The following is a 127,783-nucleotide window of genomic DNA, read 5'->3' on the forward strand; positions in this document are numbered from 1 at the left end:
TCATGAGGGCCGATTTGGAAGGGGAGATAGAGAGACCTACGGTGCGAACATGGTTGTTTATTACAACACATGCTTATTGAAAAGTTTCAAGTTGGGCTGCGCTACCATGGGAGGACCAGAGTGAAATATCATCGGCATGGATGGAGTAGGAGAGGTGGGGGATAGAGTCTAGGAGGGGAAGCAGTGCGGCTAGTGCCAGGTTGAAAAGGGTTGGAGACAGGATTGAGCCCTGTGGGGTGCCAGAGGTTAGATAAAAAGATGGAGCCGACGATCCCGGGATGCTTAAAGAGGCTGTGCGGGTGCGGTCTGAGAGAAAGGATTTGATATAGTTGTACATTCGGCTCCCGCAGTTTGTTCGAGCAAGGTTAGCGAGGATTGCCTCGTGTGAAACTATCAAATGCTTCGTGAATGTCGAGGGCTAGGAGGCCGCGAAGTTGGGAGGAGCTCGGGAATTCATAAAGATCGTGAGAGATGCGGAGCAGTGTGTCCTCTGTCGAAATGTCGTGACGGAAGCCGGTTTGGGTGAAAGGGAGGGGGCAGTGGTGTTCCATGTGCCATTCGAGGCGGATAAGCACCATGCGTTCGAGAAGTTTGCCTACGCACGAGGTAAGAGAAATGGGTCGAATATTGTCTTTAGATGCAGGTTTTCCGGGTTTTGGGATAAGAACGATGTCAGACTGTTTCAGGATGAGGGGATCATGCCAGTGTCCCAGACATGGTTAAAAAGAGTGAGAAGAGATTGTTGAGAGGATGAGTTAAGATTTCTCAGGATCTTGTACCTGATTTTATCCGGGCCGGGGGTGGTGTTGCGGTGCAGGGAGTCTAGAGCTCGTTGTAGCTCCTGAAAAGTGAAGGCGGTGTCCATGGGCGACGCTGGAAACGACTGCTCGGGAAGTCTGCTTGTAGGGTGGTGTTACGAATCGGCCAACGCCACGTGTTTTCCCGCATCAGCGACCACGTGGGAATCGACCATGTGCGCCCGCGTGTCGGTGAATCGTACTTTCGTGTCTCGACATGCCGGGTCAGTCACCTCGCTTTGCAACGCACCTCCGGCGGCTGTCAGCTTCCACGTGCAAAGCCACGACGTTCGCCACACCCTTCAGGCACCTGCGCGTCGGTGAGTCACGCCCCGACATACCCGGCTCAGACGTTTCGCTATCGGCACGATCAACCTTTAGATAGCGCGACCCCGGCACCTTTCAAGGACTCTCTCCCCTCTCTCGGACGCCACGAGGGGCGAAGCCGTGACTCACGAACTATGGACAGAGTGTGTGTGTGTGTCTGTGATGTTCGTGGCGTGTTACTCTTGGGGGCGTTTTTTTTTGGGGGGTATAAATAGAAGCAGCACAAACGTTGAAATTCATTCCTGTCGGAGCAGCGAATCCATGCGGTCGCTCTGCTCGTGTCCTGTATTGTAACCTCGCCCGTCAGGGCATTGTATGTTTCTTTGGCTTCGGCTCACCTCTCGCTATGAAGTAAACAGTTACGTTATCCTACTGCTCTGGACTTCTTCACGGCTGCAACAGCAGCTGGCCGCTCGCACCATACACGCTACCCATCGTATGTTGGAGGCCACGGAGAAAGGATCGGGTGCCCCCGCCCGGTCGCAACAACTGGTTGGCAGCGGTCGGATGACAACTTCGTGACACCTGGAGCCAGCGGTGCGAGACCCAACACGGACGTCAAGGCGGCTTCGGACTTCGCAGAATTCACGGTGGTCAAGGGTGAGTGCGGGACTTTTCTTCACTGAGTTTTACCAGGCTTCTAAGGATAGCTGGTAGGGCGTCTGTTTTTGTCGCGTGGGTTATTCGCGCAAAACATTTTTTTGGAGCAGTGGGAAAGCAGTACTCTAGACCGGCCATGAATTTGAAGGCGTTGAAAAAACCGCAGTTGTTGGAGCTTGCAAAAGAGTTGCGCTTGGATGTTACGGACGCGCTGAGAAAGCCAGAGCTGATACAGGCTATACTCGCTGTTGGGGCTGACGATGACGAGCTGTCTGAGTGCATTGAGGCGATCAATGGCAGGGAGACCGCTAAACGTCAGGCTGCAGAGGCTGAGCGTCAGCGTGAGGAACGCGAGGAAAGAAAGCGAGAACAGGAACGCGAGGAGAAGGAACGGGAGCGGCAGCATGAGCTGGAAATGAAGCGTCTAGACGTCGAGGCGTCTCGACCTAGACGTCAGAGTGGCAGCAGCGTGCAGTCTGCGGCGATTGAGCGACCTACGCTACGAATGTGTGACCTAATGCGACCCTACCAGGTAGGAGAAGACATCGGTCTTATTTTGGTCAACTTCGAGCGTACGTGTGAGAGGGCCCAGTTTAGCCGAGACTCATGGCCGCAAAAGCTGCTTACGCTTTTGCCAGGTGAGGCATCCGACGTGATGGCCCGCTTGCCAAAGGAGGAGGCGGAGGACTACCAGAAAGTCAAGTCTAGCCTCCTGCGTAAGTACAGGCTGTCAGCAGAGGCGTTTCGCCAGAAGTTCCGTGAAGCCGAGAAAGCTAGGGGCGAGTCGTACTCGGAGTTCGCCTACAAGCTGAAGGCAAATATGGAAGAGTGGCTCAAAGAGGCAGAAGCTTTCGGAGAGCACGACAAGGTAGTTGAGTGCTTCGGTCTTGAGCAGTTTTACCGCCGTCTACCAGAGAACCTTAGACTCTGGGTGCAAGATAGGCCAGGGGTAAGTACTGTGGATCAGGCAGCTCAGCTAGCCGACGAGTTTGTCGCACGTCGAGGTGCGCAGGGGCCGAAAAACGGCCAAAAAGAGTTCAGGCCAAGGCCTGATAAGTCAGGGCTGAAAGGCAGAGCTCCCCAGGTAGACGGTGGAGCAAGGGAAGTCGTTCTCGTGGATAGAGAAACTGGCCACGATAACGAAGAGAGAGCAGCAGACGCTGAGGAGCAGCGCAAAAAGAAAGCTTTCGAAGCGCGCAGACAGGCTGCGTGTTACAACTGCGGCGAGACGGGACATTTCGCTGCCAGTTGTAAGAAGGGAAAACTAGTATTTCACGTACTAGATCACAGTGAGGACAGCAGGCAGTTTCTAGAGCCGTACGTACGCGAGCTTGTCGTCAATGGTAAACCGTGCCGAGTGCTTCGCGACTCCGCGGCGACGGTAGACATGGTCCACCCTTCGTACGTTGAACCGGATCAGCTAACTGGGCAGTGTGTTTGGGTGAAGCCAGCCGTAGGTATGCACGAAACGTTCGTCTGCCGATTGCTAAGGTCAGCATCGGAGGTCCGTTTGGTGAACTTGTGACGCAGGCAGCAGTATCCCCACAACTACTTCCGGAGTACAGGTACCTATTCTCGAACAAGTCGGATCAGCTGTTAAGGGAAAAGGGGTACAATTTTGAGAAACTGCCGAGGAAAGAACCAGCTGGGCTCGCTGCGAAGAGCTCGAGTAACGATAGGGTCGCCACCTCTGTGAGGAATGGCGAAACTCAGACAAAAAGCGATGATTGGGCATTTCCAGAGGCTCGCGACGGAGGGCAGCGTAAGTACACTGTGTGTAAAGCCCCTACGCTGAGCAGAGATGTTTCATCGCCATGTTCGAAGTGCGCTAGATCACGGGAACCCTTGAAAACGGCTGTCGACCCGAACGCGCGCAGTTCGCGGGCAACTGAGCCGTCTTTTGAGACAGGGCAGCCTGGATGTAGTGTAGTTTTGGCAGTGAGGAAGGAGAACGGGAACGCGCTTCGGGCTTCGCGTGCCGAGGCTGTCGCTGAAAGCGCGAGGGACGACGAGGTAGTGACTGTAGGGAACTACAAGGTATCTAAAGAGCTCGTCGTGCCCGTTTCACTCCCCGCTGATGCTCCCGACGATAGGCCAACATCGGCTGAGCTAGTTAAGGTTCCGGTGTCGCCTGTGGCTGAACCGAAGTCGGGAACCGACCAGCCAAGAGGAGAGAACGCAAACGCGTTTCGGCGTTTGCTTGCCGAACGCGTTCGTGAAAAGGCGAGCAACGAGGAGGTACCAAAAACTTCCGCGCGTACTTGCGGCACGTGTTTCAGTGCAGGCACGCCAAGGGGTAAAGCCGTGAGCTCGCATCGCGCCAAGGGAGCGCCGCCTAGAAGCAGTGCGCGCCTAACGTATGAACGGGGGAAAATCCCGCTCGATCCTCCGCGCGCTCGACCTGTGTCGAACAAGACGACCGGTGTCATTTCACACGGTCACAGCAGCGTTGAGAGAACGGCTGCAACTAAAGTGCGATACAGAAAGGGAAAAGCTCAGGGCATTGACGAGAGCTCCAATCGCAGCTCTCGGCGCGAGAAGTGGCCTGTAGACGCCTGACTTTCTCAAGTTCATTGTTTTTCCTGAAGCAGGTTTCGCCCTTTACGATTACGTTTTTTTTGTGTGTGTGTGGGACATTTCCAATCGCGCGAAATGTCACCTTTCAAGTTTGTGCACTTGTCTAAAGTACTGCTGGGCAAAAAAATAACTAGTGTAGTTAGTTATTAGCGTATTTTTTCGCAACTAAAAGCCTGGTAGATCTTCAGTGTGGATTTGTCTTCGCACTTGCCGGCGATGCGGTTGTGTCTTCCTGTGTTGTTCTGTTGCTTGCCTGTCCAAGCCAGAGACGTTCTTGGGGAGCCACTACTCGTCCAGTGATCGGCCCTGTGAAGCTCCAGCACAGTGTCGTACAGCCCAGGCCTGGAGTCGAGCGTCTGCTGAGCACTTCACTGCGAAAGCATCCCTCCGGACAACGGTTGAAGACCCTTATCCATCGGGATCTCGGACCCCCGGCGGAGAAGCTGTTACGAATCGGCCAACGCCACGTGTTTTCCCGCATCAGCGACCACGTGGGAATCGACCATGTGCGCCCGCGTGTCGGTGAATCGTACTTTCGTGTCTCGACATGCCGGGTCAGTCACCTCGCTTTGCAACGCACCTCCGGCGGCTGTCAGCTTCCACGTGCAAAGCCACGACGTTCGCCACACCCTTCAGGCACCTGCGCGTCGGTGAGTCACGCCCCGACATACCCGGCTCAGACGTTTCGCTATCGGCACGATCAACCTTTAGATAGCGCGACCCCGGCACCTTTCAAGGACTCTCTCCCCTCTCTCGGACGCCACGAGGGGCGAAGCCGTGACTCACGAACTATGGACAGAGTGTGTGTGTGTGTCTGTGATGTTCGTGGCGTGTTACTCTTGGGGGCGTTTTTTTGGGGTATAAATAGAAGCAGCACAAACGTTGAAATTCATTCCTGTCGGAGCAGCGAATCCATGCGTCGCTCTGCTCGTGTCCTGTATTGTAACCTCGCCCGTCAGGGCATTGTATGTTTCTTTGGCTTCGGCTCACCTCTCGCTATGAAGTAAACAGTTACGTTATCCTACTGCTCTGGACTTCTTCACGGCTGCAACAGCGGCTGGCCGCTCGCACCATACACGCTACCCATCGTATGTTGGAGGCCACGGAACAAGGATCGGGTGCCCCCGCCCGGTCGCAACAGTGGTCTGCACTATTGTGGAACTGTAAGCTGCGCATAGAGTTTGAAAGATCGGTAGTGGACTCCTGTGTGGTAAGTAAGAGCTTCGGAATCAGATTCATGCGTTGTTGGCTGAATGAGAGTTCTAAGGAGGGACCAAGCGCGCTTTGTGCTCATAAGGGAGTTTAGTAAATCGCAGAGTGTCCACCAGTTCGTGTTGGCTAATCGATTAGCATATTCCTCTGCCTCCTGTGTTAGTAGGTTTATGCGGCGTCGAAGACGGCGGTTAGATTTATTCTGCGCCAGCGCCGCATCAGAGTTCGGCGAGCATCCAATATGTGAAGTAAATGTGGGTCTACGTAGGGGTCTGCGAGTGTGGGGGCAATGAGTTTGGTGTGTGTTTTTATAGTTTTCACGAAGGGAGGATAGCCAAGCGTCAGGATTTCTAGGGTCCAGGGTGAGAGTGTCTTCGTCGCGAAACCTTGTCCAATTAGTGAGCGAAATGCGGGCTTGTGATCTCGGGGCTGACTTATGAGAGGTGAGGGTGATTGAAATGATTGCGTGGTCGCTCCCGAGATTTTCATGCAAGTGCCCCCATAGGAGTGTGAGAGTGTCCAGGTAAAATTCAAGGTCAGGGTTCGTATCACGCTCGACAGAGTTGCCTATACGCGTACGATAGGAAGTGTCGTTTAGGAAAGAGTAGAGGCCTTGGAGAAATGCGTCTATGAGCTTTCGACCCTGGGGAAGTATGGATGAATAGCCCCACATATTGTGTGATGACAGCTAAGGTCGCCAATGATGAGGGAGTCCTGGTGAACATCGCGAGAGCGAGTGAAGAGGGATTTAAAAGGAGGTGTTGGTTTCCGAGGATGGTGGTATACGTTGATAACTCTGAGGGTAGCAGATGAGAGAAGGCCGGGTTTTACAAGAATACCATGAGTGTGAAAATAGGGTGTGTTAATCTGTGAGGTGTCAAGTGCCGTGTAAGTGAGGTGTTTGTCTATTAAAGTGACAAGATTAATGGAATGTGGGTCTTCAGGGTCACCTGTGTGATATGTGTCGTAGCCCGATACAGCTGGGGCGTGAAAGGTTTTCTGAAGAAGGATAATTTCGGGGGGGTGGGGGGGGGGTTAGATTTTGATTAGGTTTTTGCTTTTCGCCTCCATCAGAAAAGCGGCCGCCGCGGCCGGGAATCGAACCCGCGACCTCGTGCTCAGCAGCGCAACGCCTTAGCCACTGAGCCACCGCGGCGGGTTCTAAATTATCTCATTCATTAGCGTCGTTCCGCACGCCTGCTGAAACGTGGACAGGCAGCAGCTCTCGCCGCGTATATGGGCAAGCCGCCTGACACGGTGCCAGCCTTTTCTGTCGCTAGGTCGCCCTGGCTGTACCATCAGATGACGGACAATAATCCTCTGGCAAAGCTACATGTCCGAGCCACTGGACTTCATCAGCCCCGGACGCAGTCCTTCATGTGCCTGACTGGGCGCCTGCGACGCATTCGCAGATTGTCCAGGCTTTCGTGGATGCCGGGGCACACGACTGCTTCGTAACCACGACTTTGATGTGTCCCTCTCACCCTGCCTTAAACAAGGCTGTGCGTACGAGACCCGCCATGCTCTACCTAGCCTGTTGACAGAACTTGCTGCCATTCGGGATGGTCTCCAGGCGCTTGCGTCGACTAGCAGTGGCGTAGCCAGGGGGGGGGCTGACCGGGCTTCAGCCCCCCCCGAAATTTTTCCGGCCGTCGCCGGTCTGCCTATATATGCCTGGTACGTCGCCTGCGAACAAAGCTGCATATCCTTTGAAAGTGCCACTAGTAGAAGCATTCACGACTCAATGTCTTCCCTACGCAAGGGTGTTTACACAAAACCACGGCCGGACTCGACTCTCTTTCCGCGCTGCGGAAAGGGAGTCGAGTCCGGCCGTGACAAAATGAAGCCCCTGAAGGGTGCGAACCGCTGAGGGATGATTGCGGAGGGGGGCAGCCCTGAAAGCCACGGCGCCTTCAGGTAAGCTCAGCGCACGGGACGACACAGGCATGCGTTGTGTCCCTTTGTGCGAGACATGTGGCAACACAGAGAATAATAGGCCGGCTGAGTACTTCTCAGCAGAGGAGATTGACTCGGCCGGGGAAGCAAGGAGTGGTCCGCACTAACTCGCGGGAAAAAAAAGAGGGACCGCCGGTCATTGATGGTTGAAGACTGGTACGATGCAGGCCCGTAAGGGAACAGACGATCTTTGTATGTTAAGCAGAACAACGTGCACGCGGCGGTGGCTGACCACGGCCGCTCCATCTCCTAGAAAAGGGGAGATCAAGCGGCCGTGGGCACGTGTACATTCAAGACTCGTGCAAGGTAACTGAAGAATGCGATGGGGCTACGTAATGGATGAAACATGCAGTTTAGCTGGATGAATGTCGTGCGCGGGCAAAGGGCCTTTGCGAATGAGACACAGCAAGGTACGCCCCCCTTCCTCGCGTCAGCCCTTCATTCTTCCTTTTTCACGTTTCTGTCGAGCCCGGGAGGGTTTTGTTGGAGTGGGCTCAGACTGCGCGCACTGAGTGTCCCCTTCCGACGGCGATGTTGCGACAATCAATTTCACCCCTGCGATTAGGCAGCTTTGTTCGGCGGTATTCTCCCCTAACCTAGGAAACTGGAGAACAGCGGTTCGACAAAAAAGGCGCGCTGCAGCTCCCCGAGCCAGTCCCATACTTTATCCTAAATGTGAAGGCACCGCGGTCACCAGCCCTGCCACAGGCAGACGACGTCGCGAGAGTAACAACGATCAGGTGGCCATATTCTACCTCGATCACAACTAAAGCCACTCCATTGCGTCCACGGCCGCTTTTTCTCTGGACGGCGGCTGCCCAGAGCAGTGTATATTAAGGGCCTGAAACACAACGGCAATATGTCGCGAGGATAGAAGCGCCCCTGGTTTTGAGAAGCTCATGTTCCAAGTGCCAACACCCAAAAGAGGCCTCGAATTGTAAGTCATTTCCTTCCAGTGATTAATCCTTCCATGATCACTGATGTCTTTTGACGATGGAGGTTGCATTGTACGTTAAGTTGTGCTGTGCAGATCAGTTATGCATTCTCTGATATTTAAATAATAATTTCTTTATATTTATACGATGCCCCAGTACCTTGCGTCTGCGAGCTAAAATTGTGTATTTCGTTTTATTCCGAATGCAGTATTTGCGTTTGAATTGGTTGTTAAAAGCGCCCACGGTGGAGCGGATAGGTGATTTTTAATGAGGGAAAACGTAAATTCAACTCCTGTAACGCCTAAATATTTTATTATGCAGGAAGTTGGAGAGGGTTACTCAGAGTGTATCGGGACAGCGTGAGTATCAGTACATGAAGAGTGAAAAATATATTTGTTCTGGCTGCAGTTTTAATAGTCTGCTTTTACTGGAACGAAACTCCATGTGATGTAGCCGCTGTTGCATTGTGTACGCGTTATCGGGACTTTTGTTACCGCGTTTATTATCTACGCGTGCATCGACTGCTACACCCAATTTTAAACCCATAGCAGCGTACGTGCACAGCGCAAGTGAAGGACCTTCGTACTGGTGGCGAAGAAACGAACGTGCCTTTCTGGTAGAATTTTCCTTTAACTCTTCCTGGCCTTCTTTGAAGTTCTGTGGACGCAGGAGTATCGTTCTTTCAAGGCTCAATCGGTCGTGCAAGACAACATAATTTCCTAACTAAATAAACGGGCTACAGACAGCAGGCCCCCTCAAGAGCACCAGCACACCTCCGCCCTCCTCGTCCGCTCACCCCCCCCCCCCCCCCCCCCCCCCCCCGCACACACACATACGGGTGCGCGCTGTTGATTCCTGAATCCACAACTGCTACTTATACATTCTAAAATGTTGCATGAAGGACATTTTGAGCAATCGTCAGCATTTCCTAAGTAACCGAAATGACCGAGGAATTATCACGGTAAACAACTTTGCAACTTTTAGCCAATCTATCCTGTCGTATAGCCTGAAACCATGCTTCAGTTTCAACATCACGCTCGCTGTCAACCAAGTTTAACTATGTCATTACTGTCCGCTTCATGCTGAAGCATGGTAGTCTTTGGTCTTTCTGTATACGGGGCCATGCCAATGCGCATGGTTTCTTGGTGCACTCCGGAAAACAAAATGCTGACTTGTTTCGCGCATCGCACCACGCCCGAAGGTCATGCTGGCTCTGCACAGCTGCCCAATCCTCGTTTTCTGGTGGGCCAAGGAGATTCCCAACATAATTTCCATTTCCCGCGTCTCTAACAAAAACTACAAAACTCATGTGCGCCCTATACATTCCAGAGCCACCCATGCTTATGCACTGATATTTTTTTATCGTTTAGCTTTAAAACCGGCAGTGTGTACTCGGCTGAAAAATGGCAGTGCACGCGTCAGCTAAAAAAGTATGTCCTTTCATTAAAGTTTGAAACCAAAATGGTAGGACCGCATTATAACTCTTTCCTCAGATCTCACGACAAAATTCAAAACAGCAATATTTTGCTCAGATTGCACAGAACATGCCTAACCGCAAGAGTACGGTCAAGCATCGTCGTCTTTGCGTTACTATTTTTTCTTGCTAAATATAAAGTTCGATACAGCATCGAATGGTGAACTTTGCAGTGACTTGCTCTACCTCATCTAGGAGTGGTAGCTAAATGGGGTGGCTGCTCCAGAAAAGTTACTGGATAGTACACGCCTTCAGGCAGACTATAGGGCATTTATGCACGAAGCATTGAAAACTTGACAGGTAATAATGCAACTATTTGAGAACACCAAGCTCATTACAGCAGACTCTACATTTAGGCTGTGCCGAAATGTAAACCAGATCCATTATGTTACAAAGCACAAGCTTCTCATGTCCGCCCGGAGACCTGATAGAAGCTACGAAATGGACTGTGTTGAGACTCAAAACAGAAGCGCAAATTTAAACTGGCATGACTTAACACATACCAATGGCCGAATTATTACTCTTTGGTGTGGACTAATCTTGCCATGTTCATGTAATGTTCGTGCTTAACACCGCTGTTATTGCGCATGATGTCTGTGTGTTTAGGGTTGATATTTGTTAAAATTATTGCTAGAGATATAACGCTTCTTGTATGTATAATTCATAGCCTCTCATTTTCTAAAGATAAGATCTGCGCTACAGATAACGCAAGTGCATAGAATCGATGTATACTGCACAGAATGAGCTCCATTGGCCTGACACTGGCCGCTAGTGTGCAGGCGTACGCAAAACATTTTATTTTGCATTTTGGACAAGGACAACTAAATAATAAAAAAAATCTAATTCTTACGGCCTACGTCATTTTATTGCGGTTGTCACACCTATCATACTCCACACGTTGAGATAAAGCAAGTAATAATTGCATGAAACTATGGCCGTTTAATGCAATGCCTGCACAATGTTCCTGTGCGTGCAATGTACAGCCGGTAAAAGGCTTGTCTATAACACAGCGTTCGTACTCTCAGCCCTATCCTGCCCCGCCGGAGCGGGATTTGAATAAAACTACAGCGGAATAATGAAATCTTAGCCCTTCGCTTTTGCATCCGACATGTTTGGAACGAGTATGTTTCGGCGGTTTTCGGATGTAGCTGGTTGAAGTTGAAATCGCTGTTATAGACAAGCGTTTTACCGGCTGTACGTCCCGTATCACGGGCAGAGATTTGTACCACGTGGTCTGCGGATTTCCGCCCAGTTTACAACTTCAGCTGGCACAAATACAATCATAATCAACACCAATATCATGAGAGAACCTTAAAGAGCCTTTTAAAGACAAAACACAACCTTGTTCAATTGAATAGCAACTAGCCTTTGGTAACTCGCACAGCTCCATTCCAATCACAGGAGTTTTTTAAACCGAAGCAATGCAACAAATGTCAAAATTTTTTAAATTTAGCGCTGCAGTGAAGTGATATCGGCAGGAGTGGTATATATATAGGCTAGCACTAACGCGTAGTTACGAGTGTGTTAACTGCACGTTAGAATTCAAATGATAAGATCAATGGAGGCCCGTCTACAATCGCGCAATCATGTTCCTTGGCGGTGACTTAAGTCGTTGGGCGCCAATCGTACCAACAAGATCCTGAACTGTCATAGTGAAATCGCCGCCGGAAAGTGGGCGGGGATTCGCCATTGCTTCAAACGTTTAATTTAATATTTTGATTATTCCTTTGAAGATTGCAATAAAACTGGTATCATTTATATCGGGACAAGGCAGACTTTTGAATGAACCAAACATGTATTTTATCTTCATAGCCTTTAAGGGTGCTTGCAAACTACCGCACATTTTTTGTTCGGGGGGGGGGGGGGGGGACGAGAACAATCTTAGCCCCCCCCGAACAAAAATCCTGGCTACGCGCCTGTCGACTAGAGTGGTCAAGTTAGAAATTTTCACTGAATCAACGGCAGTTTTGAGTTTTATGTCGCGTTTCGCGGTTACAAGCCTGGCTGCATGAATTCACGCGATTATAGACATTTAGCAATGCCCTGTTGGTGTTTTGTGGTTTCGCCGAGACATGCTTCCTGGCCACACAACGGCGGAGAGAGAGAGAGAGAGAGAAACTTTAATCACAGTTGAAGTGAGCATTTTTGTGGTCGGGGTCCTCAGTCCAAGACTCCGTTGGTACGGCCGGCTGTCTTCGCCCTTTCCGCTAGCAAAAGCTGCGTTTCAGGGCAGGAGCTGGCCAGTGTACTGTCCCACTGCTCGCGTGAGGGGACAACGGCGGATTGCGCCTGCCATCGTAGAGACCTCCCACGGTCACTTCCACTTCCTCCACTATCTATCATAGAAGAGCTGCTGGTGGAAAAGGGGAACCTCCGCCACGGCGCGCGTGCTCTACTTTCACTGCGTGGAACTGCCCCCCCCCCCCCCAGTACGCTCGTTCGCTGGGAGGAGGTCTTGCAGCGGAGGTTTCGTGTTGGGGTGGCGTTATCCCGAGCAGTGACCCACGCTTGGCCTGCCCGCTATATCACGCGCCGTTTGCGGACACCTGCTGTTTTTGTGAGCTTCCTGCGTCAGAAGCCGACGCTGAAGCACTGTTGTGGACTTGCCCACTCTTACTCTTAGAAATGCCCGAATGCAACACCTTCGAGGCACAGGGCTCCATTCTGGGATCCCCCCAGATCTGAAGCGTTGGATATATGGGCCCCAATACTGGTTTCTTCTTGCATTTTTGTGCGAAACGGGAGCTATGTTGTACCTTTGAAGGCTTTCCCTTATGCCGTAGGGCACTCTCCCCCCCCCCCCCCCCCCCCACACACACACACACAAAAAAAAGAAAGAAGTTGACTTCTTTTGTGGAGCACAATGAGCCAAACGTTGCAGGGTACGAAAGAAAAAGAAATTGGTGGTTACTTTTTGGTAATATTCTTTTCATAGAAAGGGGTAGCCTGAAAACCAATGATCGGCATTGCGATCGGAGAGCAAGTCACTGATGTAATAGTACATGCAACGGCCCCACCCCGTTGATGCCAAATTTCCAATGTGTCGAGGGTGGGGTCATGAGCAACCCGATCGCAGGCCTTTTCTAAGCATATAGGGCAAGAATAGCGCGCAGTTGGGCTGAGCTGTAAAGTGTGTGCACCTCCTTTTTAAGGCGGAGGACGGTGTCTTAGGTGGAAAGGTGGGCTTGGAAGGCAAAGGAGAGTGATGCGTGAGATACCACTCGAGACGAGTGAGAGCCGTACGCTCGAGTAGCTTCCCGGCACACGAAGTTAGCGAGACGGTCCTGAGGTTGGGAGCGCATGGGGCTTACCAGGTTTAGGAAGAATAATGATTTTCGAATGTTTCCAAGTTGCTGGAATTCGGCCGGTTTCCCATATGCTATTGGGAAGGCGGAGCAGATCTCGAATACCCTCATCTGGGAAGTTTCAGATGAGCTGTATTGAATACCGTCCTCATCCCTGGAGGCATGGCTCTCCGGCGCTCTCCTAACTCTCGGCCTTGAGCTGTCGCACGAGAAGACAGAATTTCTCCTGGTCCGTGGTCAGCACCAACCACCCGCCAAAATTTCTGTTATTTCTGTTCAGTTTCGACCGCTCGGCTAATTCAATCCGATCCACCGTAGTTGACACATTCCTGTTCTTACGTTTGGCAACTAGTTCCTTCGTTTTCTTAGTTAGTTTTCCATTTTGTTCTCTACATGTTGCTTCTCCCACAGCTGCGTCTATTTCACTGCTGAGTGCCGATGTTAGGTTGTCATTTAGCCTGTCTACACTGGCCTCGTTCTGCTCGTTCAGAAGCGCGTATTTGTTTTGAAGAGTTATTTTAATCTCCTGCGATCTGGCGCTGACTGATTCCGTGCGGGGTTTCTTAGTGTTCACGAGTATTGTTCTTCCTCTTCTGAGATTCAGCCTTGATCAGTATGATCAGGTGTCAAGTACCTGATCAAGTATGATCAGGTGAGTCCTTCTTAATCTCACGTGCCGTTAAAAGTACGCTGTAGCTCGGCTCACTGCCATGGTTGCCAACATTCCTTCTGGCGAGGCGCGCATGGCTGGTAGATCTGAATATTGCCGCGGATTTCAAATCCTGTAGGGCGCTATCGGCAAAACCGCTTCGGGTTGACGTATTTTAAGTGATGCTCTTTGATTTGGAATAAAGAAAAGATACTCGACAAAAATCGGTTGTCACCCTAAAATAATTACAACACATCTCAATTCCTCCCTTTACGCTCTTTCCATCTGCTCTGGCAAGTCACAATGGAGCACTGCACGGGCCCGGGCCGGCCCAAAAGCCCGGGCCCGACCCGGCCCGCGGGCCGGGCCGGGCCGCCCGAAGTCGATTATCGACGGGCCCGGGCTAGGCTCGGGCTCAATGTTGCGGGCCCGGGCCGGGCTCGGGCTTGAATTCATAGGCGCGGCCGTTAATAGGTCCGACGTGAAGTGTAGAAAAGAGCATTAAAATGGATATTCTTAGTTTATTTTTGCGCGCTTTTCGATGTTAGTGGTACGCATTGTTTTAAAAACGTGTTTTGCTAGGTCTCATGGTCACTATACTGTAATTTTAATGACATTTCATGTACTGCATCAAGATTTTTTATTTTGGTGTATAACGGCCAAAAATACGATTACAAGGAATGGCCTAGCGGGGTATAGGAATTAATTCAGACAACCTGGAGCTGTGCACCTATGTCAATACACACGTGTCTTTTAGATGTCGCACCAATCGAAATGCGGCTGCCGTGGCCGGGAATCAAACTCGTGTGCTAGAGAAACACCACCGCTTAACAACCACTGCAGGTGAAATATTTCAACGAACGTACATACTCGTGGACTCAAATGAGGATAAAAAAATTTTCAGCAATAGCAACTTGTGGCCGAGACAACCACGTGAAGTTGCCAATAGTCTGGTCATCAAAGGTGATGGTGTCTCTCGTGTAAGAATACGAGCCATTAATTTATTACGCCGATGTGGCGTGAACTGCGAACGGTGTATGCTAAACTACGTGCACTTTTAAACCCTTATTTTTTGCGATTCAGTTCATGACGTGCTTGTACAGACTAGATGCTCCGTCTGATCGCCCGCTATGAAGACACTGAACCATAAATTGGCCGCGTATCTGCTCCTTTCGTTGCAAATGCCGTCAAAAGACGATAGTCTTTATCGGCTTTTGCGAAGTAAATGCCTCCCTTCGCTTTCCCGCTCACCTCTCATGTTGTTCCTCTTGCGTCGCGCTCCTCCCAAGGTAAAGACGCCAAATGTTTGCTTAAATCATTTTAAATTTCCCGCGTTCCACTGCTCCAAACCGGGTGTGTCGATGCGAACGCTGCCGTACGGCGAAGACGAGCGTTAATCGAGGCGCCCTACTTCAACGTTTATAGAACCGCGTTTCCCTACTCCACGTGTGTTGCAAGCAGAACGTGAAACCTATCTAGTGGAACCTTGCATAACTGTTGCCGGTTGATTTCTTAAAATGGCGCCAGAAGCTATAGTGGCGCGGGCGACAGCAGGCGACGGCGGAGTGAATTCTTTTTCTGCAGTTGATGAAGTATTTTTTTCGCACAAGTCAAGCATGTTTGATTTTTTATAAAGGAACACTGCAAATATCACTTCTGTATTGATTTGTTGTCTCATATTTGCGTAATGTCTTGTTCTTCTTCAACAATGTTGACAAGTATGAACATTACACCGGACATAGACGGGTAGATTTAGCTGTGACTATATAAGACTATTGCGCAGGCATTGTTTTGCTTTGGCCGGGTGGCTGAATCGAGTCACAGACAGACAGACGGACGGACAGACAGACATACAGACAGACCAAAATTTCTGGGTTTAAGTAGCCCAAGAAAGACTATCGTCTTTAATAAATTAAACTAATCTTCTTCAGCATATCAGACCGGGCCTGGTCAGACACGCGCGGGCCCTCCCTAGGCGAAAAAATAAATGGCCGGGCCCGGGCCGGGCCGGGGCTTATGACGACGGGCCCGGCCCGGGCCCGGGCATTCATAAGTGAGCCCGTAACATTTAGCCCGGGCCGGGCCTGGGCTAAATGTTACGGGCTTGGGTCGGGCTTGGGCTTTGCAAAGCGGGCTCGGGCCGGGCTCGGGCCTTAAAATCAGGGCTCGGGCCTTAAAATCAGGCCCGTGCAGTGCTCTAAGTCACATGATGAATACAGCGGAGGTTTATTGAATTCAGTTCAATTTTTCAGCGTTCGCATAGCTTGCGTGCCATCTGTTGGGACAGCATGCCGCTTTTTCTGTAACCACAATCTCCCCAAGGTGCCCATGTTATCTGTTCTCAAACTGTCACTGATAGTTATCCATGACACCTACTGAGATAGAACTTCCCGTGGTCGTTTCAGCGCACCAACTTCATATAAACTGTTTCGGGATAGCCCTAATCAAACACCAGTTGCGGCCGTTTTCCATAACAACACGCTTTCAGTAGAAGCCGATGTATTGACAGCAGGCGAACATTCTTAATTGTGTACAACTCCAGGGTGAACGACCTAATTATGACAAGTAACAAACAGCGTTTGAAGTGCCTTGCACCGTGTTTAATGACGTCTTTCTCGTACTTTATTCGTGCAATTCCACTGTTCCTGCCTGGTATTAGATGGGCACATCCCCCATTTAGAAAAATTGCCTCCATCTCCCCGCGAGGGAACCCTGGTGTGATGCGGCGCATCTGGGGGTTCAATTAGCGTTTCCATTGGGTTGATTCTCTACATCGCGTGAAACGTATTGTGAACGCGTAGGATGCCTTCGATCACATACGGATGTTCTCATACACGGGACGATGGAGGCAATTTTACATTTTCATGCACATGCATACGCGAAATGAGAGAGTACACGTGTTTTAGCGGCCACCACCCAGCGCGATACCCGCTTTATATTCACAGCGCTTGAAGGAGAGGAGACCGCGGAGGAGAGTCGCGCATGCGCGCACATGCGCACCGGAGCAGCTGTTAAAGCAACGTTAACGCAGCGAAGCGCGCGCCAACCAAGCGCGCCAGCTGTCGTTATGCTAATGCGCCGGAGTGAGAGTGTTGCACACAGCTGTGGGAGAGGCGAACGGATGAGGGCTGCGGACGGACGCCGCCGCCGCCGACGACGACGCAGGAGGGACATGCCTCAGAGCAAGAGATGCGCCGCATCTAATAACTCGATATGTGTTATACCCCTTGGTATATTTCCAACCCAGGCATCGCCGCGTACTACCCGCTATCCCCAATAAACGGCTGTGCTTCGGCACTACTGTCTATTGTACCCTCGTATCGGCGAACCTGGTTGGGCTGCCATAGGTACGGCGGCCCACGTGGTTGACGCGCCGAGAGCTAGCCTGGTGGCCTCTGCCGGACAGCCGGCTGATCATAGTAATGGCAGTGGTATTGGTTATCACCAAGGCGAAGATACTTCCGACTGCTGCACGAAGTCGGTCCTTCGTGCTCAGCTGGGACTGGTGAGATGCTGATTCCGTGAGGCGACCACTCCAGCCATTGCTCCCCGGTATCGCTGGTATATGGAGTATCGTTGTACAGAACTGTTGAGTCTTTAGAATAAACTTTGCCGGATACTCTGGCTTTTATCCTTCCTACATGACGGTCTGGGTGCATATATTTGGGAAGCTTTATGATATAGATGTTGTTTCTGACTACTGGTGGGAGCATCTGTGGTTGCTGTCGCCCTTGAGCCTGCCATTTATGTTTCTAAGAGCAGTCGCACCGCAGGCGACAAGCCTAATTGAAGTTTATGTCCTGCGAGGTGGGCCTCAGTAAGTTCTTCGGCAGTGTTGTAAAGGCCGAGATTGCGTAGGTGGGCCGTCGTACTCATGGGTAATCCCAAGGCCTACCTGAAGGCTTTCCTGATGATTACATTTGCCCGCTTATTCCATTTCTGCCTTAGAGAGGACTGTGCAAGAAGCTTGTTATCCGCGGGATGACAAACGCTTGCACGAGTCGGATTGTGTCCTTTTCCTTCATGCTGAGCTCCGTGTTCGAGATTCGGCAAATTATTTGCGTGACTTGTTCAGCTGAGGATGTTGTTTCTAGTATCCGCCTGGATTACCCACCTGGACAGTGGTTTGACCGGATTAATTTTGACCACCTGGGGATCTTTAACGTGGCGCCGAAATCTCGTACACACGGGCGTTTTTGCTTTTCGCCTCCATCAGAAAAGCGGCCGCCGCGGCCGGGAATCGAACCCGCGACCTCGTGCTCAGCAGCGCAACGCCTTAGCCACTGAGCCACCGCGGCGGGTAACAGGTGGTAAGTGTCCTAGGCAATATTCCCCTCTCTGCTTTTCGTCCACCAGCATTCTAATCTTCTTTTTGTCGCCTCGACAGCCTTGAAGTTAACTTCCTCTGTGCTACCCTTAAATCCTAGGGCTTCTGGACGCCGAATATTTCCCTCATGTAGATTTGGATGGATACCCTCACATTCTAACACTATGTGCTGCATAGTTTCTGCTTCTTTTCGGCAGACCACGCATACCTCATCATTTTGTGAATATTTCCCCACAAAGCTCTTAGTTCGCAAGCAACCTGCTCTAGCCTCAAAAAGCAAAGCACTGCCCAGGGAATTATCGTAGAAAGTTTCCTTTCTGATGTTCAATTTCTCAGCCCTGTAAATCTCTAACGACGTTTTAGATTCCATTTTTTCTCTCCATTTATTCATTTCAATCTGACTTGCCTCTTTTTTGGTTACCTTGGCTGTTTTGGATTCTCCACTGTTCTTTCCGTATTTCATCGTTAGCCTTCTAGTCTTCCTTAACCACTGCGTGTCCACGCTTTTCAAGTATAGGTACCTAAAAACCTTAGCTGCCCACCTTCGTTGATCCATTGCTCTCAACCTCATCTCAAAACATATTTTACTCTGTGCTTCTCGAACTTCAAACGACTCCCAGCCCATATCTCCCTGCACTGCTTCGTTGGTTGTTTTCCCATGCGCGCCTAAGGCCAAACGGCCTACCGTTCTCTGGTTCACTTCAAGGCCTAATAGAAAGACTGGTTTTAAGCAGAGTACAGCATTCGCAAATGTGAGGCCCGGAACCATTACTCTTTTCCACATTCCTCTCACTACTTCATATTTGTTATACCCCCACAGAACTCTATGCTTCATTATAGCTGCGTTAGTTCTTAAGTAGTTATCCCCTTCGTTTATCCACACTCCCAAATATTTATATTCCTTCACTCTGAGTAATTCGCCTTGCTGGATAGACACTGCGTCAGTGGTAGCGTTATTGAAAACCATTATTCCCGATTTTTCTGCACTAAAATTTAACCCGAGGTCGGTGGCTTCCTGGCCGCAAATATTTATTAGCCGTTGCATATCGGTCTGGTTATCAGCTAAAAGAACAATGTCGTCTGCGTATAACATTCCCGGAATACGCTGTTGTACCACTTCGCCTTGCAGCATATGAGTTAGGCTGAACACTACTTGACTTTCTTCTAGTTTCTTTTCTAACCCTGCCATGTAAAGCATGAACAGTATTGGGCTCAAAGCTTTCGGGAACTAACTACCTTAATAACCCCGTTTGTACGCTACTGCTACCGCCGCCTGCCCTTTGGCATCACTTCCGCTCCCGAAGTATTTCAGCGCCAAATGTCTCGGATTCTGGAGGGTCTGGAAGGATGTGTGAACATGGTAGATGACATTCTAGTATTCGGCAGGGACCGTTCCGAGCACGACAGCAGACTCCAAGCAGTCCTTCGCAAGTTAGAACAAGCTGGCATTACGTTGAATGCCTATAAATGCTCCTTCGGGGTATCTTCCATCAAGTTCCTTGGTGTAGTGGTAAGCGCCAGTGGCATCTCGGCTGACCCCGACAAGGTCTCTGCTATTGTGAACATGAACCCGCCGACAGATACGCAAGGCGTCCGTCGTTTCCTGGGCATGCTGAACCACATTGAAAGGTTTTTGCCGAACCTGTCTGCCGTCACTACACCGATTCGGCTCCTTTCGAACAAGAATGCGGTCTGGACCTGGAACCAAGCGCAAGCAACCTCTTTCGAGACATTGAATAGAATGGTGGCATCTAATTCGTGTATGGCTGGCTACAATCCGGAGCTACCCACCCTTGTGTCGGCAGATGCCAGTTCGGTCTAGGCGCTGTTCTCTTGCAGGACCAACAGACGGGAGAGCGACGGACTGCCGCGTTTGCGTCAAGAGCACTGACTACCGCTGAGCAGCGGTACAGTCAGATTGCGGAGGAAGCGCTTGGTGTCTCTTGGGCCATCGAGAGATTTGAGGAGTTCCTGCGCGTTCTCAGCTTTGAAGTTGAAACCGACCATCAGCCGCTCATCAGGTTGCTTGGCTCCGCTGATCTTGACCTCATGCCCCCTCGCATCTAGAGATTTCGCATAAGGCTCATGCGATATCAGTTCAACGTCAAGTATGTTCCAGGGAAGTACCTGGCCACTGCAGACACCCTGTCTAGGGATCTTGAAGGCTCTTCTAGTCCAGAGTGGACAGCAGAGAAATTGTTGTCTCTGGTCATGGGAGCTTTTCCTTCAACCCTGGCCATACGTCTTGAAGACTTCAGGCCTCATCAAACTTCAGATGTCGAGTGCTCAATGCTGAAAGCATGCTGCATAAAAGGGTGGCCTCGACGGGACCGGCTGCCGCTCAACATGACACATTACTGGGAGCACCGTGGGGACTTCACCATATGCGAGGACCTGCTGCTCATGGGTGGACGTCTAGTTGTGCCCGCAGCACTACGCAGACACATCGTGAACCTGCTACATCATGATCATCAAGGCGTCAATCGATGCTTGGTGGTGGCCCGAGACTCGGTGTGGTGGCCCGGTCTCAACAGCCAGATTAAAGCAACAGAACTGCCCAGCATGTGCTTCTACACGTGTTCAACGCTGTGAGCCCATGATTCCGACCGAGACACCATCAGCTCCGTGGTAGAGGGTGGCCATAGACTTGTTTCATTTTGCTAATCAAGAGTTCCTTGTGGTTGTCGACTACCGTTCTCGGTATCCAGAGGTCATCACACTCCGGTCCACTTCTGCTGAAGCCGTTATTTCTGAAATCAAGAGCACGTTTGCCCGACACGGCATCCCAGTGACTGTTGTTAGCGACAATGGGCCACAGTTTTCCTGTAAAGCTTTTGAGGCCTTTGGGAAGACTTAAGGTTTCACACATGTCACGAGCAGTCCACGCTACCCGCACTCAAACGGCGAAGCAGAACGCATGGTTCGCACAATCAAGGAGTTGTTTCTGAACGCCACAGACCCGTTTCTGGCTCTGCTAGCATACCCCAACTCTCCCGGTGTGTCTGGTTACAACCCGGCTCAACTGTTCATAGGACGCTCTCTGCGAACTCATGCCCAGCCACGGCACAAAGCCTTGTTCCATATTGGCCCCAGGTGAAAGAATTCAATGACGGAGGTGCCGCCAATAGACGAAGACTACAGAGAGACTACAATTACCGACACGCAGCGCGTGACCTTCGTGCTCTCGACGATGGAGAGGAAGTATGGGTGCGCGACACGAGGTCAAGGGCGACGGTCCTAAGCCCCGCTCAGAAGCCCCGCTCGCACATCTTCCAGACGCCCAGTGGCGTACTAGTGCGAAACCGTAGACATCTCGTTCCCTGCAGCAATCCTCAGTCAGCCCCTCAGCTGACATGGAAGCCCCAACACTGCGACCCCGACATCTGCAATCAAAGTGCCGTCTCCCGGGCCACAGCTGGCAGCAACCGGTAACACTTCGGACACTCCAGCTCCTGCATCTGCTGCAGGATTGCCAGGCCACCGTTACACGCTATACGGCCGGCGCGTGGGGCCACCTTGGAGACTGGATTTGTGAGACTGCTGCAAGGACTGTTTGTAGCACTTGTTTTAAATGCGAATGCATTTATTAGCCGGGGGTTGTCTTGCTCCGTTGGCCGGCGTGCGCCTGCATTCCTCCAGCGCGAGCGCACGTGAGCGCGCGCCTCGTAGTTCTGCCTTCGTCGTCGTCGTCGTCGTAAATGCGAATGCATTTCTTAGTCGGGGGTTGTCGTGCTCCGTCGGCGTGCGCCCGCAGGTCTTATCTCTCCGTGCTCCTCCTCGCCCCTAGCAACAGCTGTGGCGCGCCTAGCAACCGGAGCAGGTGGTAGCTCGGGCGGGAGTAGCGGAGGCAAGGGGAGGGGACACGCCCGAGGGAACTTGATATCGCACGCCGTTGCCACGTCTCCCGTTCGAGACACGTTTCCGTACAAGGACTTGCACACCCTTGCCTACACCGGAGACGGAGTCTTTGTGGTGACCGTGTAACTCGCGCCCAACCTCGCTCGAGACGCCGTTGCCGCGCAGCTGGACGCAGCTATGGAAAGTGTGCGCGTGCGCTCCAAACCCTCTGACCCCATAGTCTTGGTTGGCGACTTCAACGTTGACATGCGCAAGAAGAGTGGCGAGTGGCTGGTCGAGTACATGCAGACCAGGCACTCTATGCATTGTCTCTCTACCGGCTTCGACACGCGCCCCACTACCATTCACGGGAGTTGCATTGATCTGGTCTTTACGCGAAACTGTGACGCGCGTATGCTTCTCAAAGACCCTTTGCCCGTGCACTTTAGCGATCACAAGGCAGTGATTGTGGCCGTCAGGTACAACGATAACACAAACAGGTGCTGATGAATAAATGATTACGTTCACACTCTCGTCATTAATTACGCCATTACTCGCAACACACTCATCGGTGCACCCAATGCATTCGCATTTCTGCACGATTCCCTTCGGGGAGGTGCGGGGGAATTTTTTTTTTAGATCTCCGGAAGGAGGGGTGTAGAGGACGCCACCTGATGATTTTAGTAACTGGGAGGTGGTGCCCCCACTCTGTATAAAGGCGTTGGTGTGCAGTAAACGGGGCTTTTTGCTGTTCGTGAACTGGGCGTTGTAAGTTCATTCTTCGGGGGCATCACGCACACATTCGGCCCGGCTAGCGGCGTCCGCGATACCCGGGCGCCTCTCTTGTGGAATAAAGGCCTGCTTAAAAAATCAAATCGTCGGCAAATAACACAAACGAAGGGCCCGAAGCGGGACGTTCGAAATGAATGCCCGTAATTAAACTGGTGAGGGATTGTTCCCTCTGCCTGAGTGAGGGCTTCGTGCAAAATGGAACGTCTTAAATTAGATCACTTCTCGCATTGAAAAATGCTCTCCCAATCTCAACCTTATTCGTCTTTGTACGATCCCCCCACCGCTCCCCCCCCCCCCCCCCGCACCTGCTGGCGTGTGCCGTTTTCTACCCTCAGGAATCTGATCACCCTAATCAGAAATATACTTACAGCTTCAGTCCGTTGAACCTGTCTCGCCTCTTTTGCCGTAACCAATGAAGTGCACAATGCACTCGCGGCCACGGACGCACTTGATCTTGGCCTCGTACGAACTGCCATCGCCAGAGTAGATCGCAGTGCAAAAGTCCCCTTTTTTCCAACCCTGTAACAGACACCAATGACACCAACTTGTTCATTACATAGCCCCACTGTGGCCACATTGCAAGACTTCCGGCTTGCTCGACGGTCACTTACGTTTACACATAAGCCAAAGGACAAAAAAAAAAAAAAGAAATGTTATTCCATTGTGATCCCAATGTGGACATTAACCTGCTGTCAACATGGCGTGCAATGTTACTTGTGCGGCTGAACTTTCCGTACAAGTGCAACAAATTTTACAACTGAGTCTTGCAGAATGAAGGCCTGCTTAAAAATCAAATCAAAAAGGGCCCGATGTGAGACGTTCGAAATGAATGCACGTAATTGAACTGTGTGTGGAATTGTTCCCTCTGCCTGAGTGAGGGCTTCGTGCAAAATGTAACGTCTTAAATAAGATCACTTCTCGCATTGAAAAATGTTCTCCCAATCTCAACCTTATTTGTCTTTGTACGATCCCCCCTCCGCCTCCCTCCCCACCCCACCCCCCGCACCTGCTGGCGTGTGCCGTTTTCTACCCTCAGGAATATGGTCACCCTACCCAGAGATATACTTACAGCTTCAGTCCGTTGAGCCTGTCTCGCCTCTGCTCCTTCTGACGGCTGCAGGTCCGACGAAAGCACTTCATTGCCGTAACCAATGAAGTGCCACTCGCGGCCACGGACGCGATTGATCTTGGCCTCGTACGGACTTCCATCGCCAGAGTATATCGCAGTGCAAAAGTCCCCTTTTTTCCAACCCTGCAACAGACACCAATGACACCACCAACTTGTTCATTACATAGCCCCACTTTGGCCACATTGCAAGACGCCCGGCTTGCTCGACGGTCACCTACGTTTAAACATGCGCCAAAGGGCAAAAATAAAAATAAAAATAAAAGAAACTTCAAGAAATGTCATTCGGAATACTCACCTGCGACTGGAGCTGGTGGCCAATTGTCGTCGGTGGCTGCTGTGAGGACGCGTTTTTCGAAGAATCCGCCGCTCGACTTTCAATCTGTTCCTGAAGCGCCGACAATAACGCAGCGGCTGTTTTTTATTCAAGCTGTACGTTGCTGCGCTTGCCTGAATCTGTACATATGCCCGGTCGTAGGCAGCAATCAATTCGCTGTCGTCCCAGTCGACGTCGTCCTCCACAGACTGATGTGCAACAAATGCAAAAAAAATCACAAAAGCGGAGAAAAAATAGGCTTTTTTTTTTTTATTGATTGATGGGGTAACGCAACCAACGTTGAAGCCTTTGTGCAGTACATACCCCAGTCCGTCTCCATAACACTGCTTGTTCTTCCATTGTTGAGGCAGTTGATTACAGCACTACTTTTTCGTGTGTGTGTGTGCGTGTGTGTGAACTTTGTAAGGGGCTTCCACAGTTTAACCAGTTTAACACGGGATACGGCCCGTTCGTAACATGGCGTTTCGTCATAGGCCGGTTCGTAATAGGCCGTTTGGTTACATAGGATCATTCGTCATAGGCCGGTTCGTAATAGGCCGTTTGGTCACATAGGATCATTCGTCATAAGACAGTTTGTCACTTAGGAAAGTTGTCACAGGTGCACAAAATGAATGTCCACGTGTTGTTTTTTCTTCGACTCGAGAGAGAGAATCGAGGCACAGGTTTAGTTAGTTTTTTTTTTTGTACTTTGTGCCGTACATCTAGCAAAGCTCAACAAAGTATGCAAGCCAGCGTGGGCAAGTAGGGTGACGTGTTCGGACAAGATTATAGATACGAGTTCAACAACCCAAGACAGAAAAGCGAGACAGGGACGTAGCCCAACAAAGTTCTTGGAAGACGGGCCAGGCGTGTGATTCTAAGTGGTCCCGTAATATGGTAGTGGTAGCACCGACCTTCTCGTTCTTGGAAATTTCACATGGGCCATTTCGTGTCACTTATTTGTGGTTTAATACAAGTGGTGCATCTAATTATCTGATGGGCCTTTCTCCAGTAGCCGTCTGCGCATGCGCGGGGCGCCGGTCCGCCATTCTTGGCAGTACCTCTCGGGCAAAATAAACAAAAGGGCGCCCCCTCAGCTAGCTGCTTGGGGAGCGGATATGCACGCTTTTGTATCCTCCTTTCGGACAGTTCGAGTGAGTTCTTATGTGCACACAAAAAAGCCTTTCCATGGAAAGAGGCAAAAATGACCACGCTGTGAGAACTAGGGTACCAGTGAGGGAGCAACGAAAATGAAAAAAAAGTGAAGAAAAAGGAGTGCTACAGCCACTGCAAATTAGTCACACGAGCGTGCACCTGCTACCGTGACATTCATGTGAAAGGCAAGGGGGACGGGTAGGAGCGGTATGGACTGCAGGACCAGGGTAATTCGTGCACGGGTTCCCCGAAAGCCAAACATTTTTTGGGGCGTGCCTTACTGCCAAATTAGGATCGCCGTGGCGGCCGCTAAAAGGACCGGTACTGCGAAAAGGTATGCAAAGTAGTTACGGTCATGCCTCATCACCATACTTACGTCTAAAAAAAGCCACGAATTTTGTTTTTGCGTTCCTCTGACGAACTTTCCTATGACGAATGATCCTATGTGCCCAAACGGCCTATTACGAACCGGCCTATGACGAATGATCCTATGTGACCAAACGTCCTATTACGAACCGGCCTATGACGAAACGCCATGTGACGAACGGGCCTACACCCGTTTAACACTAAGCAGAACAGCCAGAGAAGGAGGACAGCACAATGTGCACGTTTGCGTCAAAGAGAAGTTCAGTTCAGTGCAACTACAAATGCTCCCATAAAAAACCCACTTGTAAACATCTCCTGCCCCAGAGGTGTGAGAACGGGCAAGTAGTTCACTCTACCAACTCTACTTTAATGTTGGCGCGTACTCTCTTTCATGATGATGATACGGCTGAGATTATCCACGTTTGGCCGCGTTTCTGGGTGATCCGTGCCGCGCCAAGCCGCTGACGCCTACCTCCTCCTGCAGGAACCAGAGGAGCGAAGCAGCGGGTCCCACCGTGTCACGCATGCAGCTAAAGCTGGTAGCTGCACGGCCATACGGTCGACTTTGGTGGGCACACCTGATCAGTTCCACACGTCTGAGGATGTTCGAAGTGGACAAATCGCCGTAATAGTGAATTGGCTGGCTTCGTTAGTGTTCGTCATCGTCACACGCAGCCGACATGGCAAGACGTAAAGGGGCGACTGATCGAGCTCCGCTGCTCTCGGATAATGAACCGATTGATGGCTACAGCACTTACACGAACGTTTCATGCCAAATGAAATGTCAACTGGGACCAGCACTGCCAAGTATAGGCAACAGAACGAGCGACGAGGCAGGCGACAAGACTGTCTACGATATTGTTGGCGTATTTGTGATCGCGTTTGACACTCGAGCGGGTAAGCAACCAGCTTCTTGCTTGCGTAAACGCGTGTACCCGCAACGTAAATTGCCGTTGTTCTCTGTTAATGCTTTTCCTTCGTTAAATTCTTGCTGAAGCCAGTTTCAGTACCTACGTTGACTCATGGCTGAGTGTTTGCGTAGCGACTGTTGGTCTGTCCTTTATGAGGTGTTGCTCGTGAAGTCATGTGTACCCTTCTACCAATCTGTGGCCCGTGTGTGGTGCCCTCTAATCGGGCTAGGTAGCAAAAATTTGTGGTTGTTGCCACTGCAGTTGCAGTTTCCGGTCGGTGTGGTCGCTTTGCCGGTTCCTCGCGCATGAGCTCATCTTAATGCGCATGAACGCGTCGCCCCGCACCTTCATTGTTGAGGCGGCGGCTGCCGTGTGGCATCAGACAAACCTTTAATGAACCGTTCAACCGCATGACCTATCGGCAAGATATCCATGGCTGTTTCACCAAACTGTCTTAAAAGAAACTTCTGGCACATAAAAAAGGTGGAAGGGGGATGACTTTATTAAGCACGTTTCAGGCGTTCCATACCATTTTGAATATTTCATGCACAATATCATTTAGAAGAACTTGTTGGGCGAGTTGGTGCATATTTGGTGAACAAACAGGGGATGTGCGCGAAAAAAAGACAGCACATACAGGAAGGACGTCCCATCTCATGCACTCGTCACTCACTTCTTATTTGTGTTGTCTTTTTCGCGCAAAGCCCGTGTTTGTTCACCACAGTATCATTGTTTTGAGAGAAAGGATATTTTAAATCCTAATTTAATCGCAGGGGAAAATATTCAGTCCACACTAAAGATCAAGTCGCTTACTCCTACAGCAGTGCCATTAGTTCACCAGTCATTTGGATTCGAACTTGCTTCTCATGTTAATTTTTAAAAATCAGAAGTGCAGTAAAATGAACACGGAGTAGATAAAATGCTTCAAGGAGCCAGTATTGCAAATTCAAGCTGCTGGTGCAAACAAACGTATGTCCATAGTGAAAATGATTGAATCAACTAGTGTGGCCTGCAACAAAAGACGGCAACTTTTTATCGTGTCAGCCAACCTCCACTCAGTCAGTCCCAAAAATAATTTGGTTCATCGGTTACCATTATCGGAGCTGGTTACCGTTGATGCAAGTGTGGACCAAGGCTGTGCTGTTTACGTGGAACTACGAAGGATGTGTTCAGGCAGTGCATTGTTTTCCTAGGTAATACTGTGGAGTGGTGGGCACCTCAGGACTTGGATGTATCCGGCATCGAGTTCAAGGCCATGACCAGTGGAGCTCACAGGGTGAACACCGACTTTATGTGAGCTCTTACTAAGCCCTTCATTTGTGGGCTGTGGCACTTGGCTTTGTACTAACACTTTTTTTTTCCTCACGGCAGATACTTCAAGAGGAAAGACTGCTATGGGCTCTCCTGCTTTGAGAACATGAAAGTTGAGAATGAGCAGGAGCGTGGAGCTCGCATGAAGTCTATAGGAGTGCTTGCAAAGAGCTACTCGTTGTTGCACCTGTACAAGACATTCCTGCAGAAGCAAGTGCGGTAAGCACATTAGGCTTGTAGTGTTTAGTTTGTGTCAGGTAGGATTTCTTTTTGCTTGGAATATATCTGCATAAAGGGAAAAAAAAGTGTGTGTGGAATGTATTCTTAAAACGACGGGCATTCGAAGCAGTGAAAACCATGAAGCTCTTCTCTTCCAATAAAATTGTCAAAGGCAAAAAGCACCCCTATGTTGCTTTGCCCCAAAATGTTACTGTTTCGGTAAAAAGTTATTTCAGCTATCGATGCAGTGCCCTCTAATCAGGCTAGGTAGCAAAAATTTGTGGTTGTTGCCACTGCAGTTTCAGTTTCCGGTCGGTGTGGTCGCTTTGCCGGTTCCTCGCGCATGGTCAGCCTGTGTACTCAGGCACAAGGTTTTTTTTTTCTGCCAGTGGAAAAGCAATGCAGGAAGGCTTGTGCAGTGCTCTCAGTGCAACTGAATGTTGCAAAATAAAAGGGGAACAAAAGTCTTAAAAGCATAGCTAAAAATTATGCATGCCGACTTTAGTAGTTTGTTGGCGCAAATAATTTTCAGTTATTTCTTTATTGAACTGGAGATTTCTGTCCAGTGTTTAAATTCAAATTCCTTTAAGTTGCTCAAAAGAGGTAGTACTTACGTGTAGTTGCTTCGATACCTTGGAACAGTGCTAGGTTGTGCTGATAATGGGGGAAAAGAAAGCATAATCGCAGTGTGGTAAATATCACTGAAAGTGTAATTGTAGTTTTAGAACAAAGAGAATGCAAGTGTAAAGTGTTCTGAACAGGAAGATACGGCCCTCTTGCTGTTTGCAACCTCCCCTACCCATTAACGTGTTCCACCTAATAGGTTTTGCAAGCATTTTGTACCACTCGCTCATAAACCAGCACCCTTGCCAAAGTACTTGGAACTTTCTTACCAAACATTCTTACTTGCCTGGAAAACAAGTTATCAATTTCCACTCCAATAAATTTCACTTCCAGGCAGCTACTGGAACAGCCAGGATTGTACGAAGAGCTTGTTAAGTTTTACTTAACCCATCAGACGCCCAGTGTCTTGGATTCTTGCCTTGGTGCCTCCTACAAGACCATTTGCGATGGCATGCACTCCATGGAGGTAAACATCACTGTGGCAGTATTGTACAGCAGAACCAATACACTATCAACTGTAAAAGTGATAGTATTCTACAACATTTGCATGTTGTTATTGCATTACTTATTGAACTGAAGCATGGGTTGGGATTATGCTATGTTTTGGACCAGTGTACCGAAATTGTCAGAAGCTACATGTATTGGGACTAAGTTAAAAAGAATGGTCAGCCTGTGTACTAGGTGATTTTTAGAGTGTGTTGGAGACAGCAAAAAGTCACTTGTGGCGGCGATTCGACAACTGACACTCTGCTGTAAAATATGAGGCCTTGATTCCTGGCCCCTTTGGCATCAATTGCAATAAGGGTCAAACACAGAAGTGGCTGAATGTGTAACATTTTTCACATTCAATTGCCCCAGGTGGTCTAATTTTCTCCACACTACAATGTGTGCAATGGTTCAGCTGTTGGTTCAGTAAAAGATGCCTGAAAATTTCAGTTTTGTTTTTTCAGCACTGTGTAGGTAAGTAATATGACATGGGAGCCTATAATTTCATTGTAAAGGATATAGTTGTCATTTAATAAAAGAAAGTTTGCCTCCCTCAGCCCAAGTCTTCACTGCAGTGTATGCTAGCATGTCTGAATTTATAACTACCATCCAAAGTGCAACACCAGGAAAATTCCTGGACTGCCTCCTGCTCAGTGGGATGGGCAAAGGAGTACTGACACAAAATTTTTGTTACTTTCTTTTTTTTTTTTGTTGGCTAGAGGTGCCTATGAGCCCACTAATCATAGAATGCCACATTAGATTGTCAAACACAGCATAAATAATTACTTACAGCTCGGTTTATTCGTGCCAGTTTCGATTTCGGTGAAGCAAACACCGAGGCAGCTGCCATGACGGGAAGGCGCATTTGACGTCACTGTTCTCGTCGCACCACAGCCAACGACCGGCCGCAGTCGCACGTGAAGTCAGCCCCAATAACTGTGACATGATGAACAAGGCAAAAAAGCGTGTGCCAACAGCACCGCGGCCACCTTGATACGTCACGGGAGCCCTGATGTCGGCCGTTTGGGTCGAAGCGCAGACGACGTCATGAGCTTGCTCGATGGAACGCATGAGCTTCCTCGTGCGCGCAAGGGTTAAAATTGATTTAAAATATTTCTACTGAATGGTTACGGTTTAAACTTCTGAGGCGGTGTCTGCAAAAACAAAGGAAGCTTTTTACGTAGTTATCTGAGCTTGGAAATTTCGTGTCAGTACTCCTTTAAGGTGGAAGAAAAGGATTATCAGGGCCTATGCCAACAGCTAGAGCATGCAAGAAGCCAAGTTTCCATTTGTGCACCCCGACAATAGATGTGTGGTAATTTGACTTCATTCCACAATATGGCTGCCAATGTGTGGTCATTCTCCAGTTGAGGCATACCTTGATATGCCTTTTTAACATGTCTATATACGGTCCTAAATTTTTGCTTCACAACAATGAAAGCTGTCGTATGCTAGTCATCCTGCCCACTTTAAAAATTTAACCATTGCTGAATGTTGTGTGAACATTGAGTAGGTTAACTGGCTGGCTTGTAACGACTGTGCTGCATAACTGGTAACATTTGTGTGCACTGAAACTGCACGAGCTGGTGACTGCTTTGCTGCAGGGCTGTAGGAAAGGGTTGCATGGTTGCTGCCACACACAACGATTTACTCACTAACTAGGATCAGAGATTTTATGGTATAAAACAAATCTGCCCAGGGCTCCATGCGAACATTCACATCTGTGGCTGTGCAAGTGTACATTATCTATTTTCTGCAAGCACAAGCATACAAGGAGTGTCCAGCCCTTGCAAAGCAGTGCAACTCGCATTTGCATTTACTGCTTGGTGCAACACCTGTACATGCCAGGTCATGTACAGTTAGTCCAAAAGGCTTCCTCTCCTGCTCGACTAGATTAGCCACTTTATTTGCAATCGAGCATGAATCCCGGCTGTGCATTGTGAATTTGTTAATGCTTATTGTACTCAACACAGAAAACTGGCCAGCTTCCAAATTCCTGATGGATTAATATTTGGTAGGCATACCTTGCAAGAAGTACACCTTCTTCTTTTTTTTTTTTTTTCCCTGTTGCTCTTGCTTAGATCACGCATCCAGCAGGTTGCTTCTCCCAGTTCCTGAACTTCTTTGGGGAGAGAGTCTTCCTTCTGTGGAAGTTCGCACTGCTGAAAAAAAGGATTCTCTTTTTCTCGCCCCCGCCAATCGGTGTGATATGCTATCGCGGTAAGTGAACTGCACCGTCTGTTGGCTGCAGTCTTCTGGCAGAAAGTCACAGCCGTGGTTGCACTTTTATTTTCAGTGTACTGCACAAGCACCCTGGTTGCTCACGTCTACCCCGACGTCGAAACCTGTCTCTGCCCACCAAACTTTTATGTCAATGTCACCGACGTGGATACCCTGGCCGAACAACTTTCCTATGTGGCTTGTACGAGTGCATGTTCCCTTTCAGAGAGACCTCTTTGCACACTTTTACATTTCCCTTTCAGGCACAACTGAAAAGATCTTTGAAAGGAAGCAAAACTTGTTCGACCTGTTTGTGGACCAGCAAAATTTCAAAGTGCATTCCCCTGTGCATGAAGAACTGTTGGAGTTGAGCACTGCTGATAGCCTTAAATACAACCACCTCCTGGACCTCAGGTAGGAAGAAATATTCTACTTCAGAGAGTGATATTTATTGTATACCCTTTTCTATCCAGGTCAAGATGCCAGCCCTTGCTGGATTCCGACACAGGGGATGAATCCTGGTTCACTGGGTAAGTTCCATCTTGCTGTGGTTAAATGAAGACCAGGTGTGAAAAGCCAGACCATGTTTTACGGATTTTTATGGCCTGAAAAAACTGCATGAAAAAGAAATCTCAAGCTTGGCTTAAATTTTTGTCTAGTAAGTGGGGTGGGGAACTCTAGACAAATATTGTGTGTAGGTTGCCCCTCGGGGATGCGGGGTTCTTGCACTCGTTGACTAGACCCCCCATACTAGCTGGAGTATACTGTAACACCTCATGCCTCTATACTTGGCTGCACAGTCGCATGGCACAATCAAACGTAGCATAATACTATATAACAGGTTGCATTCACTGGCGTGGGGTGCTTGCTGGCAACAGTGCGTGTACGCCGCCATACCGGTGCCTGCGCCTGCCCATTGCCGAGGCGACGTCGTGTGCATGGGCCATACGCTGCGCAGGTGGCCACGACTACTCCATGTCTGTTGGGCTGCCCGCGACGCAGTTTGTTTTTCTTGAACAAGGCGTGCTTGAGCGATTCCATAACGTAGGGTGTGCCGCATTAATGTTTGTTACGCAAAGAGACTGGCTATTCTGTTGATCGCTGGGACAACCTTGTGCTGTAATTTAACTCCAACTTCTTTATGAGTGAGTACAAGTTGCCTGTGGCTCAAAGGCTGCAAAGTGAGTGCCATAGTAGCACTGTTGTGCGGGCAGCAGCAGCAGTATTGTGTCCAACCGAGCTCAAAAGCATTACCTCGACGTCAAGTACTGTTTCACGCAGCGTCCTACAGCCTACCTGTCGCAAGACACAAGTGAAGTCGCCGGCACAGATCTGCTGATTGCCAGCTGCCGTGTTTTGGTATCAACCACACATTGCTCTGCTCTCGGCAAGCACCTACCCCTTTTGGCCGCTTGCCGATAGATGCCGGGATCTTATTTTACGTGTGCCGAAATCTCGGAACACACGGGCGTTTTTGCTTTTAGCCTCCATCAGAAAAGCGGCTGCCGGGGCCGGGAATCGAACCCGCGACCTCGTGCTCAGCAGCTCAATGCCTTAGCCAACTGAGCCACCGCAACGGGTGATTCTGGGTTGTGCCTGAACAGTTGTTGCTCCTCTAATACTGCAGGTTTTTCATGGCCCAAAACACGCAGCTGTTCAAAGAGCTGCTTGAGGTGTCAAGGAGCCCAGAGAAGTTGTGGACAGACGAGCACATGCAGCGAGTGGGACTCGACCCCCATGGCGACAAGCTGTTTCTGACGGAGTTGGTGGAGCGCTACGGCATTGACATTGTGCTGATTACGGACAATGGGTGCTGCCCAGCATGACTTCGTTCACTGTGGCTGTGCTGCCTTGCTGTGCGTGCAGAGGACCCGAGTGCAGCCGTTGAGGTGGCGGAGTTTGCAGCGATTTGGTGTTTTGTGCTACTCCAGAGTAAATTATACGCATCGCAACAGATGCCAAAGAAAGTATTACATTTTACCGAGACGAATACTCAACATGTGATGTGTGTGCAGCTAGGTGTTCAGCACACGCGCAACACAACAGGAGCCGTGCAGTTGATGGTGATGTATTTCTTAATACATGGGTGCAATCTTGTGTAGTGTACATTTGTTTCAAGAATACAGATCTTTTGGTCTGTAGTCTCAATGCAAGGCTTCAAACTTGCAAGTCAACGTACAAGTTCCTCCTGCAAAAGCAACCGAGCATGCAGTTAAACAAGCATCTGTCATGCTCTAATATTTTTGTTCTGGTAATTCCTTGCTGCAGATATATTTTGTTAAATGTTTTACTATTTTTATGTACTTTGTTAATTAAAAAGAGCTTTAGTATTCAAGTGCAGATTTTCCAGCTTGCTGCACATGCGAGATGAACTTTTTACACCCTAGTATTACATTACACAACCACTGAGAGCAGCTGACTACCGTGCATATGCACTTGTTCCATGCCATGCGTGGATTCACAACACAGGCAGGCAATGGCGGAAGAAACAGGCTTTTCCCTCCTTTTGTGGGACTCCCCAATTTGTTTTGTTCGGTGCTGCTTTGTCTATTGTGTAAAATACAATAGTGTCCTTTTTTTTTCCAATGATTGTGGATGTTCACATGCTACGTTGTGATAACTATGTACCAAACCCGCTTGCCGTAGCTAGGTTTTGCCTAGAAAATAAACATGTCCGTGCAGCCGAACCCTTTGTCCACAACCATTTATTCCATTTTATACATCACACAGCGACTAGAAACATCAATGGCCTAAAGTTAGCATGTTTCTTTCCTCCTGTACAAATCGTGGACATTCATGCAGTCCATAGAAACTCAATCATGCAGTGACGCTGTGTGATAGGGGATCGCAGTCTGGTGTGGAAAGAGAAAACCATCTTCTTGCTAACCAGAAGGCTCCGACGGTGGCTTCTGCTGCATGCAGGAACGAGCCACAGATTCAAAGAGCCTGCAACAGAGAGAGGGGGGAGAAAATGATGATGACACTTGTAGCTGCCAAATGCCGCCTAGGGCAGTGTGCGCTTCGCTTACTTCGTGGAAACATTTATTTTTACACAGGATGGGAGCTTCAATGTATATACACAAGCATATGATATGCTGATATCGCGAAGCTATCTTACTTAATACTAGTTGGCGTGATTATAATATTTTTAACCAGCAGCAGCCGCAGAATGAAGCCACACAATGCCCTGAAAGCTCACGAGCTGTGTGCAATAACAGTTGTTCATTTATAAACATTCCAGCATTGATTCACTATTAAACAAAGACAACCTCTGTAGTCAGCAGGGCAATGTTACTGTGCGAGTCAAAGTTTGCAATAGAGATATGGTAGGATGGGAGCAGAAAAATAAGTTCAAAACGCATACCACTCGTCAATAATGGGAATTGATACAGTAACAATGGGCAACTGCACAAGTGAACAGTTTGTTCGCTGTGGCTGTGCTGCCTTGCTCCTTCACCAGGCATTTTCTGCAGCTCTGTGTGCGTGCAGGGGACCAGAGTGCGACCATCTAGGTGGTGGAGTGTTTATACAGTGATTTGGTGTTATTTTGTGCTACTCCAGAGTAAATTATATATGTATATACATCGCAACAGATGCTAAAGAAAGTATTACGATTTATCGAGTACTTTTAGGATTAATGTTGATTTAAGCCCAAACAATTCAGTTGCCATACTGACAATCGTGCATGTTGCAAAACCTCTTTCCAACACACCTCCATCTTTCTCGAGCACCTTGGTGGGCATTTATAATGGCAGCACACAGTGTACATTCCTAAGATTATGGAGGTTGCAAACGAAACGTCAACACACTAAATCTTGCCCTGCCTAAGTCACAATAAGATGCACTGTGCAGTGCCTTTAAAGCCTTGAGTGGACACTAGTTTCCCCCCTTGCTTCAGTCACTGGGTCAAGCTAATTTGTGTCAAGCTAACCATCAATATACTGTTCCTCCATAGCTCATTTATACATCGAATGCTACTCATGTCTGTTCACCAATTGCAGACAAAGACTAGCTGATCACTTTTATCAGCAGTCAAAACATTAAAATTTCAGTGCTCAGACGAATGTTTGGTTCTCGTCGATCCTTGCTTCCTTGTGAGAAAGATGGTAATAAGCGCTGCCTACGTAACTAAAGGCATGTCATACATGAACAGTGCACTAAAACAGCCACGTAGCACAGCTTCCGCCCCACACTAAGCACCTCAGAACAACAAATAAATTATGCAGTATGCCTCTAACATCATTAAATGGATATTTATGCTGACGTTTCCTGCCACACAGAGGAAAATACATTTTTTTAAACAGACGTGAAAGGCTCAACAACTTCCTGCTCTAACTCTAAGACCACACTTTTCGTAAGCCTTTCTTTAGCGTAGGGTTGCGGCCCTTGGCTATACATTCCTGCATGCTGCGTTGCAGCCAAGTTCAGGAAATACTTGTGCAGTTTCCCTTTCCTAAAGTTGATGGCTGTCCGCCCGGCGGCATAGTCTACAGTCTTAATAATCCCCTATGTACATGTATGTAATATATGTAATACACACGCACACTGGTACCAAGTTGATACACTAGCTCTCGGACTCGCCCGCATATATCATGACCGCACCTGAGCACAGAAGAAACTTTTTACCTAACTTGAAACAAAGCCTACCACGTGTGGTTGTCGGACAGCCTATTTTATAATAAGTTTCTTAAAAACAGGCACTAAGCATAAGTTGCTGATACATGCGTTTTATGCTGACATGTTCTTCCCTTTTTTTGCGTGTGTGAGTGGGTGTGTGCGTGAAAAACACTTAGACAAGCTCCATCAATCCCGTTTCACAACCCACAGTGATACCCATTCTCACTCTTTTGGAATTTTCTGCGTTAGTACTGTATTTACTCAAATCTAGGCTGGCCCCAATTCTAAGCCGACCCCTGAAATCTTGAAGGCCAGAAAATGAAATCACATTTCTTCGAATGTAAGCCTGCCAAAATAGGTGAGGATGACAACAGCCACAGAACTACAACGACAATTATTAGCATCGAACCCACTTAGGTTCACTCAAAATCATCACTGTCGCTGCCTTTATCCTTTTTGTTGCTCTCACCTTCATAGAGTGTGTGCGCAATAGTTGGTGCTGTCAAGGGCACTTGCAATGCTGCACTTCTTTAAACAAGTGTGTGGTCAAGCTTTCCGGGACATTATCCCCAAGCTTGCCTCGGGACCACCATCACGGACGCTCTCTTTCATGAGTGTCAGGCTGCCGCCTTCCCTGGAGGTTCAACGAGTTCTCGACCGCCAGCACAACTTTCCGTCTAAAGGTGGTACTTTAATTACACCACTATTGACATAATAGCACCAAACAGGCAAACTTGTACTGTCAAGCTGATACAGAATACTGGGCGAGCATGATCAACATTAACGGCCTATTGCTTCCGCTTTGCATGGGTACGGCCCCGGATACTAGTGGCAGCAACACTAGAGTCTAGCGGAGCCTCCAGCCGGCACCAACTACGGCGCCCAATTTTCAGATTTGGATAAGTACTTGGTGCATTTTAATACATACCCTCGAATCTAGGCCAGCCCATCACTTTTGCATCCTGATTTTTAAAAGAAAGTACCGGCCCGGAATTGAGTAAATGCAGTAAACCACAGCTGTGAGTGGTATATGTATTTGCATCCACAGCTGTCTAATCTACTGAAATACGCCACCCTTCTGTTAAGTTAAGCTGTTAAGCTGTTAAAGTCAAGGCATAGTAATAGTCATCGAATCCAACTGCAAATTTCAAAAGCAGAATTGGTTTTGCAGAAAACCAATGCCACAAAACATGAAGGAGCTCAAAAATACTGTAACACTAATAGTGTAGACCATTTATAACGTAACCACTTACAGTGCAGGACCGGATATAACGCGGGTTTTTCTGGCCACCAGTAGGCCTCCCATAGAACTTAATGCACAAGTGTGCCGCTTATAATGCGGATGCCTGAAGAACGATACCGTTTACAGTGCTGTTTTTTGGCAGGTCCTCTGATCGACCGGTGCAGCGGGGGATTGTTTTAGGCTTGCAGTAAAGAAAGAAGTAAGGTAAATTCAGCCATTCTACGCAGCCCGCGTTCCCTTCTCTTCTCTAAGACACAGACAACAAACAAACAGGTAGCCTTCAGTTCGCATGTTCCGTTTGCACTCGGGTGATAACCACAACTGCCCTTGCTCTTGGCACACCTCTGAAGATAGCTAGCCCCCTCCCTGCCTCGGGTGCCATAAGTTGTTGCAATTAGAAAGTTGTGCAGATAAGCAATCACCCTTTTTCCTTTTCGAACATCTGGAGGTTTTCCCAAACAGAGTCGAGCCGTGACTCCGGAGGTTTCCATGGAACTACCTGTACGTTGTGCCGATGATCAACCGCCTTCAGCATAGCGAATGCTAGGCGCGGATGAGGAAAAAAAACCGGCTTGTGAACTTATCACGTCGCCTCGCTGGCATAATCCGGGCTGCTTCCCTCTTGGCGGCATCCGTTCTTCTAAGTGCTAATAAATGCAGATCCCTTAAAAACATAAGCACAAAGTACTTCAAGTTAAAGCCACGCTCGGGGTTTAGACAGTGCAGCAGCGTCTGAAGTGAAAGAAAAAAAAAGAGGAAATAAAGACCGTACCTCCGTTTTTAAGCGGTGCTCATTTGTGTGATGATAAAGAATGATGAAGAGGTAACTTGCGATATGGTTCGATTCCTGCATGCTTTGTTTATAGTGCAGTACCCTTATAGTGCAGATTTTTGCGGCTCCCACAACATACATTATAAGCGGTCTGCACGGTACTCCATGTCATGTCACTAAGGGTGTGAAATATGCATCGTTATCGCACTTGGGCAGATCAAATGTCCGAGTGTCAGGCACTGCTTACTTTTCAATCTCGGGCGCACAGCGCACGAACTCATGGCTCCAGAACTTGAAGGTTGGGTTCTTGATGAGATCGATGAAGGTCACAAGGAGACCCCACGGGTGTGGCCGATTCACAATGAGCCGCTCGAGCAGGACCCTTTCAGAAGAGAAGACACACATGCCGTGTAAACTGCAAGCATTACGTGTGCACTCCAGAGCTCAACTATTCTCCCTAGGCTAAAGTAACAATCAGCCCAACTGACCTCTCTGCTGCTGACATCTTTGTCAATTCACCACTGGTCAGTCTCTTTCTTCCTTTTTGCTGTTGACTACCACCAACAGGCGACATGGCTACTGTCAAACGAACCTGAGATTTTCTCTATCGCGGCAGAATCTGCTGGCCATTATACCAGGCTAACTAGCTGGCAGAAAGGGAAATAGTGGGAGAATAACTGCTCACGATAACACAAATCAGGAAGATCTCAAGTCTCACAGGTGCATCGGATAAATACCTCGTTTTTACATTTTTACACGTGCTAGCTTTTCAGTCAAAAACAACATTTTAGGTCTAGTTTAAGAATTCCAGGCCCACAAGACAAGACAAAGGTCTTTCCTGTAAACTTCCAACCGCTCCTAGCTCAAATGTTCCAAGTGCATTCCTCGCCCACTGCATAGGTCATCCCTCCATTGAGCTCTCTGTCTTCCCCAATTTCTTTTCTTGTCCCTCGCCAGCCATTTTGTACCTGTCGTCCGCCAACCCCACTCCTGTTGTGGCACACATACAGATACGTTTCTTCTTGAAGTAAGGCACACGGCATAACAGCATATTCGGGGATAAAATCCTCCTCCTCCTCAAGAACAGACATGGTAATGGCACAAGCGAGATTCTTACGAAACCTGCACAGCAACTCGACTCCTCCTCCACAGTCTTTCTTCTGATGCGCTATGGCCTCAGCCGCTAGGCCTCTTATCCGGAGGACACATCAACTGGGACAAAGTTGTAGTTGAAGATGTAACGACGTTACGTACACACGAACAAATTGTTCGCTGCAGCCAGGCCTAAATCACATTCTGTGAGAAAATACTGAACGAAACTTTTGCAGCAAACCACTCTGAAAACCTGGAAGGCGGGGGGAAATAAAATAAAATAGATACATACAAAATAAAAACAAATAGGCCACACTGACAGAAGTTAGGGGTTAACAAACACAGCCCATAATGAGCACTGCGCACTTGGAACCCTTCAGAGAGTGCATACATGCGGGTGCAACAGCCCAACCAGGATACGCAGCAACTTTTGGAGCAGGAAAATCCAAATTTGGAGCAGGTTACGGTAAAAAGACACCTTTGCTTTCGAGCACCGAATCCCAAATTTGGAGCACTTTATTATAAAGATGTGCAACAGTGCAGAAGTGCTTTAGCTCCAGTGGACAGGGTCCTGCAAAAGTGACCAACGAATCCTGCAGAAAGCTGCAAGGTGTATTTCTATTTGCAACGCTGTATTTGTGCCAACCTAAACAGCAGGTGCATTTAAATGCCTAAACTGTTTACAAGATCAAGGATCAAGCAAAAAAAAAAAAAAGTTATAGAGACTGCACATGATATTTTTATTTGTACTCCAAAGCGCCCTCATAAATGGCCAGTTCTAACTTAACTGTATAGCAAGTAGCTTTCCCGCCTAAGCAGCACCTGGCTACACTAAAAGCAAATACGACAAACTGTAATACCACCAACAAATGACTTGTGCAGACATCATTGGTATTACATCAATACTTTGCCTTCAACATTTTTTTAGTTTGCTAGGCTACTGAAGAGTCTGCTCAAGGCTTCTGACCATTTGTTAGTTTTGTGCAGTGCACCGCCTACTAAGCTCACAGCGTCAGCGCCCGGGCTCTAGCAATATGTGCTGGGACCAGTGCCTTTGCCATGGAAGATTTCGCAACTGCTCTGCTCGCAATGGATACGACGAGGTGCTTTCGTTATTGCAAGCAACATGCACTCTGTGCCACCGCGGTGCACTTTGGCAGTCAGGCCCAAGGAGGAAAAAGAGGAAGCAGCGAACACCACATTTGGGTTATGGCCTATTAAATGCGTGCAGCGCCATGCCACAAGCGCTTCTAAGCAGATAGCTGAAAATGCTTATCGAGATTGGGTTGGCGGCGAGTGCGCTCGTAGTTGGCCGCTATCACTACTTCACCCTCCGCACCGCACCCAAGTCAAAATCATTGGTTGACCAGTCTCTGCATTTCAGCAGTCAATATATTCACAGTGGGTACGTATTAACGACAATTTGTGCAAGAGCGCTCCACCACACATTGCAATGACGACGTCCAATGGCGAATGTTTCGTTGGATATACGGGTGGCAGGCCAAGCACTCGTCTGCACTGAAGTCCCTTCATATGCTTTAGAGCAACTTTACTTTCGGCATAGTACTACAGTGAACTGAAGCCCCTTCATCGTCTCTTCGCCAGTGAACTAGAGGAGGCATAGATAGCATAAGTGGCATAGATGGCATAGGCGGCATAGGCTAGTATGCTGCGCTACTGGATTGGATGATGTATGAACCTCAGGTATGTTGCTAACGCATCCTTTATTCCCCGCTAAAGTTCGCGAAACTGAGAAATTTTGCCGCTAGTAGGGCATTTTAGCGCAGCGTGGCGCAATTTAGACGAATTTTACGGTTTTGGTGCAGCTTGGCTCAAAAATATGAAATATGAAGCTGTCAAGCTCGAAGACTGACACACCACCTGCTGCTGAGAAGACGGCATTGCGAAGGCTTCAAGACAAACAAGGACATAGTTATCCCGCTCGCAGACAAAGGGAGCGCCACGGTTATCATTGACCACTTGGACTATGTCGCCACGATGACTTCGTTACTTGAAGATGAAACAATTTACATTAAAGTAAGCCGAGACCCAACGAAAAAGATAGAATCGGAGCTACAGAAGCTGCTTACGGAGGTATTCCGGTTTGTGCTTTCTGGTGTTTTCGACAAAGCAAGTGCCTGTTTGTATTTCATCCATCTAAACATATAAAATTGTATCAAAATGGCCCAATTGGCACAGCTGTTGCACCCCTGATACTGTAGACCACTCGCTTGCCTTGTGATTTGTTCCTGGATGGCTTCAGTGTTGGCTTCAGCGAACAAGTACAGCAATGTGCAGCTGAAGTAGTGAGTGTGGCTGTTGGGGTACCGCAGCTGGTTCGCAATGGCATTCAAGAAAAGGTACCGCCCTGCAATGGAAAGAAAAGGCACAGTTTTATGCACCACTCATATGGGCTGGGAAGAGGGGGAGGCAGGGTACTGGCATCATGCCATTTTGAACTTTACGTAGGCTTTCTTAAACCCTCATTACAGCAATCATGATTGTAGTCACAAGACAGTAAGAAATTAAACTTTGCAACCTGTGTAAATGGGTCAACACTCGGTTGATATATATCTGCCCACTTTTATTGCATCTTTACTGCAACACTGGAGGACCCACTGCCTACAAGCAGACAGTTATTGTTACAAAATAAACCTGAAGTGCCTTTAACTAATTAGAGTGCCCCATAATTGCATGTTCCAGGGTTTTGTGTCTGCAGCAAAATGAGAACAAAAGAAAGATGCAAGGACACTCCAAAACTGTGAACTAAATCCATGTAGGAGAATGACTTAGCCACATGGTATTGTATCTCGATTTCAGTTCTTCATTTCCTTGTTTTGACAGGTGGAGACGAGGCTAAAAGCTGTACAGACAGTTTGAGAGGGGCTCCGCTTCCAACAGCGCCAGTGTGTGTCTGGCGGCCATATTGCGACATACACATCAGAACCTTCAATCCACGAATTTACTCACTACTGCACAGTTCCAGCGGCAGTTAAAAATATGTGTGACTGGCAAAAACTGACTTGAGATTGCACACAATAGGGAAAGAAGAATAGTTCTGAAAGCACTGCCAGTTGCACTTTGTGACAGAGGGTTCCCACCTTCGGTGTCCAAGTCCACGGCTAAATTCTGGAAGATGTCCATGTGCGAGGAGTGAGTGATGGTGCTCATGCTGGGAGTCAGGCTCTTGCTCTGAATGTAAGCAATGGCCTGGGTGCCCACGTAGAGCACCAGAGCATTCATGAGGGGCACGTTGTAGTTGATGCCCGGCTCGGTGGTAGCTTGCAGGTTGCTGCGAAGCTCAGACAGGAAGGTCACCGGGCCCCGGGTCTTGATGTAGGAGTCCAGATCCTGCAAAACGCAAACCACATCCACCCTTGCACTTCCCTCGGCTTCTTTGCAAGCAGAACGGGGCTATAAGGGCCCTGAGTGGAAACCTTTAACCTGAAGGCAAACTGCGGGGCCCATTAGACACTACCCATTTGCATAGAACCCTTGCAGTAGAGCAGTTTTCGCATTTTATCCGCCTGAAAAGACCCCAGTAAGAATAAATGCATAGAACCAGACTTACTACCGCAATTGAGGTTTAGTTTTTGCACTGTTCACTCCGTCGCATTCAGTGCACCTGAGCAGCAGATCATTGCAATAACCGCAGAAATACGTTCTCCATAAGAGCTACCGTATTTACTCGAATCTAATGGGCCCTCGATTGCAACGCGCACCCGTATTTCGCGGTCCAAAGAAGAAAAAAACGCTCTGTTATCGATTGTAACGCACACTAGACTTTCATTATTTAATTGAAAAATGCAACTTTTCCTCACTTGGAACAAGCAAGGTTTATTCCAAAGGTGGCCCAAAATGAAATGTGGAGGTTATTGCCGGCAAGACAGTCACCACGACTACGGTCCGGGGCAGCGCCACCCCGGCAGGTCTGTCGTTACGGGTCTCTGAGCCGCTCGCTGCTGCTGCACATACTACGCCAGCGGGTCTTTCATTTGGAGATATTGCCCCCTCTTTGGTCCGCTGAACCCTTTCCGTGTCGCATTGCTTGCGAAAACTTTCTCTTTCTGTTTGCGTCAATCCCGCACGTAAGTGTCCAACACTGAACGCACGTGATGCGGCCCGATTTCTATCGCTTTCCGCGGACAAGATTACTTTCTTCTTAAGGGGGGACGCGGCTTTCAACTTCGGAAAAATGACCAAAACATCGTTTTTTTGAAACCCACATATTCGGCTTCCATGTTTCCTATTCTGTGCGTCTGCAAAGTTTTTACGCTGAAAAGCGTCGCAAAGTGGCATAAAAAAATACTTTTGTCAGGCGCGGTGACAAACTATCAGCGCAAAAGGGCGAAAAAACGGCAATTTTCGGAGCGCTCTATCTCCGCAACGGTGCCACCGGGCGCGGCCATTTTGATATGGTTAGATCGGCCGAGCGATCGTCTTTCCGGTTCCGCTCGTCTCTTGTATCTTCGTTCATTCACAAACGCACAAACGGCAGAAAAGAAACGACGCACAAACGAAGGTAGAAATAGATGCTGAAGCGCTATTGGTCCTCCGGTCGGGGCGCAGAACAACGACCCTTCCTGATTGGATGTCGCGGGCGCAACGCAAGATGGCGGCCGCCTGAGCTGCGTAGCGAGCGGATTGAGTTCATTTTCGCCGCTTCGCTCGGCCGAGTTTCTGTTCAATCTGTGGTATTCAACACGCGCGTTATCGCGATGGGAATGCCAGAGATAACGAGCCAGATTACGGGAAGTTGTGTGGCTCGAAAGGCGGAGGTCATCGAACGCTTCGTGGTGCGCGTGACTCTACCGTCGCCAGACCTTGGAGGGTGACGCGGTGTGCGCGCCTGCGATAGCGGTTCATGAAGTGAACTTTTAGTCGGATTTACGATGTTTACACGCTTAGTTATTGCTGTGTTTTGACTGTGGGCTCGCTAGCCTTGAGAAAGAAACGGTCGACGCGTCAAACGCTGCGGCGCGCACGGCATAGCCGACGCGCATTGGAGCATCACATGACTGGGCAACCGGTTACGATTGAACGCCAGTAGTTGTAATTAATGCCTGCGACGTTAGATTTAATCTTAAAAGCGACCTGACCAGCCATATCAGGTATAATCAAAGTTCGATATGTCGCGGTAAGCGTGCGCTGCGATGCGCGCGAGCCATATCGCCTTTCTTGCGCTACGTTTCCCGTGCACTTGTAATTTTCATGAAAACAGGTTTGAGTTAGTAATATAGGAATAAAAATATGCTCTCTGCGTTAAAAATGTACGTTACTGTGGCAGCATTTAACAGTAATTTTTTTAGGGAAATTATTGATACCATTGCTTAGGGCATACTGGCTGTGCTGCGAGAAATATTGGATGCCTTGAATGTCAAAAGTAGTAAAAAAATATGCTCTTGCATTGAAGTTGGGAGTTGTGCAGAATACTCTACCAAGCTTCAAAGTAGCTCATTTTCATCCTTGTGGTATGCAAACTTTTGGCAATGAACACCTGCACGTATGAGTACGAAGTTGCTGTGCCAGGCAAGATAAAACATAAAAAAAACCAAAAAAGTTCAAGTTTAAGTAAAAAAAAATGCTAAACTTGGTGCCATGGTGACAACACTGCAAAAGGAGGTTGTCCAGTGCGATACAGCCAACCAGCTAACCTACTTTGCATTGAAAGCCCATTGAAACCCACCATCCCCTCCATTTGGTTTGCAAAGGGGGTATGTACTCTTCACGGAGGAGCTGAAAATGATGTTTTCTGGAAAGAGAAAGGCTGTAAAAGGCACTCCAATTTCAAGGCAAGGCCTTCCAGAAGCCCCATGTTCAAAAGGACATGAAAGGCTGCAACCGTGGCGACTTTTGATAAGTGAAACCTATGTTGCAACTTCGGAAGCCGTTTTCTCAAAACAGTTTTTTTTGCCACCTATGTCGCTTGTACCAGAGATTTCTTCGTGACCACTGGGTCTATTTTGATTCCGTTTCTTGCATTACATTCCTTGATGAACAATTCAGGTCGTGACACTTTTGATTTTCCAGATTTGTTTTTTGTGACTTTTTTATTCAAATAGTCGTTCACAGTCGACATGCCTGTTGCACATTAACCTCTAAAAAAATGAAAACTAAAAAATATTGCTTTGTAAAAAAAAAATTCTAAAACTGTCACGACCTCGCCTATTCATTTGGGAATGCAAAGCACTTCGAACAAGTTTTCTATCGTGTTTTATAAGTCGCTCAAGCTCGGTACAAGCGGAACAGAAAGAAAATTTAATAAATAAAAAAGTTATCAAAATATTATCTTGAAATTTTTATAGTGTTATCACAGAAGCATTTCCAGTTGCTGTGCCAATTTTCATCAAAATCCACTCAGAAATAAAAAAGTTGATTTTGAAAGCCACGTCCCCCCTTAAATGCAGTATCCTGGTGAATCCGCCATGTCTGCGCAGTGGGAAATTCCATGGCGAAAAGAACAGAGGAACGCAAAAAAAGACTACCCAGACAACAAAGGCAGACATGTGCCGACTACAAAGCACTGGCTATGTGTTCAGTCGTCAAGTGGCCATCTTGAAACGTCGATGGCGATACGGAGCCGCAGTTTTGAGTCGTACTCGATTGTAACGCGCATGTGATTTTGGAACCTACTTTTCTGGAAAAAAGGTGCAGGTTAGATTTGAGTAAATACAGTACTTGAAATCCACTTGCCCAGTGCAAAGGTTTCCCATAGCTTAATCACCTTTCCTTAAAGATGACGCATTCAACCACTACCCTTGAACAGCTCCACCTTAAGTAAGTAGAATCTCCGCGAATTACCGAGCATACACAGAAGAGAAGAAGCCTCTGCTCGGCCAAAGAAACAAGGGGGGCACTCGCCTTCTTGAAGCTCTGCGGCTGGATGACGGAGGCAAAGTTCGTGAGCACGCGCGGCGCCTGGGTGATCTCGGGCAGGGCCTCGACCTTGAGGTTGGGCGTGAAGGGGTCGGGCAGCCGCATGTGCCGGGGGAAGGCGCTGAGGATGAGGTTTCGCATCTGGATGCAGTTGGCCGGGATGAGGTCACAAAAGCCGTAGTGGTAGTCGCACAGGAACTCGGGGAAGTCGTGCAGCAGCACGAGCAGCACGCGCAGAGTGCCCTTGTACAGCAGCTGGATGGGCTTCTCGAGGTCCACGTTGCGCAGGAAGGGCGCCAGGAACTTGAACAGGTCGTTGAGCAGCTGCGCAAACATGCCCCACGCCTTCTGCTGTGGCGTGAGCGCCAGCACACGGCCCAGGAACACGCGGTGCGAGATGAGCTCCAGCCAGGAGTAGGCAAAGGCCGGCGCCTTGCAGGGCTGCAGCACGTGCAGCGTGTTGCAGAAGGCCATGAGCACGTGGAAGCCGATGGCTTCCAGCACGGGCTCGGGGGCGCTCAGCTCCAGGAAGAGCATCATGAAGATGCGGTGGTACGGCAGCTGCTGGAACTCGAGGCCCCGCGACTCGTGGTCCTGCAGCAGCACGCCGGCCACTATGCCCAGCACCTGCACCGGGGCAACGGTGGACCTTCCATGTCACAGCGGCAGCTGGCAGGACAGGTGTGCAAGTTCAGCAGCAGCTGCCATGACCCTCCTCATTTTCACACCCCAAACTGATGCTGCTGCTCTGGGTTCTCAAAATAAAGAGTGGCTCTCTCTCTTGTTCCGCTTTGACTTCGCAGCGCCTGAACGCGCCCGTCCCTTTCCTAACTTGTAAATCAGGTGCGTTTCTCCCTCAGCGTCTGTCCGGTCGCTCTTTTTTTCTTCTTTCTAATTCTTGGCTTTTCCCTTCTGGTTTTGATTTCATACTGTGTTCACCTTAGCCCCCAGGCTGATCACACTCACGGCTTCGGATTGTGCTCTTCTGGAGCTGCCCTCACATATTTGTGGACAACAAAACATTGTTATATGAGCCCTGCGTGTAAGATAACACCCCACAATTAAAGTTGAGCGTATGTCTTGTCAAGCCACGCTAGATGCAAACAAAATAATTCATATTTCCCAGCACTTTTTCTTTTACAATTCTTTCCTTCTTTCATCATGTGGCAAGGTATGGGCAATGACACAGTATTTAATGATGTATCCCACCCACAAACCATCTCTTGGAGTATATTGTTTCCTGTAATCACAAAAACACCATATTCACAACAAAAATAGGGGGTATAAGATAATAATGCCAGACTATAAAGGCAAAGGTGTTGCAGCACTGCACAACCTACAAACCGTCGTGTTGAAACGACACGGTAGCACTAGCAAATGCATGTGTTCTTGGGTTGGGGTGCTGCTTTGTGGGCCGGCCACGGAGCAATAATGCACACGTGCACGGGCGCACACAATTACAGCAACATGCCAACTGCTGGTATTGGGCAGCTATGGCAGGAGTGCACTCAGCCATTCAAGTGCAACCACATGGTGCGCAAGATCATCCAAGTCTCCCCTGGCAACATGAAACTCATTTGGTGACTATTTGACACCACCCAACCCTCCTTGCAACGGTTCATGCTGGCTCATAGCCCAACATCACATCAGGTGCTCCTGATGGATGAGACAGCCTAAGCTATAAAGTTTCGCCTGCAAAACAGTACATAGAGGGAGCTCTCTAATGAACGCATGCACTTTGTGCTAGGACTTTTTTCCCCGCTTTGCAATGGCAGTGTGAAAACGGCACTTGGGTCACTGTTCTGCTTCTCAGCACTGCACCGGCTTGGGGAGTGCATCAGCAAGATGCCTCGGATATACATCCAAGCAAATACGGCTAATGTGAGCAGTGCAACGATTGTGGCGCAGCAGCGCCGGTGAGCGAGGCCCACGTGACGCCCCAGGCGGCCGCATTAGTGCGAGAGAGAGGGTGTGGGGAAAGCTGCGCAGGACTAGCCTTGTTCAGCAGGTTGACCTTGGTTGTTGGGTTGGACGCATCTCCACTCAGCTTCACCAGCAGTGCAATGAGGCGCATGTACGCATCGAGAGAGTTGAAGCACTTTGAGCGCACAATGGCCGCATTGGTGGGCGTCTGGTCCAGGAGGGCCCGGTAGCAGTGCTCCACACACATCTCGGTGCTCAGGCGAAAGAAGCGGGTGATCAGGTCATCCGTCTTCAAGATGCCCTGCACGTTCATCTGGAACGGGGAAGGAAGCTCTTCTGTGCATGGGGCTCCCGCACAACAGGGAACGAGTGTAGCGCTACTTAAACGCACTCAACAAGGGCGTGCTTAGAAACTTGCATTTCACCAAGGTAACCGCAGGTAAATAACACACATGCAGCAGCCCTGAACTAAGGAAACAGCTTGACAGCACCTTATTTATGTCTTGCACTGACAAGCTACAAAGGCTGATGAAAGGACAGTTGCTCAGCAGAGAAATATCAAAATATGAAAAAAGCCAGAGATCCAGATTTTCCTCTACCTAATGAGTTTTTACCGCGCACTTGAATGAACGGGTGTCAGTATCTATGCAGAGGCATTCCGCAGTACACAGTGGCTTGCCTGCATTAAGCAAGCCAGCACGAGCGCACTCAAAATTCCCCATTCAGTGATGCCACCCGTATTCAACAATTTGGAGCAATTTTCGAAGCACAAAAAAAGTTATTTTGGAGCAGTTTGGAGCAGCCAAAAGCTGATTTCGGAGCAGGTTGGAACAAGTACAGTGTAGACCATTTATAACGTAACCGCTTATAGTGCGGGACCGGATATAACGCGGGTTTTTGCGACCACCGGTTTGCCTCCCATAGAACTCAATGCCTAAGCATACCGCTTAAGATGCGATTGGCCGAAGCACAATACCGTTTATAGTGCGGTTTATCGGCGGGTCTGCTGATCGACCGGCGCAGCTGAAGCATCGTTTTAGGGTCGCAAAAGAAAAAAGGAAGGATGAAATCGGCCATCTGACGCAGCGTGCACCCCTTGCCCTCCTCAAACGTAGACACCCAAAGAAAAAAAAATAGGCACCCTTTAGTTCGTGCGTACCTGATCACCACAACTGACCTTGCTTGATGCACCTCGGAAGATAGCGACAGACTCCCCATCCGCGCGCGGCAAGTTGATTTTATTAATCGTGAACCGCGCATGGCCCGTTTTCGCGCACGAATCGTGCACATCGGCGTTGCGCGTGAGGTTTTTTTTTTTTTTTTTTTTTTTTTTTTTTTTTTTTTTTTCCGTGCTCGTATTGACGATTCCGCGCTCGCGGTGGCTTCTTCGCGCGGCAGTGGGAGGAGCCTGACGACTTGCACCAATGGGGAGACGCGTACCTAGTGGCGGGAGATTCGAAGCGCTCCGAGCCGGCTAGTCGCGCCAGAGATGTTTAGGCTTACCACCGCGGTATTTTTTGATGGGCGCTTTCACAAGCAGTGTGGATGGCAGTTTATATTCCACTTTTCGCCCACATTATTAGCTCTTTTCTTGCATGAGCATCTTCGCTTGCGCCCCGTGCGGCATTTCAGCGAGCGGTTAGAAGCGGTCGCTGGAACTTACTAGAACTGCCTGCACCGCTTCACGGCCAGTGCCGACGCCATGTTGTCGCCTCTTACCGCGCCGCCCCCACCACGCGAGTTGTATCCGCGCAGGCGTGCACTGCACGTTTTCGCGATACCAAATCTACAACGTTGTTGCAGATAAGCCACCGCTCTTTCCCTTTCCGAACATTCGAGCCGCGTGAAGCCGAAGATTTCCACCACCAGTGCGTTGCGCTGATAAGCAGCCGCCTTCGGCATCGTGAACACAAGGTGGGGTAAAAAAAAAAAAAAAAAAAAATCCCGCTGGCGTTCTTATCACGACTTGCGGCATCTGTTCATAGACGCTAAAAACGCAGCCATGGTCTTTAAAAACAAACACAACGGAAGTTAAAGCCGCGCTCGCCGTTTGTGAGACTGCGCTTTTGCCCGCAGCAGCGGCTGATGTTAAGAATAATACGAAATATAGACCGTGCCGTCGTTTTTAAGTGCTGTGCGCTTGAGTGATGATAAATATAGGTTGACTTGAGAGCTGAGTGGCGATGTGGTTGAATTCGCGCGTGTTTTGGTTATAGTGCGGTACCGCTTATAGTGCGGATTTTTACGGCTCCCGCGACATACGTTATAAGCGGTCTACACTGTAATACCAGTTTTTGAGGTTGTTTAAATACAAAAAAAAAAAAAAAGCACAACAAAAGAGCTCTCAACAACAAATTGTGAGAAACGTTGTTTGGGTATTATTTTGTTATTTTCATCATGTGGCCTGGGAGTAAAACCTATGGCCAAGAAGGGGGGGGGGGGGGAATAGAAAAGAGAACTATCGAACAGAAACATAACATGTAGGAAGTTATATATGGTGAAAAATTGAAGGAATACATTGTTTAAAAGATTGAAGGAACGGGGAAAAGCCTTATAAAAATAATATGGCAAAGTGAAAAGTAAAAGAACGGTATCAACCAAAATCATGAACAAAGCAAAAATGTCACTCGAGTAGCTGTTTAAAAAACAAAGTTCTATTATTCTAAAAAAGGTTTTCAGGACAGAGTTGATTTTATTAAAAATAACTACATTGTAACTGCAAATAGGAACAGCCATATTAATGATTACAAAAATTACGGCCCATAGACCTGACTCACAAGAATTTTGTTCATAAAGAAGTCTCAGATACCTGAGGCTACCACATACTGCTTCATGTTCAGAAAAAAAATCCAATTTTGTAAGAAGGGTTATACCAGCACTATTTCAGGAATCGCCCGGGATGCTGAATAATTCATAAGAAGCATCGCCTCCCCTTTCATCTCAATGCCACTATTTTGCGTACTCCGGCGCACGCGAAGGCATGTGCTACAAATAACTTGCGTACAGCCGGCTGATATTCCACAATACCCCTAAAGTACTTAGCGATCTGCACGTGAGCGCTTTATCAAAGCACGAAGCCAATGAAGCGGCAAAATCTGAAATAGCTAGCTGCCTTGTGCACGCAAAGCTGATCATGTCACTTGGTTCGAGCGACTTTCGCACCCGCACCGAGACAAGCGATAAGGCATGACTATAAGGGCAGTCTCGAAAGTTCGCCAAAATTTAACATTCAGTGACTTTCAATACGCAGAGCAGCCGGGTAACACAAGTCTAAAAGGCAGCGGTGCGTCTGATTGAGCATACTGCAATGCCACTCGGCACTTCTGTATACAATTCGAAAGTGACAGCATCGTTCTGACAAAAGCACATTTTTCACAAGAAAGCCATGTCAAAGGACGAACATACTGACCAGAAGACTCGAGTTTAATCTTGAAAAATCAGCGCCAGTCTGCAACTGCGCGCGGGCGTACATTATGCAAACTTAGGGTTAAGGACGACAACGCAAATGTTAGTGGTGGCACTTAACTCTTTCTTGACAATGCCATAGGCCATCATTTACGAGTGAACGATGATTTTTAAACTTCCCGCGAAAGCTAAAAACAGTGCTATTCGGACAACTGATGCCATCTGGCGTGTTTACTGGAAACCCCTTTTTTTATTGTGTTGCCGTTTGTGTACAATTGCGTTGCCGTTTGTGTATATTTGCGTGTACATTTGTGTACGTTTGTGTACATTTTTTTTTTGTGTTGCCGTTTGTGTACATAAATTTGAACCCAAGGTAGCGGCGAATTGGGCAAAATGGTATCCTGTTCCACTGTGCGCTCTGCGAAGGCGGACAGCGATTTGAGGGACTTCGGCCACTGCTGCAGCTGCTTTTTTTACCCCAGCAGCAGTGATGACTCTAGCAACGATGTGGATTCTTCAGATTTTAGTTCTGACGAAGACTCTCCCACTCAGAAGGCTCAGACTTCGACAGGTGCTGCCAGAGAAGGTTGGTTAGTGACTTCTCGCTGTATTTATAAACAAAATGCGCCTAATATCTGACGATTGCGGCATTACTTTTGTGTGCAGGGTCTGGGCAACGTGCGGCGGGAATATTTTGCGAAATGCACCGGGCCGTATGGCGTTATCACCTTTTTCCGTGGTCACGAAAGAGTTAAGCCATCAAGGTATTACACCTCAACTTTTCTGTGCTGTAATTATTTGTGCTTTACATGGATACGATCCGAATCAGAAGGAGCCCTTGCAAGTTTTAGCGCGCAAATCGACGGTGTTTTTGGTGCGCTGCGGTGTCAGCCAAACTCGAGAGCAAATGGGAATAAATGAAACTTTTTTGCATTGCCTCATTCTCCATTTCTCCATTACAGACACACAAAATAGTACTAGTAAAGACTCGTCATATGGCCATCGGTGACGGTGGCCCAGAGAGCAGCACGCCACCACAGCCACTAAAAATAAGCTTATCTAGTGGCCCTGCGTGCCACTACGCACTTTTTCTGCTATCTCTCCGGCTGACCACGGTGCCCCTAGATGTCTTCGATAGCTTCCTCCACTTCTTCATTGCCTTCAGACCCCATTCAATGTTGTGGTGCCGGCACGAAATGTCACACTCTAAAGCCACGACAGTAAATTTGGAGCACTTTGGCACAATTTCGTAGATTTTTATCAGAATGGCGCAAGAACCTTCGTTTGGAGCACTTTGGTGCATTAGGCGCAGGAGTGGCATCACTGCCCACTGGCAGAGTGGGAGACCCGGGCAAACCAAAGTGCCCAATGTCTGCCTGTTGGTGGTGCTCCACAGGCTGCCTCCTCACCTGCTGCACAAATATCTGGAAGGCCTTGGTGGAATCCTTTCCAGCCGTTGGCGCATTGTACATGGACACCCATTCGCGAAGCAGGAATTCCGTCTTCTCGTGCAGGCCAGGAGGGTCATCGTATTCCCGTGCCTGGGTGATGCCCGAGTGCATCATGGACATTGGCCCACTGCTGGGCACACCCCCGTACTCCACTGCGCCACCACCGCTGCCACCGCGGAGCATCTCCATCACTTGGGACAGCCTGCAGCAGGGGAGGGGAGGGGGGAACACCCGGTTGCTGTCTTGGAACCCATAAAAGGCACCAATCACCAAGCCAAAACTGGGACAAGGAACGCAAACTCCAGAGTAGCTGGAATGCACTTTGGGCACCGGTCTGCTAGCCAGACCACCTTGAAGGCTTTGAAATATGTGAAGACCTTCGCTCCCACCAGACCTCGTGGGCACAAATTGTTAGGGGCTAGGGCAGGCTTCTCTTCTGCTCCGCATGTGGCCCAACGTACCTGGCTCTCCATGTGACATGTGCACGACAGCGTGGGTGAGAAGGGCCCCTTTGCCGGGGTCCCTTGTTATCCATACGCTAGCCCACACCGTGCGTGAATACCCAAACCTATGACTTGGTAGTCATTCCTCCAGCATAGCTAGTTGGAGTCTATGCCCGAGGCCCTGCAAGACCCCGAGCTACGAGGACGGCTCACCCTTCCTGCGGCTGCCTGGAGTGGGCGTTGATGCGCACCAGGGTGTCAAGCGTGTTGCAGAGGTCAGACTCGGAGAGGTTGTAGTCGCCGCCGTGGCGCCCCTCGGAGAAGTACAGGCGGACGAGCTGCTTGGCAAAGTCGACGGCCGGGTAGTTCATGCCGTTCTCCATGGCCTGGGCCAGGTGCAGGTCAAAGGTGGCCAGCACGAGGAGGCCCGAGCGCAGCAGGGGGTCGACCACGTCCACGTTCCAGCGGACCTCCTCGCGCAGCTCGAGCAGGAAGCGCGTGATGTGCTTGGCCGCCCAGGGGTGGCCGTAGCCCTCGGCCAGAGTCTTCAGCACCGCCAGGTGGGCCTCACGGAAGCGCAGCGCCGTCTCCGTGTCCGCCCCCAGGGAGTGGTGCAGGCCCTCGGCCATGCTCTCCACCGCCTGAGAGAGGGGGGAGAGCTGCTTCATCCCCCACCACCTCCAGCACGTTAGCCACAACCCAACAGGAAAGTTGAAAGCAGGGTTTGCTCAAAAAGCCAAACAGACCCCACCTCTCTACGGCTTGTGCACAATTTTTGCGCGAAAAGTGAACGCAAAGCAAATAATTGTTTTGTCTGAATATTTCCAAATCAAAGCAGATGTTTAATAATTTCCAATAGGGAAATTCAAGTTTGCAATTTCTCGCACATGCTTCAGTAACAAGATCGTAGAAAAAACATGGGATCGTTTAAAAATCAATTCAAACCTTTCCTCTGCCATAAAACATAACAGAGCTGCGCTATGGCTCTTAGTTTTCTGATAAATAGGAGACAACTTTTCTCTCATGGTGACCTCAAGCACGAGTGTTTTAGTATTAGTGTCAGGAGGATAAAACTATGTATTCTGACAAGCCATGATTAACACTCCTTTTTTTAGGGAAAAAAAAAACAAATAATGGTTCCATAAATGTTTGTGTCAGTTTTAGGAAAGTTCATGTGAGTTCAAGGAAGATATATGCTTATTCTGAAAAAGACGAGCTACTATTACAAGTGTGAATTGCCATCAGAGGAAAATGAGATTGGATAATACAGTCAAACCCACTTATAACGAATGAGATAATTATGCAAAAAGCTACCTTCTTGTACGTTGCCTCACGTAAACACTTCCGTTTGTTCTCATCGCCACCAAGGTTCACCGATTCCACGATATTCTTTTCGGCTTTCATTATGCCGTGTAATGCGGAATATAGGTCAAGCCAGAGTATAAGGTCGACCCCCTTACCTTGCAGCCGAAAAATGCAAAAAAATAAATAATTCAGTACACAGCATCGTTTTACTGAGCCAAAAACTTGTTTCGTCTCATTACTCGTTAGGGTTGTCTGAAATGCCTGACGACTGCTTCTCGCTAGCTGTCGCCCACACAGCAAGCCGTCCTCGATGCAGAGCAGGGAATCGCTTATGCAGCACTACTTAAACTCACAAGACCATGTCATTGTGAAGCGAGCGCAAAGCATGGGACACTCGTGCGCAGACCATAGCGAGAGCCAGTTTGTGCAGGCGGCCATCAAGCATCTTGGGGTATCCACTTGTAGAGAAGTCGCACAACACTCGCTGACAAAAGTTGCCACTTTGCACACCGTCACAGGTGCACAGAGCAGCGCCCATAAAACGAGGTCTTCCGAACGTTGCATACCGAGAGCTGCCCCCTCAGTTAACGCCAGTAGCATACACTTCTTTTGGTGACCGCGCACTGGTGCAAGGCGGACACGTCGTTGGCTTTGGAAGACCCCAAACTTTTCTTTTAAATGCTGCTGTGAAGTGGCACCAAGCGCCCAAAATCATTTTGAGCAAGAAGAAAATAGCATGCACATTCACTGACAGCGACAGAAGCAACAAAACAAAGATGGCGGTACGTCAGATTGATGGTGGTGGCGATGGTGCCTTGGCGGTTTGGATGGGCTCAATGGGCTGCCCGGTTGCCAGATGACAACTAGAATTATGCCAGTTGCTGCTATATAGGTTGAGGGCCCCGACTTTTCAGCAAATTTTTCAGTAAAAAAATCTCGATCTAAATTCCGCCTTATACGGTAGTTGAAACTGTAGACGTTGACAGTCTACACTTCTTGGAGACTTCAGCGTTTCTCGCCCCTGAGCGTATCGCACAAATGATGTCCACCTTGGTGCTGACATCGACGACTTTTTGTTTCTTTGGCGCATAGCCCTCTTTTGCAGCCATTACACTCCGCTGGTAGTAGCCAAGCCGACTAATTGAACGTTGAAATATAAAAGAAGAGTGCACATCCAAGAAAAAACAAACGTAGCAACGCCGCCGCCACAGACCACCAGCACAAAGTAGCCTCATGTAGCCTCGTACGAGGGCAATTACGAACCCCTCGTACGAGACTACATGAGGCTACCGGCAAACAAGTCTAGCGATATGGTAGTGAGGCTATGACCACCTCCGCACTGGCTTGAGCCTGTATGCGCATGCGTGCGCAGATGACATGGGCGGGCCAGCAAGCCCAGTGCAGCCAAGCAATAGCGCGCACACCACAGGAGCGAGTTTTAAAAGCCAGAGTAAATGAAATGAGCATGTGCGTGGCGCTTCGGAGATTTGAAAGTACGCTGTCGACACCACTTTGCATCTCCCATGCATGCTTTTTTCGTGTTTCTCCCACAAAGATTGCTTTGAGTGCTTGTTCCAGCAGTAAGCAGCCATGGAAAGCAGTCGTTACATCTGGATGCAGTTTCAATAGGGAGGACCTCGGATTCGTATACAGTAAAACCTCATTGATACACAAAAAAAACACGCGAGGGAGAAACGCACTATCTGGAAAAATACAGTAGAATCTCGATGATACAAATCTCGCGGGACCGCGAAAAATATTCGTATCATCCGAAATTCGTATGAACCAACACAGACCAAAAAATTGAGCGCTGAAAAAAGTTTGTTTATTTCTTTTCTTACTTTCGCGTGAACAAATCCGTGATTTTTTCTGCTTTTTTTTAAACCCCCACGTCACAAAGCAGTCCTTTCTGGAGCGCGTAACGCTTCGCCTAGCTTCGCGCTTGTCTCCTCACTCCCGGTGTCCAAGCTCGCTACACGCCGCAACAGTCAAGCGTGAACCGCATGGTGCGTTTTTGCACGCGATTCGCACGCCTCGGCTTTGCGCGCGCTGTATTTTCAAGGCCACATTGACGATTTCGCGCTCGCGGTATCTCCTACCTCGGTCAGAAAAAGACGCTGACGACTTGCGAAACGCTCGAGACAGCCCGCTGGCTCCGCCCGAGATGTTTAGGTTTAGCACTCCGGCAGATATTTTATGGGCGCTCTCACTAGCGGCGCGGATGGTGTTTTATAGTACCGTTTTCGCCAACGTTATCAGCTCCTTTACTGCACAAGAAACTTCGTGTCTGCCTTGAGGGGCATTTTAAAGAGCGGCTAGAAGCAGTCGCTCAAGCGGCCGTGCCACTTCGCGGCCGAAGCCGCCGCCATGTTGCCGCCGCCGGCCACGGCGCGCGCAGCGTGCGAGAGGTTTCGTGGCGCGCATGGGGCGTGCGGGGCGCGTTTTCGCGAGCAGAAAACAACAGCCCGGCCGTTTCTGGAGAAAGAAGAGTGACAAATGGGGAGAGAGAGCCGTCACTTGCTTGTTCGGCAGTCGGGCGCCTCGCCGGCTCGTTCGTATCATCCGCCGGGCCGCGCAGGTCCGTTCGTAACAGCCGAAATTTTTCCCATTGCAAACAATGCAATTTTGCTGGGACTTTTCAGAAATTCGTACCATCCCGAAATTCTTATCACCCAGAATCGTATCATCGAGATTCTACTGTATATGATCCGTTGCAGTAAAAAAAAGCAATCGAGAGACGGACATGAGCATTCAATGGCCTTTTTCACTAGAACATGCCTGTCAACGTCTGCTGGCGCATGCTGCAGCCCTTTGAGAGCAAGAGCTCTTTTTCCAAACATTCCAGAGTTCACACTGGGATGGGTCCTTCGTGCGAAAATAACTCCACCCCGCTTTCCAAGCGGACTACAGCCTGAGCATCTGTGGCCGCCGGAGACGCCACCTCTTCCTCCCTGTCGTCGCCGCTATCTTTTTTGGAGGCTTCATCCTGCGTCAGCGCTGCTTCATGGTGCGATTCCACCATGATTTCTTCCAAGGTTAGCATTTCGCGCGATGGGACATCGTTATACAGGCAACATTGGCTAAAGGCAGCTCTATTTTACCAAGTGACTCCAGCAAGCCCAGCACAGCGGGAAAGCCGCCACAGTGACCCAGGCAGCCAGACCATTGCTCGGCACCTGTTTATTGTGCCGTGTGCGGCGCGCGCGCTGAGGCTCAGCCTGCATGCACGTTAGCACGTTTCTTGTTCACCGTAAAACAAATCATCCAGTCTCAGTTCGATAAATTTTTTAAAATTTGAACGTACTTGCCGAGAAATCGTGCTATCCAGAAACATAGTAACCGGGAAAATAACACTGCGACGCCATGGGGCATTTTTAATGTTCACAATTGAGAATGTAGTAACTGGCAAAAGTATGAACCAGGAACGAATCAACGGGGTTCTATGGTATTTTAAAAATCCTGTCATTGCAGCTGATGTCTTATATGCGGGATTGTTATAAGTGGGTTTGTCTGTAAACACTATTCAGTAGCTTTGAGTTTTGAAGCACTGCTTGCTCTTCCTGGTGTATTTGTCACCACAGAAACAACCTCTGCAATTAAACCTGACGCAAGGCATGCATAAACAATTTCTGCGCTTGTTTTCACACGATGCACACACACGTCCTTTGTGCCCAGGCCTGTTCCGAGTAGTGTGACACGGAATGATATATCGGGCGGAAAAGTCAGCTTTGCAGTACTCCTAAAGTGCCTTCAACCAAGTCAAATGCAAGGAATGTTGCCTTTCCAAGATCATCTAACTCGAAAAATTGTCATATGGTTTTTCGTTTTGTGACCTCTTTTTTTTTTTTTTTTGCATTCTTCTAAACTGGACGCTAGGTCAGATTACCATGACCAGTGAAGTGTATGAAAAAGGAGCAAACTTGATAAGCAAGTTGGTGGAAAGACCGATGGAGAGAAGTCCTGTTGGAAGAAGAAGAGTAGGGCACCTTCTGCAGCAGCGCCAGGGCTGTGACAGCCTCCCGGGAGTTGCGTGCCACGAGCACCGCCTCGTGCAGCACGTGCAGGGCAGCCACCTGGGGGTTGGAAGGCACCACCGTGCCCAGGAGACCGTGCACCTGCTGCTCCAGCTCAGCCACAATCTTGTCGTACAAGTGGGTCATGTCGTCGGCAAACCCAGTTTGGCGCACCTGCGGCAGGGCAAGGGCACGGGGGGGCCCCTCAGCAACACCCTGCTTGGGAGAGTTGCCCCACAAGCAACTCACCACAGGCTTGGGAAGGAACAGGGAAGGTTGGTCCCTCTCAGATATGGGCTGAAAACCGGGGATGTTCCGGGCAAACTCTTCATACACTGCCATTTGCTGTGCAGTCACGCAGCCAACCTGCACCAACAAGGAGGAGAAGCACTTTGTACTCTGTATGCCGGGTGTACTTGCAATGCACTCACAAGGTTTACCGTATTTACTCGCATAATCCTCGCACTTTTTTTTCGGAAAAGTCAATGCAAAGTTAGGGGTGCGAGAATTATGCGGGGAAAAAAAAAATCCGGTGCACAGTGTTGCCAATTTGCCTTATGCCAATCCCGCTAAATGTAGCGATCGTTTTTTGTATAGGTAAGCTCAGTGTTACCAACAGCAGCTATTTCTTTTTATTTTATTATTTACAACGTAAACAGTCTCCCATCGATTTGCTTTCTGGCGCGTGCCCTATCTCGTCGTCGTATGTGCGTGCCGTACTCCAGTAACGCACGTTGAAGTCGGTGACGCGGAAGTGCCTGCCTGCGGCACGGTTGCCGTGTTCGATCGCGTACTCTTTCGCTTTCAATTTGAAAGCGGCAGTGCAGCTGGCGTTCCTCCCCATGGCGAAGCGGCACCCAGCACAAAACAATTAGATCAAAAAGTTCTCAAAACGGCAGCGAGCTATCCACCACTGATGCGAGCGACTCACTGACTGCTGCCGCTCAATGGCGGGACCACGACGGCGACACGACGACACGACAGCGGGCTGCGCGAACACCGTCTAGTTGCGCGCACGCGAAGCATGCGCGAAACCGGCTCAAGGACAGTGTGAGTAGCGTGTTAGGGCGCCTGTTAGGGAGTAGGGGAGTAGCCATGCAGGTTGTTAGGTCGCCTGGATAGCCTTGGATACACAGCGCTCTCCGCCGAACGGAGAGGCGGCGGGAGAGGCGGCGGGAGAGGGCGCGCGTTGGAGATCGCGTGCACCATGCGGGGTTCGCGAGCAGGCAACTTTCGCCGCTGCAAAGTTGGGGGTGCGAGGATTATGCGAGGAACCAAAAAATTCAAGTTTTGGTGGCTCACATTAGGGGTGCGAGGATTACGCGAGTGCGAGGATTACGCGAGTAAATACGGTATTTTTTTCTAATTCTGACGTTGAATTTCAAAAAACAAACATTCACAGAGAGAGAGAGAGAGAGAGAGAGAGAGAGAGAGAGAGAGAGAGAGAGAGAGAGAGAGAGAGGGGGGGGGGGGACATTTAGACAGTACTAACTCTTTGTTGAACTATGTTTGGGGGCAAGCAGAAATAGCCACTTGCCTTCGGCACCTCGTGTGCATTGCATTTTTTTTTTTGTGCCTTGGTAAACGCACAAAAAAAATTACATGGAAGTAGCTTGTACAGAGGGCAACACCCTTGTCTATAACACAGGTTTTGTACTTATAGCCTTATCTTGCCTCGGCCAAAAAACATTTGAAGAAAACTATTGTGTCATTTTGAAGTCTTGACCATTTAGTTTGACCTAAACTTTTTTTGTGACAAGTTTGAGCCTGCAGTTTTGAGAGGTAACCAGTTCATGTTGAACTCAGTGTTATAGACAAGGGTGTTGAGCACTGTACATTTCAGAAAAGTGGCCGCCGCGGCCGGGAGTCAAACCCACGCCCTCGTGCTCAGCAGCACAACGCCTTAGCCACTAGTAAGTAAGTAATGGAGCACATTACTGAAATGACAAAGCTCCCACTGCTCCAGAACTTAAACCTCAGACTCTGCAAAGTAAAGGAGTTTTTTGCTCCAGGCTAAGGAGTGTTTCATACGTACTACAGTACAACCTCGTTACAACAGACCATGATAGTGATCATGATTTCAGTCTGCTATAAAAGAAGTATGAACAATCCAAATACTGTTACTACAGACTTTTACGGAATCATGGACAAAGTCTGTTATAACAAGAGTTTGGACTTTTCAACTGTTAAAAACAAATCATACAATAAAAGTATGCTGGTCATTTCTCAAGATTCAGTTACAACTTAAACAGGTTGGTATTTTAGGCCAACAATCCTTCGGGATGACTTGGGTTTTCAGCAGTTTCATCCTCTTGCCACATTGTGACGCACATCACAAAATCACATGAACGACTATTTTTACATTTGCTGGGCTCCTGTTGTATGGCACCTTCTCAAACTTCTGATTCACTCATACTATTATTACTCTCTTTCACGTCTTCAACCTACAGTTGCATTTACATTGTCTTCACATGAATATAAATGAAATGCAAGTAAAGATCTCATTGCTAAGCTTGGAGATTTAGCCAGCTATAATGTATGAGGGCATACATTTTTTTGTTTCAATGATGTTAACTTTCATATATAAGCATCTTATCTGTTGCACTATAACACTTAAATTCTAAATCCTATCACTTGATTGCCATGACATCACACTTATGCATACTGCAAGTGGATGCAAGAAGTTTCACTTCTATTAATTACAATTCTTTTTAATTGTTTCAAGCTGTTTTCGTTTGATCACAACTGTAAGGTAGAAACACAAACTCTGGAAATGTACCTAACAAATGAATGGTTGCCTGCACTTGAAAAGTCCACTGTAGAGATGCAAAGGTGGACTGGTTAACCTTTCAAACTGGTCTGTTATATCCAAATGTATGTTGTAACAGAATCTGCAGTAAAGGAAGTTTAATCAATGGCACAGATAGGAAGACCAACCAAGCATTGCAAATCAGTCTGTTGTATCCAAATATCTGTTGTAAGCAGATCTGTTGTAACGAGGTTACACTGTACTACTGCTGCGTCTCGCAGACATACAGAACAGCCTGGCTAGCACGGATCTCTCATTCGGCTCAGCAGTGTTGGTTGAGCCACGCGTGTTACACGGCACACACCTTGTGCATGTGCATCCACGCATGGGGCATGCACTGGTCGGGGAGTAAATCATTGTCACGGTGAGCTCTCAGACGTTCACTTTAGCGCACATGGTCAAAAGGCATGAACGCCACCAGCTTCACTGTATAGCACTGTATAGCCACCAGCTTCACTGTAACAGGCATGGCAATTTCAAGCAACTTCACGTATCCCCCATTCTATGCCAGAGCACAGAACACCACTTAACATTTGCAGCAATTATTTGCAGCACATGGTGAGTGTAAAAATGCTGAGGTACGTCAATGTAAGAGCAGCCTTCAGTCGAGTGAACCGCCACAACTTTGGCTACAGCAGAGTGTCACCTTCAAGGCAAGCTGAAGGACACCACACTGCTGTAAACAGTCAAGCATCAAAGGCTTTGCTGGAGTTTGCTACCTAGCCAACAGGTGGCAACGACGGGCTTCAGCTCTACGCAGTCTGCATATCAACAAATGTCTCAACAATGTACAGTCGCGACAATGCAGTGGGGTGTGAGAATCAGTAGTGACGCTTGAAGAAAAGGGAAAAGAAGGAAGTGGATGCTTTGTGGGAAGCACAAGTGCAACAGTTTTTTAATACTTAGCACAGTCTTGGTAAGGGCCCTGAGAATAGGACGAGCCACAAAACTGTCAAATTCTACATGTGTGAAACCCACAAAAAAATAACGCAACAATCAAGAAGCTGTGTCCGTGTGCTCTTGCCCATGCCACAGGACTTCAACAGCTGTGCTGTCAAGCTACCCATGGCTGCTGCTACCATGTACCATGTGGTGCAGGTGTTTGTGCACTGTTTACACACACGGCATTTGTACACACACACCTTTGTTCCAAATCGACACACAAGTTCAGGCCATTTCCATGTTGCACAAAGGTGGATGTGGTAGCAACACCTGTGCAACCATCTCGGGCATTTTGCGTTTCTTGAGCGAACAATTTTGCCCCCTGGCCCACTCCCGCAAGCCGCAATTTTTGCCACGGGACAATGCTACGATCACGGCAACATTTGCCCTATTACCTTTGTACTGTTCACCCTGTGCTGCAACACAGCACTCCTGAAGGCTGCTTACCTTGAGTCTAATCTGCTCAGGCATCCTCTCCGCTTGGTAGGTCAGGACAACCGGGTCACAGTAGCGCCGACCTTCGCTGCGAGCACTCTTGCGATAATCGTACTCCTAGGCAGATGAAAATTTGTCAATGTAGCAGAATGTAGCCCAGTGCTCCCGTGAAACTGGACTGGAGAAATACATGCCTGGCTAAGTTTCTTGTCAATCTCTGGGATAGCTTTCTCAATGGCAGTCTTCTGTATGAAGCAACAGGCCAGCTCCACGTTCTCCTGAGCCACCACTGTTGTTGCTTGTTCCAGAAGCTCCTTTTGTGGCAGGTTGCCTCCCTGAAGCTGGGTAGCAAGTATTTCAGTTAACGAGCAATAGAAGATGTACAACTGGGAGGCAGTGAAGACAACAATACAGCACCAAATAAGAAGTAGAAGACTATGAACGTCATGTATGCACCCCCCCCCCCCCCCCCCCCCCCGCTACATCAAGCAGAGAGCATGCAAGAAAAGAAAAAAAAATCATCCGCATGCAAGCTGATCTTCACAACAGTGGCTTTGAAAAGCACAACAGAGCTTAACTAGATTTTTTGCAAGATGCACCGACAGCATCAAAATAAACGTGTAAATAAAATACAGGACATCATGTTAACTAACTATGAGTGAGCAAATATTCAGAAATATTGAATATGGAAGCGAATAACACAATATTCTATTCGGATTGGAACCAAATAGGAATATTTGAAAGGTGTTTCGTCGAAGTTCAAAAATGAGATGTATGGCTGGTTCAATCAACTGGATACAGAACATTTTGCCTTGTTGAAAATGAAAAATATCCTTTTTTTGCGATGAGTTATAACTATTCACAAGTTTTGTGCAGCACTATGGATGCTGCATGGCTTTTAACAAATACACCCAACAAGCTCCTGTCATATGAGGAGAACTCATCACTCCTCTTTAAATAATGAGGAGCCAGCGTACGAGCCAGCGTACAAGCCAGCCATATGCCATTATCTACGGCTATGAACATAACACACAACTTTGATTCATTTGGAATACTGGGCCTCTTGCACGTGACACCGGCAAGCAATGCTACCACCACTAAAACCCTTGCCATTAGAAGCCAACTTTGAATTAACTGCTTCTTTCACTTTAATCATGACTTAATTGGGAGAGCAGCCAAAAAATTGGCACTCTTTCAAGTCAAACAGCGAATGAAACTAAACTAAAATCTAGTAGGAAGCATCAACACCATAACGGTGCAGCCACGTGGAGTTCCATTCTTGGTTAAAACAAGGGAGCTCCAACTCAGACCGCTGGGCTGGAGTTGGAACCACTTCAGCCCATCCCAGAACACCAAGCACTGCCAAAATGACAGGTGGACAGTGTTTAGTGGTCGCTGCACTGTTACAAGACTCTCTAGGAGATGGCAGCACATCTCGGGCTGCTGGGGCTACTCTTAAGGTTGCATCATAACCAAATCATTGAGGTTTGCATATACCATAGCCATTTGTCATTCGCCTTGTCACTACACAAACAATACTTTGAATCTCTCAAAGCTTGGATTCTCAAGCTCCCAACCTCCAATTTGCAGTTGCTGTTATCGACATCAGCCCATCACACATCGTCATGTGGAATCACTACTGACACATCACCACACTTTCTTCTTCCATTCAAATTGCACAGCGCAATGAAGTGCAGTTTTCACTTATAACTGGCACACTGATACTCAATACCATAATGTTTTGAAAAAGAAATTGTCATCGTCCCAATATTTAGATTTAACAAGAAAACACCTAGTTCCAACATCGTCACAGTCATGTTAATTAAAATACCCCCCATGCCTCATTCTTTCCAAATCCGAACTAAAATGCACCTAGCGGAATGCACATCTGTGAAAAATGTGGATTTTTTCCTCAGTATAATTAATGTGGCAGCAGAACCTGGTGCTATCAGCCAGCGATGCTAGAGAGCAATGCGTTCCCTCTGTAAGCTCAGAAGAGGCTGCCAACCGTATCTACTTCCCACAAAGAGGCTAAAGAAAAATCTGCAGCACGGCCAGTTGGTGGTTTGATCCGGCACGTACCCTCAGAGCAGTGTGAAAGGCAGCTTTGAGGTTGTTGCTGATGGTCATCAACATGGGATCCCGGCAAGTGATCATGGCCATGCCGGCCGTGAGGCTGCGCACCATGTGGTGTGCTGCAACACGCAGCCGAGACTCCTCAGGGTCCAGGGCAAAGTCCTGCACAATTGCAAGCAAACAGTGCTCACTAGAGGCTTGGAAGTGATGCACAAAGCTCCTTTCAATACCCTAGCCCAAGAAATGTGCAAAAAATCCCCAGTGGCATGACATCCACGAAAAGGAGCTGCTCTGGGTGTTGTTTCAGAGTTTAAGCCGCCCCTAGTTAGAGAGGCCTCTCCAAAGCACATTTTCCCACATGTTCTAGCCAAGCTGAAGAGAGGATGGAGCCACAAAGAAAAAAAAGGAAACATCAGAGATGCCATCTAAAGGACGCACCCCTTGAGATTGTCACTGCTAGCCCCTGTCCACTGCAGAAACTGGTTGAGAAAATGAAAATTCTGCAGTCTATTCTGTTGTTTCTTGTTATTACAAACTTTCCCTTAATTTTCTGCTTAGGCTCTCTACCCACCAAAAAATGGCAGGGCTGCGGTCCTCCAACAATTGTCACCTTGTACAGTACAGATCCGCTACAGTGGCACAGTGGTTAAGACAATACACTGCCAAGCCCAAGAACAGGGGGTTCAATTCCTGACAGCAGGCATGTTAAGGACGTGGTCTAACCTAATCCGTAACCTCAGAGACTAGCTGTCCAAAGTTTGTGCAGAAAACTTCAGAAAACTTGATGCGACCTGGCTGAAGACTGAGTACTATTCTCAAAAGGCCCTAGGTTATTATTTCCAGGCCAACGTTCATTTTCCGGCTAAAGTGCATTACAAGCTAAACTGTAGGCAGATATTTCTCGATCTCGTTTGCTTTGAGCCCGGATGCCGAGAAACAGGGGATATACCGCCCCAATTACACATGTATGAGCTCTCATAGTAGAACCTTGAAGTGACACTTGCTCCTAATGAGGAAAGAGAATGATGCAGCTCAAAGGAGTGCACAACAGCCAAGACGGCACACTCTGGTAAAACAGCGGATGACATATTCCGTGGCCCTGCCAGAACTGGGAAGATCAGGGTGGGCCAAAGAACTGCAGGAGCTCCTTTTCTTCGTTGCTCTCTCACTCTCTCTGTTATTGCAATATTGCTGTGCCTATTGTTGTGTGCAGCAATAGAGCTACTGTGGTTCCCAGTTGCCAACCATTTTTCTGTGAATTAACACTCGTACCCTCCCTACAAAAGATTACTCACTGTATATATTCCAGCTCTGAAATCAATCGGGCTTTGTAACCCAGAGGCTTGCCTTATTGAACAGGCTACAATTTTTTGGCAGGATATCCTGTAAACATGGTCACTGAATGCAAATGCAGCCGCGAGTTGTACGGTTATGTATACTAAGTGTTGCTGCAAAGCACATGAACAAAGCTAGTTATTGAAGCGTTAAAATAGATTTGAAAAAAAAAAAAAATAATAACCTACCTTTCTGACAATCTGGTCACACGTAGTAAGAGCAATTTTGAGGGAGCGTTCCACAACTGGCATAATCCATTCCTGGATTGCACGATCGATAGCTGTGCGCACATACTGCTTCAAGTGAGGGTGCGCCTGGAAGAGTGGAAGCTGGAAGAAAAAGGAAAATAATGATTTAACGTCTCGAATTAATTGGTAAAACACGGAGAATTACAAAAAGGTTAGGGGCATATCCATACATGCAAGACACACCCAAACACCCGTTAATTCACTATTTGCTAATGTGAGAACCTTACCTTACCCACTGGGTCTTATTATAAGCAGGACCACACTCCTCCCGTAAGTGACGAACTTACACAGGCAAATGTTTGCTTAGAGCTAAGAATACACAAAAAAGGCCCTCTTCCCTACAGGAGTTTCAAAATCTTCGGATTCTACACACAGTGCCATACAAGACTGGCAAATCCCCCCCCCCTAAACAAGCAGAAAAAAGGCCAATTTCGAATTACTTTTCCTTTGCAACTATTCGCAACTCCAAATAAGCCCTTTCCACATGGTAGCTAGCCCACGCCTAAACGTAAACAGGTCCAGACTTTTGCCTGCAGCAGGTACAAGTCATTGGGATGGCAGGGCCCAAATGTCTGCTGCTGGGGAGGCGCAAGCTGACTCAGGTGAGCCAGCTAGCAAATGCCGTGACTAGCCCACAAGATAATGTTCGGATGGGATCCTCTAGCTGGTGACACCACTGCTTCCATGCCAGGGCAACTGGAATGATTAGCTGCAGTCTGTGCACCTCAGGTCAGAGCTTCTTCCTTGTTGCTTGTTCCACTCTATGCCAGACGGGATTGACCTCTGCTCCCTTGAGCCTCCTGGCTTGCTCGTTCTTGGGAGACTCCAAGCAGCTGCGCTTCAGTGCTCATGCCTCTTGCTTCCTTTATCAGCAAACCTTGCTGCTGCAGGCTGCCACGTGGCAAGAGAGCCAGGTCGAAAAGACAAGCTAGGCTGTCGTATGAACTCTCCACATTTTTGGCTCCTGGCAGGGAACTCATTTTCATCTGAATTCAAGTTAGAACCGCATGCGCCACTCTAACACTTAAGTGTGCCAGCTCCATTTCGCCTGCCAACACAGAAGCCCCCCTTTTGATGAATTATCGGCTTGCCTGCAGCCCTTGCCTGCTGCCCCGGCCCACTGGGCTGCCCTGCCTTAAAGTGGATATGACGGTGTGCTGGAACAAAAAACAGTACCAAATTCTTTGCCGCTGCTCTACAAGTTGGAAAGCGATACAGGGTGCTCGAGCCAGGCTGGGGCCAACAGATGTTTAACACAGGTGCAGTGGGCTAATAACCTGGAGTTTTGTGTGCCTGAAGCACAAGACTGCCACCAGTATTGCCCACACAACATTCAAGGTTGTAGCGGCATCATCATCATCACCACCATCTACGCGCTGGGGCTCAGGAAGATGCAAAGTCATGTGCACAGAATAAACCAAGGACTCATTGTGGCATGACGTCTGGTGCAGCCTTTCTCGCATGCCTAGCGCTCACTGGTGACTCTCGGATGTGATTCGATTACTGTTGCATTACACCGATCAGAAAGTGGAGCCATGGCTGACGACGACCGGATCGAGACATTGCTGCCTGCTCAGATCGCTGCCTCTGCCACTGCAACGCTGCTGTGACCTTACTGGGATCAGACTCCTACTACCAAGTTCCTGTAGGTAGCAGTCAGTGATTTACTGTCACGTCACCGCGTCTCTTCCGGTGACTGTCGTCAATCGCCGACCTCGTAGCAGCCTTCAGCATCGCTTTACCAGCACTAGTTTTGTTGCTCGAATTGGCACCCCATCTAGACTCCAATGGCCTCAAACCTTTCTCTACAAAGTTTGAGGCCATAAGAGGTTTCTTGGAGCCTACCTCAGTGATGAGGCTCTGCCAGTTCATCAGCTTGGTAAACTTCCGCCGTCGTTTTATTCCGAACTGCTCTAGCCTACTTGCGTCTTTTGGAACACCTCCTTGCAAGTAAACTTGGTGATTCTGCATCCTTTAAGACAGAACTACTCAAGAGGCGTTCTCTGCCATCAAGAGTGCCTTAGCGAACGCCGCTCTCTTGTTCCCAAAAGCAGACCCCCCACTCGCGCTGACGCCTGATGTGTCCAGAACCGTGGTTGGCACCATACTCCAGCAATGGCTCAATCACAGTGAGCAGCCCTTGGCATCTTTCTTGAGGAGTCTTACTGCTATACAAACTGCTGCAGTGTGTTCGGCCGAGAGCTACTTGCCATCTATCTCTGTGCACCACTTTGGCCATCTCATCAAAGGCAGCCCCTTCCCAATCTTCATAGACCACAGGCCCTAGACTTTTGCCTTGGAGTGTAGTCACTTTTTTACATGCCTCGCAAGGTACGACAACTTGCTTTGTGCCAGAGTTCACAACGGACATTCTGCACATAAGCAGCCCTGTTACCATCTCCATGGACACTTGTAGCTGTATTGACACGGTCGTGTCAGAAATATCAAACCTGATTGATTTGATTATGAGGTTTAACGTGCAGAAGCTGCACAGGCGATGAGGTGCACTGTAGTGGCAGGCTCCAGATTAATTTTGACCACATGGGGATCTTTAACATGCGCCGAAATCTCAAACACAGAGGTGTTTTCGCTTTTTGCCTCCGTCAGAAAAGCAGAGCACTGTCCAAATGAGGAGGCCAACATTGATGGGGCGTACGTAGTGTCCGACCTGTCCACTTGGGCTCTTCGTCCTTTTGGCCCTGTGGATTTGCAGAAACTAATCTTCCACAACACATTCTGGAAGCTTGCGCCATTTGTTCCACTGATGGATCCATAGATTTGCGATCATATCAAGCGGCCTCGTAGCAAAGCACAAGACCGCCAACACTGAACAGAACTGCACAGCATAGCACACAGTTGGTTTTTGTTCACATTTAAGACGTTCTGTTGAAATTATGAAAGACAGCTCATAAACAGAGCCACAATGACACAAGAGCACATGGCCCCACATAATTAGGCGCAGAACAAACGTCACCACCATACTATGAAATCACAGCTGCTTGTAGTGAAATATTGGGTGAAAGAAGTTGTGAAGTCTGCTGGCACACAGGACCAGGCCAGACATCAATTAAAGCCAGTACAGTGGCATCATATACAGTGTTACAAACAGGGCAGGAGAAAAAGAAAGCAAGTAATGTGCACTCCATTGATATACAATAGCTCCAGCACGAAACTTTTACAGAAGGAGATTACTCAAACTGCACTGTGCAGGACCTTATGTGCTCCACAGTACCGATAGAAGGTGCTAACCAATGGTAAGGTAAGACAGAGTACAATAAATGTGGGCCACTGGTTTAACTGCATGTGTTGCATACTACGCACGGTGACCCTTGCTTTAGGTCGACAACCAAGCATGTAAACAAAGGACTGAGGTCCACTTAGGATGCCACTTTGTACACACAATTTTGGACAGCTACACTGCATAAAATGTGCAGGACAGACCTTTCAGCACTCCATACGTGGAAAACTTGACATTGCCATCTTTCAGCACTCCATACGTGGAAAACTTGACATTGCCATCTGCTGTTTGTAAATGTTTGCGATGCTCAGAGTCCCAGAGCACACAAAATCATGTCTAGCAGCACATTGTTTCATTCTGATGAACGCGATAAAGCTGCGGCTGAAACTGATAGGCCCCTGTGCAACGAGAAGTGCGCGTGGATGCTGGAGTTGTCTGTTGACGAACTTTTCACGTCAGGTTCACTTAAAGAGCATTTTATCATAATATGCGGTTTTCCGCTTGCCCCCTGAGCAACATTTCTGGCCATTTTATCTGTTTAGTCCTAGAAACTGAAAGAGAAAGGACTAGATGCAATTATATGCACTACCTCAGTGAAACATGGCAATTGTGCCGTGGACCCGATTATGGCAGCCATCTTTATTTTGCATGCTGTTGCCAGGCCACAACATGAAACTTGGAGTTGCGAATAGGAGCAGGATCTACACCACTGGCTCTACTACAGAGATCTGCGAAGGCACATGAGATGGCTGAAAAGCCCTCATGGTACAGTGAACACATCCCTTGAGTGATGCAAAAAGTTGACTTGCCACAATGTATACATATTCTTGCTTCTTCACACTGCATGCACTATTAGGTAGCTTTGCCAGACAGCACCACATTAAGAGAAAAAAATTAAATGCAAAAAGATGTGCACACAAGTGTACAAACGACTCAGGTGAAAGAGCCAAACTGCTGTCAACATTTTGTGCGTCAACCCTTCAGCCTTTCCATAACATTTACCAGTCCACAAGAAACCTGAGATTGCGACCCATCTTGGTAAGCTCCACATTGACGCAACTGATTTGACCCGTTATAATGGAAAACCATGACAATACTCCTCTCCCTACTCCCAACACGAGAAGTGGCCTCTCATCACGATAGAGCTCCTCTATCAATCCCTCCCCTGCCCCTCACTGACACGGGAGGCGAGACCGACACAGTTCCCCAGCAGCGAAACCAAGAAGGGCGGCACGTACAGTGCACCGCCTCCCCCAATGCCTGATAAAACGGTGCTGTCACCTGGCTGTTGATCTGGATGTGCTGGGCCAAGTTGGTCATGGAGAGGACATTGATATCGTGATAGGAGAACTGTGGCTGGGGAAAAGCAGCCAGTGAAGCCCCAGCCCCGCCCAATGTGGCAGGAGCCTCCTCAGGTTGGGGCGGCGGCAGACCAACCTGCAACATCACAACACGCCCGGCTGGCATATGCAGCAGCAGATAGCCTCACGCCTGCGGCCAGTGCGTGGGCAACGCAGGGTGTGCCGAGGCAACACGCACCAGCACAGTGAATTGACTAGACACAGTAGAAACGAGCTCCTCTGACGCACAGCAAAAAATTGCCCCGAACAAGGAAGCAGAAAACGAAGCATTCGGGTTGAACCATGCTGCACCAACACCATAACGCATGCCGTAACGGAAAGGATTACCGGAAATCACAGTCAGACCTATTTCATTCAAAGCATGGTGGGAGACATTCAAGCCTGCAACATGCAAGGTTTGGAGGAGCATTTAGGAGTGTACCAAGCTGGGCAGCAACAAAACGAAATTTGCTACTGGCGGAGAGAATGTGTGCACTAAGAGCCAAAAGTGGCAAAAATTTGGGTAAGATAAGAAAACAAAGGACCTCACTGAAGAACACAGCTGTGCACAGCATGAGAGAGGAAATGGAATTTGCAAAACTGATTCGCAAGAGAAAAATCAGCAACATTCAAGCCTACAACAAGCAAGGAGTGAGGGAACATGGCACAGGAGAGGAAATTTGGGACAAACAAATGCAAAATACGCAAGGACTACGGGAACATAAGCCAGAAGAATATTTAGGACCAACAATGCAGAAGCTTGCCGTTGGCAGAGAAAATGTATGGCCCTCCGAAACACAGGTGGCAACATAAACGTGGATAAAATGGATGAAAAAATGAAGGAGCTCATTCAGAAACACAGGAATGAATAGCATGAGGTTGCATACGAGATCTGCGAAAGCTGGACATCAGATGATAAACTCATTCAAGAACACATGAATACATAGCACGCAGTTGCATATGGAATTAGCAGGGTTAAAATTTGTCATCAGGAGCAAGCTTGTGAACATTCAAGCTAACAACATGCACTGAGGGAACATTAAAGGGACACTAAAGGCTGAAAGGAATTTTGTTTCAATGGAAAGATCATACATTTTGTAGCTCTCTTGGCTTTTGTTCAATGAGAGCAATTATGCGTTATTAGCTGAGAAATAAGTAAATAAAGCTGGCGTTTCTCTCCCCTGCTTCCATCTCATTTTTTCGTGATGTAGCCATTGCATCATTAAATAGGAGCGAAGCCAGTAAAACTTTGGCATTGGCCGAAGCCATGGCCGACTACGGCAACATTTCTCTGGCCAAGGAGGCTGGCTAGGACTTTTATAAGATTTTTCACCGACGGAATGAGAAATGCATTTAGATGCTCGAGCAGCCGGTGTGCCCGCGTACTCGTCATCCCAGAACCCATCAAGCTGGCTGCGAGCATGGAGGGCTGCAGCGAAGCCACTTTTGTAGCAACAAGCACCGTTTCGGATATCAAGCACGGCGTCGGTGTCCCAGGCTTATGCCATTCAGGAGGGCGCCTTGACTTTACCTCGTCTGGCGATCACAGCCATCTCATATCTTCTCCACACGGCGCGAACCTAGCATGAAATAAAGGCTCCAGCAGTTGTCGTTGCCCGCACTGCCCTTGGCTCAAACGCAACAAGGGCAGAGCGACGCACGCTTTACGGATAATTAACAGCGACTTGAGGAGAATGTAAAAGCACAAGGGCGGATCGGTCAGATAACCCCTCACAGGAAGTCCATTTCACGGGTGATTATGTTCGAACCAGGCGCGCTTTACCGGTAGCAACATTTTAAATAAAGTGTTACTCCTCATCCTCCTCCTCCCTATCCGGGCGCGGAGAATTGGAGATTAGAAGGTCAGGCAGGTCGCTTAACCACCTGCAGTGCATCTTTTTCCTTTTTGCGCTTCTAATGAAGGGACTTCAGCTGCTTCCTGCCGGGTATGTTGCCTGCAGAGGCTCGGACGCTCACCGTCGTCGGTTGACTTCGCTAATTGCACACCAATGCTTTTCGAAAACGAAACTGAAAGCTGACTGAATAGTGAGGGAAGCAGCCTGCCTCGCAGTGTACAAATGCTGTAGTCTGTTTTTCAGATACGATTAGCTCACAGAAGCTTTGATTTATGTTTATTTCATGTGCTCAACCACTAAAGAACTGTTTACTTCAGGAAAACAGCTATAGATGCTTCTCCAAGGAGCTCTTGCTGCTCAGCACTTCTGTGATGTCACAAACCATAGTACCCAAAAACATACGAGGGGTCGTCACCTGTTTTCACGTTTCTGGCATTTTCTCTCTTATAAAACAATTGCTAGTTGCGAGAATGGTGTATTTAGATTCCCCGCACCATAATCCATCGATACAGGCCAACTTGTTTCTACCGTTTAGTGTCCCTTCAAGAGGAAGAGAAAGTTTCGGAGTAACAGAGCAGAAGCTTGCTATTACAATCTTGTTAGTAGCAGGGACTTCTAAGAACATAGATGGACTAAGACAAAAGCGGCAATGTAACAAATGGGAATAAGGTAGCAAAAGTAGAGGTAGAAAAATTCTAAGGACACTTGTTTCATGCCAGGCATGAGGCCCAGGAACACTCGTGTGACAGGACTTACATGGTCAGCAAATTTCCAGCAGTCTCTTAAATTAAAACTACACGGAAATGGCGCCCAAGAAGATGGAGAGAGGGGAGGCTGCAGGACATGTTAGAATAACCGTAGGTCTAGTAAAGCATGGAGGAGGTGCTGTAATGAAGTTGGCAAAATTATTCTCACAATACCCCTGGACTTTCGACGTTCGGGGGAATGCCAACTGTATTCCAAATCCGTAAGAATAGAATCACAGACTTGCCAGCCAATTATGTTTTGCGCAAACTGTTTACCAGACTAACATTTATTCACATGTGACAGCCTCAATAGCCACTAACCAAGACAACTGGCTGGATTTCGAAAAGGTTACTCAAAAATGGATCGCATTCACGCCATTAACCAGGTAATCAGAACTCTGTGCACAACAACATACTTACGTATGTGGCCTTTAACATAATGAAAAAGTGTTTCATTCTAAGGACATCACTGAAGCCACCAAACCATTGCAAGACCACCAAGTTCAGGAGACTCGCTTAGTGCTTTTAGAAGACAAATTCATAAAAATATTTTATGTTAATTCGAACTAGCAAAGGTGCAACAAAGAATGCCTTTTACGGGGTAGAGAAAGAGGCTGGGGTTCTGAAATGCTAGCTTTTATTATGGGAATAAATGTGACGATTTCATGCGTCTTATCTAACATGAGCGCATGCCATTCTTCATTCGGTGTTCAAAATAGTAGGTAAGATCCCTACGTACTGAGTGAAATTAAGAATAAACCTGAAATTAAAGTGCCCAATAGTGATAAATTGAAGTGCCTCTGCAACCAGGAGCACGAATGGCCTGGCCGCCCTGCATCTATCCCTTATCTTCACTGGCATGCTTTCCCCACAACAATATTTCCACCACTTTAGTAATAATGTGTACATCCGTCAAAGCATCTCTGCACTGATGTCCACGAGAGAGCAATTAAAGAGAGAATCAACGAGAGAAGGCTTAATTGTGAGAAGTACGGGTCACGAGTAAATGGACAATATATCAGCCACTTAAATTTGTGGACAAAAGCAGCTTGCTCAGTAGGTCCACAAAATACTTGCAGACAACGGCCCACGAACTGTATTTAGAAATCCATGACTGTGTCGCGCAAAAAACGGACAAGGACAGACGGAGGCAACAAGCACTAGCCCAAACCCAAACTCGGCTAAGCTGTGTTTAGAAATATCAGCCATTCAACATGCAAACAAGGAGAGAGTTCTTGCAGTGGAAGCAGTTTGATGAATAGACATTTTGGTATATTTTTCAGCGTTGATTTAAACCATGAAAAGGCAATAGGTGTAGAATTCATACGAGATGGGATGAAGAATTAGGAAGCATCTTTTAAGTAATGAAACATAGGCTATCTCAACCCCTAAAGAGAATGGTATACAATGTGTACTGCCGGTGCTAATTTATAGGGACAGGGAGTTTTGCTAAGCACCAAGAAGATCTTAGGTCAGCTCAAAATTCCACAAAGGATGGCAGCTGCAATGCTTAGGGATAAGACACAACCAGCACAAATTAGCAAACATACTTTACATCCAGCTTGAATTAAAAAAAAAAAAAACAGGTGTAGTTAGGCTGGACGTGCAATCTGGAGTACTGACAACACATGGGCCACCTGAGAAACAGAATGGCTACATTAGGGAAGTTAGGGAAGAGGAAACTGCAGAAGAGAGAAGTCAGGGAACTCAGTGGAACAATGAGGGAAGAAAATTCTGGGGCAAAAAAAGCTATTAGGATGACGAAAGATAGAAGGGACTGAAAACCTATGGGAGAGGTTTGTGATGACGACAATTACACAGCAATGGGAGGTTATTTTATGCATGCACCTGCTGTCCCAAATGTGAGCATTTTTGTTTTCTGTCAGCCAGAAATATGATGTTGGGGGCTGGAAATCAAACATTAGTCAATGCACAGTAACAGAACATCTTACGCCAACAGCCCCACCAATGGGAATTTTTCGGCCGAGAACAACTGCTTGGCAGAAAAGCCTTTCAGCATTCCACACGTGTGCCGTGAAATATCGCAGGTGTACCTGTCATTTTCTCGGAAAGAGCAGTGGGATAAGATGCTGCAAGAGAGAACGAATAAAAAAAAAAAGTAAAGCAGAGAGGAGGTAAAAAAAGAGAGCAACACAAAGCCCAAAAACAAAAGATCCCACAAAGCAACACACTCATGAAAACAGAATGTGCACGCAAGAGGAGGAGGAGGAGATGGGTGCTGCAGATAGCCTCTCTGAACCAAACAGACCGCCATACAGGTTTGCCACTGTAGCGCAATAGGTGCAGCCCAAGCAGGTGCTAGAAGGTGCTATGAAACCAGAAAGAAGCGATGCACTGTTTCCACACAGTGACCGTGGCACCCGCACTCTAAAACAAAAGTGCACATATTAGCGAAAGAATGTAAAGCAAGACCCATTGTGCGGCCCACCCCAGTGAGAATCGCGCGAGGCCACAGGAGCTGGCTGACCTGTGGTGGAATGACGCTGGGCAACGCTGGCGTTGCTGGCGGTCCCTGCTGGGGTGCCATGGGCAGTGCCGGCACGGTGGCTGGCGCCCCAACGGCCGGAGGCAGCGGGGGGCTGTCCACCTTGTGGCGAGGCGACAGCTGCGGCTTGAGCCGCTTGCGACGCTCCTGGTCCTTGAGGATCATCCCGGGCTTCAGATCGTTGATGTCCAGGTTCAGGGTCTTGCACAAGACTTCAATCTCAAACTTGAGGTTCAGCTTCAGCTCGGGCTCCTGGTGCAGCTCAGAGAGCAGATCCAGGATCCCCATGGTCCACGGGTTGGGAGGCTTGAACACCTGCGCACAGCAGTGTCGGTGGTGCCCCACAGGCCGGGGGAAGAGGCAAACTCACCCTGCTCTTGGCACAGGATTCCAGGACCTTAGCGATAAAGGGCACCACATAAAGGAGCTCCTGCTGCCCCTTGTGGTAGGCCTCCACCAGCAGGGACTTGACATCCAAATCCTCCACAGCGGAAAAAAACAAAAACAAAACACTGAGTACCGGCAGCAGCGCATTTAGGAACAACTGCACAGGCTATAACACTCAGTGCACAGGGACCAAGGTATGCTTACAACTTGCAGCACGGGTCTATTCTTCGCCATGGTCAACATCCCCAGCCAATGTCCGAGGCTCTTCAACAGAGATCGGTCAGAAAAATTGGCAAGTGCCTTGTCACTTGTCAAAAGAACCTGTAAGCACACAGGATGCAAAAACTTTGGTAAAATGTTTCCCCACGCCCGATACACCTTACCACACACACAGGCAAAAACCCAAGACAGTCCCATGGCACACAAGCAAACCTTGTACAGCTGAAACCCAACTTTATGAAGTCAATTGGACAAACCAATCATTTCAGGAAACTGTAGATGCCAACAGGTTACCGTTGGTCAATGAAAATGTGTTCACTAGTTTGGACAATTTGACAAATTGTGGTTTCAACTGCCCACGGCAATGCCGGTCCCTGTACCACACTGGCACATGGATACCGAAAGGCTTGCTCCGAGCACCAGCCACGGACACACAAGGAATAATTCAAAAAGAGGACTTTGCCGTGAATATATCCACAATGCCACTGCACGTGCCTCTGGGAGACTGGATACTTTCTGGTGCCATGCCGCCCACTCATCCTGCAGGTGCACCAGCCAGAGATACCAACAATTTGAAACAACTGCACTCTGCCAGCAATACAGCAAAACCTCGCCAGTATGTACCCGCCTAACCAGTACGCTGCTGGTCAAAGAGCATTTGCTCAGCCTCAAAGCCCGCACTCCAAACTTTTGTTTTTAACAGTTAAGCCAAGCTACAAGTTTGGGTGTGTTCTTTGAGCCAACCTACCAGGTACGGTTGAACGAGGTTTTACTGTACATGCTTAAGCCCGTTCTACATGGTGCGTTTTTCGTCTGCGAATTCGGTGGAACGCACATTCGCGCTTGCGAAGTTCACAATGTCTGGAAATGTCTACATGGCCTGCAAACGTCGCGATTTTCACACTTCAGAATTACATTGTTTGCAGATCGAATTAGGTCTGCCACGAGCAAAGCTTGTTGTGATGTTAAAAAATAAGTTTTATTGTACTTTCTGGGGAAGTTGTTTTAGACCGTTTTGCAGTAAATATGAGTATATTAGCGGTTTCATTTAACAATCGCTACTTATTTTTCAATATATGCACACACAGCAGAGAAGACAAACACAGCAAGCAACCCTGGGTTCGCTCGTTGTGTGTGCCTTTCGTGTACCTCGGACGGGACTTCTTCGGTTCTTATGTACTTCTTCCAAACTGCTGTTATGTCCGCAACATGCGCGGACACTGATTAAGCATTCATTGAAAACAGCGCGTGACATCGTGTCGTGAACACGCGTACGTTTCTGTTGGTGCGCCCGCTCTTACGCCGCGTGAATGCAAGCAACGCCATCTGGTTGCTAAGCGTGCAAATGGTGATGCCGTGACGTGACCGTGACGTTAACCTAGCTGTGTTCCTATTGGCCGCAAGTTCCGGCCCCTCTACGCCTCCACGCCGCACGAGCGGCGTTCGCCGGGGATGCTCGATCGTTCCAAACATTTGGCACTTTGCCGCAGCAACGAAAAAAAGGTCGTTTTGCCGCATGAGCGGCGCCGCATCTGCGAATCTACAGGGAAAATCACACCGCGTAGAACGGGCTTTACGCGTCTGTACACTTGCTAAGTATGGCCCGTACGCAAACTCAAGTGGAATAAGAGGCTTTCCAGGACATTTCACAACCCCAAGCTACTTTGACAATTTTTCAACGAGGAGCTACGGCTACACTACATTGTCATGAACAGAACAAGAACGAAACCTGCCAGTACTAAGTCTAACTGACATGGCAAATTAGCCATCAGTAAAGCAGATTTCCACAGTTGAAAAGTAAATCGAATAAGGTAGTCTGTGGTTAGTTGGCTGCTATTTACGTTGTAGCCCAGTAAACATGCAATCAAACTGGGAACAGAAAATCGAGAATGACTACGGTGACCTTGGAATGCATACATTGTAATGAGTGCATACTGCACTTACACAGGAAAAACACAAACCAGTAACACAACATGCTCCTTTGCAATATGCAGCCAAGCCACAGTCCATGAAAGAAGCAGCACGGTTAAAATTTCAGGGAAACTTCAGACTCGAGCATCAGGCTTCAGCAGCTTTTAGGACAAGACCAAATGCATTTAATTGCACCAATGACAACTGAAATGACTAGCAGCCAGATAAAGAGAATTTGTGCAAATATTGCCAGGCCTTTTTATTGTACTCAGCAATATGGTTACACAATGCTGGAAGCATTACAGGGGTGCCTGATAAGGGCAGGAAGGTCTTCACGCAGCAGTCAACACTGCCCACATCAGAATGAGCAACGGAATCGAGAGTAGGATTACGATCCCGTTCAGCTTGCATACCGAAGTATCACTTCTGGATTGACCACGCTTTCTACGATGCCCTTCTGCCCTTCTGCCCTTCATAATGAACTTTTTTGATTGACTGATATCTTACATATGCAGGGAATAGCAAGCCCATTGTTTCAGACTTCTACTAGTCAATAGGTCTCAATTTATACATTCAGCCCGCTCCCATTCTTTCTTGAAAGATAGCAAGTCAAAATTATCATATATATAGCAGTTTTCTTTAGAGTATATTACACAAGTCATAAAACTGTGGTTGTGGATTTACTTCCTTCAAATACACCATTGTGAACTTATTTTGGCACAGGCTTTTAAAGGGGGTTGCCACCGTCATGCCTGCTTTGCTCGTGCACAAAACCTAACAAAGGACGATTAACATGCACTTTAAAGAATGGAAATGGCAGGATTAACATTAGCCATCACACATCTTTTGCAAGATGCAAAAAAAAAAAAAAAAAGCATTTGCATCAGAATTTACGGCAAGAAATTCAACATTGAAAACTAATGTAAACTGAAATGTAAACTAATGCAGCCTGTTCTAAACATAAAATTAGAAGGCATGCTTCCTGGAGCTCCAACCAACTTTTGGAGGGCAGAATTGGCCAATGGCACCTTAAACGTGGCCGGTACAGGATTCGAACACCGGTTCAGTTCATTAAACAGGTCATTAAAAGCTCAGATAATACGTTTTCCTGGACCACACATCTATCTGTCATCCCCTGAAAAATGCATAGGCTACAAAAAAAAAAAAAAAAAAAAAAGGAAGAAGCGTGTACAAAAAAAGAAAAAAGAAAAAGAAAGAAAACTATACTGAAACACTCGTAAGATAGCCAGCCCATTGGAAAGTCCAGGACGGGTAAATTAAACCAATTCTACATTAATAATGAAATGGCTGAAAAGTATGAACTCTGAAGGCTCAGATAGCACGGCAACAGATTGCCAACCAGTGTGAAGTCATTTATGGTAGTTGGTGCTGCAGCTGCGGACGGTGCATGGAGTTTTCCCTTCCACCATCCATTACAGATAAACAAAGGCTGCACACCTTTGCTGTACAGTCAAATATAGATTACATGCACTAAACTACATAATGCGGCCACAAGAAAGATTTTAGCAAATCCCCATCAGCATCCCTTTAATACCAAGAATAATCTAAATAAATGAAAGCCTGAAGTGGTAAATCGTGCCACACTTGCTGTTTCATGCCATTTCAGCAAATAAGCACCACCCCCAGAAATATTGTGTGAGTGCATGCGTGCACACCCGCACGCACGCACACAGACACGTGGGAGCTTATACCACTGCTAGTCACCGAGTGGAAAAAAAAAGGCTGATGATTACAATAATCCCTAATGCAGAATTTGAGCACAGCTGTTTAGCTGTTTCAACTGCGCACAATATGTTTATGCAAATTTCAGGCATATATATGTATGGTTACAGACCACTTTTATTCTTCACTTATCTTCACACATTACTCCTCCTTTACTGCAGCGGCAGATGCAGGATTTCCTTCATCTCAGGAAGTGATCGCGTCATCATCGACCGCACGATGGCACGCGCTTACTCTGGCGTTATTTCGCAGCCGCCGAGAATGTCTCGCGTGGCCTCGGCATAACGCCCTCCCCCTCTTCCTACTCTGCTTTCCTGCTCGCTCTATCTCATCTATCTTCGGTGTCCTCTGCATTCATTCGGTTACAAAGAGGCCGACGGCAACACGAAACCACAGGAGTGGGTGCTTAAGAGCTGCACTCTAAAAAATGACTCAAGCTGACAGTTTTGAGGTTTAGCAGAAACTTTTTTGTGGTCACGCGATCTAATAGCTGCTAGGATAAAAAAAAAACACAGTGTTTGTAATGCTAAATGAGCCTTCGAATGCTCAGAACTGGCTCGAATTACTTACCCTGAAGAGAAAAAATACCTGGAGTGAAAAAATACGCAATCAATGTAGCGGCAGTATTTTCACATTTCCTAAATACAAAACCGAACTCCACTACATTATGTTCCATTTAAGCAATTTCTGCTTAATGAGATTCTGCTGTATTTATTGGTGTAATGAATGAGCTCTACTAAAAAAAAATGATGCATATTTATTGGTACCTTTCTTATGCAATATAAGCCTTGCGCGAGGTTTCTCCTTGTAGATTCAACTTCGTGCCTGTGCACGCACACGCCGGGACTAGTGATCCCCTCTCTGGCACAGACAGCAATCCGAGCTTTCAACAAGCTGCGTAGTAATGCTTCCAGCATTTAAAAATATGAATGCGTTTTATATTCTGCACAGCAGCGTAAAAGCCTCAATATACGCAAGCATACAAACGCGCACATGCACACTGCTAGCTAAACATCGATATAGCGAAACAAACTATTTGTAATTTTAATATAACAGCTCATGGCAGTAAAACTAAATTCGACGTACTCAGAAAGGCAATTTCCCATTCACAAAATGGTGTTTGAGGCCTCCAAACGCAAGGCATTGGTGCCGGAATGCCTGCCTGCATCTTATTCATTGTCTTTTTTTTTTTTTTTTTTTTTGCCTTCAAGCAGTGTACCTGCGTTCTCCATCTCTCACGTATAATGCCTACGTCGGGGGTTCCCTGTTATCGCCTTGGACGTTTTATTTGCCTTTTGTCACTCATGCTAAGGCTCCATGTGCGCCCCCAGAAGAACTCTACGTGTGGCACGGAATGGCAATCCTTTCACCAGGAAAAAGGAGGCACCCTGCCAGGTACTAGCTTAACTGCTGCTCTAACGTGCTGGCAGCAACTAAAATGTTACACAAGCCTTTGTAATGTGAGCCCTTGCAGTCGACTCGTGGAAGACAAGAGGAAATCAGAGCATGGCTATGTTAGTACTGCTGCCTTCTTTTGGCCCTGTTCTTGAGTGAAAACCTTTGAATTACCCTTGCACCTTTCCTGCAAGCAGAGACCGGCCCACAGCAAAGGTGCAGGTGGCACACGCGTATTGAATGGTTTCTGTGCACACAGAGTTCAAAATGCAACGCCATGCGAAGTCCATTCTTATAAATGCAGCACAGCATCAATTTTAGCGGCATATCGGGAGCAAAAAGGGGTCTCGGGGGAATTCCAAGGCAGTTGCGAATGGGTGCTTGCAACAGGAAAGTAAACTGGCAGTGTTTGTGCATTCGTACATAGGATGCACAAACAATTCCAGTAGGCTGGTATTGTTTTGTGCATCCTATGAATGAATTTTCAACGAAACAAAACTTTTTGTAACGAAGTACAGTACTTCGTTATATCGAGGTTTAGCTGTCGCTTGCATGCAAGCATACCTTCCTCCCTAGAGGTGGTAGCCAAAGTTATGCTTGCCTTGATGTTGCGAAATGTCTCCTTTAGCACCAGCTTCAGGAGCTCCCCAATTTTGAGGGTGTCCAGAAAGTTGGCGTACAGGGTGTGGAAGTTAGGCTCAATGGACGCTCGCTTCATCACCATGTACTGGGCAAACCAGGGCCAGTAGTCTTCTTTCACCACCTCCTTGAACTCCTCAGTCTGCAGCAATCAGAGCCACACGGTGAGTGAAATTCAGCACTGGCCCTCGGGCCTAAACTCTACTTGCCTTCTGGGGAAGGTTCATCTGGGACAGGTTGTTGATGATGAAGGCCACCTTGTCCTGCACCGCCTCAGGTGGTATCACCAGCTTGTCGTCCTTCTCCGTCGCCCCCAGCAGGGTGTCGATGTTGGTGGGGTTGGCGATGGACGGCTGAGAGAGGAAACCCCGTCAGGAAAAGGGCCCCACACCGCGGAGGGCACGCTGCTCTCCCAACAGCTCGAGGCCGACACACTGGCCACTAACCATCCGGTACAAACTGGGCAGCCGATCGAGGCAGCCTAGGCGCATGACTTCCTCTACGACGGCGTACGACAGCGCCGGATAGTCGGCCGGGCACGCAACGACAAACTCCTGCAGGCACCACAGAGCGTCAAGTGCTGGGCCAGGCAAAGCAGTGCAAGGTTAGCGAGGCAAGGGGCGCCGCTGGGCAGGACGAGGGCCCCCCCACCGAGCCGTCCTGCCCTGGGCGGCCCCCGGAAAGGGCCGGGACAGAAAGGCAAGACGGAGCAGGCCACCGTGCAAGGCCACACCACCTCCCAAGACCACAAGCGGGCAAGCAATGAAAATGTGTCCGCCAACACCACTGGCTGTATGGTCAGCCATCACGGACAGAGCTGCCAGGGCCCCATGCAGGTTCCCTTTAAGACATGGGAGTACGAATTTAGTTTTCAGGCTGCACTGAATTATGCCCTTCTTAACGGCAACGCAAAGCCACTTAGGGGTCTTTGGAAAAACACTAATATTCAAGTGACGGTCATAAAAATTGCCGATATGTGTTGCAGTATGCTGCTCACAAAATATATACATTTAATTCTTCACTAGAGCGATTAGGTTCAAATGTATTCTGCAAAAGTTTGTCACTTTATTCTTATGGTAATTTGTTTGCAGCAATAAGGAAGATCAATCAAGGAGCGCGAAAGGATTGGTTCACACCCCTAGCTCTCTTGCACCAAAAAGGTATGCTCCAAAGTTCATAGGTGAAATATGGGAACGCAAATGTAGTCTTTTTATTCTCCCATGAACTTTGCAGGTACATGACCTAAGCAGGAGAGTTAGAAGTGTGAAATATTCCTCACTACGTTTCTCGATTCACCCAAATTATGGATGCAAAAAAATTACAACCATGTATTGAGCTTCTTCCAGAAAACCTGGGAAAGCCTGTTAAAGAAGCAAACCTGCACATGTTTTACATTAATTGTTATGGGTAAATTAGCATGCTACAACACCTGCCTGCCAAACTTAATGACAGTAGCATAAATATAAAAAATGTTTTGCCAAAGACCTGGGTGGCCAACACTGTGAAGCCAACAAATGAGTTGGCAAATTTTCTCTTCCAAGGCTTGTCCCACCCTGTTTGTCCAGCATAAAGAACACCCACAAAAGAAAACAAGGCTACGAAATGGAAATCCCTGAAGACATTTTAAATTGAGAGAGAAAGAGGGCACCGACCAAGTAACGAAAAAGAAAAACTTAAAAGACGTTTCGAAAAGACGTTTGCTTAAATTCAAAAGCAATGACAATAGTGAGAGCAGCGCAAAATGCTTTCAAAAACAAAAGCACTTTGAGCACATAAATGGCCAATGCTAATTAAGCATGAACACATGTGCCTTTGTGAGTCTAGTTAAGCTTCTTCCCTCCTGCTGTGCAATTTGAGAAGTCACCGTGCTTGGACTGTTCACTTAACACACATAGCAGAATTGCTGACGAGACGACATAACCAGACAGAACTGCTGCTGACTGCACCAGGCAGTACAAAAAGGCAAAACAGGAAATACGGTAATACAGCCAATAGGGGGGAGCATAGAACAGAAGGGTAGGATCTCGGACAGCCAAGGCATGTGAAAATGTGCCCAATAACCACAACTCGCCTGCCCTGCAACACCTGCATTGGCCGCAGTGAGGTGTAACACAGGCATAGCAATGCGTGGCTTCTTCATGTAAGTAAAGAGGGGGAAAAAAAAGCACTGGCGTGACAGATTAGGCACTCACAGAACAGACAGCCCGATCCGCTACCAGAACACAAAACTTGAGTTGAGTGCTTTATACTGGGGTCGATGCGCACGAGTCATCCTTCGGTCAGTCTATAAGACGCAGAGAGTTGGTGTTTCTGGGACGACCCGTGCGGTGATAGCACACTATACCTGACAGGTTTTTTTTATGTCTAGTGGTAGTTTTTATTGATAATCTCTGTATAAGTGTTAATCAGTTAAAGTGCTAATCAATTGGGTTATGTGGATGGGTTGCACTATATATTTCTGCTTCTTAAAAAATGTTGCCAGTTGCTAGTAGTGCGCCGACCTGCGTATTTCTTTTCTTCGTCAACGTCTTTTCCGCACCTGTTTTCAAGATGACTGTATATCAATGTTGATCTATAGCCTGCCTTTCTGTCGAACGTCAGTGCTGTGGCATCATGCAACATGCTTTTGATTACCGCCAAATTAGTCAAAGACCATTTCCTTTTGCTGTAATGGTTCCACCCCAACATAACGAGAACAAAAGAATTTCTGCCCCTACAAGAAAAATGCTTTCGATATGAGCTGCTCTGACACTGCATAAGCAGGCAGGTCCTTTAGCACACAATCAGCGAGCCGTCTCTGTAAGGTTTTCGTGCGAGACGTTATAATATTCCTTGCAAGTACACACGCTGCTACTGATATTCCTAATGTGTTCAGCTCACTGCGCCAAGCTGTGCATTTGGAAAAAAAAAAAAAAAAACTATGAAAATATCAGTTTTTATTTGCAGTTCACTGATGTTCATGATACTCCATGTAGCCGGAAATTGCAGCAGCCCCAATGACTAAGGTATTCAGGGCTAAGAGCTAGGATAATCATTGCCATGTGCCTGATGCAAGATACAAGCCCCACAGCAACAATTATCAGCTACCTAAACCACTCAGGCAGAACTAGTCAATGTTTTATCAGTTTTCACTAGTTTCCAACAAGAATTTTACGGATTTAAGAAGGACTTGCTGCTGGGTGAATGTGTGTGGACTTTCCGACATGGTTTTAGCGCTAAAAATGGGCAAACACAAGAAAGAGAACAGGACAGACACTAAAATCCATTTTTAGCGCTAAAACCATGTCGCAAAGTTTTACAGATATCTAACTGCCATATGTTGCTCTCTCAACAAGTTTACACTAGCCTTATGTAACCAAATGTCGTATCCTACCCTTCCAGTGAATGAGGTGGGGGCATTATGTATGAAGTAGGAAGAAGTGTCAAGGCTGCCACGAGGGCTAGAACGATGCTTGCCACTACTGTTTTTCCCACCTTCCTAGTTGTGCGCCTAGAGGGCGGCCCATTAATTAGAGCTTACGCCAGCATAAAAAAGCAACACAAAGCAACGTGCTGCGCAGCGTGACCCGCAGGTTTTTACAGGGTGCTTCCCAAGGCCACCAGTTTTACTCCCAGACGAGCTCTCTTATTGGGATACAGACCCATACCCAGCCTTGGGCTGATGTCAGATGGTCGCAATACCACAGAAAGGGTGCTGACTACTGTGATGCGTATCCCCAACTGGTTAGAAAATGACTGTTCCAACAAGCAAAACTATGCAAAACTAACAGGCTCAGGCAAATTTCCCAAAGGAGCACTGGGACATAGCCAGTCTCCACATTCAGTTCCTGCAATGATCACGTAAGCATCATGATGCAACATGAACGGAAAGAGCATGCTGTCACCAATGCCCTCATTCCTTACGTCAACAAAGTGTGCTCCCAAATCCTAGGAGAAAAAACCCCCAGTTATTAAGAGGCACGACCCCCGACCCCGACCTGTTGAAAGAAGCGCCTGAAGACAAACACAAAAGCTTACCGGTAGGTGTGGAGCAGTAATGAATTTTGTAAGCAAGCACCAATAAAAAAAAACTTCCCGGCGACACTCTAAGGCACAATACACAATATGGCACAAACAGTTTCAAGTGGCCATGCACTCCCCATCCCAAAGCACACTTCCAACAATTCATGCAAGAATACTTCTAGCAACAAACACCCCCAACAGCTTGCGCAATGCAATACAAAGCAAGTAGAAGTTAGTGTACACAGCAAGAGTTGGTGTTTACTAGAACACCACAATCCCCAGCTTGCTCCTTCGGGCTATGTTGGTTCTAGACACTTTTAATTAAGAAATACCATTTATTGCAAGGACCGTTAAGTCAATGCCCACTTACAGTGCTCTTCATTGAACAAGTGTGTTGTCAGGACTTTGGGAGTGAATGGGGAACGAAAAAAAGAGGGGGGGGGGGTTAACCAGTAGGCAACATTGCACCTTAGCTACGAGGAACTGTATTAGAGGGCCCGTTCAGTTTAGACTACCTGGGGTTTTCTAACTCCGTCCCCACTAGAAGAACACTGGGTGGGATTGAACCAGAGGCTCGAAAGAACAGCACCTTAACCACTTTTTCATGGCGGCAGTTTGCCATAAGCAGGCTGCGCTGTATCAAGCAAGCTCATGGTTGGTGATGCATGCCACGCTATCTCCTTACAGCTGCTGGCGATACAAATGAGGAGGTCAGCGGTCAGACGAGCAATACAATACCTCCAATTCCATGCACTTTCATGGCACAAGCGCTCACCCTTGCCAAACAACAGCTGTACTAAGACAGCGTGGCATGCCCTGCACCTAAAATGCTCGCCTAATCACTCCAAAACTGCTCTAGACTTAGCTGGCCTTTTTCGAGAGGGGGAACATGTCATGACAGCAAGGATTACTTATACCCTGAATTCATCAATTTCTGTGAATGAATCCAACTGCTTATAAAAAGGTTTTATCTGACAGTTTACCCTTTCGAATGTATTTTACAAATGATTTTACCCGATAAAAAATTTTAGTATATTGTCAGTGCTCCCAGAAAACGCTGTGTGCAAGGAAGTCTTTTATTAATTTTCCCATCCTCAGTAGCCATAAAGCATATCAAGAAGGCATGCACAGGTTCTGACTTGCAAGCATTTTGCGACTAATCCGAAAATGGTCAAATGTTCTGCTATTTATTAACAGCTAATGAGACTGGAAATGTTAGCAAAGACCTTCTTTGCACGCAACAACATCTTGTGAAAACAGCAGTGAGAGAATTCAAACAAATTTACTGTAATAGCGTCATAATTATAGAACAGCTTCGTGCTACAAATCAAAGCAGGTAAAATCACCTTGTCAAGAGTACCATGCTCATGCCTGTGAACCACACAGCCAAGCCTCAGGCTAATTGCAAAAAAGAAAAAGAAATCCACTGGACTAATTTCCCAGCAAGTCTGTAGGCAAATGTATACTGCCCAAAGCTATCGCTCTCACACACGACACACAAATTCTTTTTTTTAAGTGAAGACAAAATGCAGCTTCCTAGTTGCGACATGTACAATTTTCAAAATTCTACATCCTAAACATTTTTCATAATGTTAATACTAGTTTCACCGACATGATAGTTTTTTGGCGACTGTTAAAAGTTTGCCTTTGACAATATGCGACATTGTAATCAGACGCACTAGGTGTGGGTACCCAGCAATGAATTGTGTTAAATTTGATGTGGCTTTCCCGGAGAAGTACTTTTTTCTTCTAACAAGTTCTTCATTTCAAAGCATTTTCTTTTATTTATTTCTTCCCCTGAATCTTTAACGGCCAACCCTGAATTTCACGATATGCACCCTCCAGGATGCGTTCGCATTGAGGCTCCCCTACCGAGGTCACCAGGGCCCCCTTCCCCCCTTGTGCATGCGCTCACCTTGCCTCCTACAGCGGCGGGCTTGGCGACCACCGACGGGGTGGCTGCCAGGCCTGCACTGGACGTGGGGGCCACTGTGGGCAGCGTGCGCACCGCGGGAGCCTGGGGCGCTGGGACAACGGGGGCCAGGCCCTGGGCCAGCATGGCCAGGTTATGCGGCAGGGTCTGGCCCTGGGGCCGGTTCAGGGGCTCCTGGGACCGGGCCCCACAGTCCACGTACTGGAACACACGCACGCAATTAGAACGGGGGCCCCGGGTGGCAGCCCCCCACTCACTCACTCACCTCCTTCAGGTGTTCGGGAAAGTCCTTGAAGTGGGGAATGGAAGCCAGGTGCTGACAGTACTGCGGATAGTCTTTCAACCTAGGCAAAAAAGCAGGATCACTCGATATCCACCAACCATAACCCCGAAGGAGTCGCACAGGCAGCAAACCGCTCTGAAGTAGCCCAAGCAACTTGCTTTCTTCTGAGCACGCTTAATTAACTTGCCTTACTGTAAGCACATGCCGTTATAACACAGCTGTACTAATTACACCGATGAAAGATGCAGTTTTCCATGCAGAAGTAGTTACAGCAGCTGTTATGAGTGAAATGTGGTCTTTGGGTATCACAGAATGCAATCAAACGTTCGAAATTAACATTACTTTGCAAACTGCAATTCATTTATAAAGCATTGTTTTTCACGAGGATCTTAATACAGCTTTGTGTAGTGCATTGTGCAGGTAATACTGCGACAGTACTTTGTGCTTTTTTACCGCAGATTATAACGTGCACCTCTCTGCAGCGAAACGCGTACACGTGTGAGCCGAGCTATGTACACACAGAATTAAAAAATGCACACACGCAATTCTGCGAGCCCTAAACTGGACTTCAGGTTACAAGCAAAAGCAATTATTTCAGATGCCGCCAAGCTACTCTCGAAATTGACTTTCCTGAGCTCTGCACCTACAAAACGTCTCCTCCCTCACCTGCAGCTCGCCAAATTGCACCTCTCTACTTATTGTAAACGGCAACTAGGTAACTGCTCAAACCTACACAGCTGCTTTTCTTTACTTTATGGAATCAAACACCCTGGCATCAATTTTAAGTTCCCAAGTGGGTGATAAGATAGAGACTTTAACCAAATTGCAAAGAGCGAGCTCAGAAAGTCCTACCTTGTTTTAAACCTGTCCAGTGCAGTGACACCGAAGTAGTACATCTTGGTGCCGAATGGCTTTCGCAGGGCGTCCAGCACATAACGCAAGGCCAGGCCCAGAGCCATGTACCTGAAGGGCATGGCAACCAGATCAGAATCTCAGCAAGGAATGCAAGGAGTGCTTAGTAAAGGCACTTACGTCACCAGGCTCTGCTCGATGATGCCGCCAAACAGTTGCGCCGTTATTATGAGCTCCTTTTCTGGGTACTGTGGGAAAAACCTGTACTCCTCAAAGAGGTTTTTGATCATGCAGTTGAATACATCCTAGAAAAAAGGAGAGGAGTCAAAGTCAGCATCTGTTTGTGTTGCACCAAAACTGCACCTCTTTTAGGCCACCAAATTTTATTTACCCTCTCAGACTTCATGGGAGACTCCTGAAACCGTTTGAGCATGTCCAAAACTTCAGCAATGGACAAGGTCGGATGAGGAGGATGGTTGTAAATGCGTTGAAAGTAACCATTGGCTTCGTCCTCAATCTCTTTGGATACTGGCTGGTTCATTTCAGGCAGAATACTCGCTACGTCTGAAAAAGGAAAAGCAGATCATCTCCTTATAAAGACAACATTTTTTAGTCAGATTTCAAGACAGCATTGTACCCATGGTCATACAAACTGGCTTGCTCACATTAAGCATGATGCATATTTTGTGCAATCTAAAATACACGTTCCTGTCCTTAGTGTCTACCTATTTTTGCTCCCTGCTGGGACAGCGAGCTCTCAGGATATGCCCTATGCACTTCTTAAAACTGACTTGCGGATCAGCACCGCACCCTACATCGTGCTCGCGTTGGGGCAACTGTGGCCGTGCAAACGCAGGATCCCAGACCGACTCACCCAGCTGCGAGCCAAACTGGGTTCCCAGGCTTGGCACCACGGTGGAGAAGCTGGCCGTCTGGGCAGGTGGTGGAGGCCCGGTGGCCCCAGTCGCAGTCGGGGGCGGCCCAAAGAGCTTGGCCGGCGAGCCAGGAGTGGCAAATGCCGTGCCAAACAACGGCGGTGCCCCGGCTACCCCAAGTGGTGGCGGCTGGGCTGCCGTGGGGCCACTTATGGACAGGTTGCCCAGGGAGCTGAGGACCTCCAGCTGCTGCTGCTGCTGCTGCTGCTGCTGCTGCTGTGGCTGCGGCGGCTGGTGGGACACAATTGGCACCATTTGACACCTGAACCCTGCCAGCCTCGAAAGGGAGACAGTTCTCATCGAGTGGACCCCATGGTTGCAACAGTTAGACCACGGCTAAAGAGCAAAATATCAACCAGGACTCATTTGCACTAGTGCATTGACACTATTAGTACTTGGCATCTACGGCATCGAACTGTTCTGCAACATTACAGTTTGGGGCTCATTTCTAATGCAGTTGGAAGTAGCCAGGCACCATACGTTCAAATCACCCCAACCCCATCCCGATCCACAACAAACTGACGCACCACTATTATCTGAAATTGGAGTTTTTTCAATTAAAAGCTATCTAGCACGGGTTGTTTGGGTGGGTCCTCCTCCAAACGAACTGGTCAACCTGCACAAGCTCCCGACTCTATTGCGATCCCCACGAACTGGCCCATTAAAGGGACCCTGCAACACTCTTTGTGCAGTGCAAGTAAACCTGCGCGACGTTTAGATTACACTGCCAGGAATACCTGAGCCAAATATTGCACGTGCACGTGAAGCGGTGAGCGTGGAAATCGCTGTGAAAGATGTGGAAAAACCAACCGCACTCTCTTCAGTTCTTCTCATTATGCACCCCTGGCATGGCCTAAGCAACGTCACTGAGGCCATGGCTGTCTGATCGGCTGTCACTGGTCAACTTCGCGGCTAATTTCTCCCATTTCCGCTGTAGTCAGCACTGTGTACGAGCCTCTCCTACGCCTGAACCTGTAGGCACAGTTTTGCCGTTTCTTTTGTGTTTTGAGTGCGTGCATAGTTTGAGTGATGAGCTCAATACTTCCCTTTCAACAGGAACACTCGACAACAAACGTTTATTGCTTCAAAAACGCCTTACCCGCCCGAGCGCGCGCTTGCGAGCAGGTACTTATGCCTGCTTTTTTGTGGCACCGGACCGGAAATAGGCCCCTTCACGTTGCGGAGAAAAGGAGAAAACTCCCCGGCCTGTGATATATCGAAGGCCACCGAAGAAAACGCCGCAGGCCGCCCCCCTCTCCGTGAGAGAGCGCGCTGCTTTCGTCACGTTGGCCGCGGTCGAGTTGAGAGGGAACGATTATGCGCGATTTCTCATCGTGCGTAGCTTCCGTGATAGTGAACGGATTTTCATAATTATTGCGGGAGGAGATTGCTGGGACAATAGACTTTACCCCAAAATACATTTCTAGTACTCGATGGTAAGTGTTGCAGGGTCCCTTTAATAGCAGATTCCAAGAACTGGCCCAGTTATGAGCTCTACTGAAAACGACCAGAATTTGTTTATTTTCTCTTGCCCTCCCTCCCTCCCTCCCCATTCCTTTCGTTCGTCGTGACCAGTGGTCATCTTTTTCTAATAAAGGTTCTCTCTCTCTCTCTCTCAGATAATAGGGTTAATCATTCTTTAGGAGAGCTTACCTCACGTGATAGTATTTTTCTCATTTTTAAAGGCCCGCAGAAGATAAATTCGAGACACCTCCGGGTTTTTTGACAGGAATCTGACATTTCTGAAGCTTACCCCGTCTAAAAATGCCTAGACTTTAACCAAAAATTAACAGCAGTGAGGCATGCTGATGAATTTCCGTAGCCCTCCTGCTGGCAGTTTTTTCTACAACCCAGTTATTTGGCTAACTTCTCACAACTAGCATCTATTTAGAGATCATACTGCTGCCACTAATTGAAGCCAAGCCAATGCCATGAATTCCATGAACAATGAACATTGTCTAACAAAAACACCCGTTATAGCGTAAGAACACAAGAATGAAATTAAACATTTTGCTGCATTAGGAGTTTTATGTTGCTTTAAAAGCTACACTCAAAATCCTGAATCTGCAGCGGTCACATGCTCACACTTGTCATTCAAGGGCCAGACACCACAGCATCCAAGTGGGAAGCCAGACAGGTGCTACAAGGTGGGAATGAGAGACATCTGCAATTTCCTAACTGCCAGCAAGCTGTAAAGCCCAGCGTCTGGGCTGAGTATTCAAAGAATAAATGGGGGTGTGTTCCTTAGTCATAAATCAAGCAAATAAGTTTGGCAAATTCACATCCTTGACTACGCAGTGCACTATGGTCACCAGTGAGTGGACCAAGGATCGGATCCTGCTCCAGAAGTGGCCTGCCCCAAATACTGCTATTAACCTCTTTTCTGCATAGATTCGCACTTTTTTCACACGACAAATGAAGTGATAAGAGTGCAAAAGAAGCTGCAAAGCTGCACGTTCCATTTATTTTTTACATGTCGCAGGTCAGCTTGAATTACTCCTTGGGATGCCTATAGCAGTGATGTACATTGACACAAGTCATTTTGGAGCAGGTTTTGGAGCAGCAAAAAGTTTGCTTTAAAGCAGGAAAATGGATTATGTAGGCGACAAAATGCGTATATGAACCGCAATGACAGACTTGGTGCTACAAAAAGCCAGCCCTAAAGTGGTGAAATGAGATTTAGTATTTAGGAAAGCAATCCATAGAAACACCAAACTGCTTTTTTTTTTTTTTTTTTTTTGAAGCAGAGAAAATTCCCTTCCCAAAGTAGTGCATATCCTATTCCACCACACCTCCAATGGCAAATTTGTACATCTTTGAAATGCTGCTAAATGTAAATGAAATGGTGTCCTCCACCTGCCAAACCCCTCCAGTACAATCTAAAGGCTGTTATATAACATGTTTTGCTATTTAAATTCCCTTAGTTATAGGCCAGATTTTAATGACCTCCGACTGACACAAACATTGCATGTACGGCGCTGCGCAGACCTGCGACATTTGCGCCAGTTAACTCTTCCAGATAACTGGTAGGAAAAAAGAGGGAATCGGTCAGAACATTCAAGGGTTGAACACAGCCACACTACTGGGGCGATCAGAAAACAGGCGCACCCCTCACTGGCAGAAACAGTGACAGCAGTGTCTGGAAGACAGCAGATATCTTCACAAGGCATGGCTTTTGGCTGCATTTTTCTTAGCTAGCATGAGACAACCAAAAAAAAGGAGGCACTTGTGGTGTATGCCTTTTTTTTTTTTCCTGTTCATTTTCTTTATGCCCAACCAACATAATGGCTGCGCATGCATGATGAGTGACGTCGCACTCTATAACAAAGTACTAAGAGCTCAGGAAGTTAGTTTCTTTCATTTCTACAAATCACAAACAGCAAAATCTGGCAGAGATTAGTTAAAATGTAGCTGGATGTAGCAGGATTCGCCTTTTGACACAATTGGCACACTAATCACATCACTGCTAGAAGCCCACTGTACACACAGTTAATATGGACAAAGTTGATGCACAAATGCTGCAGCATTGACCCTCCGGTTTACCTAGGCATGCGTGAAAACTCCAAACAAAGTAACAGGGTAATGAGCTGGCCCTGAAATTCGGCACAACAGTAAAAAGGCCAAAGAATTAAACGTGTCGACCACTCACAGGAGCCTGAGGTGGGTTGAGGCTAGCCGCAGAAAACGCTGGCTCCAAGCCCCGGGGCGTTTTGACCACACCAGGTGGAGGTTGGCGTGGCTTGTTCAACAGGATGCTGCAGTTACCCACCATGGTCAGGATGGCTTCCGACAGCTCCTGGGACACACCGCTGAAACAACCACAGGCCTCATTCACTCAGCGGCCAAAGGCTCAAGAACAGGCTGATCAGCATTTACGACAGGTGCCAACGCAGCAGGCACACCAACAGCCCCCGCCTCGCCAGACCCCCTGGCCAAGCATCGTCCACTTACGTCGCATACTGCTGCAGGCAGGAGAGCATGGTGGCCAGGGTCTCGGTCGGCAGCTGGGCACTCTTGGGCAGGTTCTCTTCCTTCACAACGCCACCCAAGATCTGAGGACACCTTCGCTTGAGGAAATTGACACAGGCTTGAATGAACGGCTCCTGCAGCATTAGAGAGAAAGAGAGAGAGCAGTGGAAACGGTGAAGCCCCCACCAAAAACTGCGACCTCATCAAGAAAGAAGTGGTTGGGGAGAAAATGACTTAGTGAATGTAAGCATGCAGCCTCAACTTTGTCGCACCATCACACTGCGCGGAAAAATGTCACAGTACAGTCCTACTGATTCACAACACTTCACTAGATGTCAGGACAGTGTGAGGCTTTCATGAAGGCCAGCCAACTCCTTATAAACAAATCCATGAGGCACATTCTTTCCTAATCCTTTCTCCTGTAACTGCTTACCAAGGCAGTTATTGTCATCACATTTCAGATGGTGAAGAGTTTCCTGAACTTCAAACTTGCAACAAAAGTACAAAACAATGGAGGGTCTTCCACAAAGTGAACCCTAAAGCACTCCTGCAGATTGCAATTTGGACAAGATTTTTTTTTTTTAACCCGCATACACTGGCTTCGTTTCGCATTCCCCTCCTGCCCACCTTGTGCTCGAAGATCTTGTCGTTGAGCCACTTGTCAAGCTTGAGGTACTCCCTGCGCGAGGCCAGGCAGGCGAGGTCGATGACCAGGGGGAAGGAGTTGCTGCTGAGCAGGACGGACAGGGCCTTGAGGTCCTGGGCCACGTCCAGAATGCGTGACAGCCGGCCCTGCTCGCTCTCCCCGCCCCGCATGTACCAGTCGGCCATGGCGTGCATGATCAGGGGCCGAATCGCATTCGCATGGCTCTGCGCACCACATGGCGGGGGGGATGGGGGGGGGACAGGGACAACCACCACTATCACTGCCGCCACTCACCCGCAGCAAAGCGACACGCACACAGCTCCTGGAAGGCCTCATTACATGTTGACTGAGAAAGCTTCGTTTTTAGGAACACCACTGAGCATTCCTACAGACAACCTATATTATGCACACATTCACCGCCATTTTATAGTAAGGTGACTAGTTGGGCTGGGCAAATTGGTATGGGTTCAGGGTTCGTGCCATAGTTATACCATGAAGCCATGTTATAGGCTTGTTACGTGCCGGAGTAAAAAAAAGCAACGACTTTTGCCTACTACCTAGACCTCCTTCCTACTGTTGCACATCTCCAAAAGATTAAGAACTGACACAGTCCATATTTTCCAACCAAATTCACGTCCTGCCAACATGCAATCCTGCTGGTCGCAGCACACAGCCAACCCGTGTTAACATTACTCGCACATCGCTGTAGTTTCATTCCAATTTTGTCATTTCAGCCCTCTTCAACGCCTCAAAATATTCAATTGCAAAAATGGTCTGTTGCTGCAAGTACACAACACATTCCAAATGTCCTAGTACTGTTGGACTGATTACCTGCACATTCCAAGCAGCTTGCAGCACTATGGCAGAATTGGGATGGTTGCTAAGGAACACGAAGACGAGATTTGTCAGGAGCTCCTGGCGAAAACCTTGCACGGGTCCCTGAAAAGACACGAGGTGCAGTATTTTGTTTTTCAAAGAGCCCTGAAAAGAAATGAAGGGCAGGGTTTTCTAACGAGCACTAAATGGTTACAAAGTCTGGAAGCAGGTTGACTGTGGGCAAAATGAGCACTCAATTAGCAGCAAGCATCACGCAAGAATTTTGATTTTCACATACAGCGGTTTGAAGAATCCCAAGCATCAGGAGGTCCGGACAATGTTGTACAGGATACTTGAAGATGTCATGTATGTGAGACGTGTACTGCACTTTTTCTGACAGGTTCAGAAGTGTCTCAATGAGGTCCAACGACTTCCTGCAATGACAGAGATCAGCAGCTTGTCAGAACAATGGCACGGCACCAGAACAGTTTCTTCTGCAAGAAAAACATTCGCTGACCAGTTGGCGATGTCACGATTGTCATCTTCTGGGAGTGCCTTCAGGATCTCCATGGACACTGGCCGATACTTGTAGTCAGTCAGGCAAACGATATCCGAGTTCTTCATAATTTGGTGAAACAAAGAAAGCTGCAAGCACAAACATTCATTTGTACACTATTGCAACAGTACATCAAATTTCTTGCAACAATGAAAGCGATAACATCTTAACGAAATTTTTTAAAAATTCTACGCACAGGAGCCACACCTGGCTATGAAGTGAGGCGTAGCGGAGAACTACAGATCAATTTAAACTATCTGAGGGCCTTGATTGTGCAGCAAAACAACACCGGGTGTTTTAGTTTCTCTCCTCCGTCGGAGAAATGGCCAAGGGGGCTAGGATCAAGCCTAAATCCTCATCCTTAGCAGCACAATGCTTTTTTAACCCCTGAGGCACCCCGGTGGGTGGAGCAGTAGAGCCTGCCCGCAGCAGATGGGGGAGGCAACACGAAATAGAGCACCTCCTCACTCGACCCTTCGTTTCCCTTCGCACATTTTTGAGGAGAGGGAGTGCAGCAGGAAAGAAAGCCGTCAACACATCAGCCCAAAAAAAGCTCTGCAGGCATCTTACGGTACAAGGATGCTTACAGGCCAACTGCAGCAAAAATTTTGACCTCTTAAAACTGGACTTTTCATGCAGTCTGAATTAAAATAAACATACAATAAGTTACAAAACATGACACCTGCAACAGGCACCACCACAAATAGGCACACCACAAGTGAGCAGCGGAAAATCAGCTATTTTGAAAACGAAATTGAGAAAACAACGAAAAAGCAGCATTAAGGAAGTGACACTGGAGCTGGCTGAGCGAGCAACAGAAGCAATGCCGGCTGCCCGTGCGGCTGTACAGGGAGAAGTATGTGGCGCAGAGCTCAAACAATTTGCCGCCCACCCAGCAAGCCTGCAAACCAGGCCAGCTGGGGGGTCACTTCCACTTCCCTGCTGCTTTTGCACCATGCTGGCAGGTGCAGCAGTCTGTGCTTTTGCACTGTGTTCAATGATAATAATTGATTAACTAGACATTTCACAAAACTACTAGGCTTAGTGGTACCAACAGCATGTTTAGACTAAATTTTACCAAGGTAAAATTTTACTGAAGTTGGCCTTTAACGGGAAGTGAACTGCAAAAAGCAGCTGTCATTGGAGGAAAACTTAGACAGTTTGCACAAATGATGCACCAGGATGCTACCTTTGGTTGCAGACTATGCAAACAAAGAAATGTAAACATAGCGGCATTCTTGGACAACTTCCATCAAAGTGTCTTGTTTTTTAAGGTAAAGGTTACCTCTATAGCAGCCCAGCCTAAATCCTCATTTATGCCATGCTGAAACAGGGTATAGTATATTGGAGGTGTTGAAGTCACGCAAGGTGCCGAGACATACTAAACACCAATGATGTTTGACCTGCAACCAGCTCATTTCTCCCCTGGACTGACATATATTCTGCGCTCGCTGCTGATGCCGCACACCGGTGAGCACTGGCCCCACACGTGGCACACCCACCTGCGAGTCTGGGTTCCTCCACACGCGGTACAGGCGCTCAGTGGGGAAGGGCTCACTGCCGAGACCTCTGCAGAGGCCGTGCCAAAGCAGCTTCAGGCCCTGTCGATCCTTCACGAAAAATCCGGGGAAGTCCAGCTCACTCACCACTTCTTTCCAGCTAAGAGTGGGCACCTGGAAAGATTGGAGGAAGGCTTAACAACCCACACGAAACCAATAGGCACCTCAAAAAATTTACTGAGGATACAGTCCCACAGGTACTGATACAGGCTTGTGGTCCCATAGATTACTTGGAAAGGGTGAGCCACGCAAGGAGGATAACAAGTCCAGCACACACGAAGCACCCTGCCATCAAGCCAGACCTAACAACATGCATAAAAAAAACATTAAAAAAATTGAAATTGTTGTTAATATTTGATCAAGACTGGGTTGACCATTTTTCCAATGAGTTAGAAATATATGTTTCCGTAATTATAACTAACGTGGCAATAACTAACTGAAAACTAGACATAAGAGATGCTTTGAATAGCTATTTTAGCTAGACTTCAGACAAATGAAAAATTTTGCTGAAAAATAAAAATTTGTGATATAACAACACTATCACACACATAAGAAACAGCCCAGAAAAGACCAGAGATGGGTAAAATGGCCCCTTTTGCACCTAAGCTGTCACAAGTTTCCCTTCATTCTACACCAAATGAGACTGTAGACAAATGAAAAAAAAAAGGAACAAGGAAAAAATTGAGAGGAAAAGAAACTAAGAGGAAACGAGATTAGAAACTTGGAGGAAACAAGATTACTTGATGCATTGCCTAAGTAAACCTGACTACCTGATTAGACGCCAGATAAATTAATAAATGTTGATGTTCACAAAACACAAGAGAAAAAATACCCTAGCGTATTAGTAATGCAGCCTTTTATCAGGGTAAGAATACCACAAAACTGCATGGTGTTTATCCAAACAGTGAACGTACCGGTGCTTTTCAACTTTTTTTGTTTTTGAGTGTAAACAGCGAGCTTACAAGGGTGGGGGGGGGGATAGGGGAGAGAGAATGCCCCTCCCTCCTCCTTCAAAAAATAGCAGTGCTGTATTGCATGATACGCCTAAGGAGCTGATTACTTGTAGATTAGCTATATAGAATCTCCCCTCTCCCTTGTGCCAGGGCCACACGTGTTATTCTGTTGGCACTGGGGCCTCTAACCTTTGGAGTGGCAAGTAATAAGTGATAATAAGTGGCAATATGATAAAATGGGGAGGCTGGGTCTGACTGAACAGTGAAAATATTTTACTTTTTTGCTTTCGACAATAAGCAAGAAGATTGCAATGACTGGTCGTAACTACGCATGCATCACAGCGCAGCACGCATCCCAAGTTCACTCCCAAGTCCCAAGAACCCACGTTGCCGCTTGCAGGCCAGAAAATTGTGACGAGTGACCAAGAGCGCATTAGTCCTTTGGGGAGCCCGCCGCAGCGCACCAAGTCTTGCATGACAGCTGAATGAACGAGTCCCTACTGCTCCCTGCACAATGTGACTGGTATGGAATGTCATCCCAAAGTAGCCTCACAGTAGCCTCACACCGCTTGGGAGCAGTTTCAGTACAATACTGCCTTTTGGAGCAGCATGGCGCCAAAAAAGCGGATTGGAGCAGTGTAGTGCAAATGGCACAGCCGTTCCACTCCTGACCAAGTAAGGGCCCAATCCGCCAAATGCCTGGGCCTAGCAAGCGCCCACCCCCAATATTTTGTGATTATATACAAATTTCCTGCGTTTCCTAGTAGCAGTTAGAATTGGACAGGGTTGTATTTTGTATTTTTCAGTACCCGTGATACGGTAAATATATGGATACTGTAAACGACTTCCTGTTTGGGAGTAATATTTCCCGAATTTAATTTAAACTGAAGCTCCAGAGCATTTTGCAGGCACTAAATTGTGGGATGCATGAGAAAAAGGAATACACATGAAAGCTATCTCATTTTTTAGATTCATAATATTTCGTTACAACTTCCTAGAAGGCCAGCATAGGCCATTGAGGACTTTTCAACCTAGCATTGTGACAGCAATTACACAAGAAACTACAGGGAGCAGTTCTCAAGAAAGACAAGTGAGCTACTGTGCCTGTGGAGAACTCTACACGCAACTCGTGACATTTTACCCTCCATACAAAGTACACAACTCATGCAGGCATGTAATTTTCTTGTATTCCTAACAAAACGTGGTTTTAAACTACAAGTAGTGGCATGAGAAGCTTTAATTAGAACGAAGTGTTTTCTTTGATTGCCGATCCTGAAGAGAAAAGACACTGCCAAAATATTTGTTAAGCTGGTGATATTTTGCTACGATTTTTCCCCAGACCCATTTTTTGATAACAAGGTGCAATCCAGGAAACTTAGGTCCTCGCAGTAATTAGACTGTTTAGAGTATCTATCGACCAAAGTCAATTTAACAGCACTTAACATTCCCCAGGATTGCCTCGGAACACGACGGCTGCTGGGAAATCCTTTTCAAGAGACTTGTCTCGGTATCAATTGTTCTGTCAAAGATGTTCCTGGAGTCCCGTCATTTTTTCAGTGACTGTATCAAGGATAAGTTTTTTTTTAATTTAGACTTTTCAAGAGAGAGGGGAGAAAAATTCAAATCGGAATTAAAACACGGATTCTACTTGTGGGCATGTGCGCGCCACAGTGGAGGGTAGCCCTCATTTCGACTACCTGGGGGTCTCTAATGTGTGCTGTAATCTCGTGTATGAAGTTTTTCACCACCATGAGAAAATAAAAAAGAACCACAGCAGTGCAGATGTGAACACACAACCACTTCATGTTGAGTAGCACAATGCCTCAGCCACTTGGCCACTGCAGCAGGTTAACAAAGCTGCCTGCCGTGGTGGCTCAGTGGCTAAGGCGTTGTGCTGCTGAGCCTGAGGACACGTGTTCGAGTCTCGGCCGCAGCGGCCGCTTTTCTGATGGAGGCGAAAAGCAAAAAACGTCTATGTGCGAGATTTCGGCAAACGTTCAAGATCCCCAGGTGGTCAAACTTAATCCGGAGCCCTCCACTACGGCGCACCTCATCGCCTGCATTGTGTGGGCACGTTAAGGGCACAGGGTAAGCTCTATACTTCCCATGTATTATTGCCCATTTTGAGGTACCTTTTTCTCGGAATCTATTAAAGGTACTTGCATAATGCATACATCATTGTCTTTCAAATTTTATGCTCTTTTAACTGTACTGGAATTATTAAAATCAGAATAAAATTATTTTTTTGTGAATTTTTTTTTCACCAGAGCCCAAATTTTCATTTTATTTGCGTATTGAAAATTATGTAACAAAAAAAAATGCTGCGTGCATATTTTCAATTCTGGCACAGTTGATGTGACAACTTATGTAATGATGATGATGGTTGGTTGAACTTGTGTAGATGACAGGAAAAAAACTCAGGTGGTTATCCTGGAAGATATAGGAAATAATGGTACCTAGTAAAAAAACATTGTTTCGAGATAATTGCATTTAAAGTAAGAAAAGAAGTGAAAAACAATACTCTTTTTCCACAAGGACCACTTGAGTCATTTATTTAGTAAGCACCAGCTTCATAATCACCATCGCAGTCATTTTTTCATGCAGCGCTGTTCGCAAAGTATCTTCACGTGTGGCCAACCTCTCTCAGCCACTCGGTAGTGGTGTTGCGCCCAGGGTTCAATCATGATTTCAAAATGTTGGCTCGTGCGATGCTATCATCATTGAATGAAAGAACACCATTCAATGTTGCAATCTTGAGAGTGTGAAACCCGACAAAGATTTTTTGGTGCGTGGCTCCGAAGCACAAATGTGGAAAAAATGTGCACAGCGTTTTTGGATTAACTTGGCTGAAAAATCAGCTATGCAATGGTTGCCAAGGAATTTCTTAATACAGCTGGTTCCAGAAAAGCATTTTGATCTGGAGCTGGAAGTTTCTTGATGGAAAAAATGACAACCCAGAGCACATTCTAAAAGGGCACGTGGTCACTTACTACTTGCTTACGGAAAAACTGTTTTTTTAAACAGAAATACGACTTTCTAAGAACAGTGTGAGTAATGGGAAATGAGCATAATGTAATGAACTTCTCTAATTGCTAAAAAAAAAAGTTTTTTTTTCTTAATTTTGCCTTACCCTGTGCCCTACAATGAAATGAATGAGGTTCACAAAGCTTAAGGCACACAATCCTCCTTACAAGGTCGTAGAGGGCCTGAATGAAGATGTCGATGTTCCAGGAGACCAAGCCCGTGGTGCCATCCTTGTCCCAACCGGGTGCATTACCGAGGCCTTGCAGCGGCTCCGAGAGGCCCGTGTGAGTGTTGGCCATCATGGACAGCACTCGGGCAACCATGCACGCCCCGGGTTCCCTGAGACCCATCTGCACCAGGCTCTGGCGACACTCCTCCACACTGCACACAAGACAAGCAACCCCATGTGCACCTGCTGACCAACAGAACCCACGGTTTTGAGCAGCAAGAAAGGAGCGGCATGCGACTGGGACCGACCTTGCAGTGAGTCCATAGCCAACTTCTTTGATGAGTTCGACGTGTGACAGTTCCATCTGGAAAGCGAAATGCACGTACGTATAAGGACACAACGCTAGAGACAATTATCTGAAAGGCACATTCGGTAGCCCTTACCGATTTTGACATGCTGGCTGATGGGTCGGACATCCCTTTTATCATCAGTGCATCAGAAGCTTCTCCGTAGAGCAGTGGTGCTAAGACTACAGGCACCCTGTCTTGCGGAAAGTCTAGGTAGGTGGGGAAATTACGAGCAATGAAAAATTTTATTAAAGATGGCACCAACAGTGGGGAGTGCCATGAAAGCATAACCAGAATGGCAGCTGTTCAACATCAGTCATTCCTGGTTGTACTTTGTCACGGTGGGTAGCATCAAAAATATAATTTGGTGAGTTATTACACAGCAGCAATCTGACCAAAACGAGACAGCTTTCGTTTGCCTGCTCTATGCCATTATTGGTGGTGTCGTTGACACTGTTTGCATGTAAGTTTTCTATCCAGGCAAATCAAGTAAATATGCCTAAAACTTCCAGCTTTTACTTCACATAGTATACACAATCATTTTGAGGCAGCCACGCATACAATGGAACAAAAATTTCAACATAAAATGAAAATTAAATATTAGCTTGGGGGAGTGCACAAGTAGCCTTCTCTATGCAATATATAAAGAAAAAAAGACATCAAAGCCAGCTGCCCAGATGCCACCACAGTTTGTAAAGCACACAGGGCGTCACACAGCAGAGGACAGGTGTTTGGTCAGCCTCACAGGCTAGAGAAATAAGCCATGCCTCCTACCACAGTGAAGGATCAAACAATAAAGTAGCTCTAAGTCCAATAAGTTGCAATCTACTAGCTTACGCCAGCTAAGCATGTGGACTGTGCAGTGGTGTCATCTCAAATACATTATTGACAAAAACCACAAAACGTCTTAACACTGGCCTTGCAAACTCACTAAAATAAGAGCTCAGCTCCAACCATGCCAAAATTAGCATCCTTGTAGTCCACTTGCACTCTGACTTGCCGGCAGTCGCCAAAGTTCTCAGAACAAGCCAAGTTACACTAAGATATCAGTGATACAAACGTCTTACGATAAAGTAAAATATCTATATCATCCAAAATTCGTGTCTTCAAAAACAATCCAAACAATCCCAAATACACAAAGAAAATGCGTATTCGCTTTCTCACTTGCACCTGCAGGTAACCCTTCTGTGCTGGGTTCTTTTTTGCCTTGAGGTTGCTGAGAATGCATTTTGGAAAGAGTTAAACAAGTGTACAGATATCTTTTGCTACTGTGTTAGCCACAAAGCATGTCAGTTTCTGCACAGCTTTCTCCACCTATAATACTGACTGTGCTCGGCCTTCCATATGCCGAGACCCACTGTACAGCTAGCATCTTTGCACCTCAGTGGTGTTGCCACCAGACTATGAACATATCAGAGCTTTGTAATAGCAGGGTTGCGCTATCTTCATAGAAAGCCCCCCCCCCACCCCCAACCCAACCACCCTTACCCTCGCCATTCAAAGATCCCACTTCGCTGCATCGAAGGCAGTCAAATAACAGATAGTGTACCAGCAGAAGCAGTAGGCAAAATGTCTCGGTAGGAAAACAGCACGGGGATGTTCCATAAAACAAGTTCTCTGGCTGCACTTTTTTAATTGAAAGGGACTGCATCCATTAATCAGGAGTTCATAAAACTCGCACACCTCTTTAACTTCACTGTGAGAGGAGGCGGTAGGAATAGCTATGCCATCCAATACACGGCAATGCTAGGCAATACTGTCGTGGTAACCAGGTGAACAGCAATACAGTTTAGCTCTGCCGTTCATATGGTCTGTTTTGTCCCAAACAGTACAAAGAATCTGCACCCCTTTGTCTAACGCCAATGACGGTTGAACGTGAAGCTTTCTCGTGACAGATTCCTTGGTTGCCATCGGCCTTTGGACCAACTCACAGACAGTGAGTCATCTGCACTTAGACTTTGACTCACATGCAATTTTGACCATTGATCGCTGCTTCTTTGACTCTGACCCTTCGCCATTAGATTTGGCATGAAGTCATTATACGGAGAGGTGCATGATTTTTCCCATCTCAATTTGCACGCCCATGCACCCCTCTCCACATTCAAACTACTTCGACCGTGTGGGGATGCCAAAATCAGATATATGTCGGCTTTATAACGCGAGGGACCGAGGTTCCATTCCGACCACTAGAAGCATTTTTTTCTTTCACTTATAACCCACGATCATCGTCGTCACAGAAAGTTGGCTTTCCTGCAGTGAGTTTTTGACTCCACATATGCCATCAGTGAGACATAGAAAGCTACGCTTTAAAACACTATGCTCAGAAATGGCACTGGCAAAAGCTGTTGCTTGCTCACCTTTGCGGAGGTTCTCAAAGAATGTCTCCTTCAATTCATCTGGGACACCAAAATTCTCAGAGTTCTTGCCCAATAACTCTATAAGCAAATGGTGGAGCACCTCAGGGGCACTGTCCTGAAGATCCCCGTCTTGCGAAGCCGAATCTGCGATACACACACACACACACACGCACACAAATAAAGAGAAAAATCCCTCCATATGAAAACCAGCAGCAGTGTTACCGATGTGGTAGCAGTAGAAAAAGAAAAGAGTAGTAAAAAGCCACATTTAGGCTGAGAGACATAACAGCAAGCATTGTTAGCAGTTCTAATTGCCCGCACGAAATACGAAGTGCCGTGTGTCCCAGCTAGGGCTCGCTGCTGGCAGGATTGTAAATAAGTAGAATCTCGATGATACGAATCTCGCGGGACCGCGAAAAATATTCGTATCATCCGAAATTCGTATGAACCAATATAGACCAAAAAATTGAGCGCTGAAAAAAGTTTTCGTTTATTTCTTTTCTTACTTTCGCGTGAGCAAATCCGCGATTTTTTCTGCTTTTTTTTAAACCCCCACGTCACAAAGCAGTCTTTTCTGGAGCGCGTGGCGTAACGCTTTGCCTAGCTTCGCGCTTGTCTCCTCACTGCCGGTGTCCAAGCTCGCTACACGCCGCAACAGTCAAGCGTGAACCGCATGGTGCGTTTTTGCACGCGATTCGCACGCCTCGTCTTTGCGCGCGCTGTATTTTCATGGCCGCATTGACGATTTAGCGCCCGCGGTATCTCCTACCTCGGTCAGAAAAAGACGCTGACGACTTGCGAAACGCTCGAGACAGCCCGCTGGCTCCGCCCGAGATGTTTAGGCTTAGCACTCGGGCAGATATTTTATGGGCGCTTTCACTAGCGGCGCGGATGGTGTGTTATAGTACCGTTTTCGCCAACGTTATGAGCTCCTTTACTGCACAAGAAACTTCGTGTCTGCCTTGAGCGGCATTTTAAAGAGCGGCTAGAAGCAGTCGTTCAAGCGGCCGTGCCATTTTGCGGCCGAAGCCGCCGCCATGTTGCCGCCGCCGGCCGCGGCACGCGCAGCGTGCGAGAGGTTTCGCGGCGCGCATGGGGCGTGCGGGGCGCGTTTTCGCGAGCAGAAAACAACAGCCCGGCCGTTTCTGGAGAAAGAAGAGTGACAAATGGGGAGAGAGAGCCGTCACTTGCTTGTTCGGCAGTCGGGCGCCTCGCCGGCTCCTTCGTATCATCCGCCGGGCCGCGCAGGTCCGTTCGTAACAGCCGAAATTTTTCCCATTGCAAACAATGCAATTTTGCCGGGACTTTTCAGAAATTCGTATCATCCCGAAATTCGTATCACCCAGAATCGTATCATCGAGATTCTACTGTAGTTGCAAATATGCACATCACTTGCATCTTCCATGGTTCGTGTCACCTTGTCCTACTGCCATGTAACGTCTATTTTCCTTAGATATGCACAGTACAATTGCTAAGCACTGTGCTTTGAGTTATTCTTACTCACTCCTGCAGCAATATGGAACACAATGATGATGGAACACAAGCTCTTGTAATGGGCGACAACAATAATGCCCCTGATGAGCCGAGAGCTGCTTCCAGCTTGTCGTGAGCTTATTCCAATTCAGGGCTGGACACACATACCTCAAAAAGCATTCCATAATACGACTATCACGATACATGTGCTAAAGGCCTAGGATACAGATACAGTCGACCCTCAATAATTCGAAGTTGCTTAATTGGGAATTTTCGGTTATTTGGAAGCGATATGTTGGTTCCAGCAATTTTGCATGCAATCCTATAGAAAATATCTTGGCCAATCTCCCTAAGCGGGTATGATTGGCTTGAAAAACACGTGCAGGGGACGGCGGTCGTCGCAAGGCATACACACACGAGCGCTAGGCATTTTCTTGGTTTTTGTTAACTGCCGGGCGGTCACTGCAAAACCCGCGCTCCTGTGTGCGCGCGGCAATTTCTTGGTATTTTTTTAACTGCGGACACAAAAATTATGATTTGCTAAACAGCTTCGCTGTTCAAAAACTGTCTTCTGTGCCATTAAAAATAAATTTAATGGGATACCCACACCTTCCAGAGTACTGCGGTATATTCAATACAGCGTAAAAGTACTTCACTACTGAGATACAAATACATCTTTCAGATATATCTTGGTACTGATAGTCAAGGGTATTTCTAAGACACTATCGAGATATTCTAGTATCACAATACTGCCCAGCCCTGCTCAAACTATACAACGCCAATCTCACGGAGGTATATCAGGTTTCAGATACAGTACAAGAATGCATAGAACTGGGTTTACAATGGGTAGCTTAGCACCAACTTCTAATTTAAAGCTTGCGATATTTGCAAAAAAAAAAAAGGCAAGGCAAATATACACCTTTCGAATCAACTGCCCTAACAGTTAACCTTCACTACTAAACAGTGAAAGGATGAAAACTATCGTAAAAACAAATTTTAGGCTTCTCACACTTTGGCAACTAGCAAGCAAACAGTAAATTACTCAGCAGCAACCAGAAGTGCAGATATTTTGGGGGGAACGAAATGCACCACAAGGACAAAGGTATTCACTAGAATACCATCTGTTACGAAGAATGACAAAATTTGGTCAGCACAACTTGGCAGTGCAAGCAACGGAGTGCAAACTAAAAAAATGTGCCAACTGAGGAGGCCCACCCACCAGAGTCGGTGTAGGAGCGCAAAAGGTCGGGAAGCTTCAGGCGGATGAACTGTGTGGCACAGTTGCTGAGCTCCGCACTGGAGGAGTGAAGCAAGCACGTGCCGAGCACAACTTCCTGCACACGGTTCAGCCGCAGCACCCGGCTGATGTGGGCCAACAAAAAAGGGCCCGGCCGGAGGCTCTGCAAGAGGAACAGAGGCCGCTCTTAGTGCCTGCGACCCCATAAGTGAACTGTGCTAGGTTCCGGTGCTTGTAAATAAGCACGTCCATCGTTTGCAAAACTCAGTGGTGGAATTGATAAACAGCTGCTTGAAGCAGTTGTTGGAGCAGGTAAATGGGATTGTAGTTCACTTTTATTTGCAGTGCAAGCACTATGTTAAGCCACACACTTCCCTAAAATGCAATAAACTGCTACGAAGAACTTAGACTCATTCAGAACACAGCAGCAGCAGGCAAAAGGTCTTCCGCAAGAACATGCAAATTAATTTTGATACGAGGGTCTGTCTAGGTTCACGTTCTTATAAGCCATACTTTTGCTCGTATAACCCACACAAATAATTGGTAAATCTTAAAAGTAAAACAGTGCATGAATTGCGTTTCCAAATGCAGTTCACCGCATTGAGCGGAGCGTCGTAAGTGGATGCATTGTCCCAGCCATCATGGCATTCTCTCTCCTGCTCTATTTTATCTAGCCTGCTGTCATAAGCAAAAATAAAATAAAATTTCACTGTTCTGCCTGGGCCAGAGCAGTATTCTATTCTTATCCCAATGCGCTGGCCATGCAAGGTCACATGACACCGTTCAAGGTCAGATGCCACACTGCAAAAGCAAGGCCATCGAAGAGGATCAGATAACAGGGGCCCTGGGTGGCACAAGTGAGAGGGGAGCCTCTTACAACCAAACAGCTATTTGCGAGTAATCAGCTCCACAGTTGTGCCTCGCCATACATTGAGGTTTTTGGCTGCATTTTTTTCCTTTCCAACTTAACGAGTGGGACGGTATGCTCTCTACGCCCAGCTAAAGAGCTCTATGACGACTTGTATTTACTATTGTTATCTCACTAAACGCTACTCAATTGCATGATGCTGCTTTTGTATGAAAATTGAAAGGTTGGTGTACACAATAAACTGTACAGGAGGTTGTGGGGATATTTTCGATTTGTTTTTCACAATGGGTACAACATTGGGGTGCAAGTTATATGCAGGGGCGGCTTATGCTCACAAAAAATACAGTAATTCTGCTTTTTAAACTGCACAGACACACAGGTGCACGAACTTCATTACAACGCAAAAAAACATGGTTTTCATAAGGCGAAAACAAATAAAAGAAAAAAAATCGAGGCTTGACCGCACCATACATCGTGACACAAGAATGAGTAGCTGCGCAAGGATATTTTCAGGACACACATTATATACTGAAAATCATAGGAACCATATACGATATCGTTTTTATTTTTGATGAGAGCAGTGATTTTTTTCTCCTGTCTTCAGGCATGTACTCATTTTGATGCAGATGTTGAGAAATTATTTACAAGCATTTAGAGAATCATGGCGCAGGGAGCTGCTCTTGTGCTCTTGGCACAATTCTACCAAGCATTTCACGTCGCTCACCCACAAAAGATTTGGCGCAAATAATAAAAGCTTTCTGGTATCACATATAACTCAGTAAGCACCAAAAATATGGCATACCTTTTGATGATGAAGGGGATTTTCAATAGCAAAGCACACAATTGACACAAAGTTAGGTTTGGCAAGAGTGGAACTGAATTCCTGGATCAGGTATTGGGTCTGTAAAAGGAGGTAAAACATTGTGTTCACATCTTTACAGTAAGAATCAGCTGCAAAAAAAAGAAAAAGCCATGACTTCAGCCTGTACAAAAAACCAAGCACCAAGTTGTCAAAGGAGATTGGCACTAGCATTGCATTAGGTTTCTTGGAACCATCCGGGTAAAAAGGCTTAGATGGCTCAGTTCTTGACTTCACCAATGAGCTAGTTTGTTTTTTACCACATGGCAATGGTAGCACTGGCACCAAATATAGGCTTGTTGGTTAGGTACATGTCATAGTACAGTAGACCCGCAACAATTCAAACTTGGATAATTCAAACAAGTTTCCAAATTTTGGTTGCTCCGCTATGTTTTCAATGTAATTTAAAGCAGCTCAATTCAAACTGCTCTACTATTGTGTAAATTCGGTTAAATCATACACTTTGGTTGTCCTTGCCGGAAGATACCGGCTGCATTTGTTGCTTCTAGCTGCACATTTGATTGATTGATTGTAGGGTTTAACGCGCCGACGCAACGCTGGCGATGAGGCGCGCCGTAGTGGAGGGCTCCGGATTAATTTTGACCACCTGGGTATCTTTAACGTGCGCCGAAATCTCGAACACACGGGCGTTTTTGCTTTTCGCCTCCATCAGCAAAGCGGCCGCCGCGGCCGGGAATCGAACCCGCGACCTCGTGCTCAGCAGCGCAACGCCTTAGCCACTGAGCCACCGCGGCGGGCTAGCTGCACATTTCAATCCTTATATCACTAACAGTGACAATTGAATGAACTGCCCTTGCTGGCATCGAAAACATTGTTTTGAACTCTCATGCAAAGACAAAGCAATCATCCATTCCTCATTTTTTATTCGAAGTGTGAATAGCACTTCAGTATTAAGTGCGAATGTTGTATTATTAAATACACGTGAATGTATTATTGCACCACACGGTATGTTGCCTGGAGTCCAACAGAATCCTGGGGTCCTTCAAGTTTGAGTTATCGCGAGTCTACTGTAGTAAGAGGGGCACCTAGCCGAACGCCCCTACAAGTGTCTTTGATTGAGAGTATTTTCGTTCAGTACCCCAAGTAGTGGAAAAAAGCAAAGGTGGAAGAATAATTAAGTTTTCGTTCAATCACCCGACGTAAAAGACGGGCTCCTCACAGCTCCAAAAGGGGAAAAAGCCTCATATAAATGTTAAGTGCCATTAATCACTGCCACCAAGTTCAAGACCAATGAGTGCAATTCCCAAGGGTTGAGCCTACATAGACATAAACCTGCGACATGCAATAGCAACACTTCGCAGTTTCAAACCTGTAAAGCGTTATTTCGAAGGAACCGGCAGGGACACAAGATGCGGGCACAGCTGAAAAGTGTGGTGCGCTACCAATGTGCAGGCACATGTGCAAGAACCGACGAGAGCAGAGGGGGCAGGGGGGAAAAGGACGACTATGCTCCACCCTTCTCGCTTAAGGTATGGCAGTGATGGATGGCTCTATCTGCATTGTACATTGCCAACAATACACTACACTGATCAGCCTGCATTCATGGAGATGGCCCCAGAACTGACAAAGTGAAGTGTCCCAGTGTACTTATCAGCGCACTTCACATTGTTTCAATTCAAGAACAACCTGGAGAAGAAAAAAAATAAGAAAAATAGTCTCACCTGATGGAAATCTTTTCCACTACTTTTACCATCGCCACTGAAGTCAACGTGGGAAAACAGGCAACGAAGCAGATGACGCTCTGCCTCAAACCCGTGAAGGGCGACAAGCTGCACACACAGAAAGGTGAAACAGCGTTAGACAGGCACGTTTATAGGCAAGGGATAGACAAAAATAAAGAGCCTCCAATAGCTCATCAGCCGGAAAAAAAAAAAAAAAAAAAAAGTTCCTTTATTTAAGCGTCATGTTCCTATGATCTGGTCTTCACATGCTAAAAAAATGCAAGATGACGAACAACCATGTCACGAAGTTGCAATGCTGCATAAAGCAAGAGCTAGGCTATCAGATGCTGCACTGAAGGGCACTGCAGCGACTTAGATTTGGTATTCCACTAACAGCAAACACAGTGTTTGTATGTGGCTGTCATACTTCTGCTCCAAAACAATGTTTCCAAAACTGTAACAGCCTAGATTAAAACATAAGACCTCATGTTAAGCAGCCCGCCGATCTAACAGGTTTTACAAGTAATTTCAAAGTCATTACAAGTCATTTCAAAGAAGCCATCGCACAAATCATCCTTCAGTGACTTGTTTACCCCCTCATGTAACGCCCTTAACGGGGCCTTTGAGGCATAATAAATAAATAAATAAATAATGGTTACCTTTCACAGACCTCCTTAATATCCACACTACCTTCACAGCATATTGTGAAAATTTTTCGTGATGTGGTGAAGCATCAGCAACAACAGTGCAAGTGATCAAGCTAAACTTAAATGACTGCTTAGTAACCACCCTTAGGCTTACTTGGCCTATAGTTGATCGAGGCCTGTCATGGCACACTTTCTTGTTTCTATTTTTTTTTAAACAGCGACTAACCATTTTTGTAGCCATTTTCTTTCTAGCATCATGATTTATTGTGCAGCTACAAGGGAGAAAAGCATGTTTTGATGCTCACTTAAAGAGGCAACTGACTGCCAGCTGCAATAACTCCAATATGTGATCCTGCCTAATGCTGTTTCCAATTTTGTGAACAAAACTGTAGTCTGTCGTCACCATGCTTTTTCCAATTTTGTGAACAAAACTGTAGTCTCTCGTCACCATGTAACGACTGTAATAACTGGCCATTACTTGTAACAGGCACAGGCATACTTTCTAATGCCTAAGTCACTGTGACATGCTTCTTCCGTTTGACCGCACAGTACAATAAAACTACTCCCTCAATGTGAATGTGGCAAATAAAACTTAGAGCGGTTGGAGGTTGGTGGGAGAGGTCTTCGTCCTGCAGTGGACCTAGTGGGTTGCTGACGATGATGATGCACCAAATTAAAGTAAGCTTTGTGCAACGAACTACATCAAAGTTGGAACTAAAATCAGCTGGCAGGTGCCTGGTATACTTATGAGTTATGAATTTAACTGCGCTAATGAAACCATTTCAGAACTAGAAACTAATTAGTGGTACATTCCTTAAAATTTTTGTGCCACAACAAACAATTCTGTAGTATGTGCGATAAAGCTGTTTGTTTATTTACCCACGCCCCCACAGCAGTAAATACCATTTACTTCAATACCCTCATGGCCCAATCGGCATAGGCAAGGGGTGTGGTACAAACAGAATCAACTCGTAACATCAAACAGGTTTCCCACAAATGCACCGACTAAAATTGGAGAAAAAAGGCAACATTATTAAACTGCATTTACACAGTGAAGGGTCCTTTACAAGAACTTAGAACATACTCGAAGCATTACATTGCGGGAACGTAAAGGACATTTAAGACCAATTTAATCACGCAGAATGGAACAACAAAGAACAAGAAAATACAACCTCAGCATTTACACAGTAAAGAGCCATTTACAACAACAATGTAAAGTGAACAACATTTGCAAAATTTCCAACATGTCAGAAACATGTATATACTGAGAAATCTGTTTACACTGTTTAATTTTAAATGAACAGCTTTATTGTGCAGAGTATTCCTTTCAAAATAGCGAGGCAAATCCTCAGAAATGTTACATAGTGACAGGCCCATAGTAGAATGAATTCCTAACTTTGAAACTATAAAAATATCTGCATTCAAATTGCTGCTCTACTAAGTGGTTGCAGAATTATGAGATTAACTCATTGGTGTAGAATTCATTCATAATTTGGAAACTACAAAATATACCTTCACATGGATATGTTCTGATGTCCTCGTAATCAGCTGTACCTGTGCACCAAATTTGTGAAGCTTCATGCTTAAATAAGAAATTTTATTTGCCACGTGGCTCCCCTTAGCATTTTCAATAGCAATTAAAAATGCACCACCTAATTTAAAATAAAAGAAATAGGCTCATCAATTTCAAGCACGCACCTAACAAGAGCAATTTCTTTAAGCAATATTCTCTTGTTGCGTAACTGCAAAAGCAGACTTCCACATTTCGACTCTTTCGTATAACTGCAAAAGAGTTGAAAAGCTACAATACGTTCACAAACCACTGAGGGGCAAAGCACAAGACTTGTCGAAAATCTGTATATACATGGCCTTGTTGAAGTATTTGCTTATTAATCGTTCTCATAATAGTTTTAGAGTTGATCAAAGCTTTAAAAACTGGAGAAACAAAGCAGCAGAATTTAAAAATGCCGATTTTCATTGCATTTATAATGTTTCGTTACCAATATGAGGTAGCCCTTTCTTCGCGCATGGGATGTGCACCTCAATCGTAACACAAGAGTAGAACAGATATTTCAATCCTAGCAGAATAAAAGAATTAGATACGCAGCACTATCCTTTACCTATACAGCTCATTTCTAGTTACAATATTAACAACAGGTTTCTCTTTGCATATGAGACTGTGCCACTGTGCACACATTCCCTTCCAAATATTTAAACAAGAAATTAGAATAGGTGGAAAAATCGGGTTCATTGACTAAAAGCCAGCATTTCTGCAGATTAATCTTAGTTCTCCAACGCATGTTTCAATGCATACCAACAAGAGAAGAAACAGGAGATACAAGTTGTATAGTTTACTGCCGGAAAATAATTTTGCACACGGAACACACGACTACATTCACCTCAAATACTGAAAACCAATGATTAGAACCAGAAGCCCAATGTTGGGCAACTTGTTCCTTAATACATGTGTGCCTCTTTTACACTGGCTGTGAGAACTTGCAAATGCTCCACAACTAGAGCTGCTGAAATTTTCACTGCTCAATATGCTCCTAATTAACACCCAAACATTACAAAAAAATATGGTTGAATAATCAATTGCAGCCTATTGGTCCTTGCATTGCAGTTCCTCCTGCTTTCATATATGGCATAATGAGCTAGTATTTGGTCCATTTTTACATAGGTACACCGGTATGGTCAATATCCATTCTACCCTTCTACAACAGAGTTGCTGGCCAGAGCCTTTATGTAACCCACTTGTGGTCGTGTTATATCGCCATCATCATCACAAACATTAAATTAGTCATTCCTGTTTCGAGCAGCAATGGCCCTCGTCTCCCTTGCATTTTTCTTCGCTACATGGTTTGGTGCCATCAATCCCGCGAAGATGACTGCATGCCACGAAGGAGACCTCCGATGCCACCTCCAGCTTGAGGTTCACAGAACCCCGCAATTTTGACTTCCTAGCCCTGCCCTCGGCCAGAGGTCACCATGGCTGGCCCCGACTGCTTAGGGATGACCAACCATAATTCTACCTTAGATAAGCTACACCAACAGCGACGCGTCCTTCACGATGCCAATACAAGGTTGCTCAAGGCAGTGACAGAGCCTCTGAAAGCCCCCTCTCCCTCTTCGCGTGACCTGCAAGAGGCCACTCTTAAAGATCCCCAAGTGGTCAAAATTAATCCGGAGCCCTCCACTGCGGCGCGCCTCATGACCTGTGCAGTTTCGACGCATTATCAATCAAGCAAGAGGCCACTGGCCAGCTCCCAAGCATAGATGCCACACTTTACATCATCGAGCTAATTGAACACGATTTAAGTTCAGCAGGATTGCTTTGACACCTTGGAGTACCAAGGAATCACATGCCATGACCTTAACCGGCTGCGTTACGCTTTGAACATCCCAAAGGCACCTGCCGTGAGAGTAGCCCCAACGGCACTTGAGGCAAAATAATTTGCGCTCAACCATCGAGCATTGTGTCCAACAGCATTCGCACTACAGCCCATCCAGACGACCCTTCTCATGCCCGCTCATGCATATCAAACTCGCAAGTTGTCCAGCCAAAGCTGCAGATTGCCAGATTTAACAGTGAGCCACATGAATAGCAGGAGTTTGAGGACAATTTCCAGCAACGATCTAACACCTGGACTTTTCTGACATCATCAACTTGAGCAGCAATGCTAACCCTTTGGAACTCTCCCGTATCCCGGCTGTCAACCAATGGTCTGCTGGAGCAGCAGCCAGATACATCGACGTTCACGTCTATCGCCCCGAGAAAGCCAAGCGATAACTCGTTCTACCTCTCTGCACACACACCCCGACGTCCGCAACTCAAGACAGAGCATGAGGCCAGGAGGTCCACCGGAGTAACACTTCTCTGGGATGGCAGTGCAAGATCACGTTCCATCCACCGCAACACGGTTCCATTCACCGCAAACCACGGCAGCAGTGAGCAGCAAGAGTCAAGAGGCCAAACGGATGGCGACAAGTGTGAAGAACTCATCAGCAAGCTCAAGCTCCAAGACCACGGCAGCACCACCCGTATCAAGTGGTTCCCGGCTCACGCGGGCGAGTGTACATCCTCACCGAACCACAACAAGACAGCCCATTCGGCGGCGTGAGCGCTTACCCTCCGCTCCCCCGAGAGTGACCGTTCCGTGTGGTGGTTTGAAACCAAGGACCGAATGACCAGTTATAGCGAAGTTACCAAGTGCTATCGCCTAGCTCAACGGACAATGCCGCCTCCCCACCTGGCACTCAGTCGGGAGGAGGCTGTCATCTTAAGGCAGATTCAGACCAGGTCACTCCTCGCCCCGGCAGTGCTACACGTGCTTCACCCAGAACTCTATCCAAGTGGTATGTGCAGTGTTTGTGCAGTGGGTTTGGCGGATCAATGGCACATCATGTGGGACTGCACCAGGTTCCCGACTGAAGCTACCTCCAGGACATACCCGCCTGAACTTCAAAGTGCAGTGGAGTCTAAAGACAAGGACACTCAACTATAGGCCATCCAGCAGGCCCGGGGTGCGCTCGAAAAGCACAAGCCTTACGACCCATCACAAACGGGCCGAACTGGGGTATTGCAGAGTAGGCATAACCCCGGGTCGACGCTTGGCCAACGTCACGACGAGTTAAACCGTCAGTTGCCGGTATCAATAAAGTTATTTCTACCTACCTACCTACCTACCCAGCGTCACTTGCAGCCGATGACAAAAAATGTGGCCAAGTCAAGGACGTAAGGAAAAACACAAAGCCTCCGCTGTATGGGTTCGAGTACATCTTTGTTCCAGACTTCAAGTAGTGCAGGAGGTTGCACTCAAGCGTGAATCTGAGTCGTTTCATCCCCCTGAAGTTGGAAAAGCTGACTAATCCTTGATCTTCACTTCCCTATGTGAGGAAACAGCGAAGCCTGGTCAACAACCACCAGAACCATATACAGAGCTGACACCCAACCCAAAAACAAGCTCTCCCGAATCGGAAGCTACCAAAAAGCACACCGAAGGCAGGCACAAGACCGATATGGAAACACCGCTAGACTGGCTGCAAAAGGGCAACATTAACACCTAGACATCAAGAGTTGTACGATATCACCTTCATGACAATCGCTACATGACTAAAGGCCTGAAAACAATTCAGTAGGCTGGCCGCACAGTTCAGTTGCCATCTTATTCACCTTGGAGCCAGCCGCTTGGCTGTGCTGAAATCTGCTCGACAATGGAAGCACCTCTGGAAACAAAAGAGTGGACAGCATTTCACGACTGCTTCACAAGGATTGACGTTACGCACAGGAAACCAAAATGTTAGGATTATGGACCAATTGTACATCTCGGCAACAATTTCTCGCAAGCAGAAGTAAAGTATGTGACAAGCTGGTTCGACTGGCAGGATTCAGCGAGCTGTGGGACAACGAAATGTCATAACCAGAGCCACGCATAAAAAGGAAGCAAAGAGAGACTTCTCGACTGCAAACTGGCAGTGCCAAACAGGCAACATTCCCCTATCATGCAAGACATGACCACCGAAATGTTGCTGGGGCTGTACAACCAAGACGACGGAAAAACTGAAGACCATGGGGATGGGTCTGGTGGCTTCAACGAAAAGCCAGCAAGCTGCGCGTTGCCACTGTTTGGCTCTGTTTACAAGACGCGGAAGCAAAGGCATTGGGCCTCCAAGCAAAGCGGCACTATCCCAAGGCGCTCAACAAGAAAGGGACGTGCGTGTTTACCAAAGACGTACACGTCCCACACCGTTAAGGCAGAGCTGCAACTCTGCGTAGACAAGTCCATGACGCACCACGAGCGGCGCATCAGCGCATAATGCTACAAGAAGCACAAGCTGTTGCTCAAGCTATCGAACAACCTGCAAGGCTCTCTGCGCAAGCATTGTCCCAAAAGGAACGTACCAGAGGACTGTGCAAGAACGTTACCGAGGCATGGCACTGGCCAGCAAAGCTGTCGAACAGCAAGCAAGTACGGCTTGCAGTGCAACATTTGTGCCCACTAACAGCAGACGAACATTGTGGGCGCAGGGGTATGCAAGATCTACTAGTCGGTATGTGCCAATTATTACCGTCAAGAACAATCGCTTTCGGTCATCCCAGTTTGGAGAAGCCATGGCCCTGGTCTTGCTTGCATCTTTCTTCTGCCGCTACAGGCATAATCAATCTAGTTTATCGTCGACGCCCCCAACAGCAACCTCCAGGCTAATTTCAGTCTCCAAGACGACTGATAGCTACGGACTTGCCTTTGACAGCTAAGGCCCAACAACTTCATCCCCATATATGAAAAAAACACAGAAATAATCTCTAATATTATAACCACACTTACTCAGCAGTAACTAAAGGCTCTATTTGGACAACAGTGCACTATTAACAAACGCAGCAGTCGGAACTGCAGGATTTTTTTCCTGGCCTGTGGTTAGATCTAGAAAAAACAGTGAGCGACTCGGTTCCATTCTAATCTTATATACACAGCAGCAGCAGCAGTGGTGGTGCAGACGCCACAAATATGAAGGGGCCAAGAATTCCTGAGCGACAATACTTCCCTGACAACCCACTTTCAACCACAAGGTCACACACAACAATCATGTCCTCAGGCACTATGTGCCGCTTTGCTTGCTTAATCTAACTATTCGCTAAACAGCACGTCAACCTGCTAGCGCACCTTGTGCCCCTACTTGGCTACACAGAAAGTCTTACAGTGCCCGCGATGCAACTCGGGTGCAGCTTAACCATGCAAGGCTCTTGTGACGTTTGTCATTAAATGCTAGCAAAAAGAAAGGATCGTGTGCTGATAAACAAATGCACAAAAACCAAATGTGCAACTAACGAGAAAGACTTTAGAAATTCAAAGCCTCAAAAAATTCAGTCCATTCTCCCGTGCTGTCGCAGCAAAGGCAACGGTCCCCCAACATGTGTCATGCACAGTTCAAGGCTCATTAAGACTATTTTGAAAGCTCATTAAAGACACGACTATTGACACAGCAGTTGCAGAAGCTGCTAGCCGAGTCTGTCATCGGATGGAACAGAAACTGCTTTTCTGTTTCATCCAGATGAAACGACAGCCGCCACTAGCGTTCCTTCTAGATGGAATGCTAGGCGGTCTGGCAATTACACACGACCAAAATTACAAGTGGAAAAGAGAACTACAAAGTCTGGGCACCACAGTAATTCCGGTCATGCTTTGCCCTTCGGCTATGCTTCGCCCTAAAAAAAGCATAGCCGTGTACCAAGGGGCCTAAATTCTAGAACTTGAACCATTTAAATTGCTGTTCCCAGCAAAATACTCGATGCAATCTAGGTTTAGCAGAGCAAAGTGGCAGCACCAAGAATGCGTGGTTTCTCTATAAATGAAAACAAACGAACTTATACCAACCTCATCTCGAATACAAAAACCCTGTTGATTAGATTTGGTACAGAGTTTTAAAGCGAAAAAAAAAAAATATGCGTGGCCAGACGCTGTGGCGTCAGAGTGCTCTCATGACACTCCCTACAAAGTATACAATATACGCAAATGCTTTGGGAGGGTGTTCACGGGCTTTTAAGAGCACGCACGGACGGCGCTTAGCGGACGATACGAATAACTACAAGGTACGCTTTCACTGGTCTACTCAGTAGCGTCCCGCCTGTGTTAAGCTGAGCGCAGCGATGTTTGCAATGATATGCAATGCTTTCGGTAAATACTGCCTTAACTGTTTGGGTGCTGCAACCAGAGTCCTTAAGAGGTTCTCTGCAACCAGAGTTCTTAAGAGGTTCTGTAACGTAGGTTGTCGCACTGCTTGGTATGTATATGGCAATTAAATCGGGGGGAAGGCACAGATCGCACGACGCACTACGTCTTCCCTGCTTGAATGTTACAACACATTAGTTATCGATACGACGAAAACCACCGCCGACAACAAAACCTACAAATACACATCCTTCAGTCAGGGCACCACTTCTATGCTTTTATTGCACGTTAAGGAAATCGGACTCGGGAGCTAGAGCTACCACATCACGCAATCAGACGATCACACAACGCTCCTACATTTGAACCAACGCTGTAAATAGGCCGCGTTCTTTCGCAAAACCACCGAAAAAGCAGAAACGTTGACAAACGGCGAAGCCACGACAGACGCCTTTTAATGCGGCGTCCGCTGGGAACGCACGTACGGCCTGTCTTGCACCGCGCGCAGTATGCAACACGGTATTGCGGAACCCGCAGTGCTACTACTAGCGCGTTATTTATATCTAAACGCGGTTTTCAACTGAACATGCTCACCTGGCTGTTATTTTGGCCATTTAACCCTAGGTAAAATGACGTCAATGGCAATGGCGGTTGTCCGCTCCGCCATGTCGAGTACAACGCTCACGCAAGAATGCAAAAAAACGAAAACGTGCACCATGTGCCTACTTACGCGGGAAATCTCTTGCACGCTGGACTTGAAGTTCTTCTTTGTCAAGCTGGACACAGAGTAACTAATATAAGACAAAGCAAAAGACAACGGATCTAGGTTCATAGTTCCATGAATACCACACAGAAAGCTTCAAACTGCTTTGAAGCTTTCTTCCATTTACACGAGAGGTTCCTTGTAGCGCTACACTTGCTCCGAACAGAAAGCCGCAATGTTCGAACGATATCCAACATCAGGACCGCTTGGAAACACTTCACTCCATTATCATGACGGCGAAGATGTTCAACAACTCTACCCCGCCAGGCACTGGGCCTGGTGAGACGGCTGCGATGGGCGATGTGACAGGCCAAACTCAGAAGTCCTACCAAGGTACATAGGCAACGAGCACTCTGCTGGCTTAGCAGCAACGAGCAGCCAAAGCTGCTCCGCAGCTATCTGAAGCCAGCCCGTCAGCCCGTTGTGCTCGGATGAGTCGGCCACTTATCCATTTCGCATCTTCTTCTTTCTCTACGTACTGTTATTTAACACTGTTCGCACGCGCTGCATTAAGTTGGAAAAAAATAAATAAACCTGTACAACATATCGCCGCTTTACCGCTTTCTGTTGTTGTGTTATGGGAAAATTGCAAAAATTTTTACTGTCTGTTCGTCAGCCAAAAAGAATTGCAAATTGTGCCACACACGGTGATCATGATGATGCAAGTTTGTTAGACCGCGCCACGCTGCGGAAACTTTTTGAAGCTAGTGCCTCTAAATTTGACACAATTATCAAAATTCGTACAATAATACGTCTCACTAAGTTAATTTATGTAATTAATGGTACAAAAAGATGATGCAAAAACATCCCAGCGTATAACCTACTTTGGGCCTCCTCGATTATCAGTCCCGGATCGTCCGTGGACTGCCCGAGATGCGATCAGGCGCTCGATTTTTCCGGTCCAAACGCAGTCCTTGGACTGCCCGCGCACTGTCCAGGACTGGTATATCGAAGATGCCCTTTATAGTCGGTGCAAGGGCAGGACAAGGTCGTAAGAGACTGACGCATGATGTATCCGCTGAATATCTGACAACCACGTTTTTACTGATTTTACGTGAATGAGCCATGACGGCTCTAGCAGTGCAAAGGCAATGGACTATTATTTAATAGCCCAATGATGGCTGAGCTTACGCGTTTAACACCTCTGACTTTGCCAAGGACTAACACGCGACACGCCTGTCTAACCATTACAGGCTTGTCGTGCCTTAGTCCTACGCATTGTTTTCCACAGCTCGAAGGGATTAGGTAAACCACACCTCTGGCGCAGCCCGCGAATGGTTTCCTGTACTACCTACTAGTCGCTTCCAAATCGCTTATTGAGTAAATGTAGCTTTAGCGGATCTAGGGGGCTGGGAAGGCAGCGAAGCCATTTTTCTCGTTTTGCAGTCTCGCGGCAGTTCGTACATCCTCTTGATTCTATTGTTTGGTCGAGCAGTACCGCACGTACCGTTTCCTTCTGCTCCTACCTCATGTAGAAGGGAACGGATCACTACGAGGCACGGGTGACGAAAAGCCGCAAAGCTGGCAGACTCCCAAGGCGGCAGTGTTAAAAGAACCTGTGCCAAACAGTTTGGTTGTGGCAGACTCCCAAGGCGGCAGTGTTAAAAGAACCTGTGCCAAACAGTTTGGTTGTGGATTCGCTAGCGCAGACCTGCAGTACCAATACAAAATGCGTCTGGATGCAGGAGGCAGACCAATCTAGGTGTAGGCATAGGAACCAAAAACCAGCGCTGCTACATAAACGTATACTAGTGGCTGGCAGAGGCACTAAGAACTCCTCATTCGACAATAAACAGGAGCCCCTGAACATCGCACCGCTGAAATGTCGAGCATAGGCTTTGATGTGCAATAAAAAGTCCCTTTCTTTCTGCTCAAGGGGGCAGCAGCCTAGTTTTTCTAGCCATGACAGGCATGTTGTGCCTGAAGCCCCAAGCATGTGGGTAGCTTAGGCTCTCAAAATTATTGATAGGGTCTCTTGACGGGGTGACCAAAAAGCTGAATGGCACAACTGTGTAAATATGTGTAAGGTGTGTGAAACACATTGGGGCCACGTGGTGTGGCGATTCATGACATAAATTCAAATACCTTCTAGCAATAAGCAAAAATTACTTCACCAAGTGCATGAGAAACTTACTTCAGGAACGGTCAGGTAGCTTGACAGCATACGAAAATGAGCAAAAGCGTGCTATGCTTTCTGGCATTAAAGAAACACGGGACACTGCTCTTGAGGCAAAGGTGGTCAGTCATCAACCACCTTTCCAGCTAGAGATTTTCTTTGACATAGTGCGCATCAGTTTGTCCCGAAATTGATGCTCAGATAAATAGAAAGTCTGCGCTTCACACTACAAGATGCGCTCGCAACAGCAAAAATGGTCGTTCACTTCTACAGTAAAAAAAATATCCAGCGTTCCTCTTTTGAAGGAAATCGAAAGGATGTAATGTGACCACAAGCAGCACCTCTCTACAAGAGGCACTGACTCAGGCAATGGGTGTGCGCAATCATGACTGCACCCTGTAAATGCACGCAAGACGCATGCACTCAGTCATTCTCTGTCCATTTGTGTTTGCACGTCTGTGTGCCTTTTAACTTTGCATCATAAAAAAAAAAAAACCTTTTCTATGACTTCAGCTGTAACTTAAGTTTTTACATGACTGACGGACTAAAAATCTGCGATGTTGTAATGGCCTCCTAAATGTGGGCATTTTTGTTTCTTGCTTAGATCTGATCTGGAAATGGAATCTGCGACCTTGTGCTCAACTGCTCAACACCTAAGCCACTGAGCCACAAAAGCAAGTGTCTGCCAGCCTCTGCACCACACATCAGTTGTGTGGTGGTGGGGTTATAACACGAAAGTGTTACTAGGTTGGCAAAAGTACACACCCAACTGGCGCCCACAAAAAGCGTTCACAAAACAGCTAACGCTCGACATGCGCTCAATTCCCATTGGCTGCGACACATCCCACAGCGTATATCAAAAACAGTAACATTTAAAAAAAAAAAAAAACACACTTTGGGGGGGTGTGCTGTTCCGTAAGTGCATTCTGGAAGAAAAAAAAGTGCTTGGCAGCACTCAGTGTGGACAACAGCAGAAGACTCGTTCACAAAGAAACGCTTCCTCACTCTCATAAGATTATGCTTCGGGATCCTCTGCAATTTTTTTGTGATGCATGTCACATTCTGTGCTGAAAGCCACCCACTTAGCACTGAGCCTTTAGGTACAACACGGCCAGGGGTGGCCGTCCTCACGTAGCACGAATGGCAAGAAAAAATTACGTGATGGCTGCAGTTTCACAGAAACGGAGACAGCCAGTCAAACAAGTGCGCCTGGGTGGCTGCATGCATCACCTTTTTTACTTGTTGTCTTGCATAAAAAATATTCCTGCTGTCAATTTTTGTTTCCAAGATGTCACTCATGTCTCAGCAGCCTCCTGTCTATAGTGCAGGTGTGGGCAATGCAGTTCTGCTTGTTTTTCTGAAGCACCCATGTTATGAGCAGTTGCTTACACCTGTCTTGGTTAAAAGAAACTTTTGCACTGGCCTAAGATAGGGGAAACACCTTAAACCATGTAAGTGCGCTTTGTAGATCTTTCATCGACTTTAACGAGCTGAAACAAGTTTTCCCACCACTGTGGTCGGCTGGTGGAATTATGCAGTTAGACAGGAGAAGCGCACCAATGAAGACAAAGAGCCACCAGCACACATCATCATCACTATTCAATGAAGGTCGGGATGCCACTAGGCCTAAGCTTTTGTTAACCCACAAGTACACCAGGAGCACCTGTTGTACAATTGGTGCCAAGGCAATGTAAGCATCATACTGTTTGTCCTGCAGTAGTAATGCAAGCCCAATATGGGCATGCTTCTTCTTGATTGATTGTAGGGTTGAACACACTGATGCAATGCAGGCGAAGAGGCGCGCCGTAGTGGAGGGCTCCTTAATAATTTTGATCACCTGGGGATCTTTAACGTGCGCCGAAATCTCGTAAACACAGGTCTTTTTGCTTTTTGCCTCCATCAGAAAAGCGGCCGCCACAGCCGGGAATCGAACCCACGTCCTTGTGCTCAGCAGCACAACACCTTAGCCACTGAGCAACCGCGGAAGGTGCCATGCTTCTTCTATGCACTCGCAAGGATATGTGCGAAGGAAAAAGGGCCGGCTTACCTTCTACTGTCGGAAGATATACGTAGGCACGTACCCCATCTTAAATAAGCATTTCTCTATTTCTCAGTTTCGCATCAGTTACATTTAGGATGCTCTGCATCAGGTTACCAAAACGGAAGCTACTAACCTTGAGCATGGAGAGACATGGCACCAGTAGACAGGATAGGCTCCCCATGCTCAGAACCAACTGCCCAACACTCTGCCTTGAGCCCAGTCCATTACTTATGATGGCGCTTTGCTCCCCCCCCAGAGAGGTATTGCAAAGTACCTACAATTTGTGCCGGCAAGACTCCCGTGGAGCAGGCTAGCCCATGTCTGTAGAGGTTGTGTGGCCAACCACCCATGTGGCATTGATCTTCTTCCCTCTCACAACAGCACGTGGACTGGGGGATTAGCCAACTAGGATGGCTCGAGAAAGTCAGAAGAGCCAGAAATATACCCGAAGGCAGTGCAATGTCATTGGAAGAAAACAATACATAATACACAGAAGACAGGATGAAGTCAAAACAAGAGCTTAAAAATGGGGTGTGTAGAGGTACGGTAGCAGGAACAAGTTTGAAAAAATTTGAGGGATGACTACAGGAGGAGGAGTGAGTGAGTGAGTGAAAACTTTATTGCATAACAGCCAGTAGTCCTAGACGTCGGCCAAGAGCCCTTGGGCTCTAGCAGCGTCTTCGGCCAGCTGAATGGCCCAGACTTGATCAGCTGGGTCGGAGCTGAGCAATACGGTCTCCCATTGCTCTACAGTAGCGATGTTGCGACCTAACGTTGTCGCCTGTGGACAAGCCCACAGCATGTGGGCTAAGTCTGCCCTGTCCTTACACCGGTGACAGGAGGAGGAGGAAAAATTTTATTGTGAGCCTGGTCATGCGGGAGTGGTTCCTCAGTCCAGGAGACGACCATGGGACAACCGTGCTGTCTCAGTCCTCGACACCAGGAGTTGCTGTGCATCCAAGCCGGAACTGGTCGTCGGGTTCTCCCACAGCTCAGGGAGGGGAAGGGAAGGGGGCAAAGGTGGGAGGGCTAGGTTGTGTGCGCACCCGAAGATCATGTGTATGAGGGTACATGGGTTAGGGAAGAATTTACACAGGCAAGGTATTGGGTGGGGTACAACACCCAATGTAGCCAAGTTGGGTGAGGGAAGGTGTCTGTTTGAAGCCTCCTGAGTATATTACTTCTGTTTTAGTAAGCTGCGGGTGAGGAGGAGGAAAATGTTGGGTGATGTCTCGAAATGTGAGCAGGGGAACGAGACTTGGTGCTTCCTTAGAGGCCTGGGAGGAGAGTTCGCAGGCTTGTCTATGGACAAAATTATTAGGAGTGGTGTGAATTTTGGCATCAACTACAGTCACTGATTGAAATTGATTAGCCATTTCATCAAACCTTGGCCAACCTCCCTCTGTGGATATGCACTACTTTGTCATGAGGTACAACTGTACCACGGTGATGAAAATTTCAGCATCTGATGCAGCTAGTACTAATTGAAATTGATTAAATTCTTGGATTTAATTTACTAATAGCAAATGTTTAATTGACTAAATTTTTCTTTTTTTAACCAAGCCTTGGCCAACTACCCTTCTGCAGGTATGCATCTACCGCACACATCAACCAGGCCATAAATCAGTTTAGTTACCACTGATGCCATTTATCATGAATTATCGTTTATTTATCCTTGAATTTTGCTCAACAAACTGGCTCGTAACAGACATTTTAACTTTAGATGTGCTGCCACCAGCTACTAACTGCTGCTGCGTCCGTTGTGGAATACAAGGGGACGACAGACACCCGCAGTCGCTGTTTATTATAACTTCAGCAAACACACAGTGCTTCCGTCAGCTATGAAACGACAACGAGAATCCCTACCAATGGAAATGAAACGTACAGAAGTGGTCGAAGCTTACCGCCATGCATATGAGCGCGACGGCACATGAGGGCTTCTGTGCAAGCCAAGAATACTGGGACTGCACACTGTGCTCTCCCAATTGTGTAGCTCCCAATCAAGAAGCATCGCAGATGTCGAGTCTTGCAAGCGTGATGAATAGCCAGAGCACATAGCGGAAGAAGCTATGCACTCTGGCTATTCATCAGGCTTGGGAACTCGACGTCTAAGATTCATCTTCCACAGAACGGGAAAGAAGAGAACGCTTGTAGAAGTAGAATAATAGTGTAACTAGTCATGGAGCAAACAAACATTCAGAACTATTTCATAAATTCTGTGGGCGAAACATAAATTAGAATAAGCCTTTTGCAACGTGCTGCAGCCTTCCTTTGTGCTTATTTTAGTCGTACGGTGCCCACATTGAACTATGGGTTGATCAGTTGGTGAAAAAATGGTACCCTGCTTATAAGAGATCTCTCATATGAGAGACAAACTGCTCCCCAGTACGTGCATCTTATAAAGGGGTTCAACTGTACACATGTAGCCACCACAGGCCATGACGCACAACTTACACTGGAAATAACTAAAATTACGTGACAAATATTTTAACAGTACACCTTCAACAGTTTGTAAAAACCTAACTAGAAATTTTTGTAGTGTCATGTTTTAATATCAAAGAACAAAAAGAAAGCTAGAAATATCATGGGAGGCCAGCCGATAGATCACACAGCAATCCAGATAATTGTGGGACCCTTATACAATACTGTGTGCATAGCCACTTTTATTGCAACTCTCTGCGTGCTTTTGCTGGGCTAAAAAAATAAAAACACGGGAACGCTTATTTTGGCTAGTCAGTATTTTCAAGTGTATGCAACACCTAGCGTATGCAAAGTCGTCCCTGGCTGCCACTGGATGGCGCTACTCGTCCATGCTGGCAGCATGCGGGGCCATGCACAAACGGTTGGTTCAATGCCAATATGCTTTTCTTCAACAAAGCATCAATACTGATTACGAGTTTATGAAAAGACATTCCACTTAGTTTTTTGGAGCAGTAAACGACGTTTATGAAAAGACATTCCACTTAGTTTTTTGGAGCAGTAAACGACGTGGGAGTTCGGCAAAGCACAACTGATTTGACCGAAACTAACGAAACTGCTTGGTACAGGTAGCATTGTGCTATTCAGTTACTTTTACACCGCTATACATCATTGCTGCCTCGCTTGCTTTCGGTTTATCGTGACGCAAACAGCAGCTGCAGCGTACCTTCAATGTTGACACTGTAAAACCCATTAAGCAAAACCCATTAAGCAAGACTGGTTTTTCATCTTCATCACGGACAACTCTGTACTGCCTACTACAATGGCCCCAATCGACCAACAAAGCAGCACAGATGGCATTTGGATCTGATCTTGGCTGCGACTGTAGCCAAAAGTCGTCACAGAACCCATCACAGTGTGCCACAGTTACCACAAAGTAATTATCACTTTACTTTACAGCAATAAACCAAAACATCCCGTCACGGTGACTCAACATTTTTTTTTCTGTTTTTTTTTTTTAGTTAATAATATTAAGCAGCCACTACTTCCCTTGTGCTGGCTGCAGCTGTGGCTATGCAATATATCCAGCGTGCCAACCATTCGACGTGGACTTTATTTCAGCTACA

At 47.3% G+C, this 127,783-nt stretch overlaps 3 protein-coding genes across 8 annotated transcripts; 1 reads left to right on the plus strand and 2 right to left on the minus strand.

Moving 5' to 3' along the window:
• Positions 1-23,160: 23,160 nt before the first annotated feature.
• On the minus strand, positions 23,161-26,277 carry LOC144160928 (survival of motor neuron protein-like). The gene is made up of 5 exons (XM_077692017.1): positions 26,224-26,277; positions 24,365-24,439; positions 24,213-24,302; positions 23,858-24,040; positions 23,161-23,307 (listed from the first exon to the last, which is right to left on the minus strand). The coding sequence occupies exons 1-5, from the start codon at positions 26,275-26,277 to the stop codon at positions 23,161-23,163; spliced, it is 549 nt and encodes a 182-aa protein (XP_077548143.1).
• LOC144155282 (DENN domain-containing protein 11-like) lies at positions 26,200-34,209 on the plus strand. Its single transcript, XM_077686620.1, has 9 exons — positions 26,200-26,648; positions 27,856-27,955; positions 28,034-28,192; positions 29,150-29,282; positions 31,384-31,522; positions 31,599-31,724; positions 31,786-31,936; positions 31,996-32,052; positions 33,150-34,209. The coding sequence occupies exons 1-9, from the start codon at positions 26,432-26,434 to the stop codon at positions 33,346-33,348; spliced, it is 1,281 nt and encodes a 426-aa protein (XP_077542746.1). The 5' UTR covers positions 26,200-26,431; the 3' UTR covers positions 33,349-34,209.
• Not1 (CCR4-NOT transcription complex subunit 1) lies at positions 34,210-120,524 on the minus strand. 6 transcript variants are annotated; one of them, XM_077686617.1, is made up of 42 exons: positions 120,049-120,522; positions 111,008-111,115; positions 109,269-109,367; positions 107,581-107,761; positions 104,889-105,032; positions 102,628-102,740; positions 102,493-102,548; positions 102,183-102,396; positions 97,982-98,152; positions 96,441-96,568; positions 96,222-96,357; positions 95,939-96,046; positions 95,089-95,331; positions 94,444-94,595; positions 94,142-94,301; positions 90,432-90,723; positions 89,949-90,121; positions 89,738-89,862; positions 89,558-89,668; positions 88,688-88,766; positions 88,405-88,623; positions 82,697-82,840; positions 82,450-82,629; positions 77,295-77,339; positions 76,785-76,901; positions 76,564-76,674; positions 76,176-76,508; positions 71,027-71,182; positions 66,448-66,588; positions 64,931-65,086; positions 63,043-63,189; positions 62,861-62,965; positions 58,912-59,028; positions 58,636-58,836; positions 53,558-53,985; positions 52,860-53,103; positions 48,119-48,358; positions 46,108-46,749; positions 42,348-42,597; positions 41,482-41,614; positions 38,402-38,536; positions 34,210-34,468 (listed from the first exon to the last, which is right to left on the minus strand). In XM_077686617.1, exons 1-42 carry the CDS (start codon positions 120,148-120,150, stop codon positions 34,405-34,407), a joined length of 7,203 nt encoding a protein of 2,400 aa, XP_077542743.1. In that variant the 5' UTR covers positions 120,151-120,522; the 3' UTR covers positions 34,210-34,404. The 6 variants fall into 6 exon arrangements, with proteins under 6 accessions (XP_077542743.1, XP_077542740.1, XP_077542739.1 ...); XM_077686614.1 differs by having other exon boundaries at positions 48,137-48,358; positions 58,636-59,028; positions 120,049-120,524; XM_077686613.1 differs by having other exon boundaries at positions 58,636-59,028; positions 120,049-120,523.
• Between the last annotated feature and the right edge of the window lie 7,259 nt (positions 120,525-127,783).

This window comes from Haemaphysalis longicornis, unplaced genomic scaffold (genome assembly GCF_048455015.1).
Source record: "Haemaphysalis longicornis isolate Haplotype H1 unplaced genomic scaffold, Haemaphysalis longicornis Haplotype H1 scaffold_1, whole genome shotgun sequence".
NCBI lineage: Eukaryota > Metazoa > Arthropoda > Arachnida > Ixodida > Ixodidae > Haemaphysalis > Haemaphysalis longicornis.

Bases quoted from the DNA above. Each gene is read 5' to 3' on its own strand.
- LOC144160928 (XM_077692017.1), bottom strand. From the start codon at position 26,277: ATGCGTGACACGGTGGGACCCGCTGCTTCGCTCCTCTGGTTCCTGCAG. The intron at 24,303-24,364 runs GCAAGCGCAGCA...TCGGCGCTTCAG, and splicing joins GGGCATATGTACAGATTCAG to GAACAGATTGAAAGTCGAGC. The intron at 23,308-23,857 runs GTAAGTATATCT...TGTCTGTTACAG, and splicing joins AGGCTCAACGGACTGAAGCT to GGTTGGAAAAAAGGGGACTT.
- LOC144155282 (XM_077686620.1), top strand. From the start codon at position 26,432: ATGGCAAGACGTAAAGGGGCGACTGATCGAGCTCCGCTGCTCTCGGAT. The intron at 26,649-27,855 runs GTAAGCAACCAG...TTGTTTTCCTAG, and splicing joins CGCGTTTGACACTCGAGCGG to GTAATACTGTGGAGTGGTGG. The intron at 32,053-33,149 runs GTAAGTTCCATC...CTAATACTGCAG, and splicing joins GATGAATCCTGGTTCACTGG to GTTTTTCATGGCCCAAAACA.
- Not1 (XM_077686613.1), bottom strand. From the start codon at position 120,150: ATGAACCTAGATCCGTTGTCTTTTGCTTTGTCTTATATTAGTTACTCT. The intron at 53,986-58,635 runs GTGCCCTACTCT...CCCCTCTCTCAG, and splicing joins CCCTGGCGCTGCTGCAGAAG to GCGGTGGAGAGCATGGCCGA. The intron at 38,537-41,481 runs GCAAGCGAGTGG...CTCTTCTGAAAG, and splicing joins ATCCAGGAACAAATCACAAG to GGTCCTGCTCGAGCGGCTCA.